The following is a 138,713-nucleotide window of genomic DNA, read 5'->3' on the forward strand; positions in this document are numbered from 1 at the left end:
AATCAAAGAGCAAGAAAAGTTTACAAATTTGAAGGAGATTGTTTCAGCATTAGTTTCAAGTAATTTGAATTACTATCAAGTTTTTAAGAGCTGTTCAAAGTTAGAGTTGTTTTTAATAATTTTGTTGTTTGAAAAATAAAAAGAGATTTACATATTTACAAAATCTATGAATATTGAAGCAAATGTATATGTAAAATTTTGTGGAATCATGAATGTCTTTGTTTTGAATGTGTTTTATAAATTCAAGATCAATTTAATAGTTAGATTCAAGAATATTAGAATTTTATTAAATTAAAGTCTCAGATATTTGATTAAGACTATAAAATTTTCTATAATCTTGAATAATTTGCTAATTTGATTGAAGCAAAACTTTATAAAAGTGTAGTGAGCTTAGATTTCTATAATTTTATCAATTTGGAGAGCAATTAAACAATTAAAAAAAGAATGATTGTTACTAAAAATTCAATATTAAGATTGAAGAAGGAAGATAATTGACACCTAAGAAGCTTAAGATTTTCTTTTTTCTTTTTTTAAAAATTAGTATATTCAAATTTTTTTCAAATTTTTTATACTTGATATTTTTTTTGAAGATTAAAATATGTGAAATATTTTTAGTCAATATCAAAATTTTGATTAATAATTATTTAAATTTTAATATTGTTAAAAGGATTGAATTAAGATTTATTTAAGATTTACTTACATCTTTTTAATATTTTTTTAAATATTTTTTATAATTTTTATTTTTATCATCTTTTAAGAATTTTTTCATTATTTTTTTCATTATTTTTTTCATTATTTTTAATATTTCTTTATGATTTTTTAAAAAATCAAAGATTTCTTTTAAATTGATTAAAATTTGATTAATATTGTTAAAATTTAATTAGGATTTATTTAGAATTCTATTAGAATTGTTAGAATTTTTATTGATGCAATTTCTAATTTTTCTTCCACAACCAAGCGCCTAATGCATTCTCAAGCAAGACTACACCTTATACAATACTAAAGTCTATAAAGATCCATCTCATATTCTATATGTCTCTATTTGAAATATATTAGAAAAAAAACAAATGTCACCTCCTCTTATAAAAGTAGACAAAAATTATGAATTTGAAATAAAAGATGTCTTAGATTCAAGATAGCACCAAAATAGGTTAGAAAATCTTATACATTGATATGGATATGATATTAATTTATGCACATAGTAGCTATTTAAGAATCTTGCAAATGTAATAGAAAAGATCAATATTTTTTATATAAACAACATCCATCAAATTTAATATGGAGAGTAAAAAAATTCTTTGTTATAAAATAAAGCAAGTTCAATAAAGATTGCATTCTATCTTCTATCTTTGTTTGTGATTTTTTTGTATATGAAGTACTAAAGAAATGGAGAATTAAAAACCGACAAATTCAATTCAAGAGCTATTATTCATTGAGTTATCAATTAAGACACTAAGATTGTCACAATCTTTGAAATAACATGATCAAGATAAAGATCTTAAAAAATGACATGTTTTTCTTTGAATAGATGGAAAGATACAATGTATTTCATATCATAACCTTGAAATAGACTCTTGATGTTTGGTAATAATATTGGAAGTAGAAACTACTCTTGATAGTATTTGAAATGCTTTGTTTGAAGGAAATTATGAAGGCTTTCACAATCATCAAATAACAAAGTAGTATTCTTGCTTGGATATAACAACCATTAAAAGTGGAAAGAACCTACTAACTATCTTTGAAAGGAACATGGATTAAAATATATAAAAAATATAACTTTTTGCATCTTAGACTTTGTCAATATGTAATTATTGTCTTTTATATAACTCATCCTTAAAAAAAAGGATAATATCATGAACATAATCAATATTAATAATTATCTAGATTAAAAAAAATAAAAAAATAAAAAAAAGTAGGTAAATTATATAATATATTATAAAAAAGCTTTTCAAAAGCCATATAAATAAAAAAATTGACTTTAAATATGTCTATAGATGATTAGTAGATAAAAAAATTGGCTAAAAATTTGACCATATGTTACATATGTTGACTACTTGTGATATAAGTTGGTCATGTGGCACACATATGAGAAACTTGGTTTGTAAGTTAAGCATGTGTAGTGCAAGTTGGACACATGTTGAAGGTCTTATAGAATGTTGCCACATAGCTTCTAGTTAAATAGTACATATAGAGACAAAATTAAGGCCTTCTTCACTCATGTCAATTCTTTTCTTGCTTCTAATTTAGTTTCAAGAGTCTATAATTTTCTAATCTTTAGCAATAGCTATTTTGGTTTTTTTTCAAATATAATTTTAATTTTAATTTTAATTTTTGTTTTTATCATCTTTCTTTGAAAAATATCTCACTTATTTATTTTTTTATTCTTTAAATTCTTATCCTTGATATGAGGTGTTGTCAAGGATAAAGACTCGATGAGGGAAAATATACACAAAAGGCTATCTCGATATAATAAGTCAAAATATAAACAAGTACGTATATTAAAAGGAAACTGGAATGGCTGTTACCAAAAGACAAGAAAACTAGAGACCCTTGAAACTAGACGAGAAGCAAGAAAGGAGTTGACAAGAGTGAAGAAGCCTTCACTCTTGTCTCTATATATACTATCTAACTAGGGGCTACGTGGCGACATTCTATAGGACCTCCAATATGTGTTGACTTTGTAGGACACATGCCTTGACTTACAAGGCAAGTTTTTCTACGTGTGGGCCACATAGTTAGCTTGATCTTCAAGCTAACAACATGTGTGGCACATGGCCAACTTGTTGACCACGTTTCTAATCCAAAAAGTCAATTAAAGACACCTCTGAAGTCAAAGCAGCGTCTAGGAAGTTTTTAGGAAGCTTTTATATTAAATATTATAGAATTAAGTTACTTTTATCTACTTTTACTTACTTCTACCTATTTCTATATGTAATTATTAGCTTCCATGATTATGGCCGTGACATTACCCCCCCTTCTAGGGAAGAGTTCCACGAGGAGCGGTCATCATATATTGAAGAAATCTATGATGCGACGAATTTTATTCGCCACATACTCTGATCTCTGTTCTCTTCGAAGATGATTGATAGGGCCTCTCAACCATCGGTAGTGTCCCATACCAGGGCGGGAAGACCACCCAGTTATTTGATCATTGTTGAGGCCTTCGTAACTTCCTTCGAATAGAATATTTGGAACACCATCAGGAGTTGTTCCTACCTCTAGCAAAATCACCAAACATCGGGAGTCCCTTCCCAAATCGTGATACCAAACGGATTGTATCTCACCATCTATTCAAGGAAGAACATGTCGTTCTTGAAGATCTTCATCTCGATTGCGTCGTCTTGAAGGTTGTGACAATCGTAATGTCTCGTCCGACAGGTCAGCAAACGAAGGTTCTTGAGTTGAATCCACTAGTTGTTGGCTCTCCATCTAATTAGCGTCACAAATGCAAAGAAGTTACAAACAAGGATAGGAAATTGAATGTTATCTTGCCTCAATCTTGTCTCTTTTATAAGAGAGATTTTCATCTTGGTTTTGATGGATGTCGTTGATGAAAAACTTTGACTTTAGCTGATGCATTTGCTAGATTCCTGGATGGCTCCCATGTGCGTTCACTAATATCATATCCGCGCCAATGAACAAGATATTCCAGCTTATTTTGGCACCGCCTTGAGTCTAATATCTCTTCCACCTCAAATTCTTCATTATTATCTACTTCTATAGGAGGCGGTGGCATTTGTCTTCTTCCTTGTATATCCACTGTCTTATATGGTTCAAGAAGAGACACGTGGAATACAAGATGGATCTTCATTGACTCCGGTAGATGTAACCGATATGCAACTGGGTTGATCTGTTCAGAAACAGAAAAGGGGCCAAGCCTACGATAGTCCAACTTGTCACAAGGTCGAGTAGTCTTGATATTGCGACGAAGTAGCTATACCTTATCACCCACGTTGAGTTGTGGTTGCTCCTTACGATGTAGATCTGCATTTATCTTTTGTCGTTCTTGAGCTTCCTTCAATTGCGTCTTCATTATTGCATGTAACTCTGACAACCGATTTGCCATATCTTCTGCTGCAAGATTATCAATTTTTGAAAAATCAAAAGTATCAAGTCGTGGATGATAGCCATAATTGGTAAAGAAAGGTGTTTGTTGCGTGGAAGAATGTACCGTATTATTATAAGCAAACTCTGCCAATGGCAGAAGGGTTGTCTAATCATCTTGTTGGTAGTTGATAGTACACCTTAAATATTGCTCCAAGACTTGGTTTATGCGCTCTGTTTGTCCATCAGTTTGAGGGTGGAAAGCCGAAGATAGCTTTATGTCCACTTTTAAAATCTTGAAAAGGGTCCTCCAGAATCTCGACACAAATTGAGTTCCCCTATCCGATATGATATCTTTAGGTAATCCATGATAGCGATAGATATTATCAATGAAAAGCTTAGCTGTTTCTTCACCTGTGATAGATTTTATACATAGCACAAAATGTGCCATCTTGGTGAAACGATCTACTATCACAAATATAGAATCATAAGATCTTGAGCTTGGAAGATCTATGATGAAATCCATAGAAACAGAAGACCATGGTTGCTCTGGTATAGGTAATGGCTGAAGAAGTCCGTAAGGTCGATGACGAGAAATTTTTGATCTTGAACAAATATCACATGATTGTATAAAGTCTTTGACTGACTTCCACATTTGTGGCCACCAAAAATTTCTTGATATGAGTTCTAAAGTCTTATTATATCCAAAGTGCCCTGCTGCTGGAAAGTCATGATGTGCTTGAAGAACACATAAGCGTGCTTCTCCTTCTGGAACATATAAGCGTCCTTCAAAATATAATAGATTATTCTTGAACTCGAACTTAGAAGGATCATGAGACTTCAAAGAATTATTCTCGATATCATGAACAAGAGGGTCTGAGGACATATTGGACTGGATTTGCTTGAGAAAAGTTGAATCAATAGTCAATGTTAATTTCATTGCTCGGAGATGAAATTGCTCTGGTTTCAAGAGGACCGTTCTTTGTTGCTTAAAAGCTGCATCTCCTTCTTTTGGTCCAAAATAAGAACGTCTAGATAGGGCATAAGACAAACCTTGTTGTTTTTATGGTCGATAAGAGATAATGAACTCGAATCTTGACAAAGACATACTCCAACGAGCTTGACGACGATTCAATACGTGTACTGACATGAAATACTCGAGGTTCTTGTGATCTATATACACAATGACTGGACTAGAAGCGCCTTCTAGATAATGACGCCGTTCTTGAAAGGAATCCACGATCACAAGAAGTTCTTTATCGTGGATCTCATAATTGATCTCGGCTGCTGAGAATTTTCTTGAATGAAAAGCTATCGGATGAAGTTTGTCATCTGATCCCATTTGTGATAAAACTGCACCCAAGGCAAAATCTGATGCATCTATTTCCATAAAAAATGCCTTGGAAAAGTCAACACGATATAAGACTGGTGCAGAGACAAACGATGTCTTTAAGGCTTCAAATGCTGCTTCCACTTCTTGATTCCATTGGAATTTATCTTTACGAGTCAAGCGTGTAATTGGAGCTGCAACTCGTGAGAAATCTTTGATGAAGATCCGATAGTAATTGGCAAATCCCAAGAAACATTGGACATCTCTTACTGTCATTGGAATCTTCCAATCTATGATTGTTTGGACTTTCTTAGAATCCATCATGAGACCATCATTTGAAATGATGTATCCTAAAAAGTCAACTTGAGTAGTGTGAAATACACACTTTTCCATCTTGGCGTACAATCCTGCATCTCTAAGTTTTTGTAATACTTGACGAACATGTATTTCATGTTCTTCGACGTTCTTAGAATAGATCAGGATATCGTCTAAATAGCAGACGATAAAATTGTCTAAGAATTCACGAAATACATCATTCATGAGATGTTGAAAAGCAGCTGGTGCATTCATGAGTCCAAAGGGCATGACATTATATTCGAAATGTCCATACCTGGTTCGAAACGTAGTCTTCCATTCATCTCCTTCTTTGATCCGTACTAGATTATATGCTCCTCTTAGATCTATTTTTGTATAGATCTTAGCTTGATTCAACTGGTCAAGGAGTCTTGATATCAAAGGTAATGGATACCTGTTCTTGATTGTGATCTTGTTGAGTCCTCGATAATCAACACACATTCGTAAAGATCCATCTTTTTTCTTTACGAATAGAATTGGAGCTCCTACTGGAGATTTTGAGTGGCGTATGAAATTCTTCGCTAAATTCTCGTCAATATATGTCTTGAGTTCAGCCATCTCATCTTGCGATAAACTGTAAATTGGTCCAAATGGTGGGTGAGTTCCTTCCTTGAGGTCGATTGAACAATCATATGGGCGATGCTCGGGAAGAATATCTATATTTTTTTTCTCAAAAACGTCTTGATACTCTTGATATTGACTTGGAATGCCACTTGAAGTCTTTACATTTTCAGAAATAGGTGCAGCATAAATAGCAAAAGTTGATCCTTCTTTTGTTGCGTATATAAATGCTTTTGTACCTATCAGTACGGGTTTTACTATACTAGACTTATAATTTTTTACTTGGTTGGTAGAACTATTAATAACGCTCTGGGAAAAGTCAAGTTTATGCGAATTCCAATCTATTCGAGGATTATATTTTTCTAGCCAGAATAAACCTAAAATAATTGGATTGGACGGGGATTTAATTATGTTAAAAGCTATGTAGCTATCATGACCGTCTATTGTTACTTTTATAGGATGAGTTTCATGAGTGACATCTCCAGAAGACAAGGGACGACCATCTATGACTTCTACATGTACTGGTTTAGGTTTTTGTACAAAAGGTATTTTACGACTTTTAACAAATTATTCATCTAAAAAACATGCTGAGGCTCCCGAATCTAATAAAGCAGAGGCTTTGTAATTCTTAGGTCCTAAATATAAGTCTATTATAAAACAAGGAGAGGGTTCTGAGGAGAGGATAGGACCTTCATTAGGAATTATACAAGGTTCCAGCTGCATGGTTCCTATTGTAGCTCGACGAATCCGCTTTCCAACATGTTGTTTTCTTTGATCGTCGTACCCTCATTTTATAGTTGCGTCGTTTCTTTGGACAATGTTGAGCAGTGCGCTTAGGTTCTCTGCAATATAAACATAATCCTTCTTGACGACGACGAATCTTTTCTTGCTCAGTTAGGGGTTTAAAACGTACTGTGTCAATTTGCATGTCTTCTACTTCCGAATGTATGTTTGGCAAAGATGTTGATGTTGCCATTGAGTAATAACGTTGAGGTTCTCGTGAATGATTCTCGGATCGAAATTCAAAAAGTCAATTATCATATTTTACTGCAAAATCGATTGCTTGACTCAAAGTTTGAGGATGAGGTAAGTTGAGCATCAATTTCTTTACTTCGTATTGCAATCCATAAAAAAATTGACTGATGAGTGCAGCATCATCCCACTTGATGTCAATTGTAAGTGGTCGAAATTGTGAAGCATACATTGTTACTGAGCGATTTCCTTATCGTAGAATTCGGATCTTATTTGTTGCAACACGAGTTGCATCGTGTTCACCATACATAGATAGAAACTCTGCCAAAAAAGCTTCTAAATTGTCCAATATTAGATTTCGTTGTTCAAGAAAAGATGAAAATCACGATAATGTAGAACCAGAAAGTAGAGTGCCAATAAACCTGACTTGTGATCCTGGAGTTGGATAGCTTTGCGGTTGAAGTTCAATTGCCAATTGTACTTGATTGATGAATCCTCGAAACTTTGATCTCGTACCATCAAATTTCTCGGGTAAGGCAATTCTTGGTTCTCTAGTGCTTACAGGGTGTTGTACAATTGGAGAAGGAACGTAATTTGTTGTAGATGTTGAAGGAGCTTCGATCATCTCTATATCCCCACTTTCTGCTATTCTTGTTCTTTAATGTGTTGGTGAATTGAGTTGGTACATTGCAAGCATTAACTCCCTCATTTGCTCTTGCATTTGTGCCATTGCACTCTTCATTTCAACAAGCTCTGCCATAATGACACTAAGAAGAAAAATTTGTTTGATACTGCTCAAGACAAAAGAAAAGAAAGACTTAATAACAAAGAAGATACTAAGAACAATATCAGTTTAGAAGTGAGTAATCCGCAAACTTCTAATATGCTTATGTCTTGTCAAGAGAAAGGGGTAATCCACTCTCACTCAAGAAAAACAAAGCTCTGATATTATAAGTGTACTCTTGTCAATCTGTCAAGGACAAAGACTCGATGAGGAAAAATATACACAAAAAGGCTATCTCGATATAATAAGTCAAAATATAAACAAGTAGGTATATTAAAAGGAAACTGGAATGGCTATTGCCACAAGACAAGAAACTAAAGACTCTTGAACCTGGACTAGAAGCAAGAAAGGAGTTGACAAGAGTGAAGAAGCCTTCACTCTTGTCTCTATATATACTATCTAACTAGGGGCTACGTGGCGACGTTCTATAGGACCTCCAATATGTGTTGACTTTATAGGACACATGCCTTGACTTACAAGGCAAGTTTTTCTACGTGTGGGCCACATAGTTAGCTTGATCTTCAAGCTAACAACATGTGTGGCACATGGCCAACTTGTTGACCACGTTTCTAATCCAAAAAGTCAATTAAAGATACCTATGAAGTCAAAGCAGCGTCTAAGAAGTTTTTAGGAAGCTTCTATATTAAATATTATAGAATTAACTTACTTTTATCTACTTTTACTTACTTCTACCTATTTCTATATGTAATTATTAGCTTACATGATTATGGCCGTGACAGGTGTACATATTCTATATAGATTGTAGCATCTTAGATGTAGATAGAAAGATAAGATTAAGGCCTTAAGATTTTTCTAGGACATCTTTATTAACTAGTAAGCAAAGGTGAGGCTCAAAACCTTGTTTTTTAAAACAAATTATTCCTAAGGTAAAAAAAAAATTACTTAATTTTTTTATTATTTGAATTCTATCATTAAAAATATCTTAATGTTTTCATAATTTTTGGCATTTATATATTTTTTATATGATTAGAAATCTAAAAACAATATATTTAAAAAAATACTTTTATTAATGTAAGATGAAATTCTAATTGATAGATTATAATTAGCTTTATAGTTTATAATTACTTGATTATATTTCTTTTACATGTTTTATATTTATACTTGTAAATTGCTTCTTTTACTTTACTCTATTAATAATAAGTAACTCTTTACTATAAATATCTTATAATTTGGATTAAGACATGAATTTTACTCTTATAAATTTGATTGGGATTTTAGTAGAATTTTATTAGAAATCTATTAGTATTTGATTAAGATTCTTGAAAGATTTTATTAGAATTTAATTAATTTTTTCCTAGGATTTAATAAGAAATTCAATAGGATTTTATTAAGATTTAATTAAGATATATCTAGACTTGCTTTAGAATTTCTTATATCTTTATATTTTAATTACAGTTTTTTTAAAGATTTATTTAAGATTTATCTGAAGTTAATTAAAGTATAATAAGATTTTGTTAATTTATTTAAGATTACCAAAAAATTGTTTATAAACACCTTATGCATTGTTTTTTTGACTAATAAATAAAACTTCAAATTAGGATTAAATATTTGTATAACTAGACATGTAGTATATTCTTAGGCTAATTTTTATATTATTCAACACTATTAAATGTTGTCTTATGTAAACATTAGCTTAAAAATCTATTAGGCATCTAGCTATGGAAGAGTTTGAACTTACTTTGAAGTTAGATTTATAATCAAAAACAATCCACAAAGTATTTTTAAGCATTTTATTGATAATCTTCAATAACTTGAATAAACTTCCAATTATCTTAAATACATCCTATTAACCTTAGAAAAATTGTAGATATATCTTCTCATATTCTAATTAATTTTGAATAAATCTTAATTAATCCATAATAATCATAACCAATATATATATATATATATATATATATAAGAAACAAAGTAAGTACCGTAGTATTTAATTAATATTCTAAATATTTATATCTTATTTGATGCAAAATATTAATATAAAAATATAAAATAAAATCATAGAATTTATTTTATTAATAATTATAATTTAAAATTGAAAGAAATAAAAGCAAGGTCTAAGTTTAACTTGGAAGTTGAAGAAAAGATATTAAAATCTATGAATCATCTATATTTTTTAATTAGATATTTATTTGGATAGTATTATATAAATAAGTATATAATTAGAGCCAAAGAAATGAAGCTGGTGCCAACCTTGGCAAAAACAATTCAAAAGAACTTGAAATAACATATAAAGATATTATTTCTAGTTATAGTTTTTAGAGGAATTGAAATAAAAATCAGAGATTTTAATGCAAGAATATAATTAGGAGTAAAAAATTTATAACTATATTAATTTTATTTAATATGCATATTTCATTAGAAACACTAATATTAAGAAGATAATTAAAAATATACTTTGATATTAGTTTTTTTATTTTATTAAAAAACCAAATTGGTAATTAATCTTTTTCATTTAGATAAACCTTAAAACTGCTATTAAAAAAAAACTCTTTACAATCAACAACAATGTAGATTTTATGTAATTGAATTTATTAGTATTGGCTAAAAACTAACATAAGTAAAAATTTATATATTTACTTAGATAGTTTATATTTTATAGTTATATCTTATATTTTATTTACTTGATATAAATATAATATAGTGGATTTGTTTGCAATTTAGAATCACTTCTATAAAGATTTGATAAAGAAGTCACATTAATTTTGAGTAGTATTTTTTAGCTTAGAGAATAGAAACAACACCTCTATAACATGATGTATATCTTGTTTATTGAACAATAATAGAAGAAAAGCTGTGGGAAGTAAAGTCCAAGGGGGAATGCGGGATAGAAAGCTGAGGTGGCATTGCAAGATGGGGAGTGGGGCGGAAGTCATGACACTTCATCACCAGCAAAGGGGAGCCTTCTCATCACGCACTCAAGCCCTGGCAACTGAAGCATGACCCACCTTCACCACCGCCCCTCAATCCAAACACTCCTCTCATGCCAACCTTGCCTTGTCTCCACCTCTCTCCATGGCTCCCTCACTCACTCACTCACTCACTCACTCACTCTCACACAATCTCACACACACACACACAAAGAAGAAGAAGAAGAAGAAGAAGAAGACGAAATCAATATGAACCAACAGATGTGCAACCCACTCAACTCCCTGTTTTGACAACTGGGTACACCCAGAGTGGAATGAATGAGTATATTCATGTATAGATATTAGATGTGAGATTCAGTTTCTGGAGCTGGCAATGGCATATCCACAAATGGCTGTTGCAAGTTAGGTTAATGAGTGAGTTCCATGTTCAGTGGGTTTGCAACTCAATGCCATGATTGTATCACTAACCAAACTTTTTTCACTGGTGGCGGATCCCGCAGTGGAGAACTGAATCTGGAGATGATCCATTTCCTGATGATGGTCATAATGGATGCTGAAAGAATGTTGCAGTGTTGATGGTGCTCAAGAATCTGTGTGCGGAGGGTGAGAGGTGTATAATGGGATGGAGTGGAGGAATGTGTGCTCAGTTTCATTGTTTCGTGAGTGTGCTTCGGGAGTTCGCCGTGATGGAGGTGCTTCGTGGGCTCCTCTTTCGTATTTTTGCTTGATTTGCAAGAGGGTGCTGGATCCCTCATGTGTGATTCTTGCAACTCCCAACCCGAGGTGAGTGGGCAGTGACGATCCTCTTGTGGTGAGTGTTCGCATGTTGTGAGGACATGAGATCGAGGAGAAGCTGTGTGGCCTCACATCTGGAATTCTGTGAGACCGTGTGTGAGTTCTTCTGTTATTGGTTCCTTTTTCTCGCTCGTATTGCTCTTGAAAATTCGATTGGGTCGACCTGCATGGATTGGGTCATCTTGGTTTTCTAGGTGATTCAATGTTCGGATGGTGTTGATAATTCTGTGGTCTTGCCGGCCCCGATGTTTTTCCATAAAGAATTGTCACGTGGGCGCCTGTTTTTCGCGCATAGAACCAAGGGTAGCAGGTTGGCTTGACCGTAGTAACTATTAAAATTTGTGTTCGCCGATATTCTTCTTCATTAGCTTTCGGTAACGCTCTCTGGCTCCTGACCCCTCTCCGGAGTCGCTGGTTGTGCACCAGAAGATGCACTTGCTGGAATCATTCCCTGTATATCCAGGAGCCGAACAGAATTTATGCCTGTGGATATGTTCTGACAGAGGTATCTAGATTTCATTGAATCTCTGACCCACTCCTCATCCCCTCCTTCTAACTACCATCTCTAAAGTTTATCTCGTGGGTGACGCGAATGATGTGTTTTTACTTCTTTTTTTACGGCGAGAACTCGCAATTTGCCAGCACCGATCCATTACCCAGTCAAACTTTCATCCATTATTTATTTATTTATTTTTCTGCTCTCTCTTTACCAACTTTCATACTTTTTCTTGATTTCTTTATGCTGTGCTACCCCCTCGAACTGCACCTCTGCTGCACCCGTGCACCATGCGTGCTGGAATGGGCTTGTTGGTGTCCACGCTCGATCCTCACCATCGGAATCTTTTTTTGTTACTTGTGAGCTATCACGCAACTTCTTCCGAAATTCCTCGAGGATTGTGGTCTTACTTTAATGCATCGCTTAGCCGTACAACTGTCTTGCTTGGCTAGACGCGATTGACTTGGAATTGATGCTCATGAAGTCTTTAGCGAACGGTCTGCGCAGTCAATCTTCTGACAGCTCTTTTACTTAATTCGTGCTTCCTTCTGCAAACTCTTGCCGCTGAAGCATTTTATTTCACAGATTTTGGTTTTTGTTTGCTGTCGCTGTTGAGATGACGTTAATTCGGACTCGTATTTCTCTTTGGAAAGACTGCTGCAGTTTTCCACTTCATGAAACGCTCGGTTTTGTTGCCTTAAGCACTCGCCATTCCCTCTGAGTTCGTCGTGACTCACCGTGATGCTTGCAAGAATTCGTCATAGTCGAGATTAAATGACCACTCTCATGCACACGAATTCGGTCTATTTAGGACTTCCTAGTCCACGGGAGGCATAAATTCTTGCAGGATTTCGAAGGACTCTCCCATTCCTTGTCGGTAAACCATTTCTCGACGCAAGTCCTCGCACACACTGAATATCATCTGAATATTTGTAGACATAGTAACAGGTTTATTTCAATTGAAGTATGTAGATTACATATGCATCGGTAGAGTACGCTTTAGCCCCAGGTAATTACGGTCCGAGCCCTTGATTGCAGCTGATGGGCCTCAGGAAAGAAGTGTGTCGTGGATCCTTAAAGATCATTGATTCTTGGAGCTGTTGTGTGCGTCCAGAGAACTCTAAGTAACCCATATTCTTGCAATTCACGCCCCATTATTGACTAAATTTGGCTAAATACTTGGTTAATGCCGCTTGCGCACTAGTACCCATCTTCAATTATCAGCGAGTACACAGCTAGATCATTAGCAAGATTGAAGCATAATTTGACACAAATCCTGCACCTGTAGGAAGATGGAAAGGGTTGCCGTGTTGAGGCTGGATATTTCGCAACTGCTGCCGAGGCGAAAGAACGCGGATCATAGATACGAGGAGGATGACACACAGATTGCTGTGCCGAGTACTCTTTCGGATTTCTCGTCCAGTCCGAGAAAAGCGTTTTCTAAAGAAGCATTTAAGGAGTCTCCATTGGGAGAAGTTCGAGCTGCGGTGCCCTTCGTCTGGGAGTCGATTCCGGGAACACCTAAGAGAGACCTGGACACCGGTTCTGTTGATGCAGGTGGGCTTTCCGATGGTAACGAGGAGACCAGGAATCGGGACCTTAATTTATCAAGCAGCTCGGGTGGTCCGGAGAGTCCATCATGGAATTTCTCGAATGACGAGTTTGAATGTAGAAGTACCACTGACAGGGTTGCGGAACCTTCTATGTCTACAACTGAAGAAAAGTTTATCAATGGTCGATCCAAGCCCTTAGCTCTTCCACCCCGGCTGCAGGCGGTTAAGCAGCTAAGAAACTCGGATTTTTCTCGCGCTGATGACTCTTTTAGTGGTTCCTTCAAAGGCTGCCATTCTCCACAGTCACCTCCATTGCCACGGGCGTTGAAGGCAGAACCCAAGCTGATATTATGTGGATTCCCAATACCTGTCGAGGGCGGGCAAGGGGATGTGATCATCTTAGGAATGCAGGAACGAAAGCAGAGACTCAGGTCCTTCTCGCCGTTACGATTAATCAATAGAGAAAGCTCCGAGGAGAGTCATCATTCCTCAGAGACATATTTCTGCAGTGATTCTGTTTCGTCTGCATCCTCTTCTTCTTCTTCTTCTTCTTCTTCGTCTGGAAGTGGAAGTCACGCCGATTCCTATCGAAATCCGTGGGATTCCCCCGAAGAGAAAAAGCACACCGCGACTACACTCAGAGACTTCATGCTTCCATGTGGAGAGCTCGAGGATTCAAAAACATCAGGAATCAATCCGATTGTGCAGGCGAAGGTCAAGCCTCGAATAGTGGAGTCGAGGCGTGAGTTGTTAAAGAAAAACCAGGAGAGTGCATTCACTGGAGAAGCAAAGATAGATGGATTAAGCGGGACACGAGCACCCCAGTCGCAACATTCTCGTTCCATTACAACATCACGGTAAGTTCCAAGTGTATCTCTTGTCTGGCTCTGTCTCTAATGGCCAAAGAATCTTGTATCGAGTTCTAGGTCTCATTGTCAACACTAGAAACCCTGCATTAGGTTCGATTGCATCAACATTTACTTATGTGTCGCCTTCCTTTGCCTGACGACTATCCCATGCATTTCGATGACTATCTCACTTGCAATAGAGGATAACAATCAGGATCAATCTTCTTTTTATGTCCTCCGACTTCCTTCGTCGAGTCCTCTTGGCACATAAGCTGTGATTGGTCTAAATCATGGTATGCGGACTGTTTACTTAAGTAATGCATTCATTTCAGGCTTACAGTATCACCTTCAATTGGTATTCACGGAAAGTCTTCGAGGAAGGAGCATATGGGCAGGGCCCTTTTTGCAAACAGGTTTGGAATGGTATGCAACTGCTTGGGGATGACACCAGATAGTCCTTAAAATCTCCGCCTCACTTACTATAGCCACAAATTGAAGAGTCACCTGCATAATCACTATTAGATTTGCACTGTAATTGCTGGAGCTCCTCAGGGAAACAATCTTGCGCTAGAGAACGCCAATGGCTCAAGATCGGCAACGCTAAAAGCCGAGGGAAAGTTGCACAACGGAATGTGCAATTATATTATCGTGAAACTTTGAGATTGTGTGTTTGGTAGATAAATACAACACAGGTGATACTTCTTTCACTAATGCATTGCTCGAAGTTGGAAGTTATATGGATTTTGGACAAGATCGGGTCGGATGAGTAATGCTTTGCTTTACAAAAGAGGTGCACAGCCTTCTGGTTAATTTTTCTGATGAAATTCGTAATTTATTTTGAGACTCTAGCTGTGGAATCAACATGGTACCACTGACTGATTCTATTCATGGGATCTGAGAGGTAAGGTTATTTGTCTGGTAATGTATCCTGAAGAGCATGCTTAGGAATCTCCCATGAAGTAGAGGGTGACTCAAGTTTTCTTTTTCCCCGTTAACAATAAAACACCAACTTCATCGTTAAGCAGGGAGTTTAAGTGCTCAAGATCGCTGATGCAATTTTATGCGGAGCTCTTTTCAAGTATTAAGATATATTCATCAAATGCCATTGAGCAAAACTTACAGAATAAATCCAGAATGCGATAACATTATTAAACATTGTCGGTATAATGTCAATATTCCAGTAGGCCATCACAAAACTGGAAGTATTCATCTCTTTCGACTTCACAGAACCCAACCCAGTTCCATGACACCCCTGAGATCTGGTGAACTTGAAGCCCATTCTTGTGGTTGCACAAAATTAACTTAGTTTGAAATAAAGACAATGGGATGCAGAATTGGTCGCTCTGGGGTATCTTTACAACCATTACACCTCGCAAAACACATCGTGGGTCCACATTAAGTTAGGGCATTTTGGAAATATCTCCAGACCACTGTTTAGTTACAATGTGGATAGCTTCGTCATGGCAGCAAGTCGTTGTCGAAGGGAGAATGAGATTGATTAAGTCTGAAATCTGGACAGCTTGTGGTCATGGACAGATTCCCTCTTTCTTCGTGTATGCTGAAAACTAATTTCTATAGAGAACCATTCCATTTTCTGATAGTTTCTGCATCATGATGGACAGTGCATGCTACCAGTAGCAATTTTGGGTAACTCCGACCATGCACAAACAATACCTCAAAAGTTAGCATGTTGATACAATGAGAGTTACTTAAATCTGTGGCTTCCCCAAGCACAGTCAGCACTAGCCTAATAGCTCTCAAAAACATGAGCAGAAGACAACAGAAGACAAAAGCCGTCTTACTTTTAAATTTGTAGAGTGAATAACCCCACACACGAATCAGATTTTATTAGGTCAGAGAAACCATCAATTGGATATTCAATTTATTCGTTTGCAGGGCCCAGGCCTCCACATCCACTCACTCATTCAACCAACTTAAAGGCTGAGGACTCACTTGACACATCACCCATGCTCACAACAATTTGATTGGTATCTAGAGTATGAAAATGACATAATATATATGAGATGTCATCCCAACTAGCATAGGCATCAATGCAAAGAAATCCACTCTGGACCTCTTCGAAAACGTTGTGCTCTATAGTATAGTTGATGATTTCTAGATCACACCATTCCTTCCGAAACCATACTGTTCAGATAAAATTCCACCTCGTCATGTAAAGCGAGCCACAAGCACAGATATTATGTACACAGCCTCAAGTATGTTTCGCTTCAGATGTAGCAATTCTGCAAAGATAAGAGCCTAGTTGAATCCAGTTTTTGAAGCATGTGATGAAGCTGCCGAGGTAAAAGCCCAAGTTGGGCCTGGTTACAGTAAATCAACCTCTCTGCGGTGAATCCAGCTGAAGGGCTTTCGACGAGGACTGTCCCTCTTCGCCCGGCTCTGGGATCGCTCCGCCAGCCTGTGGATGCGCGCGGGCAGCTGGCACACAAATTCTTGCGCCTGCTGGGCTTCGCTGGACAGGTCTGTCAAGGATTCGACATTCCAGACCTTAATTAAATGGTTCATAATGGAGGCGTAGTCCAGGGCTGTGTAGACGCCGCAACGCTGGGCGACTGATGCGTAGTCGTCGAAGAGGCTGCGATTCGCCCCATCATACATGAGGTGCGCAGGCATGGTGATTTTTTTCTTCATCATGTCCTGGAAGGAGAGCATGGCGCCGTTCGGGTCGAGCTCGAAGATCTTGCTCATGATGCGGCTGTAGGCAATCTCGTGCCGCTTCTCGTCTGCGGCGATGGTGCCGCAGATGGAGGCCAGCTTGTGCTCGCCCAATTGCTTGGCGTGGCGGGCAGTGTTGCCGTGGGATATAAAGGTCGCGCGCTCTTGGAAAGACGTGTAGACGAATCCGTTGTAGGGGTTTTGGTCAATTTGGGGCTCCATGCCGGACCCGATCAAGTACTGGGTGGTGCTCTCCACCATGCGCATGTCCACTCGGCCGCAGAGGTAGAGATAGCGATTTAAGAGATCGCCGTGGCGATTCTCTTCCGCTGTCCATGCGCGGATCCACAACCCCCACGGAGTATTACTGCACCCCGTTTGGTCTCGCACGCCCTCGAATGTGTTGAACATCGTTTGGTATGTCGGCAGCGCTTCTTCGGTGATCATATCGCCTACCAGACAGACCAGGTAATCGTCGGGGAGCTCCTTCGCTCGCTCTCGAAGTTCCCGCACTTCCTCCAGGAAGCTCTCGGAGGAGCTGTCCGGGAGAAAGTCCTGCGGTTGCCATGACTTTGCGACGGGTTTCAAGAGAGGGAGAAGGTTCTCCTGCGCCCAGGAATCCATCGCCGCGATCACCTCCAGATTTTCCACTGGGATGTGCTCAACTTGTCGTGTCCGCAGCCGGTATGACGCCGCATCATCCCTAAGGATGGTATTCACATGAGCTTCTTGCTTTTCTCTAATAACAGAAAAAAAAAATCCATGTCATTCCACATGATGTTCACATGTCGGACGCAAATAGGAATTAGACCACCAGCCATGGCTGCTTAATCCAGGGCAAAAATTCCTGACCCCAATGTGTGCACTAAGTGGGACCTAGAAATAGGCAGAGAGCTCACCTAGGAAGAGAAGCGGTCATGCTCATCTTTAGCGACTTCCGCCTTCGCACAGTTGATTTCAAGTTTAATGGCTGGCTGCCCTCTTCAAGCTTCAGCCTTCCGGCGAACGAAGATGAGGATGCTGCGGCGATGCGCATTGGCGATTCCAGGAGCCCCCTGGACGCCATTGCTTATATTTTGTTGCTGATCAAACGAAGGCAATAATAAAAACCAGCCGTGTATCGTGTCTCACGCTAGAAAAGTGTTCAAGAGTTGGAGACACTTCCAACAACTTCTTCTCGACGGCTGCTAAAGCTTCATAATCTCTGCCGAACAGTGCAATTCCCTACAGGCCGAAAAGGTGTACACAAGTGAGCAGAACCGCATGACATTCTCGGTCTCGCCCTTCATCAAGAATTCGCCTACTCTACCAGTGCGGAAATCCACGAGTCTCACCACCAACGACGCCCTTAATCTGTCACCGACCTTCACAACGAGCTCCGCTAAACAAGCGCCAATATTCCTCATGAACACGAACCCCGCAGAAACTACCAGACGCAATGCACGTCAGTATAATGCAAACGCAATCCAATCCCTGACAACAAATTCACGAAATGATCAACAGACAACTCCAATGATTTCAGCTACTCAGCGGCCCTTCACATCCCCCCTCCCTACAAATTCACCATGTACCCAAACATCGCCACTCCACAACCAGCTTATCGCAATCCTGACCCACAATGCCAGCACCAACAGACCAGTAAATGCCAGAGTGCAACCACTTCGGTGAGAAACGGGGCACGACACAGCGCAGCGGCAGCAGCTACACCAGTGAGCTTGACACAGCAGCAATCGATGAGGGAAGGCCAGTTAAAGCTCCGAGACTTGTGACGAGAGAGTAGTATCGACGCCTTCAATGCGAAAGGGAAAGCAGTGAGTGGCAGTGATTGGGTGCAGCGCATGAATTGGGAGGAATCGCCCGGACTGGGTACTTAATATTATGATGAATTTTGCTGTTGCTGTTGCTGTTGCGTGTGCAACTGCAGGCTGGGTGCCGCTGCTTTAATCCTGCACCTCCGGTGGTGTCTCTTGCCTTCTGTTTGGACCAGCTCTGACTGACGCCACCTCCCCTCCGCATGTGTACCTTCAAGGTCAAAACCGCCCTCCCTTCTGTTCCTTGTTTTTGCATACCTTTTTATGTTATTGCAGTTTTTCTGTTAAAAAATAATATTAACAATTTTTGTTCTAGTATTTGTTTGTTAGTTGTAATCCAGGATTGATTCTGGAAATACAATTCCTGTATCTAGTTACTAGATTCATCATCAAAACTGCAACGAAATGACCCATTTATGTTGCAAGCACAGGTTCGTTGTGGGCGAAACTAGAGCACTAGCTATAAAGTAGCAGTTGACTGGTAATACATGCTTGTTTTAAGAAAAAAAATTATGAAATTAAGTTTTATGTGGCTCTTAGTGGTCCAAAAATGTGGGGGTGTATTTTACTTATTTTATTCCAGGTTAATGGAAAAGGATTTTATGAAGAAAACCCAAAGTTGCATTGATTTAGATTTGTGGGGTTACTTTCACATTAAGGAGTGGCAGTCAACACGTGTGTAAGAATAACTTAGCGTAAGTTACTGGCAACTGCTGCCTCTATTTTCCTCAACTAGACAAGTGAATTCTGTATGTATATTGGTGTTGTTTTACAACAAGATGGACATGGGACCAGTGTACATCTCTCTTCCACAAATTGACACTGCCAATGGCCACACAGATTTTGAACAGACTGTTTTGAGTGAGATTCTACTGATGAATCTTTACAGTACAAAATATGACAACATTTGATACATATTTGCATTTTAACTCTTGGGTACAAAGAATGAACTTAAATTTCCAATTTGTAAAGTTATCCAAGGTCAAAGTCATCACCATCAAGTAAAATTCCCTTGAATGTGGCAAGTTGGGTTGCAGGTTTCTTCTGTAGACAAAATCAATGGCGCAAACAAATTAAATAGCATGTAGACAATCAACCACAATTTCAGCTATAAATAGGGTACCAAATACTTTGAACTCTGTTGGCTGCAGAGCTGTGTTAAGTCCTCCACCTTGTTCCTGTTCCCAATCTCATACTCTATAGCATATCAGAAACTGTGATCTCTTGTTCCTAGCACTTTACACCCTTCTGCTTCAATAAATAAAATAAAAAATAGAATTGTTAAATTGACCCAGGCATTTATTAAATCAATCCACCCTTCATCATTGGTTGCGGATCCAATCATTTTTTTGATTGGTTTTCAACCAATGCAGATCCAGCCGTGGAGAATTTTTTGATGATGCTTAAGATGGGTGGGTTGATTTTATAAATGCCTGACTAAATTTAACAATTCTCAATAAATAGGAATAAAAGAAAAGAAAAGAAAAGGTAAATAATAGGAGGTAATCTCAGTTGGATTCCACTCATAATTCTTTTCAGATACTGGTTTGTGCAAAATCTTCTATTCCTAAGTATATTTGACCACAATAATGAAGGCTGCCAAAGAACTGTGTGAAGAACAATCTCTTGAATGAGGGTCATGGAATTGTGAGAGTAGGCATCTAAATATACACCTCATTATGGAGGAAGATTCCGGAGGGAACATCCAGTAAACCTAAGCTGAAACGATTAGTTAAGAGGGATAAACAGAAACTATTTTTTTTGACAGAACTGAAAGCAGTCTTCTGGATCAATATCACACAACAGAGAGAAAGACTGTACCAGGGATCAAGTTACTCCTGGGAAGCATGCAATTGTTGGATACATGAGGCCTTTTCTGTTGTCTTTTAGATGTGAACAAGGCCCCCTGCACACACAAACGCCTTTTAACTGTAAATGAGGGATATTCTAGTGTTGATCTTGCGTTGAACTCAGTGTGGAACAAGGTGGACTAGTGTAGACCAGCTGACTGGGTGTAGCCACAACTAGTGATAACAAACTCGTTTGATTGTCAATTCATGGACCAATCGTCATAAATTTCTCAGTCTCTTGTCAAATTGCTATATCCTTCAAATTAGTAGACTCTTAAGGTTGCCAGAATCTCATTCAACCCTGGGGTGGGGGGTAGCTTGGGAGCATGGGTAGCCAACTATTGATTCAAATCCATTGGAATCATTTCACACACACATTCGACATGGTTTCTTGAAACTAAAATATTAATGGTAATGATAACAAATGATGCATTTTGGAGCTGCAATGGGAATTTTAAAGAGTGAGTAGGGTCATAGTGTTTTATAAATCTAGATGAATTTAGAAATTTATAACTTGGGTTTATTTTATTTTTATTTTATTTAGTTTACTTTTATTATGATTTTAGAGTGTTATAGCATTATATATATTTTAAAATTAAATATTAAGTTGAGTTAAAAAAAACTAAATATTAAGCATCCAAGGTTCAAGTTGATTTATTTCTGTTTTAGAATTAAATGCTTAAATTAACTTTTTGAAAGTGAAAATTCTCAAGAAATGTTTCAAATGTGTTGAGAATCAATGTAGTAATTAATTGCATGGTTATTCACAAAATTTGGTGGAAAATTGTTTATTAAAGCTACATATGACAATGAAGGCTCGATTAATAGAAGCTCAAGAACAACAAAAAATCAATAGAGATGCCTATTGCTAATAACAACCTTAATTCTACATTGGCAACAAGGTCTAGTTACTTTGTTGTAATATAAAGATTATTTGCTCTTGTGACAAGTTTGATTATTGTAGGCTTGGATCATTTTTTATTCATAAATAGATTAATCTAATTGAATATCAATTATACCTACCTAAATCTATGAAGATCCATCTTATATTCTATATATCTCTTCTTTAGCTATATGAGATAGTGAATACATTGGGAAGAATACAAATGACATCTCTTCTTATAAAAGTGGACAACAATCAAGAATTTTACATGAAAGAGGTCATAGATTCAAGACTATGCCAAAATAGGTTGAAATATCTTGTCCATTGGTGCACATATGATATTAGTGAATGCACATAGGAACAAATGCAACAGAAAAGATTAATATTTTTTATCAACAAGATTATTTGTGAATATACTATAAGCAAAGAAGAATAGATTGGGATTACAAAGTACTATATTTATATTTGGTATATTGAATTTTAATACCGAATTTGACCTATTAAAAATAAATAGTTTATAGATAGTAATATAATAAATAAATATCAATATAAATATTTTATAAATTAGTAAATAGTTTAATATATATTTTATATTTTATAATATATATACATATTTTGTGGATTTTTTTAATTAAAAAAAAAAACATGTTCATATATGTACATAAACACACACATACACACACATGTATATATATATATATATATGTGTGTGTGTGTGTGTGTACGTAATTTTTTTATATTTTAAATGAAAAAAATGAACTCAATATTACATTAAATTTATAATCAAATCCAGATGTAATAACAAGTATTTATTTGAAAAGTTATAAATGCTTCAAACTAAAGAAGTATGAACTAAAGATCATTGTCCACATGGTAATCAATTTCCAAATCTAAAATGTCAACTATTCGTGAGTTGTCAACTTCATCAACCAACAGAGTTAGGTCGTAATTATCTTGATAAGATACTATAAAAAGAAAATACAAATAAAAATTACATAAATTATTTTTGATGTCATAATGTACAAAAAAAATTTAGTTTAACCTCAAGGATTATTTGTTATAGTACTAGCTTCACTACTTAATTTTGTTACAAATTACAAAACTTATGCTCCAATACACTTGTTTAATAAATAACAAATATGTCATTATCATTTATTATTATTATTATTATTATTATTTTGTTACTTGTAATGCTTGCTTTTAGAATCCTCAAGATATACAACCACACAATGTGCATTTCAAAAACCAATTAGAACCCATTAGAACAAAGGTAGAATATAATATTAAAATGACAAAGGTTTTAATTTATTTTTATTTTTATTTTAATAATAATATAATCTATAAATAAAATTATAATCTAAATTTTACCATAGACATATAAATACAAGGACATTATATTCTACATATTACATACCAACAAAAATCTGTGTTATTGGGCACACAAAAGCTGTAAAATGATCTGCTCTACAAATAGTAATCTGTTGAAGATGTCTTTGTCTTACACCTAAGCTTCCTTATCGTGTACATATATAAGATTATTACAATAGAACACAAAGGTATGTAAGTGATTTATACAGCCATGGCAATTAAAGACTTTTTACTTAGAATCTTGTTTCAAATTATACATTATATTATGATAAATCCTTCAAGTAAAAATATTGATTTCTAAAAATTTAATTCAAACAATAGTGTTTAATAACATGATGATAGTGTTTAAATATTGAATCTGGGATTTACTCTACTTATATACATACATACATACATACATACATACATATTCCTTTATTTTTTTAGTTATATAATATTTTATGTTTTGAATATATTTATTTTTTTAATTATTTAATACAATATTTATGAATTATGTACATAGAATAAATTTGTAAATTTTTTAGTTCATATTTTTTATATAATAGATTAGAATTTATTGTTTGAAATATACGTTTTGTACATTATTCAGTGCTATACTTTTGCCTCGTATTATCCATATTTAAAGAAGATAAATATTTACATGCTAAATTTGTTTCAAAACAATTTTTTAATATGTTCTTTAAAAAAAAATATTTTATTGTAATACAAATAAATAATATTAATATTTTTTCATTCCTAAATCAAAATATTTTAAATATAAAATCGGCAAGTTTTCAATTTTTTTATATAACCAAATATTATATTTTAGAACTTATGTTGTAATATATAAATCAACTAAAAATAAGTATAAAATAATGGTCTTCATATTTTCAACGTATATTATTACCCATTTTTTAAAATTAATTCTATACACGGATGTTTTAGACAATTTTAATTTTTAATTTTTTTTTTATCTATTACATGTTTTTGTAACAAAATTGACTTTATTCTTTGGTATCATATAAATAATTTTTTCTTTTTCCTCTTCATTCTATTTTAGAAGTATGAGTGTCAGTAAATATTAAAGAATTCGTTATATATATATGTATGTGTGTGTGTGTGTTGTTTTGTTTTTATCTACTGCAATTCTATGCAATGATGCTTGGGCACTACAAGTAGGTTGTTGTCTAATGGTTTTTAATGAGGTGAAAGTTTGAGATGGTTGAGTACTTTCTTGCTCATTCTATATAGAGAGATACAATAGAATATTGTTTGAATATTTAGATGCAGAAGCTTTTGACTCTCAAAATTTCAATATTTATCTTCATTATAATTAACAAAAAATGGATTAGAAAAATACTTATCTAATATAAATAAATGACTGTGTTTGATTCAAGGTTATTTTTTTGTTATAACTCTGTTATAAATAGAAGTTATGCTGGGTTAAATGTCTAAGGAGCCCAACTTTAATTCCATACCTTGTACAAAATCCATTTCCTTCTATTAAGTTTATTCAATAAATCTAATCCTAATGAAAATTGAGAGGTACTTTGTAATGCATCATGACCATGACAATATTCAAAAATATCTTTCAAAACTTGCAAAGTGCACCCAACTCACATGATCATTTTGTCAACAATGTGTCATTTTTTTTTATGCACCTCATTCACAAATACACAAAAATTAAAAAGAACTCAAGCAATGAAAATAATTCTTCATTTGTCTTCTTTTTATTATTTTTCTTTCCAAAAACTAATCAAGCAATACTTGATGTGATTTCTACAAACATTTCAACATTGTAAGAAACTCACATCCATCTTCATATCCAACCAATGAAGCAAAATAATTTTTTTGTTTAAATATCCCAACCTTTGTAAACAACACCAATATTACCCACGTGGGAATACCACATTGTTTTGAGTGATAGGACCCTCTCGCATTGGAGTAGCGTGAAGTCCAACGATTGGAGGTGTAAGCCCTAATTAAGAACATTAATTGGTAGGAAGGAACATCCAAACATGGAATAATGCTGCGGTGTGAACACACGCAATCAAGTTTGTGACAAGTTGGATGAAGTAACGGATGAATGGTATATCATCCATCGTTCAACGGCAACGCTGTCACTGAAGCGAAACAGAGGCGGTACCCATGGCCTCGCCGAAGTTAGTCCCTGTGGCCATGGCCATAGCCATCGCACCCTTTCAATACTTTTTTTGCCGCATTTTTTGTTCCTCAATTTTGTATCGTATATGGCAAGTGGTGAAGGACCCGTAGGTGAGTTCTGCTTAAATCGAATTAGGATTGCTACGGTGCTTTCGCTAATGGTTCATTATTAAAAAATCTTAGGCTTGAAGTGCTGTGTTCCTTTGCTTGCATGGCGATGCAGCGGGTTGAGCACCGCTGCGCTTGCAATAGATTGTCCGTCTTGAAACCGGTGCAGTCCTTTTGCTGAATTAGAGAAAATGAGCTATTAATATCCTGTGATTTTGTGGTGCTTGGTTTGATCGAAGACACACGAGGTGAGGTCGGATGACAAGTAGAAAAAAGTTTGGGGGAGGAAGGAGATAATTGTTAATGGCGTTGCAGGAAGCCGAAGCGCTGCAGTTGATGCGTGCGGCGCTTGAGAACCCTCACGGCACTGCGCAGGAGAGGAGTCAAAGGTTATTGAAGGCTTGGAGCTTCTTACGGCGCTCGGCCATTCCGAATGCTGATGGAGACGGTATATTGCTTGCTTGGAGATTTGGTTGTATGATGTTTGATTTTATTTTTTTCAAGTTATGCTATCGAGGTCCTAGAATTGTTCTTTCCTTGATTCTGCGTGTGAACTACTCATTTGGAAGCTTTTGTCGGAGTATGCCGGAATCCTTGTGTACATGTTTTTTTTAATACTAACTGAGAGAGTTGCATCGCTAGGTTTCTCGTGTGATTTTGATCGAATCTGATTGTTCAAATTGGCTATATTCCCGTATTATTTATCAGGAATCCCGTTAGAATTATTCCACAATTCACTCAATTTGAACGAATTTAATTTCATGCTGCCCTCGAATCTGTAAACTTGTACCTGTGCCTTCAGGGGTGTAGTTCACTTCTTGAGGTGCAAAGTGAAAAGACAACGGTTAGTTTATTAACTGACCTTGCATGCAGCTGGGCTAACAGCCAAAGAGGAAAAGAAACGGTTGAAGGAGGACAGGAGAGACTGGAGAAAGTTGAAGAGGCGAAGACGTGAAGAAAAACGGGACAATGTACACAAACAATCCGTCGAACAGTTCGTTTCATGCTCTCGTTCATTTCAGTTTTTTTCTGTAGGCTGATGAGGCATTCGCAATCCAAACATTTCGGCAACAGTCTGTTGCAAACTAGTCATGCGTTATTTGGTGTTTTCAGTTTGTGTTTTTTGTCCTCACTATATACAATTTGTTTTTTTTCAAATACGCTGTTAATTATTTACTATTATATTCAATAAGTAGTTTAATTGAAACAATGGGAGCTTAACAATGATCATGACATCTACTATTTGTCGACCAGGATGAAGAAGAAAAATTACTTCTTTACGCTGCACGCTTGGGAGACGTTGAACAGATTTCTAAATTATTAAAGTTGGGCGTTTACGTTTCGTGCAAAGATGATTCAGGATATTCTGCACTTCACTGGGCGTCGCTGTACGGTCATATTGATGTACGTTCTCCTAACTTTTTGCTCTGCAGTTTGGAGTTATTTGATGTAATGAAATGAGGACATTGTAATTACGTTCTTTACTTTTCTTTGAGTCGACAAGGACCATTTACACTTGCCTACTGATCTCATGCTGTACACATTCACGATTGTGATTTAACACATACTAAAGCTGGAGAGTTAGATAGTTTGAAGGCCATGATCTTTTCTGCTTCTGAAATTTGAATCACTCGCACATGACTAAGATGATTTCAATGTTGGAAGAGTAATGGTCTTTTGGGCATGGTTTCAGAACTTTATTTCGTTTTGTTTGGAAGCTTCATTGAGTCAAAAGTGAAGTGAGCTTGAGAAGAAGCTAGGTGGTGAGGGCACTTTTGTGTGCAGGGGCGGGTGATGGGAAGCGCATAAATAGAAAGACTAATTCTGGGAATACACCTCTTCATTTTGCATGTACAGGTAAGTGAGTATGTGCAAGTAAATTCTGCAAACTGGATATTGTCGACTTTTAAGAATGAAGGCAAACTATATTTTTGTTATTAACGAAAAAATAATGATAAAAATGAAAATCGAGATTGTTCATCTAGGTTCACAGTTTCTTTTTAATTTTTTAATCTGTTTTTTTTCTTTGTTTTTCTGTGTTTGTTTTGTTTTGTTTTGTTTTGTTTTATTTTATTTACTTTTATCTGTCCAGCATAGTTGTTGAAAAATGTCTGTAGTTAATGAGATATTTGTTTTCAAATGCGCAACTCACTTTCATATCCATGAATGTGTTAAATCTTAGGGCAACATGCTGAAATAGCAGCTCTCTTACAACTTTACAAGCCTGATGTTTATGCTGTCAATGAGTATGGTCAAACTCCTGTATCCCTCGGTGAGTGTATTATTCATTTATATTATGCCCAGTGACGTTTTCTGGATCGTTGGTGTCGACAGCAGTGCCATCCTTGAAATTAGCTCTGCTCATCGATTTATGAAGTTTGTAACAATTGGTAGGATTGACTTCGTACTGAATGATGATTTGTTCAGGACTCAGGAATCTTGTGGGCAAGATTGAGAAAGAACAAAGATTGGCAGAGATGCAAGCTCTCCGCAATCATTCTCGTTTGAAACTTCTGGTTAGTGAAAGTGACTTTGAACGACAAGTCAATGTAGGTGAACACGGGCAAAATACTTCAGAAACAGAAATCCTTCAGAAATGGGAAGCGTACCAAAGCGCATGGAGTGAATTTGTACGGAAATATGGGAAAAAAGAATCTGGTATATCATCATCAGTTGGTGATGATGGAAAACAAGAAATCAATTTTCAGGATGTTCCGTGGCCATTGATGAGCAGGAAAGGAAGCGAAGGTACAGTTTGCTGTTTAACTAAACCAGCCCTGGTCTTTAGGTGTGTTCTATTTTATATCTGAACGTCCTTTCTACATTCTTGAGTTCTATTCAACAGTAATTAATTGTAAACAAATTCCACACCACGCTTTTTACATGTTCAGTTCTGGAATATTAAGTTCTTGAAATTAGACTTGTAAGTTGCTGATCGTGATCACATTACCATGTGGTTATTTGAACAGTTGGAGAAGAGCTTCTGCTGAGTCTTCTTCACATATCTGGCAATGACCTCCACAGTCTTATCCAACAAGAGCGTCTCCGGTGGTCAGTCTTTTACTTCTATTTTTGAGTGTATGTGTCTTGTAATGCGGTCAAAAGCCTGCGTGCAGATAGTGTACATGTTCATATCTTCGTCTCCTTCCACAGACATTTTCTTGTCTAAAACTTCATAAATGTCAAATGAATGGGCTGTTTTAAATTTTGAGCATTGTCATTGTCGGCAGGCACCCTGACAAATTCATCCAGTTATTTGGCAGTCAGTTGTCAAATTTGCACAGGGATGCTGTCCTTCTGGGTGTGAAGACTGTGAGCCAATTGCTGAACTCTTTGGCAAACGAACTATGCTCCAACACTGAAGAGTCAAAATGCTAGAGTATACACGTGAAAGGCTTCTTATTTGAAGTCAGGGTACCCGTTCTGGTTTCTTCTTCTGTGCCTCATACAGAAATCGAGGATTTCTGGAATGATGATTAAGTTCACACTTTGAAAGAGGGAGTTGGTTAACGTTGAAATGAAATTCTGTGCCGTTCCTCTGAGCACACCGGGTTCCAAGCATTTCTTATTTTGGTAGGATTCGGGATTGTCCTTACTGTGAAATTACATCTAGAATTTTACACTCTTGGTTTCTCTTGAATTCGATGATCTTCTTATCATGAAATTCGGCACTTCAGGCCCGAGTCAATATTCATCTTCACTTCGCAGAGGTGTTAGCCATGCAGAACACTAATCTCTTGTTGACTTGCGAAGGTTTCTTCAAGACCTTGTTGCACATCTGCTGGGTGCCTTTTCTAGAGTAAGCTAATTCGTTTTAGACACGCCTATGTCACGATAGACACAAAACATTTTTGTTAGCAACTTTGTTAACATTTCAGCCCCCTTTTTAAAAATATGTTTTCAAATGTTTTTCTATGTTACAAAAGGAGTGCTCTTTTATTTGTATTCATCTTCAAGTATCACTCTTTTATATTGACAAGTTTTATTGAATTATTTGAATTGTAGTTTGATATAGTTGTTTTCAAATTGGATAGGTTTGTATTTGTATTATTTTGTGCTCATTTAAGTGGCCATTTGATTTGGGTTGTCCCTCCTATTAGAAATGCCTAACTTAGATTATCCATTGGTTAATTTGCCTTCTCTTAACTTTGATTGTTTTGTTTCAATGTAGCATGTTATAGGATGCTAGCTTAAAAAAAATGTATTTTTTGATAATTTAGAATTAATTTCTTGCATATTACAACTTTAATTTGTTTTCTTAGTGTGTATTAATTAGATAATTCTATCATTCGAACAAATTCAAACAAATCTAATATAAATTGATGATTAATTTTCTTTTTCTAATTTGTTTTGGTGATTTTGTTTTTGGGATTAGTTGTGGATTTTTGTTGCCTTCTTCAAATTACATTGTTTCTTTATGGCCTAAATCTATTAGCCTTTGAACACCCTTCTTTAGCATCTTTATTGTTTTTTGATTGTTGAGAAAAATATTTTAAAAAAGTATAAATGTAAATTGTTGTGGTTAAATATGTTTGTTAGTACTTGCTTTGTCTATAAAGATTTTGGTTCTTGTAACCACTAAATTGATGTATATGTCATTGTATAAAAAACTAATACAATACTCTGCATTCATCTATTATTCTTGCTTCTAAATACTTATAACATTATTCATGAGACTTCTTTATATTATGTCTTACAATTTATATCATTAGAAAACACTCCATGCTAAATCAAGTAAAATGGATTTTTATTGCCTAATCTAACAGTAGTGTTGTCTTCAATCTTTTTATTGGTATCAAAAGTATTTAACTTAGAGTCATATTTTAATAGAGCAGAACACCTTTTTCATTGTGGACAATCAATAATGCTTTAATAAAACACCTTTTTTTTCTATGCTCATTATTTAAAGATTTTAATGTATATACCTACAAAAAGCCTCCATAACTTTAAACAAAAGATAATTTTGATTTTTTTTAATAAATCATGTATGAGCCAAACAATGTATAATGTGTTAAAACAATCATCACAACAAGTTCACCAAATCTTTTAAAGAAAAAACAAAGACAATGCTTGTGATAAACTCTATCTAAAATCTAAATGCACCAAATTATGGAGCATATATTTAATTAAGTGGAGCATGAAGAGAAGCATTTAAATGTGTGCAAGCTTGGGTTGAGTTGAAGATGTCCATCCAATCATTTTGTCTTATAGACCTATATAATTTGTTAGATGCTTTTAGATACATTACTAATTAATTATCATATATTTATTTTTCTATTATTAAATAAGTCATAAATAGATTTTTACAAATATAAAGAGATTTGTTTAAATATCTTAATTATATTTTTTTATTAAAGAAAATTGTTAAGTAGATAATAAATATTTAGACTATATATTTAAGATATTAAATAATAATAATAATAATAATAATAATAATAAATAAAAATGAAATTAAAAAACCAAATCACCAACTTGTTTCAAAGTTGAAAGCTTTAAAAAAATTATATTAAAGTAAAAATTGGATATATTTTTCCACTTCATTTTTTTGCTACATGATTTTAAACATCATTATTTTTCATTTAGCATAGAAGTATTTAAACTTTTAAAAGATGTTCATCTAAAATTTGAACTCAATCTAAGTACTCAAACGAATTTGGATGATTTTATAAATATAATCAAAATTCCATCTTTTTTGTTGCCAAACTTGTGTTTTATAAGTGCAAAACCTTTTTTTTTAATCTTTTAAAAGCTCATTAAAATTTTAAACATTCTAAGATAAACCAAATTCACTTCCAACATCAACACAATGCCAATTTAAATGGCAATTTTTATATTTCTACAACAAATGATGCACCTAGCTATTTTATGATATATAATTGTATCTCTAAATTTTAGAAATATTGAAAAGAGTGCAAAAAAGTTATTTTATCTATCCTCTCTACTATGTCAAAGGTAAAAAGAAAGCAAATTCATAATGTTGAAACTTTTCCACACTCCTTTGAAATTATTGAAATTTACTCTCATGAATTGGACCGCAAAGAAATAGATACTCAACTTTTTTGGACGGCATATCTGACGGGTTTTCTTCAACACATTTTTTCATCTATGAATGTATATTCAGCAATTTGAATAAATTTTTATATGTTCACCTTTGCCCACACTTGCCTACCTACAAAATTTTGAACTTAGGGCTAACGGGAGCAGAGATCAAGTAGCCGTAGTGAGAGTTGGAAGAAGCGTTCAGGCAAAGTGCTAGAAAAAAATAATTAAGCACTTAAAAGGAAGGACTAAAATATAAAATATTATAATTAGTCTATCATTCAAGTGGACAAAATCAAACTTGAGACCAATCCAAATCTACTAAAAACCTGAATCATTGACACCAACCCTCTGAATTGATGGCTTTGATATACAAACTCATATTATATATATTAATCATGGGCATTGTGCCAAACAAAAATCCACGTTCTAATATGAAGCAAGGTACTACATAGTTACCTATTCCTCAAAATCACTTGAATTGACATCCAAGTGATCAGCCTCAAGTTTGCACACCTTAGGGGTCTTTGCATGAAAAAAAACCGCATCATAGTGTGTAAATCTTCACGACCACCACCTGCTCGCCGACCTTCCCGAGCGCGTCTAAGAAATTCTGCGCTTAGTGTACATCGTGAGAGTTTGGACACCCATCTTTCTGTAACTATTTCATACTGACGCTGCCCTCTCTCCCCGCCCAGTTCTCATCCGTCGTCACTGCAGTGGCACCACTCTCGTAATTAATCTCCTCTCCCTACTTGTCGCTGCACTACCCCGTGCCACAGAACGACGGGCCACAGAACGACGCGAAATTGATGCTTTAGGCCACAATACCAATAGCGCATACTAAGGCACTCTCATTCCTATTCCCTTGTTGTCATCAAACTCCATGAACTCCATCCCCAATGACGGCAATTCCATTTCCACCGTAAATCAAACATGCAAAGCCATCACTAACCCCCACCTCACACCTTAACTAACAAACGGTCCCACAAACAATGCAAAGTCACCGAAATCTCAACTAAATAGTTTCTCAAACTCAAATCAGCCACCAACAATTCTTTATCTTCGGATCAAACAAAAATCCTCTGAACTTTAGTCTGGCAGCCTACATGCTCGAGCTACCAGAAAAATACATGAAAGAGGCAGCAGAAATCCCACAATAAAGTTGATTTCATGCGAGCCGAATCGAACGCATGCTTTGTCCATGGTACCGAAGTGGAGGTTTCGCTCTGGAAAAGATAGTGAAGTGTCCGCAATAATAAGCACAGTCTATGGTAGCTATCAGAATCAAGAAGAAACCATCTCCTTCCTCTATCTCCCCTGTCCATTCTCCTTCCTGATCTACAGACTCCAGCAGAACAGTATTTGCAGCCGCAGTAATAACAAACTCCCAGTTAGTCACAGCTATTTTAAAGAAACAAGAATAATTGCCACGACAGAAAACCACGCGCAGCCATCCATTTGGATACAATCGCTCAATAAGATTGGGAGATGAATTATTCATCACCATCGTCATGGAATTGAACTGAACAACTTTAGCCAGCAACTCTGGGCAATTTCACTGCAGATGCCTGTCCCCGTCACATTGTTTACAATGCACAACGCTCAAGCCCAATAATGCACAAGCATTGAATGGCGTATGCTCGTTTTCCTGGTTACAACTTCGTGGTCAGGATGTACTTGTGAACGTTACTGAATGCATGGCTACGGTGTCAAAATTCTATTCACGATGAAATCACTTCACTTGAACACAGCATCGACTGGGATGATGAATTCTCAGAAACCGAAAATGTTTCCAAAGAGTGAATGAGTTTCATGTGCTGAATTCTCTCTTGCATTTTGGATATAATTCAGTAAAGCCAGTCAGACTAAGTGATCAAAAGTGCCAGGAATCCTACTATCCTGCTAAACGTCCATGCCAGCTTCAACTCCAGAATCTCTCCTATCTTCGAAAACAGTGTCGAACTTTTCACGAGGCTCTCGTTTGGAAGAGCTGGTGTAAGCAGTGCCTTCTTTACCACCTAGGGCTGCAGCTTGCAGAGACAGCAAGTAGTAGAATTCGAAGAGGGGCAGGATGACGGTGAAACCCTCCACCACTTTCTATGGCATGAAAGCAAAGATTTCTCAGCATTTCATGCAATCACTGCTTGAGTAGCGTTCAGCAACAGGGTATAACACTGCAGATTTAGTCCAACCTATTCTGGACAAATAATTGATTGAACCAGCCCACAAGATAGATAGGAGTAGTGACCAACCAATTTTGTTGAACGCGTAGCCCCAACATAAATCTCTTTGCAAGCAACCCTGCGTTTCAAGAAGGTAATCATCAACTCAGGCTACTCCACAACCAAACAACCGATCAATCGATGAATCCTGATACATTTTCTTGCACACATCCGAAACACACGAAAGAATATTTAGGATACAGATAACGCAATTGTTTTCTTGTGCAATCTGGCTTGAAGGATTTCAAAACTTTAAAAGCACAAGCATACCGACTTGAGGATTAGAACATAACCCTTACCCTGCGGCGAGAAAGCTCAGCAACCAGGCAATCAGGGCAGCAGAAACAGCAGCTGCAAGGCTATCAGTGCGCCATACGCGCAAGTGATACATGCCTACACAGATCGATGCTATTCCCACAACTGAGGCCACCAGCACAATAGGAAGAAAGTACAGTGCAACCATCTTGCCCTCCACATTCCCTGCTCCCGGAAGCCAAATGCCCTCGTTTACAGAAGGAACGTATGGAACATTCTCATCAAGTGGAAAATAAACACCAGGGAAAAATTTAATGCTGCGTACTTCAAAACAACCAGGAAAATCATGAGGTTTTAGAATAAATTCTTGAAACACTCTAAATCGACATCTATCATAGTTCCCCCTGGCCTTATCCACTTTTTTAGCGTCCGTCAAGAGCAAACTCAAATCCACTACCACGTTTAATGTCATGACAACGTCAATCAATCTCCAACCTCTTCAAAAAAAGAACAAGTTCTTGAAACAAACCTCCGAAGTCAGTGCTGTCCGTTGAAGCTCGGTCCATGTTCCTGTTGAAGGCCCAACCAGCAATAGCTGCATTGATAATACGCATGATGACATTAACTGCCAAAAGCGCGCATGAGATTCCCCAGCTCACAGCTAAAAAGGCCATGAAAAACTAGTCACCTCCAAACGAAGCTCGTCCACAGTTCTTTCAATCTCCAGAACCAAAACGCTCTGCCATTTCAAAGAAACAACAAACACTGACGAGATTATACCTGGAAGCGCTTTGCGACCGGTAATTTGGACACCTCTAACGATACACTTCCACAGAGATGGCAAAGACACACAACAAACTCTTAAAGAAGCTCTTAAACAAAGTCACGTAGCTGCATGTAAGCATGTCCTGCTAGAGTCCGGAGAGGAAACCATGAGATGAAACGCTCACAAGCACCGCGCAATTGCGGTGACAGAACGATCATTGGGAGGTGTTGTGAAAAGTTCAGCTGATTCTTCCGTCCGTCGAAAAACGATCACGAATCTGATAGCGGAAAGAGAATCCTCGAGGGAATGGTGGCCTGTGCGCGCACACGAGAAGAGGCCCCCGCGACGATGCAGCGGAACCATTGCCAAGAAGAAGAGGTGTCGCAAAACCATACTCCCTCCCTCCGCCATCGTCCAGCAACGCCGCAAGACAGCACGGTCTTGGGAACTCTCTTTCTCTCTCTCTCTCTCCGGTGGAGACTACGATACCGGAAACCGTCTGTCGGGTTTAAATCACGGTCTTGGGAGACCTTTGTCTCGGGCAGTCCACGGTCTTGGGATTCTTTGTCTGGTGTGGACCACGGTCTTGAGTTATCGTGTGTATGATCGTGGGCCAATGGGGTCTTTACCACCGTGGTTCTGAATGGCTTCTGTGTGTGCGTTTATGTGTGAGTATGGAATATTATATTATACTTTGGTATACAATTTCTGAAGAACAAATCCCTCTTGCAAAGGAGGTGGGAATCATGGTAATAAAACTAAAACAAAAGAGTTTATGTTTGTTTCGTGTATAGTGGATAACATACAATACACTTCAAGACTTGTGGGTTGTGGCTCTTGGTAATAAACTTGGATATTTAGTCTTTTTTACTTTTTACTTTTTATTACTTTTCCCATTTACTGAGATACTTGTATGAGAAAAGAATTAACTAATAATTGTAGTAAAAAATTTAGATGAATTTATAGATAGATGACATGGGAAGAGAAAGATGACTCTTTGGATGCACCAAAAAGACATCATTCTCTAAAAATATGTCAAATACGAAATTCTTAATACTTATTATTGTAGCACTAAAGATGGTTAGTTTTAGAGAGTAATGTAGTATTATTTTACTATTATTATACATCTATTGTGTTTATTTTTTTAATTTGATATCATGGTTTGCTATGATTATGAATAAAACAAATTTATTCTTTTCATGATTATTAATATAAAATTATGATTTGTATAATTTTTTTTACACGTATACATACATATACAAATTACTACCAAATTCTAGCGGAGTATTTTTTTCTTCAATTATTTTGTTGGATAATGGTGCTAATTTTTATAATATCTGTCTTTTTTATAAAAGTAAAGTAATTGGTATCAAAGTTAACTTGATACCAATTTTAGAAACCTGTTATAATTGTAACTAATAAAAATTATATATATTCAAAATAATATTTTTATTTATTTAGTAAATTTGATGTGAAATAAAACCCTTGCTAAAATAATATTTTTTATGATAAAATAATGTTGTTGTAAAGTTTTAAGTCACAATCTTAGATCTATATCTGTTTATGTTACATGTCGAAAAAAAAAAAAAAAAAAAAAAAAAAAAACTTTGTGAGAACTGAATATCACAACTTGCATGAAGCAATAAAAAAATCTATCACATAGACAAGGGCTTTTTATGAGCAATCTCACAGTAACTACAGTTAAGTTGTTGAAATATAAAAATAATTTTAAAAACATGATTATATTATTAAATATTTGCAAAAAAATTAATGTAATAAAAAATTATTTTTATTTTCTTTGTATGTAAAATATTTTTTTATTTTGTTTGACATTTTTTTAACATTAAGCTCTGTAAAAAAAACACATACAAAGATAAAAAATCAAAAGCTGCTCACAAGCTCTTTAGAGAAGCTATAGCAACTGAATAAAGTAAAACCCTCCATGATTTTGAACAATATTGATGGTTAATTGTGATATTCTTTCTATTAATTTAGCATTAAACTGTTACCTACATCTTTATTACTGCATCTTTAACAATTTCCACAATAAACTTAGATTTTTTATTTGAAATTTTGCATTACACACACACACACACATATACATATATATATATATATATATATATATACATGCTAACTTGATAAGTGAGGAGTTTCAAGTTACTTTGTAGTGGAATTTTCACCAAATCTGTTTCAACTATTGTTAATCATATGAATAAATACTTCAATCATAATAAATAATATAAACATAAACATGATTTCTTTAGAAAATAAGAATAAATCATGTAATAAAAATAAAAAAATAAAAGCATTGCAATTATGTCATGAAGATTCATTAAAAGAATCCAATAAAATCTTGCAAAAAAAAACTCAACAATATTAACTAATGATAGTTACTAAATTTAGCATCTTTATTATTTTTATATTTAGTGTTATATTGCTATATATATATATATATATATAGAGTGTGTGTGTGTGTGTGTTCTATGCTACTGTAGGGGGTGCCAATAGCCTTGGTTTTTGTAACAGAGTGAAGTTTTGTTGAATATGAAGTATGTCAATGATCGTCTCATTTATTATTTGGCAAAATTTTGAACAAGTATGGATTATATGAATCAGTTTTAACACCATTTCTCCCATTCTCTTTTCATCTTCTTCCTCAATTATATCTGAGCTTTCTTCTCCAAGCATTTATTTATTTATTTATTACTTCTCCAAGCATTTCAAAGTTCTCATAGCCAAAAAAATAGAGGTACCATATTTGTGTGTGTTTGGCTTGCATGTCAAGGTCTGATGATGTACACAATCAATCAATTTAATCAATCCATCCATTCAACCAATCACTTCAATGATCATGTGGCTTGATGGAAAAGCCTTTGTGGGTTTTACCCACAATTGTTTTTAAATTCCTTTTTTTGAGAGTGGAGTCTACTGTAGGAAAATGAATGGCACAGCTTTAGTTCTCTTCCAAAATATTTTTTAGAATTTGCAAGAAAGGTAACAAAAAAAAATACTATGATAAATGTAATACAAGTGTTAAGTGAAATGGGGACATATAATATAAATGTAAAATGTATAAATTACTGATCAAAATACACACATTTTAGCATGTGATTTGCAAAAAAATGTTCTAGTTGTTTTTGTGGTTTTCTGCTTGTGATATTTTTAAATAATGTTATTGTTTAAAGAAAAGAAAATATACCTGTACAGAAATTTCCAGGTAGAAAACGACATTGTTACAAGTTACCAAAACTATAACATTCTTATGATAGTTTTCATGAATCCAATTTATTTTCATATAAAGAAGTATCGGCATAAAAAATAAACATAATTAGATTAATTAATATAAAATTCGTCATTATTCGACCATAGTTATTTTTTTCTATGATTATCCAACTAAATACAACAAATTAATTTGTGCTAAGATAAATATGTTTTATCAAAATCATCATTTTATATTGTACAAATGACTTGCAATGAAATCAGAAAGAAAAGAAACAAACAAAAAAACAAAAATTACAAGCATTTGTATTTGATTTTTTCATATTAATAGATTTTGATACTTTTTAAAAATAGCTCTTGTTTTAATTGAAAATTTGGTAGACAATATGAAATTTTAATGTTTATCATTTGATAGATTCATGAATTTTATATTTAACATCAATAAAACAGTTGGCTAATATTATAAATCATTTTATTGTCCAGGTTGTATTTTTAAGGGAAATTTTCATATATGTCCCTAAAATGTCCAGAAATATCAAGAATGCAAGGATATTTTTAATATTTCAAGATATTTGAGGGATATATATATTAAAACTTCCCTACATTTTATGGTTTTTAGTGAAAAATTTAAACTATAACAAAGATGTTATAGTTTAGTAGTTGGTCTCATGAGTTTCTATTTTGGCATAACAATACTTTTATTTTATTTTTCAATTATTTCTGCAAAAGAACTATAATTTTAAATCAAAGATGATACCAATTACCTGTAATAATAATAATGATAATAAAAATGATAATAAAAATGATAATAATATCATTGATAAAACTCTAGTTAAAAAAGAAACAATATGAATTCCTTTATGTATAAATATATATATATATATATTTGATGTTACTTATTTAATAAGATATCTTTATTATTTTCAAAATATCCTAAATTATTATTATTATTATTATTATTTGAGATAAATACATATCACCAAATTTATGTCCTTAATTTATAAAATTAAATATTAATTTAAATAGCATGTGAGACATAAGTTTACATTAAATTTTATTTATTATATATTATTATTTTTTTATGAATCCAATGGTAAATTTCTTTTGAGAGATCCTAGTATGTCCAAAAGTTGTATATATATATATATATATATAGGGAGAGAGAAGAATGTTAAATAGACCCACCTTTGATGAAGAATATGGAGATCATGATGAATGCAGTTGATTTTTACTAATTGTAGATCCAATAGTGGAGAAATGAATCAATATATATATATATATATATATATATTTCACATATTTTTTTATTTCCTTCTTCATGATGGTTTAGATGGGTGCATCAATTTAGTGAAAACTTGGATCTATTTAACATTCCCCTATATATCTCTTTATATATAACTAAAGCACATAATTATTTAATATGACAATGTATTCATTTAATAAATATGTGCTTAAAAGTAAACTAACATCATCACACGTGTTTTTTGAAAATCTTATCTTCTATTTTATTCAAATAAAAAAAATATCTCTTCAATTTTTGACTATAATTATCAAACATTTATACTCTTTCTGTAATTGTTGTATTAGAGGTTTAAAAATATTGTTTTTATGCAACATTAAGTTCCATCTAAGAAAAATACCATACTGTACACATGTACATGAGATTATGCGAAGTTTATTTGTTGCATATGCATAATATTGACAAAAGTTAAAGCAAACAAATCAATTTTTATTATTGTTATTACATTTATTTGAAGGAAAGCAAGAAATTTGCACGTTTTGAATGTCCTTTTTCTTCACATGTAGTGAAATCAACTTATAAAATTCAATTTACACTATAACCTACATCTTGGCCACTGTCAATATCAATACTTTATTTCAATAGAAATACACGTGTAGCACGGATGTAAATAGTAATTTTGGTACAGTAGAATTCTTTTGAAAATTCTGTTCTTTCAACATGTTTCTAGGAAGCAGCCAGTTGACCAATTGTAATTTACAAATGTATTTGCACACCAAAAGACAATCAATTAATTTTATTTGTTTAAAAACTATCTTTTGTGTCTCCATGAAAATATGTTGTGATTAATATCCAAGGTTGAACATTTACAAGGTAATAATTTTAGGATCAATATTCATGTATGATTTACTTTATTCTCAGTCACCCAAAAATTCCTTTGTTAATATTATTTAAAAAAAAAAAAACCCAAAAAATTACAAAATCAAAAAACATTATTTTTCAGAAGAACTACATTCTCATCTCACAACAATCCCACACAACGCACCTATATACACATTCAAGGCAACATGTCTAAATCAACACTCCTTTAAAAAAAGAAAGTTCCCAAAGAATAAAAGAAAAACCTCTCTATCTCTCTCTCTCTCTCTCTCTCACGCACACACACACACACGCTTCCACAAAGCAGAAATAAACAGCAAACAACAAACACTGCGGAACAAACAAGAAAGAAATATGAGAAATATAAAATCTGGATTACGAGGGAGACGAAGAGGGTCGGGCCGGGCCGGGCTGGGTCGGGCGACAAAGGGCTGCTGCTGATGCTGATACTGCTGCTGCTCAGTTTCACTCCTGGTCTCGCTCGCCCTTTCGCTGGCTCGCAGTGGAGGGAGGGAGGGAGGGCGGGAGAGAGAGGGAGTTGCGTTGCGTTGCGTTGCGATGCGTGACCGTGGTTGCGATGGAGTGAGTGAGTCTGCGTAGGAGTGCGTAGTAGCGCATGTATGGCATTATTATTTGCAACCAGCGTCGTCAGCATTAGCATCCCCTCGATCAGCCCTCACACAGCATAACATACGAGGAAGGAGAAGGGGAGTAAAGGGATAGATAGGCAGATAGACAGAAAGGGAGTAAAGGGAGTAAAAGTGGGGGTGAGTGAATGAGTGAGTGAGTGCGGGGAGGGGAGGGGAGGGAGGGAGCCAGGCTATTCTCGGGCGTTGCTACCATTCACTCACTCATTAGTGGTGTTTGTTGTGGACCCACTCACTTCGATCCCTGGGAGTATTCGCGCGGTGCCCACCCTTATGGCGGCCCCATTATTAGTGCTGTGACGTGGAGGTGGAGGTAGAGGAAACGGGGAGGGAAGGGAGGGGGGAAAAGAAAAGAAAAGAAAAGGAAAGGTGATTGTCGTCAAATCTTCCACACTCTCTGCCCGGTGTGTCTGCGTTGCTGCCAAATTTTTGATGCGCGGGTGAGGGGGGTGTTTCCCCGAGTGAGGAGGAGATGGTTTGGTTCGTTCGATCGGGGAGGCAATCACGGGCTGTTGGGACGGGAGGTTGGGTGTAGTTATTTTGAGACCCTGTTCTCATTGTTTTGGTTTTTTGACATCGCGCTCTCTCTCTCTCTCTCTCTCGTTTTGGCGCGGCTATGGCTAGAGGAGTGATGAGGTGGTATCTTTTTCCTGGTTGGGGAGATGGGGCGAGGTGAAGGATGTGCAGGGAGGGATGAGTATGAGGATGTGGTTTCTTGACGTTGGATGGGGCGGTAGCGAAAGCTGTGTTGTTTGGGATTTTGGGATTGTGAAATGTAGGGTACCATTATCGGAAATGCAGCAGTTGTGTGTCCGAGTCTTACTGGTAGCGCGTAAAGATGCCTCTGGTTACGAATGAGCTTAAGCTAGGATGTGTGACGTTCATTTAGGGTGAATGTATTGCCTTAGCGTCGTGTAATAATCGTTTGTTCGATCATTGTCGGGGCTGATCATTGGGTATCTCTGGTCTTGTTTATTTCATGAAGTGACGTAATCAAGATGCTTGATTACCAGTGATGTACCAGCTCTGGTCCGGTGGGATTTGTTCATGGCCAGATATCTTGAAAGTTATTGGTTTCTTCTATGTTTTCGCCTCTTGGTGCTGTTCTTCATCACAATTGGTAGGTGTCACCACTATCAGTCTGGCCTCGACGTTTCAGCCTAATGCTTTGCCAAGCTTGAGCTGTCAAGGACGCACACCTCAATAGTCGTGCTTGCCATGAATGGACGGGTTCAGGATTCACAAGTAGTCTTCGTTTGACAAGTTTGGCATGGCATCAGCAATTTTCTGATTAGAAGACAGGTTGAAATTACGGCATCTTGATGTCAGATCGTACGTTTTTTTTTTTTTTTTTTTTTTTTTTTTAAATTTTTTAAATTTTTTAATGCAATTGTATTAGTAAATTCTTGGCACATTTAAGTCATTGCGCCAAGGTCATGGTTTTGTCGGTTGCAGGAATATAATGGATCTGCACCAGGTACCTCCGTCTAAAAGTTCACGTGTAATTGTCTTTGCGGTCTCTGTTGGTGTTTTTGTTCCTACTTCGCAGTATTTGCATCTGTGCAGTTAGTCATGTCCACTGTGCGTTTCAGCTTCTCGCCCATGCATAGTCATGGATTTCGCAACTTCCATAAAACGTATCCTTGGATTTCCGCACAGTTGTGTATATTATTTTTCAGTGGTTTTTATTGGAACTTGATGACCCGCAAATTTTGAAACCTAAAAATATGTAAATGTGTTGATGTAAATAAGAGTTCTTCCTTCTCTTGATCAGCTTCATGTACACTCTACAGGTGTTTGCAAGATAGGTTTCACAAGATGCACACTTCCATTGTGGTATTTATGCCCTTAAGCTTCCCAATCTTAAGGTTGATAATAGCTTGGTTTCTGAAATTTCAGGTATACCTACCAGCGGATCAAATTGCTAGGATGCAAATTCTGTCTGAAGCCAACTGAAGTCATTAACTAGTGATCATTGAGTGCTGTCCCTATGTACGTATTGTTCCTGTCACAATTATCGCATTTTGGATGTATAGATTCTGTACATTTTAATGCCTGTCTACTGCAAGTGTTGTGTGAGCTCTACTTCTTGAAGAGTGATACACGTTACCTTTTTGCGAGGCATGTACCTTTTCTTTGAAATATACGTGACCTTTTAGTTTAGATTCGCATACTGGTATGCTTGTTTTTTGCCTTGGGGTTTCATTTTATTTATATGCTTTGTCACTCCTCTCCTGACGATGGCTTGAAGAATGGCAGGGGGTTTGATGGCCCTATAAAGTTTAGGCCGCAACGCCAAGCAAAGCAAGATGCTCAAATTCGTCTCAGAAAGACGGATGAAGATAGTAGTGACGATAAGAGTGAGATCGAATCTGAGGGTCTGAATGGGTCTGAAGTGGGACAGGCTGGTATGCCTGCGAACAGCGCCGACTTTAAGTTAGATGGAACTGAATCAGAATCTGCCCCAAGCATAAAGCGTAAGTCTATGTCCCAGAAGGATCCTGAAAATCTCGCTCTACCTGATTCTGCTAACCGTTGCCATAGGAGTGATGGAAAGAAATGGCAATGCTCGGGGAGCAAGATTGAGGGGTCCATATATTGTGAAAAGCACACTTTGTATTACAGGGACAAGAAGGGCAAGTCTCCCAAGACACTTAAGGTAAAGGAACCTAAGCAAATTCACAGGGTAAAGAAGGAAAAGGTAACTGAAAGTCCCAATGATTCTGCAAAATCCCAAAGGAAAAGAAATGCTCGGGCTGCAGATAGCAAGGCTGAGGAGCCCGACAACAGTGATTGTGATCATTCGAAGCCGATATATGGAAGACAGGTCGGTACTCGACTTGCACACTCGACGTATCCTGTCTAGCGTCAAAAATCGTAATTAGTGTGCATGATGATGTAATAATTGGCCGATAAGGATTATTATCAAAATAATTACTGAGACTTGCATGTAGAGTGAAAGTGCCTGGAAGTAAACGATCTCTACTTTGATTGTTCGTTTTTGTGGTCGTCATTCGTGGACATTCTCGTACAATGCAACCTTCTAATCTAATTCGTTCGAATCTGTTATCACTAACTGCCTCTTTTGGATGTCCTTTTAGGGAAGGGATTTCACAGAAGTTCGCATGTGCCACCAATGCCAGAGCAGCAAGAAGGAGAAGGTTGCTTTTTGCAGGAAGTGTAATCGCAGGCGCTTCTGCTCCGATTGTATTGAGAATTGGTAAAGGCAACCGTCTGGAAGTTTGTCATTGGATTTGTTTGTACACGTTAGTAATCTCTGTCCTCGTCTAATATATTGAGAATGCATTCCATGTGCGGCACTCAAGGTCACACAGAAATTCCCTGAAGATTTGTTTTTATTCTCTGTCAGGTATCCCTTGCTGACATTTGACGATGTAGTTGAAAATTGCCCATGGTGTCGTGGGAACTGCAATTGCAAGGCCTGTCTTCGTTCCAGTGGGCCTACCCTGGTGAACACTGAGCACCTTTACCTTTATGCTAAGTGAAGTGGAGCAATATGACATGGAGATGCATTTGTGTGAAGATTCAAAATCTTGTTCTAAGGGAGGGAAATTTAAGTTGATAAATGGATTTTAAGACTTCGTTGAAAATTAGTAATCAATTATATATCCCATTGGAGCGATGACCGTGTTGTTTACGATGAATAAACTTCAATTTTCACTGACGTGCTATTAATGTCCGTCCGTGATGACGGCCCTAATTTACAGGAGAAAGCACCTCTTTCTGACGAGGAAACCAAGAAGATTTTGCTGTATTGCCTGGTCAAAATTCTACCTTGCTTGCAGAAACTGCACCAGGAGCAGCGTGAGGAGCTGAAGGTCGAGCGCAGTAGACAAGGTAAAGTACAGGTTCTGCATTGAGTGATTGTAAATAAGATTGGTAACAAGGCCAATGGGCAGTCTTAACTCTCATTAAAATGAGGCTACTTCTTGGGTAGAAATAGAGTCATCTGCCGATTTATGTGCTATGAACGTAACCTTGTTCCTGGACTTCAACAAGTTCTTGACAAATGAAATGTAAGATCAGACGTTGAGTCTGTCTGTTGCACTGGTTCAGGAACGCCTGCTGTAAATGTGGAGCGGGCAGCAATTTCAATGGACGAGCGTTTGTATTGGTAAGCGTCATCAGCATTAAATATAAAGGTTTTGTCTGTTTGATGTGGCTCGAAATTATGATGAATTTTATTACAGGACTATCTCAACCATTCAAATTTTTCAGTTCCTGTGAACTGCATCTACTGGTCGAATGCGTTTCATTTTCAACGTTTAAGTTCAGTATGTACCAAACGTTTAACTGATATGGTTGTATCTTGGCTCTACTTATTATCTTTAGCAATAAAAGTATTATGTGATAAGTCATGCGAAACTCCATCCTGGACGCAAGTCTCACTTTATTTTCTGAGCTTATTTTCTTAGGAACTTCTATGTTCATTTTTTGACGGATGAGATTTGTCATGAATTTGCAGCAATAATTGTAGCACTTCAATCGTCGACTACCACAGGAATTGTAAAGAATGCGGTTACGACCTCTGTCTTCGATGCTGTCACGAGCTTCGTCACGGACTCCAGCCTGGGGGTAAGCAGGCTGAATCAGCACACATAAAGCTTCCTGAGTACGATGACAATGAGAAAGTCAAAGAAAAGGAGAACGAGAAGAAGGAAAAGGAGAAGGAGAAGAAGGGAAACGAGAAGGAGAAGAATAAACTTTCTAAAAGAAGAGGGAGGAAGAGGAAAAATCCTCCTGAAGAAGTGGACGAAAGAGGCGTGATACTTTTAAAGGATAGCGATGACGACCTCCAAACACTCGACTCAGCCGGCATGAATTTGGAATCCGCTCTACCGGCTGCAGTGGAACTGGAGCCAGAAGCAGAGACTTTACCTGCTTGGGTTGCGAACGATGATGGTTCCATCCCATGCCCTCCATCCGCTCGAGGTGGTTGTGGTAAGACTACTCTATCCCTTCGCACACTCTTCGACCAAGACTGGACTGCCAAGCTTACCTCAGAGGTTGAGAATGCTGCTGCGACTTGTGATATTCCAAAGCAGGATGATTCAGTGCGCTGTGACGTCTGTTACAAGTCCGAAGCAAATGAAAAACAGGACTTGCGCTTGTGTGCGAATCGGATTCATTCAAATGATAACTACCTATTTTGTCCAACAAGGCAAAGTGTGGAAGACGTAGGGCTTACCCACTTCCAGAAGCATTGGATGCGTGGTGAGCCTGTTATTGTCCGGGACGTGCTTGAATGTACTACGGGCCTCAGCTGGGAGCCTCTGGTTATGTGGCGTGCAGTTCGAGAAACTACCAAGGGCAAGTTTAAAGATGACACCAAAACTGTCAAAGCACTTGACTGTCTTGATTGGCGTGAGGTAAGCTATCAGGTGAAGAGGTATTGATGTACTGGTTCTACCATTTTTGGTATCTGTAATCACTTTTCCTCTTACTCTATTTCTAAGTTAAACTATTGTTAAGTCATTAGCAGTGCTTCAGAGCATGGTTCTCTGATTTTAGTAGTTGTATGTGGTTTCAGGTTGAAATCAACATTCATCAGTTCTTCAAGGGCTACGAGGAAGGGAGACTTCAAAGAAAACCCGATGGATGGCCTGAAATGCTGAAGTTGAAGGATTGGCCACCTTCTAACCACTTTGAGGAACGCCTTCCGAGACACGGAGCTGAATTTCTTCATGCACTGCCTTTCCACGAATATACTGACCCGTCAAAGGGCATGCTCAATCTAGCTGCCCAACTACCCAAAGAGGCTATTAAGCCTGACTTGGGCCCAAAAACGTATATTGCCTACGGATTGAGACACGAGCTGGGAATGGGTGATTCAGTTACGAAGTTGCATTGCGACATGTCTGATGCAGTAAGCTTTCTTGTCCAAGGCCGTTCAATTTGGGATTCAGACTTTGGAATCGGCATGAAAATTCTACTTCCCAATCGCAGGTTTGGATAGTCTCGCCATATTAACATCGTCTCTTTGTGGTTAATGTGCAGGTCAATGTGTTGACACACTCTGCAGAAATTAAGTTTCCAAAAGACAAGGTACCAATGATTGAGAAGCTTCTTAAAAAATTTAAACTAGGCGGGATCGAGTATGGTCAGCATGGCAAGAAAACAAAGAAAGGCGGAAGAAAAAGTGTGGAAAAGAAAGACACCTCTTGCAACAAACATGAAGAGATAATTAGTGTAGAGGGTACACCAAAGATTGTGGAAAATGAACCAAAAACTGCTGAAGAAATTTCAGCTGAAACAATGAATCCGTCTATTGGCAGACCACTAAATGGTGGTAAGCAAATTATGCATGATAATGGTATTTGCAAGAACAACGTTGATAGCAAATCTCAAAATCAATTAGGTGTTCTAATCGAGGCTGGCGTCGATAGGCATGAGACTGAAAGTCAGGGACTTTCGGCTGATGATGCAACGTATGGTGGGGCTCTTTGGGACATATTTCGACGGGAGGATGTGCCCAAACTTGATGAATACCTGCGAAGGCATTGGCGTGAGTTTTTGCATGTCGATTGTATGCCTGTTGATAACGTGAGTACGCTATCTTGTCTGGGTTTTGCATGTCCTTTTTCTCAGTGTGCATTTAAGTTACGCATACGAATAGCAACATGTTTCCGTGCTTGAATCTCTAAACTTGTCAATCTTACACTTCGAGTTAAAGTAGTAGCAATATGATATATCAAGTGCTGTTCATACTTTTGTTGTGTACTCATTGTGTAATAATATGTGGTTGCCTGAGCTTGTAGGTAATTCACCCAATTCATGATCAAACATTCTATTTGGATGTGGAACAGAAGAGGCGATTGAAAGAAGAATACGGTGAGACACTTCACTGTTAAAGTACCTGCTCTTGGTTGGCAGGGCCATATGGATCGCTTTAGTATCTCATGTTTCTCATTGTATATAGTTGTAGTATTGAAGTCATTGTCACAGTCTCGAGTTGCAGTTACTACTAAAACAACTACGTAGAAATCTCTGTGTAGTAGTGGTAGTTTATTCTCATTTGCATGCCCGGAACAGTTTAAATATAACTTCAACACCTGCTACATTGTCTGATTGGTTTACAGAAAGAGGTTTGTGCAGCAATTCAAGGCATATAAATTTCAAACCACATCACAGCACTGAATGATTTGTCATCCTGCAGGAATTGAACCCTGGACTTTCGAGCAGGCTTATGGCGAAGCTGTATTTATTCCTGTTGGATGTCCTCACCAAGTTCGTAATCTGAAGGTAATTTTAGTATTCCTGATTGGTCAACATTTTATTTTTCTGTATCAATGCTAACAAGGTTGAGCATTTCTGATTTCTTGTTTGTTGTAGCCAATCTTATGTTCTCTCTGGTTGTAAAGTTATCCATATCCAGCTGTGTGATAAGCTCTATCGTTTTGGGTTGCTGATGTAGTCATGTATCAAGGTAGCACTCGATTTCGTTTCTCCTGAGAATGTGAGCCAGTGTGTCGACTTGACGGAGCAGTTTCGCCTTCTTCCTACTGATCATCGGGCAAAGGAAGATAAACTTGAGGTACTGTAACCTTAGTTTCTGTCTTCCAATTCCACAACTACTGAAAATGCGATTAGCCTGCTAACCAAAGTCTATACGGGGTTATATTTCAGCTTGATTACAGAAGTAGATTATACGCATGTTTTTGCAAAATCAGAGAGAGAGAGAGAGAGAGAGAGAGAGAGAGAGAGAGATTGATACTAATTTGTTCATTCCACAGGTTAAGAAAATGATGTTGTATACAGCCAGATATGCGATGGATCAACTCAAAGAATTAGACAGGCCCAAGTGAGTTTGATATTTTATTAACCTTGCTAGCCTCTGCTTTTCTGATCTTTTGTTTTGAGTTTTTTTTGAGTTGTCGTGTAACATTTGAATGTGGTATAACTTATGGATGACCTCAGGGAAGAGACGTTAGAACAATTTTATATAGAGCCGAAAAGACAGAAATTAGAAAAACCAGGACATCCGGTGGTGAATCACAAGGAAGCCTCAATTGGGTAAACTTCAAGATGGATCGTTAAATAAGACAGAATATAATTTATGTCTCACTCAACTGCCGCTTACCTCATGTTAGATTTTACTAAGTGCTTTTTACGATTAATATTAATTGTGTTTCCCTGAAGCACAGGGATGAGGCCCCTGGAAAGACTTTGAAACATTATATAAGCAGGAAAAAGAATCGACGTTTTTTTCTTAAATATTCAAGAAGAGCAAAGTCACAGTGGCCCAGAGGGAAGAGATTCCAAGGTCATGAAGACGGTCGCTCCATAGGCACTTCATGAATTTGTCACATCTAACAAGATTCTATCCAACAAATATTTTTAATGAAATTTCAGCCGGGTTCACTTCAACGATCCTAAGTTTTAGTATTATTTCTGAAGACCTCTTGGTTGTGAGAAGAGTGAAGCTGAACTAACAACTGTGCAGTTGATTATCTTTCTATATGTGAAACAAGCCAATCTCGATGTACTTGGTGAGAACTTTAATAGTGCGTTTTGAGATACTGAAGACCTTAATCTCGGACACATGGTTGTTTTAGGGAAGAGGCGAAGACACAGGATGAGTTAGTTAGACCTAAGTCAGATGACTCTGACTATGAACCCGGAAGGCATGGAAGGAAAAGACACCTGAAGAATCGGAAGCATTGATAATCAAGACGGTGAATTGTCTTCGATTCTTTTGGAGTGAGTATTTATTATTAATTTTTGATTCATTTTGTCTGCAAGTCTCTGGTACGTAGGCTTAATCTCATACGTGTTCTATACTGAAGTATTATTACTTCAACTGATATATCTAATGTGTTGTCCAGCCCCTGCACGAAAACCTGTTAACCGTTGCCAGCATTACATTTGCTGCCTCTTAAGGGTGAAGCCGCAGATAGCTCGAAACCTTGGCATGCAAGATTAGATGTGAAGAATGGCAATTCAGTGTGCTCCTGTCTTCCTTGAACCAATCACCGTGAGATCTGAAAGGTTGCCAGAATGGGCTCCCAAGTTCGTCAAGGTTGTGCGCAACTACGTTCACAGGATTGTAAATCCATGTACACCAATTTTCATTATTATTCATGCACGTCTTTTAGTGAAATACTGGTTTCACAATTTGTTCTATTGCAAACGCTCACACAATTGCCTTGTAGTTCATTGGTTTCTATATTAATTTCATCTTCGTTGCATTTCAAAAAGTTTTGTTTGCGTATATGCTGCAATTACTGGAAGGTTGTTATCCCAGTGCGATCACAGAATAAAGTGTATTAAAGCATCGTTCACAAGTGCAGTTCAGAATTTACGACCTAGATCAGGTGCATACTGGTCCATCAATTTCAGCACCATTGTTCAATTCTGCATGTTAGAGCTGTTGGTAAACATTACTTAAGTTTGATAGAGCGTCTGTACATGCTCTACTATTCCTTTCGAGAAATCTCGTTGATGGAGGCGTCGGACCACTACAGTAACTTCACCAGCAGATGGTAACAAGTCCCGATGTTTACGAAACTATTTGTGATTTGAGTTCTATCCAGTAGGGCAGTGTGAGACATCACACCAACCCTATTCACATTGATGACAAGAAAGACCGCAACAAAATATATGCGGAAAAACCATTTCTCATTGCATGTTAATTAGGATACTATATGAGTACTTAGCAGAAGCTACATACAAGCTGCTTGCTGTGCCATCATGCTCTATTTCTAGGACCAATGGCGAATCCCAAGGATTTGCGGAATTTGAAACTTTGCAATTGACATCAGTAGAAGATAAAAGGCTGGCAGTGGATGAAAGAGAGCCCATTCCTCTCGCCACAGCAACTGATACATACCATTGAGGTTGATTCTCTTCACCAACCAAATACCCTTAGATGGTGAGGTCGGCACCTATTTCCCGAATTTATGACGCTGCTTTGTTCTTCTTGATCATATCGCGAATTTCATCCCCTGATGGTGGACGAGGTCCTTCTGGTGGGTAGACCACATATGAGCGCTGGCACAAGTACCACTGCAGTTAGAACTGCAGTTTGAATTTGGGTAATTCGAAGAGTAGTAGTAAAACTGATATAACTCAAGGCCCACCAGGACATGGAATACTAATACCTTCACACACGACAGCGAAATTTGAAGCACAAACCAGACAAGGGCTTGATGCAACATATGTTTCGTCACCGTGGCACAGCCACATTACAGAAATTATTAACTATAAAGAGAAACTCGTAAGAAAGTGACTATGAAACAAAGAAGCGAACTCTGTCTGCTCACTGACGTATACAGCAAGTCACGTGTCCACACAACGGGATTTCGAAGAATTTGGGTTCAGATAGAAACAAAATTTTAATCTTGCTGGATTGAAGATGCTTCAAACTCGTTAATCTGGAGCAATCCACAACCGCAACCACCATTCTTGAAGAATATGGATAAAATGAAAATACGCTACTAAAAGTAGTTTCAATCAATTCCATCGCTAAATCTTGCTCCATTGTAAATTGAACTTAAACAGGCACCAATAACTTGGGAGAATGAAAACGAAGTAATCTCAAGACACACCGAGCTAAACCCACAAATTAAAGATGGTAATTGACGTGAGTTGGAATGTAACATAGGTGCTTACATTACGAATAATCTTCTCCAGATTATCGGAGTTGTTTGCAAAAGCGTACATCATGACAATCGGAATAGCAATGTAGGTGCCAAATTTGAACACCTCCAATAGTCCCTTCTTCTTCCCCAATGCAGACATCCTATCCCTCTCCGAAGCAAACCTTGCAAAAAAATTCTTCAGTCGTCTGCACCTGCTCTATACCGCAAACAGAGATATTGTCAAGCACCTTCCAAACTCCGAGCAGAAGTGATTGATACCACAGAACGATTTAAAGTATATACCACAAAATCCGCCAAAACCCTCAATGAGAAAAACTATTGTTTTTCGAAAACAGCATCAGTTTCTCTCCAAATTCCGCACCACGACGGCTTCCTTTGAACACTTAAATAAACATGGCCAACCCTAGAGTTACCGAAATTCCTTCTAGATCTACAACTTCGCTCAAATGACTGATCCAACTTGGTCTCTGAGATGGATTAATTGTACCCAATGAAAGTAAACAAAAAATAGAAGAAAAAAGCATGTTCACCAGGGTAGGCGATTCCGTTCACTAAGCGCAGCAAGCAGACAACCACAAAATTCACCAAAACTTCTACCAGTACCTAGCAGAGCGCCATCGTCCTGACTAGGATACTTATAAGCGAAGCAGAGATGGATGAGACAATGACGAGTATCAGATGATGACGGAACTCAGTCCTCGGCTCTTGTGAAGACGCATCATGTGGAAAGTAGGAAAACTGAACTGGATGAATGAGAGGCGAACGGCGCACTCTAAGGACCAGTGTTTCCGGATTTTGGGGTTCTGCCGTTTTTGTCTATGCTAATACGTGTGCTAATGAATTTCAGCATACAGATTTTTCCCTTGCGTTGATTGAAGACATTAGAGAACTGCACATGCAGCTTCAATTTTAACTGTTGAATTCTTATTGGGTACATTTGCAATAGGAAAGAACAGAGCGAAGGTTTTAGGACATACTGGTGGTGGAGCTAGCAGGAGGTCTGACTGTATCGCCCACGTGCTCCGTGGCTTTGCTGATTTACCATGAACCTGCCATGGGCTTGGTTTCAGGAGACATCAGTTGCCAGTGCGCTACCATGCCCACTCCATCCATTTTCCTCTCTCCCTCCTTCCCTCCTTCCCTCCTTCCTTTCTTACTTTCTTTCTTCAGCTTACCTTCTTCGCTGTATTTGTTTAACAAGCATAATGTCAAATAGGATATTAGAAGCAAGATTTGATGAGAAGAAGAATTTAGTAGTCGCATAGAATAGTAATCCGCCCATACTTTACTTATGCCCTCCTTTTGTCCTCCTTCGGTGCTCTCTGCTCAGTGGTATTAACTTCTATAATTCTCGGAGTATTTTGATCTCTGATACCACGTGAAAATCCAGGGCTGCCTCCCCAACCAGTCTGGGGCCTCACAAGAATGGGTGATACATTGTCATTTAACTGCAGGTAGTCAACTAAACAGTTAAATGTAATGGCCATGGTGGAATACGTAATCGTAGTGTAAATTGACCTTCAGTGTTTCTTGATGTACTTCTGAAGCTTGTCCCTCTGCAGCTGTAACAATTAACAGGATATTGACAACTCGCCCACAACTTCTGTTCGACCTAGATCAGCTAGAGATGGACTGGAGATTTGAAGTTGGCGCTAGCATCGTATCTCACGGACGACAGGGGCTGTTTCAGGTTTTCCAACAGTGTCACCCAAAATTGGATTGATGAAATGTTTTCACCTTGAATGATTCTTGAATCAAAATTGACTCTTGTTTCACACGCATTTCATCAGACATGGCAGCATTCATATCGCATTCATATCTTTCACAGCTTCTTCTTGTATCCTTGCTTACCAAGGGTACATTCTGATTTGATAGAAGTGACTTAAGTTGAGATGCACAATCTGGCTACAGGAACGGAAGTCTGTATTTTGTGCTTCAGATTCTTACACCGGCATATTTTAGCTAAATGCTGAAGGATAAATAGTGTGGATTCTTACAGTGATCACCCCTTCGGGACGAGAAAGGACGTTTATCAAAGACTTACCAATTACTGTTTGGTGACATGGAGCCACCCACCTGATCATAGGTGGTATTCAGGACGGAATCAAAACTGTAATTTCTGTTAACAAAACCAATAGCCCATTTCTTGGAAAGCTATTCATGCAGCAGCCATAGCTCTAACCCTACTCAATTGTTGCTGCACCATCACATTTGAGCTATCCAGCACCTGGAAAAAATGTTCTTTATAATGAGAAGAGTTGCTATGAATACTTTATCGGATAGAGTCAAACACTCGGGCGCTTTAGTCAAATGTTACAACTTTTAAATTTGTGAGAGATCTGAGATTTCAGTTTAAACTTCAGTTCAATTCACCAATCCATAGAAGATCTTATGATTGCACACCTACAAAACTTTTCATCAAATCAAATGAACCTGAAACCTTAACACTAATTTTTTTAGATTTAGATGATGCACTTTAATCAGAAGAGTATCAAAGTCATCTCACAGTATAAAATTGCGTAGCGCAAAAGAATGAACGAACTATTGGTAAAACAATCATAGTTTGGGGAAAACGATACCTAGGACAAGCTGATTATCAAGTTGTGGAAGTTGTAATCACGAGTTTCAAGCAACCAGGCTTCACTGTAGCAGTTACAATTAATAAGCAAAACAAGAACAAGAGTACAACTTATTGTTGAAAGTAATAGTGGTTACATTACCTGTGTAACTAAATTAGAGTTCATTTGAGCATACTGCATGAGCATAAATCTTTCATCACATTACAATTAGAGCAAGGGTAAGTCGAGATTATGAACTCCTGCGTCAGTCCCGAGAAATTGTAATCCAAGAGCACTCTTTGAGGGAGCACTCCAGCTACTGGTGCAAGAAAGCACTACTCTATGAGCCTGAAGGCACGAAGGGTATAAAAGATTGGAACTTAGAATCCTTTGCAGAAACGCTTGGATGGGAACACAGGGAATACCTATCAGCGTTTGAAGGAGGCTGTCCTGTTTCCACTTTGTGGGAAAACTTGTCTCCTCTTAGCAGCCGGGATGCCTTCAGGACGAGGCTCCTGTCTAACTCTCCGAAGAGGATCGAACGGTTGCACTGGCCCGTTTGTGGATGGTGGAGCCAACTGCTTCTGCCGTTTGTTTGGGTTCACCGGCCTGCCTCTACCCCGTCCTCGACTAGCTTGGCCATCGTCTTTACGAGAAACTAGGTTGTCTCCTAAACCAATTTCTCTTCTAGCTACCCCATAGTCAAATGGCTTAAAACCAGCTTCCTCACCAACAAATACCTCATTGACTTCAACAGCAAAAAGCTTCTGTTTCTCAGGTTGTTGGTGGTTAGGTCTTGGAGAACTGGACGAGTGTGCTTGGTGCTCTCTGTGTTGATGCTTATGATGTCTCCGCATCTCAGAGAGTGGTTTCGGAAGAGGACTTTCCTCCTCAGTAGCGAACTCGGCCTGCCGATTTGAGCGATTCTTGTCGAATCCTTTCCTGAACTCTCTCTCAGTGCTCCCAATCTTCACGTAGTCACCTAAGTCTTCAAGCAAGGAGTCCCCTTGAATTGGAGAAGCATTTACTTCATTGGGTGAAGAAGACTGTGAGTATAAGATATTGGGTGGTTCACTTCCGGTGGCTGCTGAAACGACGGTAGAAGTCTCTTGAGCAGACATCTCTGCATCCTGCTCGCCTAGAGTTGGAGCTCGATGAAAAGGAAGTATCACTGAAGCCTGAATCCGGCTCGCACGCAACTTAGCTGCTACCTGTGTAGCAACGAACTTGATTTAGATCGACTATATCATAAAAGCTATATAGCTCTGAAAGAAACGTAACCACATTAACAGCGGAAAAACTTAAGAGACATCGTAAAACCATAATTTTGAAGCCACTCAAATCTTGAACCATTATATAAGCTGCCTCTACCACTTCGATCATAAAAATAGAGAAAAACAGCACTACATACTACTCACTAACAGAAATACATCCACTGATAATATTCAAAATCAAAACTAGTAGCAGAAAACTTACCATTTCCATATCCTCATTTTGCCTCTTTTGGCGTTTGCGATGTCCAGAAGAACCAAGCATAGACCCCATGCCGTGTCGTGCTGCTCCATGGCTTTTACTCGAGGCAAAACTTTGATCCGCAGGTTTTGACAAAACAGCTGCGCTTCTTGTAGGATTTACTTCTGGGACTGATAAGTTTCCAGGACTTGTTTCGGAAACTTTCTCTTCGTCAGCAACGCCCATAATAACATCCTCACTCTTACGGCTGTCATCAAAGGAAACTGGAGTTGTATTGGTCAAACACACTTCATTCCCACGTCCTTGATACTCCAAAACTTTGCTATCTTCTGAAAAAACCTCAACTTTTGAGATGTTCATGCTCTCCTCCGCGTTTTCAACTAAACCACTCACAACGTTAAGACTGGTACTCAAGCTGGCACCTGTTACAACCTCAGATTCACTGGGACACTTGGCTGATTCTGAATTCGTTAGGCCTCTCCTAGAGTTTGGTGAACTAGCTTTTGTGGAGGTTTTGGTAGCTTTTGCTTCAGTCTTCAAATCTTCGCTACGTGCGGAACTCGTTTTCTTTGAACAACCTCCAAACAGGGCTAGAGAAGGTACAGAAGCCCTTCTAACTACTGCTGCATTTACGTTGCTCGTAGATGCTGGCTTAGTATCTTCAGCAGAAGATTTTCTAACCATGACCTGAGCACTCATGGAGGACCCCACTGTTAGCTGTTCTGTACATGTTTCCGCTTTTCCAGGTTTAGAATCATTCTCCGCAAATGCCGAAAAATCCACACGTGTTTGCTCTTCAGTACGATGGTTAACGTCAGCAGTAAGTTTCATGTTGACATCTTCACCATGTGCTGAAACAGGTGTAACATCTTCTTCCATTCGCTTGGGAACACTTGACACAGAGTCTGTAATTTTGATCGCATTTTGAGTCATGATTTTGTTCACAAGGTCCGATTCCGGATTCAAATTCATTACGGATTCAGTAACAGAAGTTTCCTTAGATTCGCTTTTCTCAGACAAAGTAAATGAGGTAGCAGGAGCGGCAGTAGCAGCCTTTTCCCTGTACTGTCTGATCACTTCCAATACTTCAGCTGTATATTGACCGACAACTGAATGCGGTCCTCTGATCGCTATCTGCAACGTTCGCGCAGTGTCGGGCATCTCCTCAGCTGGTAGTCATAAATGCACAGGCCACACTTGAGCTGTTTCAGTAATCAGACTGAAAACCCAATTAAAACGTAGTCCGTTACAACATGATTCATGATTCGTATATATCATGCAAACTTGTAAGCCGCTTAATCGACAGCACTGGAGAGCATATGAAAGAATAGAGATGTGTACCAAGCTTGTAAAGGAGCTGGTTAGGTAACACAAAACCAGTGCTTTCGTCTAGTTTACGAGCAAGATTATCGCGCCATGCATATAAACCCTGGAGACAGATTGAAGACAAGCAATTTAAGAAAGGAGCTTCTGAATTCTCCCAAACCCAGAATTATAAGAGTATTCATATACAAAGGAACCTCGGTGTGTTGATAAAATGTAATAATGACGATGTGATACTTGCAGCCGGAAGACACTATGACAAAAGCAAACACGATAGAAGAACGCTGATGACTCACAGCAAGCACTGACATTTGCTCGGAATTGAAATTCTTATCCTGCAATCTGCACATCAACCACAATGGAACTTGTCACAACTTTAAACGTTACTATTTAAGTCAGAGAACCACTACCGAAGAAGATAAACAAATAAATAAATACCAATCATAGAAAAATGATCCTTACGCTTCGAATAAATGCACATGAAGTGCTTACCCATATAAAGAAAGGTAAGAAGTCTCAGTCAATATGTCTTTTTTATACATCTTAAGACAGATGTCACGACTACGTTTATAGACCTGCAAAGGATCAAAGCAAGGCCTCTTAAGTTGATGAAGTACTTAAATCACATTTCTCCATATAAAAATTTAGTGTCAACGAAAAACCTGCGGTGCCTACTCACATAACTCAAAACCTAAGAACACAAATATGAATACAAGATGCAGATCCTGATCAACCATGACCCAAAAAAAAGAAAATGTACCTGTAGAACTGGATCATCCGCATCATTTCCAGCAGTAGAGCGCATAGACACCAGCACTACTCTCAGCAGGTCATACAGATACAGTAGGTAATGAGTGTCCTCTCTTGCATATCTGACATGTACAAGATTATGAACAATCAAGCTGGCAGCTAGAACAATATTGGGTACAGAGATTCTAGAGAGATCATAATCACCATTTCAGAAAAAGTTTGTGCGAGGATCACACTGCAGATTAAATTCAATTACCAAAACTCTGAACAATTAAACCACAGTATCGTCTATGACGGCATAGATCGATCAAAGACGCATAAGTGACTAATAAAAGCGTCAAAATGTATATGTGAACGCGAAGCTGCTTGAGGCAAAGTAATTAAGCTTAAGCAATTTTCACAGTCGCTCTAAAATGAAAAGAATATCAGATTATAAATCATACAAATGAGTCAACAAAAGTGCCAAGTAGAGCGCCATACTTGATCATTTCAGCAGGAAGAGGTCGAATACGCCAGTCTGCAAGCTGGTAACTGTTAACATATGGCCAACACCAAGGCACAGTGAGCATTCACAAACAATAAGTAGTTGCCAAAACATAAAAAGTCAGGTGTAATGACCAGGGTCAAATTCGCACCGTTTATCTGGATTGATCTTCAAGAAACGTTGCATTAAAAATGCAAGCCCAAATCCTTCCAGTTGTAGCACCCTTGCTGCCTGCTCACCCCTCATCCCATTCCATTTAGGTGCTTACAGACTGCCTTCTTCCGTGAAGAATTCAAATGTTAAATGAACAGCCCAGCCTTTGAATCCTTTTAGAAACATTAGCCAAATACTTTTTGAGTTAAACTTATATTCATCCACGTGGTATGTCAGTATATACAAATGACAGACCTGGCCGGTATCAAACATGTTGCACACATATATGCCAAAGTCTCTTTGAAGCCATTCAATATCACGATCTGCCCCATGCATCACCTGCACTTCAGAAACAAAAATCATAGCTGTTTAGAAAGATAAAATCGAATTTGAACAATTTAGATTTAATAGAATAAGGAGAGCCAGAAAAAGAGGAGAAGGGAAAGAGAAACAGTGGAAGACCTTTTTGACATTAGCATCAGCAAAAAGATCCTTCAGAGAAGGACCCATGTGACTGCGCAATGCAAGAGCGTCCACGATAAAATCTTCTGATCGTGTCGAAACTTGCATTAGACAAACAAAACCTTGAAAGGAACGATAATTGTGATTTTCGAGGTCTACCTGTAGCCAGCAAGAAGCAAGTTGTAAGGAGGACTAACCAGAGACAATAGACAAAAAGTTTCAAAAAATGAAAATAAAGGTGAGCATATGGTAATGAAATAATATCTTTACATTTAATTTAGTTTAGATCAAATTAAAAAGGCTGCATAGAGGAGCTCATTCATATCAGATAGCATAAAAGCCAAAAGAGATCTCAATCAACAAAATATTATATATCCAGCAGTGACATTCCCATAATTTCTCACAAACTAAAAAGGCAATCACTTCATTTTAAAGGGCAACATAATCAATTCAAGCTAAATTAAATTTGAAAAATGAGCTAAACAAGTAGCACAGCTTGCCCTCTGAGTTTTCAAGCAATTTAGGTCAACAATGTAAAAGTTAGAGACCAACAGCAATTTCTCCAGCAAGCCTGCACTTCATAGCCATATCTTTGAGTTCTGACGCTGTTGAGATCACAGTTAATGGCGTTTCATCAACCGGTCTCGGCTCCTGAGGGACAGGTGCTTCGAGCATTTTCTCATTCACGTATTCCATTTTCGTCAGTACATCCTGCAGTCAGAGAAATCAAATCCAGTGTACACGGATTCAGAGGTCTCTTGAAACGAAGAAACGTCGACATGGTATTTGCTACGAACAACCACACGAAGACAAGAGCTTGCAGTGAATCATGACTTGTGGCCAAGATGTACAACCTTAAAAAATAAGACCTGCATGACGACCTGCCACGTAATCAATATATCTGTCCTAAGCTGAGACCCAACTTACCTCCAACGGATGCATGTCTTCAAAGGTAACACCAAGCCTCCGTGCGTGCATGTCCAAGGCTGATAAACCTACCGTTAAAAGATACACATGAGTACAAACTGGTCAAATAGCTGCACTGCCTTTCAGACCCAACGCAAAGCTCAAACGGACGGGTCACAGTTTGCCAATAGCCACATCTCTCAGTTACGAGAGTTGCACTGCAATACTTCCACTACCCTAAAGTAAAGGCGCTCACAACAATAGGGCTAAGCAAGCCAGAATAACAAGAATACGACACGTTAAGTTGCGACTTGAGTAGAATTCGACTGACATAGCATACCTTCTGATTGAGAGTCTAACTTCTGCACCTGAGGATGCTTGAATGGAGTATTGGAATTGTCCACCATGACATCGAACTTGTTTTGCGGCCGTGGTATAGACCTCACGTGAAAGGGCACAGACCGGCGCTCATCACTTCCTTTGGATGCTTTAGCCCCTTCACTTGGGCTACCGTCGTGTTTTTGGAACTTTGTTGGAGTTCGAAATTTTTCATTAGGCCTGCCTCGCTTTCCATCAGACTTTTGCTTGGCCAATTGATCGACTGCGGCATCAATCCCTTCCATAAGATCATCTTGCAGTGCCACTAGCCAGTCATAAGTCTCATCTAGATCACTTGGAAAACCAGCTGTCTGTGGTCGCAAATGGTTAGCTAATCCTAAATCATTTAGAAGATCCTTCACTTGGGTTTGAATTCTTCGCACAGGGGTCTTGAATTGCGGAAAGTTATTGTAAAAGTGGAAGTCTTTATCAGCCGGAAACTCCTCTGCGAGCCTCTCCACTCGGTGAATTGCATCCTGCACAGGTCCCTTCAAGGTTTTCGCAACCTCATTGGCCTGCAACGGTGCGGGATTCTCTCTGTCCCCCATGAGTGACAAAAACTTGTGCAGCAATGAAAATTGCAATAACTGAGATTAACTCTACGATGAAGAAAATGCGAAACTCATTGATTCAAATGGACTCATCGGAATAATCCTTCACGTTCCAATTGCAACATAAAAGAAGAGACTGTCACTGCCTGCAGAGCATGAAACCCAAGACCACCTCAACCCACAAAAGCGCGTCTTCGCGACTGCAAGTTCCTAGCAAATCGTCACCATAAGCGGCATCGCATCTACCACACCCAACCAGAGAGCATACCCACACTTCCGACCTCAAACGCAGTGATTTCAACGTTACCCAGAACTATACGATCAACCGAACTGCGTCCTCAATTCTCAACACTCAACCCTCGCATCTTCCACTTCCACAGAGAGACACGAAAATTATCCCCAGCCCAAGCTCTCTTTCCGGGCAAAAATACCGACTTCAGCATGAAAATACCGATGAAGCATGTCCCGAAGGTCCAGATCCATCAACAGAGCAATCCTTAAACCCTAAACCTAAACAAAGCATCGAAAAGCCTCCTGGATGAATGTACGCTTCTCATCTACCGTGGCTTTCCTTTGGATCACCACCCCCTCCACTGCGAGGCACATTCTCGCAAGCCCATGCTGACAATTCAAAACGCACATTCTTCTTCTCTTTTGTCTGAGTTGAGATGGTTCAATACCCACGATCATCGCCATGAAAATCTTCCGATGTGGATGCGACCCAAATCAACCCATATCCTTCTACTCTTGCACCAAGAACACCTCCTCTCGTAATCACCGCTTCGCAACACGCATTGCTCCACCTCCGCTTCAATGAGATTGCCAGACTCGATCATCGACTTGCTGAATTCGCCTAGCGATCGCAACTTCTCTAGCATGAAGCAGTAACAATTTTCATTTACATTTTTTTCTTCCTGGAGACTTTCTATTCATCCTCCTTTCGAACCGTAAACTGCATTCTGCCAAACTCGTCTATTGGGTGGAATTTGCCTGTCGATGAGACACACTGTCATGCTCGTGTTGCGTGAAGCTTTCCCTTCCGCTAACATCGTGTTATGTTTGTGGGATTGTGTGTGTGCAAAGTATATTATTTTGGTAGCAAAAACACCCTATAAAAGCCACTAATCTATTCGCCTTGCGCTAAATTGTTTTCCCTGTTAGACTGTCTCATTCTGCTGGCTTTTACATCCGTTAGTAATTACTGTTATCATTAGTTTCTCAGCATTTAGACAGGACCTCTGAGGCATGTTAGGGGGTTCAGACTTGGATTTTTTGGGTGATATTTCATCAGTGACGTATGCCGTGATATTTTGAAATAGAATTTCATACTTCATCAAATCACCTATCTTGCAAAGTGGGTGATTTTAAAATCAAAATATGAAAGGATGGGTGAAATATCAAAAACTATATTGCTTGCCTTAATTCTCTTTTCACTTTGACTTTTCCAAATCACCAAAATATTTGAATGATGATATTTTAGATTTGATATTTTAAGTGATCCTTGAAATATCAAGTATTGAATTCAATTATTTGTTTTTGCAAAACTTCCAAGTCTTAACCTCCTATTGTAAGTTTTTAAATTTTTAAACTTTGAATTTCTATCATGATATCAATATTGGGATATCCCAAAATTATTGTGATATGAGTGATACATGTGAGTTTAGGTATTTAGAGTTAATACATATTAGTTTGAAAGAGAGAAAGCTATTAGTGCATACTAGAACAATAGATAATATAATAACAAAAGAACAGCCATTAGAAAAATAGTCAAATTTTACAACATAGAAAGATATTGTGCAAAATATTTTTGAAAAGGACGATTTGTAGGATTTACTTGAACCATAAGACAAGGAATTAGAAGAAGAAAAAGAATCAATTGTAATTGACAACAAATACAATTATGTAGCTTATAAAATTCCAACTCGAAAAAAGAAGTAAGTTTAAGGTGATTGGCATTGTTAACTTAATTATAAAAAATTGTTAAATTGATTTAAGCATTTCTAAAATCAAGTCAGTCATCTTAACCATAGTCAAAAAATTCTCCACTATTGAATTTGTAATTAATTGAAAGATGAACTCAAGAATTTATGTGCAAATTTATGATGATGGATGGATTGATTTAATAAATGCATAGGTTGATTTAATAATTTATTAATTATGTTATCTAAGGTACTATTGAAATGACAGTAGATTATTTCTAAGATCTAAGATTCTTCTAATCTTCAGTAATATAAATCTCATCACAATATAGGAGAGCATAAATTAGAACAAAATTGAATAGAACTAAATAGAATGGAATATAAAAGGCAACACAGAGCAAAAGAGAATAAAATAGAATTGAATAAAAAAGTATAAAATCATTTTTTACTAAAAAAAGATACCAAAGCCATACTTGACTGGATATCCAAATGGCTCTGGTTAGTCCTATTTATACTTTGTCCAACCATCTTTGAACTTTCTAGAATGTTTTTAATAATAGGCCCTACCTAAATAACTGTTCTAAGTCCTTTTTAGAATGTTCCATGGTAGATCTTACATAGACCACCAACCTAACTTCAATTCTAGAAACTTCTAGAAACTTCCAAAAACTTCCCAACCATAGTTCCAACTACCTATCTCTATGTATCAACAATATAAATATCTTATCTATATCTTGTTACAACTACCTTTCATTAGAAATATTAAAGAACTTGTAGCTATTTAGAAATTTTTGCAAATAAAATAAAACACTTGGACTATTGCTGATACAATGGTATTATATAATATTTAGGCAATGCTATGGATGACAAAAGATATGGATATAGCAATATTCATGTAGACAATTACAAAGCACTTCAATTACCTCAAAAAGTTAGAGTAATCATTGATAATGACACAACAAATATTAAAGATTTACACCATGTTATTTCTATATTTTGAGATATTTGTTAGGACAACATTGAATAAAGCTTAAATGCCAGTCTAGAGGCATAACTTTACTTTGAAAATGAATTTCAAGTTGCAACATGAAAATTCTACTAAAGAAAAAATTAACATTAGATTTAGAAATGTGATTTTATAATTTTGTATTAAAAATAATTAGATGAGATATACCAAAAAATAGCATGTTAATTAGATATTTAAGCCAACAAAGAATTAAAATGACAAATTCAAGATAATTTTTTTTTTATTTTTGTTACAATAAATCAAGTCATATTGCATGATATTATTTTGTATCTAGCTCAATAGTATAAAAATATTTCAGATAGATCATTAGAGCACTAATAGAAGAAAAAATATTAAATTTTTTAAAAAAACTATTTTAAAAAATATTATAGGTATTACTAGTGAAATAAAAGATAATAGAAATTAGATTATTGATTTGAATGCATAATATTATTTTTTTAGAAATACCCAAGTATTTATAAATTAAAAGCCTAGTTCTCAATTGAAATTTGTAATATTGGCTAAAATCACCAATTATATTATTTATGGATAAAAAATATTAATGTGCCATTATTTTTTGGTAGAAAAAAAATTATTTATTATGTACCAAGCTTAAACAAAAATCTTCTTTCAATAGAGCATATGACCAAAATTAGATATTTAGTATTATTTAAAGAAACCAAGTATGTAGTTATGATATAACAAAAGCCTTGCAAAATAATTATTAAATAAAAATAAAATTCAACTAATGGCCTTTATTTTTTTTAATTTATAGGTGAGAATTTTTATATGAATTTAATAATATTAAAAAATCTAAAGATAAGAGTAATTTAAATTAGAAATAAATATCACATTTCATAACTTTCAAAATCTATCTACTAATCTATCTTTAATGAAGAAGTTGTACAATATATTATTTATTGAATATTTATAGTATTTTTATATAAGGTACTTGAATTTTTGATATCTTGTTTAATTCAATCAATTAAACATGATCATATCTAACATACTATTAGTAACAAGTGAAAACATTACAATTTTTTCTATTAAAAAAGAAATATTGGGAATTTTTTTGAATGTTGAAATCAACCATAATATTGAGATTTCAGAATTAATCCATTTAGATGAGTATAGAAAACTACCAAATAAATATTTAAATAAATAATATTATTTTATTACAATCATAGATAAATTTTTTTATAAAATTTGAATCAATTTTATAGCTAGAAAGAATCAAATCTTAATTAAATTTTAAATATTCAAATCAATTGTGAAAAATTTCATAGATTCAAAGATCAAAAAATTAAGAATAAATAATGGTAAAGAATAAATATAAAATAATTTAATATATATTTGGAAGGTAGTAAGAATATAAAAAAAATAAGACAACATATTTTTTGTACCAAAATGGACTAAAAAAGTGGTACAACATGTATATTATCAAAAAGATAAGAAATATTTTAATTTATTCAAAGTCTATTCCAAGAAATTATACAATTGAAAGAAACATGTAGATCAAGTTCATAGCTAAATCCATAAAGTCTTACTACTATAAGTATTAGAGAGGCAAGGATAAGTATACCAAAGAAGTTAAATGGAAGAAGATCAAAGTTTTAAAGATTCTTAAAACAATTAAAATTCTATTTAAGGTTGCACCCTTCTTAATATCTTAGTAGATTTATTTAAGTTGGATTCATAGGTATACTTCTCTTTAGGAGTATTTTCTCATAGTTTGCACCTTTGATGAAAAAGGATTTATGACTACTTTATGATTTAAATTTATTCTTCAAAGTCTTCATAGCTACATGTAGAAAAAGTAATTAATAAAGGGTAGTAGAGACCAAACTTATATCTTTATAACAAAGATCACATTCAACTACCATATATGCTATTGGATTCCAAAACCTTGCTTGTAATATGGTTTAAAATGAAAAGGTCCTTATCAATCAATTTTGATATGAATTCAAAGGTAATCTTAGCCAAATCTCAATAAAATTTAAAGAAAATCTTTAGCAAATCCTAAATCCTCACTTTAAATCAATCCTAATCAAATCCTAAATACTAGTCTTAGACTAAATCCCAATGAAATCCTAAATCTTAATAAAATCTTATCAAATCTTAAACAAATCTTAATCAAATTTTAAAAAATCTTAATCAAATTTTAAGTAAATCCTAAACCTTAGTCCTAGGCCAAATCCTAATACTAAATTATACTCCAATAAAATCCTAAATCCTAATAAATTCTATCAAATTTTAAACAAATCCAATTAAATCCTAAATAAATCCTAATAATATTCTAAATAAATTCCAATAAAATTCTAAGAAAATCCTAAATCCTATTTCTAGACTTATTTCTAATAAAATCCTAAATCTAAAATAATTAGAAGAAAATCTCAAGTAAATTTTAATCAAATACTATTTGAAAATTCAATAAATAATAATTGAAATGTAGATCTTAATTAAAATTTCATCCAAACTTCAATCAACAAGCAATTAACAAATGCACAAAATTTGAGATGAATTGGACTTATTAATTATAAGAAAAGCTTCCAAAACTTCTTAATTAATAGCTACCTTCCTTTTATAATTTAAATGTTGTTCTTTCAACACCAATTTCTCCTTATTAAACCGTTCAATTGCTCTAAAAAATTGAGTTGTCTCTACATATTTAAGTCTTGATTTCTTCTACTAAATTTTGCTTTAATGCAACTAACAAATATTACTAGATCTTAGAATCACTCACTTACAATAAATCTCAAATTTCTAAGACCATAACCTATAAAAATCTTCATATGCTTAAATCTAATTATTTGATTAATCTTAAATTTCTTACACACATTTACAACAAGAAAAATAACAAATTATCTAATTTTTATCTCTATCAATCTACAAAACTCAAAAAATCCTCAAATTTAAAAACATATTTTTATTTCTTAAAATCTAAACCCACCAAGTACATTATTAACTTTGAAAATATTTCAAATTCTTAATATTAATCCAAATAATATGAAATCAATCTTCAAAATTCTTTCTTTAAGTCTCCTCTCAAATTCCACTCTTTGATTTCTAAAATAATTTTTAAGTTGCCATAGGTGCTTGGTTTTGTGCCTTGGGATATGATTTCGACCTTAGTGTCAAGGACATGAATTTCGAAAAAAGAGAATCCTTGATACACTATTGTATCACTGAAGAAAACTAAAAAGTCACTCAAAAGGTAATGTAATATTAACTAGAATGGCTATTGCCAAAAACAAAAAGACTATAAAGTCTTGAAACAAGACTAGAGACTAGAATGGCATTGACAAGAATGAAGAAGGCTTTACTCTTGCCTCCACATATACTCTTAATTAGGAGCTACATGGTGGTGTCTTATAGGATCTTCAAAACGTGTTGACTTTGCTGGCCACATGTCTTAACTTGCAAGGCAAATTATCTATGTATGTGCTATATGGTTAGCTTATTCTATAAGCTATTATATGGAGTTAATTTATTCCACAAGCTACTATATGGAATTAACTTATTTCATAAGCTACCAATACGTGGTTAACTTATTGGCTAAGTTTCCAATCTACACACACATCTAAAGTCAAAACCATTGTTAGGGTAGAAAGAATTTGCTTCAAGAAAGCACTAAGCTCTTGGCTACCACTAATTGCTCAATCAAGTCTTAAGATAAGAAAGACCAAGTTTGATAATAAATATAACACTTTTATAAGCAATTATACCAAATATATAAGTCTTAAGTTTCCAAAAACACCCAAAATATGATAAAAAATTCTAAATCCGTATATATCCTTGTGGGATATTTTTCCACATTTCAATAACTCATATCTTTCAATTGGACTATTCAAATACACTCAAATTTTACCTCAAATACTTATGTACTTTTAAAAACTATCACAACAAATTTCAATCACAAATTCATCACGGATCTTAAGATATCACTAAAATCCTAACAATAGCTTCAAACCTTAGTTTTTATACATCTACATGCAATTTTCTTCATATCTCACAAAAAAAGCATTATAATGCCACAAAATTTGTATATATACCTTTTTAATACAATAATCTACCTTCTTCAAAAAGTTTGAGCCAAAAATTCATCCAAAAACTGAAGATATGGCTCTAACCATTACTATGAATAAAATCACTTACTTATTGCTTTTGATTTGAATGTGATGACTTCAAGTCTCTATAATTTCTTCATCCAAACTCCAAATTCATCAAATAATAAATGAAAAGTATAGTAAAAAAAGTGCTCTCTTCAATCCTAATTGCCAATCCTTTATTGCTCTCCGTAAACGTATGCTATGTCCTAAAGAATGATAGTAGATATAAAATTGATACCTTAACTTTGAGAGCCAATAACTCCTTTATAAAAACTCCAAATCATACAAAATATACATCCAATCCATTTCCAAAAACCTAAACTTGCTGACCTTAGCCTACAAAGCTCAAATGATGTCAAAAAAAAATCCTAATTCCTAATAAGGCCTTGAGCAACCTCCTTAAAGCCCATTGAATATGGCCTTTGACCAATAGGAATGAAGATCTCCATTCCTTGCCTTCATCCAACCATGTCTTGCTTTCATTCTTTCCAATAAGCCTCCTATTAATTAAAGTTTTTATTTTTAGGTTCTAATCTCCTCTCAAGGCTTCATACTAAATATTTAGGTCCTATAATTTTTTTAAATGCTATAATCTTATACTAAGACAAGAAGACCACCCTCTTATTTAGTCATTATTGAAGCATTCTTAACTTCTTTCAAATAAAAGATTTGGAACATAATCTGGAATTGTTCTTACCTCTAATAAAATCACCAAACATCAAAAGTCTCTTCTAAGGTCGTGATACCAAATATCAAAAGTCTCTTCTAAGGTCGTGATACCAAACATGTTGTATCTCGCCATCTATTTGACGATGGACATGTCATTCTTGAGGATCTTCATCTCGATTTCATCAACTTGAAGGTTGTGAAAATTACAATGTCTCATGTAATAGCTCCATAAATGAAAGCTCTTGAGTTGAATCTGTTGGTTGTTGGTTCTCTATCTTCTTAGTGTCACAAATACATACAAGCTACAAAAAAAGATAGAAGGTAGAATGTTATCTTCTTTTTATCTTGTTTCTTTTATAGCAAAGATTTGTTATTCTTCATCTTGGTTTCGATGGATGTCATTGATGAAAGGCTTCTACTTTCTTTGTTGTATTTTCAAGATTCTTTGCTTGTTCCCATGTGCATTCATTGATATCATAACCATGCCAATGAATAAGGTATTCTAACCTATTTTGGCGCCGCCTTGAATCTAAGACTTCTTCCACCTCAAACTCTTGATTATTACCTATTTGACATAAAAATACTAGGTGGATCTTCATAGACTCCGATAACTATAATTGATAAGCAATAGGATTGATTTATTCACAAATAGAAAAAGGTCCCAGTTTACGATAGTCTAACTTATCACAAAGATAAGTAGACTTGATATTGCAATAAAATAACCATACCTTCTTACCTATATTGAATTGTGATTGTTCCTTATAATAGGCATCCACATTGGTCTTTTGTCATTCTTGAACTTCTTTTAATTGTGTCTTCATTGTTACATATAGCTCTGACAAATAATTTGCTAAATCTTTTGCTACAAGATTATCAACTTTTGAAAAGTTAAAAATATCAAGCCGTGGATGATAACCATAATTGGCAAAAAAAAGTATTTTTTGAACAGTAGAATGTATCAAATTATTATATGCAAACTCTGCTAATAGCAAAAAAATTGTCCAATCATTTTGATGATAGTTGATAGTACACTTCAAATACTGCTCTAGAACTTGATTCACCCATTCTGTTTGTCCATCAATTTGAAGATGAAAAGCCAAAGAAAACTTTATATCCACCTTTAGAATCTTGAATAAGGTTCTCTAAAATCTTGATACAAATTGAGTCCTCCTATCTAATATAATATCTTTTGGCAATCTATAATAGCGATAGATATTATCAATGAAAAGCTTAGGTATTTTTTTACCTAAAATAGATTTTTTATATGATACAAAATATACCATTTTAGTGAAGTAATCTACAATTATGAAAATAGAATCATATGAACTTCAAATTGAAAGATTTGTAATAAAATCTATAGAAACGGAGGACCATGCTTGTTCAAAAATTGATAATGGTTGAAAAAGTCCATAATGTTGATGGTGAGGAGTTTTGAATCTTGAACAAGTATTGCATGATTGTACAAAGTCTTTGATTACTTTTTACATTTGAGGCCACCAAAAATCTCTTGATGTTAGCTCTAAAGTCTTATTGTATCAAAAATGTACAGTTGTTGGAAAAACATGTAATTGTGCCTCGCCTTATGAAATATATATGCGATCTTCAAAATATAGTAGGTTACTCTTAAATTCAAACTTTGAAGTGTCATAGGACTTAGAAGAAGTATTCTTGATATCATGAACAAAAGAATTAGATGACATATTTAATTGAATTTGCTTGACAAAGATTGAATCAATAGTCAATGTTGATTTTATTGCTCAAAGATAAAAATGCTCGAGCTTCAAGAGAATTATTCTTTATTGATTAAAAGATGCATCTCTTTCTTTTGGTACAAGATAAGAACATCTGAAAAGGACATCTGATAGACCTTATTATTTTTTGTGTCAATATATGATCTTGAAATTAAATCTGGATAAAAACATGTTCCAATGGACTTGACAACAAATCAAAATATGTACTAATATGAAGTACTTGAGGTACTTATGATCTGTATACTTGATAAATGGACTTAAAGTGCCTTCTAGACAATGATGCCATTCTTGAAATAAATCTATAATTACAAGGAGGTCTTTGTCATGGATCTCATAATTAATCTCAACTGTTGAAAATTTTTGGAAATAAAAAGCTAGTAGGTGAAGTTTGTCATCTATTCCCATTTGTGACAACATAATACCTATAGTAAAATTTGACCCATTTGTATCCATAAAAAATATCTTGAAGAAGTTGATGCAATATAAGATTGGTGCAAAAATAAATTTCTTCTTTAAAGCATTAAATGATGCTTGTGCTTCTATATTCCACTCAAATTTGTCTTTACAAGTCAAACATATAAGTGGAGTTACAACTTGAGAAAAGTTCTTGATGAAGATTTGATAATAATTAGCATAATTCAAAAAGCATTGCACATTTTATACTATTCTTAGAATCTTTCAATCTATAATAGTTTGGACCTTCTTGAGATCCATCATAAGGCCTTTGTTGGAAATGATGTACCTTAAAAAGTCAACTTGAGTAATGTGGAATACATACTTTTCTAACTTAGCATATAATCTTGTATTTCTAAGTTTTTGTAACATATAACAAACATAAATTTTATGTTCTTCTATATTCTTAAAATATATTAGAATATTGTGTAAATAACAAATGACATAATCATCCAAAAATTCACAAAAAACATCATTCATAAGATGTTGAAAAGAAGTGAGTGCATTTGTGAATCCAAAAGGCATGACATTATATTCAAAATGTCCATACTTAATTCAAAAAATAGTCTTCTATTCATCTCCTTCTTTGATACGAATTAAGTTGTATGCTCGTCATAAATCTATTTTTGTATAGATCTTTGCTTGATTAAGTTGGCTAAGAAGTCCTAAACTCAAAGACAAAGGATACCTATTTTTAATGGTGATCTTATTGAGTCTTTGGTAATCCTCACACATCCACAAATATTCATCTTTCTTCTTCACAAATAAGATAGGAGCCTCCGTTGAAGATTTAGAATGGCGTATGAAGTTATTTGCCAAATTTTCATCAATGTACTCTTTTAATGCAATCAATTCATTTTACGATAAGCTATAGATTGGTCCAAATAATGGTTGAGCTCTTTCTTACAAATCAATTGAACAATCATAAGGTTGATGCTCTAGAGGAATATCTACATTCTTCTTTTTAAAAATATCTTCGAATTCTTAATATTGGCTAGAAATACCACTTGATATTTTTTCACCATTAGAAATGGACGTAGCATATATAATAAAAGATGATCTTTCTTTTGCAACATACATGAAAGCTCTCACACCTACCAATAAAGGTTTGGATGTAGTAGACTTTTGTACTTCTACTTCACTAACTCAAACTTGGATCATACTATTGGAAAAATTAAGATTATGAGAAATCTAATCTATTTGAGGGTTATATTTTTCTAGCCATGATAATCCTAAATAACCAGATTGAAAAAAGATATTATTACATTAAATACTACTATGCTATTATGATTTTTAATTGTTAAATCTAAAGGAACAATCTCATGGATAATATTTCCAAAAGACAAAAAACGACCATCTATGACTTCTACATGCATGGATATAGTTTTCTTGACTAAAAATATTTTTTAATTTTTGAAAAAAACTTCATCTATAAAACAAGTTGAGGCTCTTAAATCTAATAAGGTAAAGACTTTGTGATTTTTAGGTCATAAACACACATCTATTGTAAAACATGGTGAAGGATTTGAGGAGAGAATAGGACCTTTACTAGGTATTGCACATGATTCCATGAGCACGGTCTCTATTATAGTTGGAGAAACTTGTTTTTTGAGACATTATCTTCTTTAGTAATTATGCTCTTCATTTTGTAATTGTATTGTTCCTTTTCACAAGGTTGAGTAGTATATTTAGCTTCTCCACAATATAAACACAAACCTTCTTGGCGACGTTGAATCTTTTCTTGCTCCATGAGAGATTTAAAATGTATCATATCAATATGCAATAGTTTCAACCTTGATGAATATATTACAGAAAAATTGGAGGCTACCACCATTACTTAACATATTCTTCTCCAACCAAGTCTTTATTCTTGATGCCTTTCAAATAATTGATTGTCACATGCAATAGCTTGAAGAGTAAATTGTTCCAAAGGTTTTGCTTTTGATATTTTTAATAATAAATCTTTGATACTATCCTTCAATCTATATCAAAATTGATTGATAAGTGCTTTGTCATTCTAGTCTACATTGCAAGCAAGGTTTTAGAATTTAGTAGCATATGTGGTAGTTGATCGTGATCCTTATCATAAAGATAAAAGTTTGGTCTATGGTACTTGTTCTTGATCGCTTTCTTCAAATGTGGCCCTAAACACTTCTAAGAATGAATTCAAATCATAAAGAAGTCGCAAATCTTTTTCCATTAAAGATACAAACTAAGAGAGAATTATTTCTAATAAAAGTACGCCTATGCATCCAACTTTACTAAATCCATCAAGGTATTGAGAACGGTACAACCTTAGATAGAACTTGACTTATTGCAAAAATCTTTAAAATTTTAAACTTGTTCCGTCAAAATTCTCAGGCATACTAATCCTTCTTCCTATCATACTTATAGAAGGAAAACTCCCTAGATTTGGTTGTAAAGTCGATCTACTTGCTTCTTTCAATTCTACAACTTTTTGTTGCAAACTCTGAACTTCTTCCATAGGCGTAGGCATAGTAACTCCATAATTTACATTAGAAACACATGAGATTTCGACTCTAAGAGTATTGACATGTTCATGAAGATGTGTAATAGTTGTAAATCTATTTTCACTTCGATTAGGAGTAGAATCCATAATCTTTCTTTCAATAGGAAATTCAAACAAATCTAAAAAGTTAAATTAGAAGAGAATAATTTGTAATCTCTAATAAAAAAATTTACAAAGAAAGATAATCTATTGTCTTTAAGGAAAGATCAGCATTAAAAAACAAGATTTTTTTGTTTAAAAGGTCGGCAGTCTGTAACTATCAAAACACAACAATAGAAGTGGAATAATCCACTCACTTCTAAAACAAGACAGAAACAATATGTTAGCTTTCTTATCAAACTGTCAAGGATATAAATTCTAAAAAAAAAAAAAAAAAAATCCTTGATATACTCTTATGTTATTGAAGAAAATTAGAAAGCAACTCTAAAGGTAATGTAATATTAACTAGAATGGCTATTGCCAAAAACAAGAAGATTATAAAGTCTTAAAAAAAGACTAAGGACTAAAACAACATTGACAAGAGTGAAGAAGGTTTTACTTTTGCCTCTATATATACTCTTAACTAGGAGCTATGTGGCGATGTCCTATAGGATTTCCAAAACGTATTGATTTTGCTAGCCACATGTCTTAATTTGCAAGGCAAGTTATCTATGTATGTGCTACATGGTTAGCTTATTCCACAAGCTAATATACGGAGTTAACTTATTTCATAAGCTACCAATATGTGGTTAACTTGTTGGCTAAGTTTCCAAACTACAAACACATCTAAAGTCAAAATCGTGTTTATGAAGCTTCTAAGAAGCTTTTCTATAAGACTTTATAAAATTAATCTATATTTATCTACTTCTACCTAATCATATAAGTAATTGTTGAGATAAATGTATATATTTGTAACACTTTGTTAGCAACCAATTCTCTCAAGATATTAATACTTATCTTCTTGAGGTAATTTTTGCTAACATCAATTCCTAACTTTCTTTTACATATACCTATATTCATTATTTTTTAAATCTATCTTATTTTATATTATTTATGGCTCTATAAAATAAATAGAATCTATTTTCATAAAAGAAAATTCAAATATGAATAATTTTTATTACATGCCTATCATTTATTTATGTTTTTTTATAATTTATTTTTAATTAGGCTTTTTGAAATAAAATACTTTTCTTCTTCTTTTACCTAATGGTTGTGTTGCTACATAAGAGTCACTAAATTGACTCACTTGGATATTAAGTATAAAAAATATACTTGTTGTGCTTAAAATTATAGATTTTGTGAACTAGTAGTAGAACTTTTAGGGAAAAATAAAAAAATAAATGGCTAATAGTGGATATGCAATCCAAAATAGAATTTAATGAGAAAAATTCAACAAAAAATTTGTTTTTTAGTTAGCTAATAATTAATGAAGGAATAAGAGAAGTAAACTTTGTGTAAAAAAGAAAAAAGAAAATTTTATTTATATATGGTCTCTACATATATATGATAAGAAATAAATAAAAATTAGAAGCAAAGTTAAAAAAGAAAAAAATGTATACATATATATTACATGTTGTAGAAAGAAGAGAGAAATCAAATGAAAGAGAAAAAGTGAAGAAAGAAAGCAGGATACAAGAAGAAAAGAAAAGGAAAAACAAAAAAAAAAAAAAAAAAAAAAAGGAAAGAAGACCTTACCTTTCAGACCTCTCGGAATAAAGATGAGATCCCAATTTTTTGGGAAGAGATTGCCGGGGTCCGAGGAAGTGCACCCCGGACCTCATTGAGCATGGAATGGAAGTACTGTGGAATCTAGTAGAGGCTCAATTTGTGTTTTCCTGTGGTCCTAGTTCTTCTTTGCTCTATCGATGGCAAAGCGGATGCGGTTGGAGTGCGATATTACAAGGAGTGCAGCTGCATGCGGCTCAATTGCGGTGTACGGGGTGGTATTGTTCACTCTTCCTTGTTCTGGTTGTTATCGACGATAAGAGTGCTTTGTGTGTGGCGGCGTTGGTCAATCCTTGCAAAGCTTCTAGAATTTTTTTTTGGAATCTAAAGGTCGTGCCGGAAGTCCATGGCAAGGAGCAACTCTAAGCGGTGATTGGAGGCCTTGAACTTGCCATCGTGATTGTGAAGCCAGGCTGCTTTGAAGTTTTTTCATGATAGTGATTGCAGCCAAGCGGATGCTCATTGCTGAGTTAAAAGCTCAGGAACTAGTAGTGGTTGACGATCGAGTATTTGGGACACTAGTTTGATCATTGGTTGTCCCAATGCTATTGTGCACATCCAATCTTGTCTAGTTCAATCCTTGCAATTACCTATTTGCTCCCCATGTTGGAAGAAAATTCTTAAAGAGAGATCTGCGTGATTGTTCTGAGGAGTGTTTTGGAGGCTATTCCTAATAATTCAGAGGTCGAACATTGAGCGTTGGCTACCCGTTTGGTCTCTGTTCGATTTGGTGTGTTTAGCTATTGTTTTCACAATAAGAAAAGGCTGCAACCTAGCTTGGAGCAACTCAAATTGATTCTATCCTAGCGTGCGTACACACCCTAGAAAATTGGTTCATTAATATGAGTTGGAGAAAGTAGCTTCCTTCGTCAAGGGTGTGAAGTTCACACCAAGCATATTAGCAGTAGCTGGTCTAGACCTAAAGGTTGATTTAAATAGGGCATTGGTCGCTAACCTCTATTTCCACGCAAATTAGCAGGTGTTGGATTGGATCTAGCTGCCGCAAGTCAAGGAGTGGTGGTGGCACAAGGCAAATTCGGAAGAGTGGCTGGAACAATCAGCCTATGAGAAATTGCAGTAGCCATTCTTGATTATAGTCTCGGGGTGACTTCCGTTGTACTCCAGAGAGGTAGTTTTGACTTCATAGTTTATGAACACATTTTCAGTAGATTTAAAAAAAAAAAAAAAAAAAAAAAAAGGCTTGATATTTGGACTTCATTTGAAATGTGCATTTATGATTAATTCAGGAAAATTGTGCATGGTTGACAAATAAAATAATTAATTAATTAATTAAAAAATAATATTGAGTTGAATTTAAATCAACTTGAATGAAGTTTGGTTAAGATTTGAATTAATTAATTTTGGATGAATTTTGTGGATGGAAGCTTATTTAAAGATAAAATATCATTCAAAGATGAGATTTTGTAAATGGATAAGCTTTATTTAAATAAAAAAAATTAAAATAAACTAAAAATAGAAAAAAATAAATAAAAATTATATTAATAAGATTTCTTACTACATGGAATTTATTAAGTAATTTATTATTTGTAAGAATGAATTGGTAATATAATCCACGTTTTATAAATTAGAATAAACTTCCATCTAGTAGAAGTTTATTTTAGCTCACATTTTGGTGTATCTATTAGGAACGAGATCTTATAAGTCTTAAGATTGCTTAAAAGGTAGTTATTTATCTATTGTATGTTTCTAAATTGTTTTATCTTATGCTATTACAATCTTCTAGTATTGTTGTGGATTGTTGTTGTGTAGAAACTCAAATCAAAGAAGGAGCTTGAAGAATTTTAGAATGAAGTAGAAGAAAGCTTACTTAAGGATTTAGAATGATTTTAAGAATTAGAATTAAATTAAGATTAAACAAAGATCTTCATCAAAGATAGAGCTCTTCTTGAAAATTTGTTATTACTTTTCTTCCTTTTCAATTCCTTGTTGAAGGCCCATTTCTAGTAGTTAAAGGAATTTAATCATTCTTTCTACTCCTTGCATCTTTTCTTTTCATCTAATTATAATTTTTTTGTTAGTAACAATTTTCTAATTGTAGAAGGATTTAATCACCTTTTCTACTTACTATACCTCTCTTACTCACAAATATAGTATAAGAAGATTTCTTCATCAATATTTTAAGAGTTCTTTCATCAACAATTTAAAAAAATATATTTAAAAAAAATAAAATAAAACAAAGAAGAGATAGAAGGGAAAGAATTCAAGTTCAAAGACTACATTCTATATTAAATACTCTAAGGACAATCAATAGAGTTTTAAAATTCTCATTGGACTAATATAGATAGTAGATTGAAAAGCAAAGAGCTACAAAAAGATACTTGATATTTAGAGAGCATAAAATCAAATAAGTTCTCTAATTTTTGAATTATTTGAATTATTTAAATTTTTAATATATACATGTAGAGTTAAGAGTTGGAGGATAGAATCTAGGAGGAAGAAGCAGAAGAGATATTCATCTATTCGTTCTTTTAGAATTTGGATGTAGTAGATTAAAATAGAACTTTTACTTATAATCCTAACTTTTAAATTTAATTCATGATTAATTAGAGAGATTAAATAGATTTTTTTCTATAGTGATTCATTAACAAGTAACAAAGTAGCTAGCAATGCAACCAAATGAGTTTTTCTTCAAGTTGGATTGATACATGCAAAGAATTCTTTTGTCTAGTAATTTTTATTGTTAATCATGTAATGGATAATTTCCTAACTGCATTAATATAAAGGATTAAAAAAAAAAAACTTAGATTTCCTATTGACAATGAAATATCTTTGCATTAAATATTGCTTAGGATTACTCCCACACAAGGTCGATCCATATAATAATCTAAGAGAAGGAAAGCTTTGCTTGAGATGATATTTAAGTAAATATTCTTTTTTTAGTTTATTTTTGTTGTATTTTTCTTCTATATTGGAAGGAGTGTTTAAGTGGAATGTAAGTTGATAAGCATAAGATAACAAAATCTTAATTTCATAAGATATCTTATCTAACTTATTCCATTGTTTTAATTTTTAATTTTTTGAAATGACTTTGTGATTTTAGAAGTTTAATACACGACTTTATTAGGTCGTATAAACCTATATTAGTATAATCCTTAGAAAATACAAAGTACTTAAGAATTATTAGATATTCTTTGCCAAATATTAGGACTTTGACTCTTGGACCCAATTTAAATATGCCTAAAAACCTCTTTGAAGAATTTGAAGGCCTTTCTTTAGAAGACCTTGAGAAAAATTCAGAAAATTTGTTTTCAAATCTTTAGATAGATAATATAAGTAATTTGGATGAAAAAGATGTCTAGTTGCCTCAATTGTAAGAAATAATAGATCCAAATAGACCAAAACAAGAAGAACTACCATCTATACTAATTAATCCCTTGATTCAACAAAGGGATTTATCTATTCAAGTTTTAGAGGAGTTTAGTACTACATGTATTATTCCTAACCTTCAAATCTTCAAAGGTATAAGGAATAAAGATCCTTAGACCCATGTAGTATCTTGGACATACATATTTACTCTAATATTTATTTATATGATTAAATAAAAGTAGATTAAAGTAGATTTATTTTATAATATATTCTAAAGAAGCTTCCTAAAATCTTTATAAATATTTCTTTAACTTTATATATATTTATAGTTGATTGATAGGTTAGAAACTTGGTCAACAAATTAATCATATGTTGAAAGCTTGCAAAACAAGCTAACTATATGGTGTACATATAGAAAACTTGTCTTGTAAGTTAAGATACGTGTCTTGCGAAATCAACACATTTTGGAGGTCCTATAAGAAATTGCCATATAGCTCCTAATTAAGAGTATATATGGAGGCAAGAATGAAGCCTTCTTCACTCTTATCAATGCCTTTTTAGTCCTTATTCTTGTTTTAAGATTTTCTAATCTTCTTGTCTTAAGCAATAGTCATTCTAATTTAATATTATATGATCTTTAAGTGATTTTTTAGTCTTTTTGAGTTAAATTAGGATTTATAAAAGAATAAAGATATATTAGGATTTATAAATGGATAAATTTTAATTAAATTAAAATTAAAATAAGCTAATATATATATATATATATATATATATATATATATATATATTAATAAGGTTTCTTATTACATAAAATTTATCAAGTAATTTATTATTTATAAGTATGAATTAATAAAGTCTATATGTTGAGAATTAGAATAAACTTCCATCTAATGGAGGTTTTTTTTAGCTCACAATATATGACATTTATCCCTCTCTGAACTTGTATATCCTCCGGCATGTATTTATGGTTTTTCAATATGTTGATGTAGGATGTTCTTCATCTTGGTTAAATTCTCGGTCTTCAATCTATTCTTCTATTTCTATTTTACTATCATTTAATAGATTTTGTTTTTTACTAAAATATGTGCATACATTTCTTTTGTCTAAATAATTTAACTTGTTTTTCTACTATAGGTGTATTTAGTTTTGTTCTTTTAAGTTATCATAACATATAGGTACCATTGTCATAGACTTTTAATACATTATATGATCTAAACCAATGCTTAATTTTTTTTTAATATACTATATTGATTATCCAAACCATTATCATAGACTAAAAGCCAATCACCTTCTTCTATTGATTTAGGCCATAGTCAATGTGTTTCATTAAATCTTTCTTTATTCCTATCTCTTACTTCTTTCAATCTTTCTATTGTTATTTCAATATCTTTAGGTTTTTGTTCCAATTGTTGAATCCATAATTCTAAAAGCTTCTTTTTATTAAGATCATTCCTCCAAGGCAACTCTCTCCATATATGCACCATTTTTTCTATTAATATAATTAGCTTTTATCTATATATTAATTCAAAAGGCATATAACTTGTCATCATAGTATGAATAGTACAATTTATCTGCAATACAAATAGTAGTAGCATAGGCTACTAATTTATTTTGCCATTGTATGCCTTTACTAATGCCTTAACAAAAAAATGAATGTCCTTACTTATTCTTCGGATTATCTTTTGAATTATGTATTGTTGTCAAAGAAAGTTTAATTTTTATCCTACTAAAGAATTTTCTTGCTTCTTTTGCATCTAATTCACCTCTATCTACAATGATTTTTTCAATACAACTATATTCATAAATAATATCTTCTAAAAATAGTTGACGTATACTTTCAGTGCTTTTTATTCTTAATGCTCATCCTTCAACCATATTTAATAAATCTTTACATACAAGGACTAAATATTTTATTTATCTAAGTCCCATAGGCATTGCTATTAAATCCACTACTCACTTAAAATGTAGTGTTAGAGGATAAGTTGGATATAATCAATTTTAATATTAAATTATAGAATAAACTTGATAAATTTCACATAATCTTATAAAATCTGCTACATCTTTTTATATGCCTTTCTACCAATATTTCTCTTTCAATTTAGTAAAATTTACCCAAAATCTTCTATATCATGTCTATAAACTTGCATAAAATTCTTTAATAATCTTTTGTTGAGCTTCAAAACCACATATCATCTATTATGATACTTCTTTTTTCTTCTTTGGATGCTTCTATAAATATCTAATGTGTAAAAAATATCCATAGACTTTCTTATGGATTTTCTTAAATTTTTTTATTTTTCCAACCTTCTTGTTGCTTTAATGTATTTAAATACTTTTTAATATCTTTTGATTTGCCCTCATATAAATTTCTTAAAAATATTTTGAATGGTATATTCAAACATACACTTTTTTTCTTTAATAATGTATTAGTATAGAATTTTGTATCTATATTATCTTCCAAATCAATCATATCTTCTTTATCGTAATACCTTATTCTAAATAACATATCTATGACTAAATTTTCTTTCCTTATAATATGCTTCAATTTAAGATTTATAGATTTGATATATGCTATCCTTATTAATATAGAAATATCAAAAGTTGAATAATTTTTAATCATGTTCAATAAAAATTGATAATCTATTTTTATAATTATTAATATATTAATCAAGTATTTTTTTTAAAAAAAATCATAGCTATTACTATACTCCATGATTCTTTTTTGATTTGTGCATACACCTTCTATCTAACCTTCAAAACCTTTCTTTCAAAACTTATTACATATCTATTCTCTTATTCTTATCTTGTCAAACTACCCAACTTATTTCAATTGGACTTTTATCAAATGTTAATATTACTAGCCTTCTACATTCATAATTTACTTTCTTCAAAGTTGTAGGTGAAAAAATATTTTTTTAAAATTTTTTTCATAGCTTTTCTTTATTCTTCTTTCCATTGAATTTATTTTTATTTTTTCTCAATAACTCATATAATAGATCTACTATATGTGAAAAATAAAGTATATGATAGAAAATACATGCTCTCAAAAACCTTTTGACTTCCATTGTGTTTGCACATTCTTTTATCTTTTTAATAATATCAACTTTTTTCATATTTGACTTGTCTCTATATGTTCCACACATGTGTTCAATTATGAAAACTTCTTTTATTCCAAATATTGATCATGTTCCTAATAAGGTTAAATGAACTTCTTCTAACATTATCAAAATCTTTTCACAATCATCAATATCATTTGCCACAAACTTCTCACATCCTTTTGAATTCAATATTCCATCTTTTCTTTCTTCTTCAAATCCTTTAATTGGCACATCATCTAAAAAAGGTATTATTATTCTTGAAATAAAATCTCTTAATATTCCATTCATCATGTGTGCCACAAAATATATAGCCTCTTATGATTATATATATATATATATATATATATATATATATATATAAACTTATTCTAATAATATCTTTATAATTATCAAATCTCTATTTTGCATTACCAATTGAAATTGATCATTTCTTGAATAAAGATATCTCATAGAATAAATTACTCTCCTTATAAATGCCTTTGCAAATTCATCCACAATAAGATTTCAATCCATATTTGTAATAGTTATCTTATTTATTGATTGCATATCTTAAATAAATCTCAATGTCTTATTTTTCTTAGATATTGTGAACCACCAATTTGAATTAGATGCAATAGATCGTTCTAAAATTCCCATCTTAATCTTTATATTATTAATTTAATTAGATTTGGCAAATGGACCTTTGAAATTGGAATTGGCCTCAATTTCTATGGTTCATGTGGAATTATAAAAATAAAAATAGATACAATAATACTTGGATTAATACACTTTATTTCATGTGATTCAAATGCAAATGTCTTATCATATTGTGAAAACATCTTTTTGAAACATCTTGCTTCATCTTTTCTCAAAAACTTCTCACATCCAACTTTCAAACCATCTAATTTCAATTCATCCTTAAATTCATGACCTATTTTCTTTGAATCTCTTAAATTTGATTGGATAGGAGACTTCTCAATCCTTTCTTCAAAATCCAATCATAGTGACAATGCTACTAATTTAACTTTCTTTGCAATGGTCTTATATTTTTTCTTTACCTTCACTTCATAATTATCCATATATTCTTTCATCCCATTATTAAATCACTTAGATTGCACATTTATTATATTATTACAACTTTTAAAAGCTAAATCCAACATTATTTATAAATTATCTTTAGTATCATTAAAGTAAGATTTCTCAAATATTCTTGACATGCATTCATTTTCATCAATCACTTTACATTTCTTCAATTCATGTTTCATATTTTTGATATTTTTCTTTTCTATTCTTTTAAAATTATTTATATTTTTGAATTAAATACACCAATTCCATAGTTAAAAATTGCATCACTTTCTTCTCATCTTAACTTCTTATCTTTGTATAAGCTAAATTATCATTTATAACCTTTTTTCTATTTATATATTAATAATATATGGTTATTCTAATATTATAGGATATGTAGACATATCTTATACAAAGAAATTTTATTCATGACTAACATCTCTTATCATCACTTTAATATTTGGACAAGCTCCATATAAAACTTTTTTTGAATTATTTATTAATATTATTATTTATCCATATTCATTATTAATAAGTAATTTTTATATATATATATATATATATATATATATATATCCCTCTTTTGATATCAAATTGATTTCAAAACCATGATCAATAAATGCTACAATTACTTCTTCTAATTCTTCTAATTTTACTAAAGTTTCTATATTAGCTCTTGTCCAATGATTTAAAGAATAATGACTAGAGGCTTGAATCACATCTTTTTTTATATATATATAAATCTAACTTCTAAAACATATCCAAAATTTTACATTTCATCTTCTTTATGTATACTAATTTTCATTGCCTTTGTTCCTTGTATATTTGATATTATAGTATCTCTTATATATTATCTTTTTTTCTTTATTGTGTCAATAATAACTTCATGAAATTCATGCTTTGTCATGATTTTCCTCCCCTTAAACATCTTTTTGATGGCCCTTCATTATTTTCATCTTATCTTTGTTTTTTTTTTTTTTTCTAATAATGCTTTATGTTGAATCCTTTCGATGTCAACATGAATTGATAATCCATCTATTGGATCATCCCACGAAATAATTTGCTAAATGTTATTGCCAACATGTTTTAAATCACCTTTAGTTAATTTGTTTTTCAGCATAATTCATTACACTTGACTACAAAGAATTAGATTCTCTTGAAAACTCAAGATTTATGCTTAGATATTTGTTAGAATTTTTATCCAAAAAATATATTGATACTTCATTACTTGAGATTTTAAATGCTTCTTTTATAAGCACCATTATTCTCCCATTTCCAAAATTTGTCTCTAATTTTTTTTACTCTTTTTTAAGTATATCATGCCACTTTTAAAATAAAATAATTCCTTTCTGTAATATCTTTGTAAAATCATTACATTGCCTTCTTGAATGATCCATGCCATGACATCACATGCACCTATGCACTACATCTTTCATTGGTCTTGATTTTTGTCTTGTTAATATTCTTGATGATTGACTCTTCTTCTCAAGTTTTACAAATTTTATTTATAAATCTCTCATTCATGTATGATTTCATCAATGCCCATTTTTTCTTTCTTTGATGTAAGTATTGAAAGTTAAATCATAGGCATAAAATGATTAATAGGCATTTTTATCTTTAATGTTTGTAATAGTCTTTGAATAGCCATCCTATCTTTTATCATTTTTTTCTTTGCAAGTAATCCTATTGCCTCTTCTATTTCCTTCCAATTTATTGTTAATCATTCTTCTTCTTCTTCTTCTTCTTCTTCTTCTTTATCTTCAAGCAAAATTTTCAATTTCTCTTGTAATTTTCTATCAATTGCTTGAAGAAATAGCTCTACTTTGCTTCAATCTAGTAATTGTCTTTTTTCTTTGATAAATGAAAATATTATCTTTCAAAATCTCTTAATAATTTTGTAGCTTAAAGATCTTTTTTTAGGTCTTTCAATCCACTCAAAAGATGACTTTTTATATCTTCGCCACTATCTTCTAAAAAAATATCATTCTTCAATGCTTGAGAAAATTTCTTCCATAAATCTCTAGAATGTCCTATAATAGATTTTATATGATTTCTTATTTCTAAAGCAAAAGCTAATTTAACTAATTGAATTATTTTCTTCTTAGAAATATGCTTCAATTTTATTATTTAATATAAAATCTTAAATACTTAGTAATATTTTTTTCTTTAAATTAATTAATCTTTTCCACAATCACTTATAATATTTTCTTTGTCATACCCTCCTTGCAATCTTTAACTTATTATTATTGCATGAATAAAGCAAAAGCTTCAAACATGCTTATAGAATTGGGATCAAAATATATACCTTATTCTTTGCTTTTAGCTCCACTTTCAATTCTACCACAAGCACTAATTGAAGTACCATCCAAAGCGTTTCTTTTTTTTTGTCTTACTTTTTTTCTTCTATATATAATATTTAATTAAGAACTATGTGGTGACATTCTATAAAACCTTCAATATGTGTTTCATTTGTAAAATAAATTTCCTATATGTAGCGACATGGCTAATTTGTATCACAACTGGCTAACATGTGTAAAACATGGCCAACTTTTTATCTAAGTTTTCAACCTATCAATCACCTATAGATATATTTAAAGTCAAATCTAAGTCTATAAAGTTTCTAAAAAATTCATCTATAAGATATTATCAAATTTACGTTGCTTTATTTATTTCAATTTAATTCCTTTTATCTAGATAATTAATAGTATTAGTTATATATGTGGCATTAAGAAATATTTATAATTATATTTAAAAATATATGTTCATATATATATATATATTGTTGGTTTTGGTATACAATGAAATAAAAAATTACATCTATTTTATGTTTTTTAATGTTTTTTATTTAAAATAAATTTTAATTATCTTTATTTAAATGATTTTATAATCAATTATTATTATAAAAAAAATCAAAATAATAAACATATAGATTTTTAGTGTCATTTTATAAGGCTCCAAATTTTTAGTTTATATATATATATATATATATATATATATATATATATATATATATATACTTTTATTCAAAGTATAAAAATAGATTATTTGATCAAAATCTTATTTTATATATATATATATATATATATATATATATTATGTAAAAACTATAAAAATAAATAAAAATCAGATTTCAAGTTTAAAATGCAAGATTTCATCTACAAGATTAAAATATAGGTTTTATTTATTACTATAATTAAAAATAATTTAATTCTATAAAAATTTATTCATTTTTATTTTTATACCAAATAAAAATAAAATTAATGCCATTTTCTTAATTTAGGAAGAAAAAATAAAGTTAGATGCATTTTTTATGTGGCGTAAATAGAATTGTATTATTTTATAGCATCTTTTGAATTTTTATTATATCTGAAGTATATGCAAGCATTTTATATTAAGCAAAAGTATAACATATAGGTTCACAAATTAAAAAATATTTTCAAAAGAGCCCACTAGAAGGTCAACTTGAATATGGAAAGGAAAATAAAAATAACAAAAATTCAACATATTAGAGCACATTCTCAACCATATAAGTATTTTATTGAATCAGGACTACTTAAAGTCTCCAAATCAGTACTAAATTCGGTAACAGTACCAATATAAAGCTATAAACAACTGTACTGTCAAAAGGTCAAGAAATGAGAAGACCATTGATATACGAAGAACAAAATCTTAACTTCTCCACTGTTAAGCATCTAATGAATCTACATGGAACTAAATGGACAACAAACAAAAATTCATGAAAGAACTAGCACAGTAGTGGGACTATTAGATACATACAATACAAATCTCTAGTATGTGACTATTAGCAGTGTGATAAAATATATAGTCTACAGCATATTGATATACAGTGACTGTCAATAATTAGTGTGCCCATATTTAGTGTAGACGTATACTGTAAAGTTGCCAGGCTGTGGAGTCGGTAAAATCCCACCATTCACCATCTCTTCACTGTGCAAGAGTGCTCCGCAACAGAGATCACATTCAAAGATCACCAATAGTTGATGGTATCCTTCTTGAATGCGTTTAGGTATGTGACACTGAGGGTGCAATAAACACACCCTTTGTGGGGTGATCCATCTATTTTTGCCGTCCTCCAATAACCTTCTCAAAAAGTGATTTGTCATTTACACCCGATGGAGCTGCTTCGTCTCTTACAACAAAGCGTCGCAAAGCTTGGGTTACATCCCTGCAGTCTCCAGCATTTTCACCATTGCCAACACCTGTGTACTAGACTGCTTGTTCTGAAAGTACTAAAAAAAACTAGCTCGGCTTTTGTGATTCTAGCCGACGAAGGCTGTCGTTCACTTCTTCTGGAATAACTGTGTGTCGAGATGTGGTTCGTTAGTACTCCTTCAGTACCTACTATTCGATAAAATGTACTGTTTGTTTGTGGGGTCTGTGGGAAGACTTGCAACAGAGAGCGGTCAGCAGTGGTCGTGCAGGAGCCTGGTGCCGTGGCTCACATCGGTGGGTCCAGAAAGTCAGCATTTGAGCATCTAGATGAGACCACGGCAAGGTTTTGGTGTAAGGGCCAAGATCAGCCCCCTGCACTGCGTATCTGTTGTTTTCATGGCCAGCAACTCCCCATGCACAATTATCTACGTATTACACACATCTCCGCACTACCTCCCCTCCCACCCGCTTTTCATGTCTCGCTCATTCACACTCATCGACAGTGATGCGCCAAGTTTGAGACTATGTTTTGTGTGCTAGTTTTTAATGAGTCGCACCATTGAAAAGTTGCATGAAAAGCGTCTGATCTCGTCTAAAGAATGTGACTAGTTTCGTAAGCTGAAGAATCAGTCTACGTTTAATAGTGTACACGTGTGTGTGCGTAGGTGAATGTTTATATATAGATATGAAGCTTAATGAATTGGATCTGAAAAGTACATTCAGACTCAGTTCCTGTTCAATCGCTAAATCCGATACTACAACTGCATCTGATAAGAAATTTCACAAAGCCACACGATAACCCACATTGGTTGAATAAAATACTTCTATCTGGATATCTTTTGCTCAAAAATAGTGGCTACAAACAGTTATTCTCGATTCATTCGAGCAGCTTGATATGATGCTCGTACGAAATACCTTTTGCAATCTTTTGCTCCGAGCCACGTGTGGTGGCAGTGTTGATATTAAACCATTTCATGATGTTTTGGGAAGGCGACGACAAAAAACCGACAGATTTTTGAACTTGATAATTAAGGTTTGAGTGAGATTCGAAATGACTTACAAGCATTTCTATCTGTTTAAGTAATTTGTTTACTAATTACTTAAACACCCAGGTTTAAAATCAGCGATAAGTAATTTGTTCACTTCGCTTAAGTTTGTTCATTCTAGATGATATAGAAATATATATATATATATATATATATATATATGTATATATATTATTTTTTTGAATTCTGATATTTTGTTGAACTAGAACAAGATTTTGTATGTTATTTTGAAGAAAATATCAATTGGATTAGATTCCAAATAAATTCATCTGTTAGTTAGTGATAACTGACTCTCATTTTAAAGTCGTCTTTATAATTGAACAATATTCTTCCTCTTCTTCCTCAGAGTCTATCAAGTCACCTTCTTAATGTATTTCATGGTCAGGATACCAACCCCCGCCGGGTATCAATTGAGGACATTGTGATTGAAACAAGTCTTCTGACAACTTTGAAGTGGAACCAAAAGTCTTGAGTAAAGGCAGTTCCTTGATATTAGGACAATATATATTGTGTTTTTAGTAAAGTGGGCTCTCATTTTGCTCTTTTGGGTTTCTGGTTGTTAGGGGTCGGCGTTTAAATGTAATAAGGCTCAAAATAATGTGAGGGGCCACCAGCCATGTTTACGTGGCTACATCTTAAACTCATTAATTTTGTGTCCTAGCACTGTCCATTAGAGTCTTACGCCTATGCCACCAAAACCAAGTGGAATACCTTGTGTGAAATCTTATGGGTTTTATACCTTCTATATTACTATACAAAAATACATTATACGTATTTTTTTCAACTCAGATGCCAGTGAAGTTTGGGAATGGAATGTGCACAAGGTAATGCTGTGGTCTATGGCTACATTTTTCGTGTGGGTGAATGTAGGGGCAAACTGTCTGTATCCTAGCAATGATATGCACTGATATTAGTGTACAAATGTAGTCATTTTTAGAAGGAGTTGTTGGGTTGCCAAACACCCTTCATTGCTGCTGAAATGTAGAAGTAAAGATAAATTGTATCTAAGTTTTTCTTTTTGGATCTAACATCGGTACATCAGAGCCTGTAAATGATTGTCAAGTGCAGAGGTAAAGATGTGTCTTGAAAAAAGAAGAGACTACAAAAATAAATATGATCTTTGTCTTACAATCAAACAACAAATCCAGTGCAATGCAATGCAAACAACTTGTAAAATCTGTTTGAATGAAACTTACAAGTACGAAGATTTTTAATAACCCACTTTTCATTTTAAAATATTGATAGTAATAACAATAAAAATACTGACCAATGGACATAAACAAAATGTGGTGCCAAACTTCATATGTGTTTATTAAATATTTTACCCATGCAAAGGATAGATTCAAAAATAACTTAATACATTGTACTTTAAGTTTAATTTGAGATCATTATTTCCGTGATAAATAAGAATATTCTACAAATGAAAATACAGTTTCTCTATACATATATGATTAGAATACCAATATTTTGGCATGCGTGTACAAGTTCTGTCAGCTTGTGTGCGGACATTGCTTTAGTAACCCTAGCCTGTTGTCCACAGACAACTATCCTGGATACAACGAATGATGAAGAATTCATCCAAAACAATACATCATTCATCCATCGGTGTGTATGGATGTAATCGAGACGATCGGATCGGGACCGATTGACAAATCGCAAGGTACGTCACATCTTCGCGGTGGGAAAAAGACCCGCCACGTTGGAAGTCCACCTAGGCAAATTCTACGGCTCCAAAGATCGCTATATTTATTCCGAGCTGGCAAAGTTGACTAGGATTGAGGCGCCGTCACACGTGGATGTATGACATCACTTCATCATCTCTAAAGACAGCCTTTAGGGTCCCACTCGAACCTAGATGCTTCTGTCCTCAATCTTGGATCCCCTTGTTCCCACGTTCTCTTTCTCTGTTCCCATGTGGATTGGGGAGCACGCCGTTCGAAGCAAATCTTGTGGACCCAAACAAAAAAGGAATGTATTGTGTCAACACTACACAAACAGAACTATTATTCGTATTATACCCTTTTTGACCCACCTTGGATACTACTGTCATTGAACCTTCTCTTAGACGGAACTGTTGCATGTAAATCAATTGTTTTTATCGTGTCATAGTGGAGATACATTTGTTTATTATTATTTACTATTGTTTTTGTCTTTCCGGGATAAATAGCAACGCCAAGTTCGTTGAGGTGTTTTCATTATACATTGGACGCTTGTCATGTACATCAAGATTGGACACATTTCTAGAATGCCATTTGTGCAAATTATTGCAAGGTGTCTTTGTCTTTTTTCATGTTGACGTTTTTTGTAGAGAATTAAAAGAAATGTAGAAGAAAATGGGGAAATGTGATAATGTGAATAACAATTTATTTGTTCATTTATTGGGCAGGGCAAGGACGTTATGAATGAAGTTTGGAATGTTACCAGGGTTGGCAGGCGTCGATATCCTGATATATCGGTTCGTAAATTCTCTAATTTGATTGTTTTTGATTTTAGAATGTTTCTCGGTAAATGTGTTTGGTATCATGATTAATACGCACGTTTACGCATTTTGTTGTCCCTCTATTCTGGGAAGTAATCTGGATAACAACAAAAATAGATCCCAGCAGTGCAGTTATTTTGGGTTAGCTCTGCCCCCACCAGAGTTTTTTTGTTGTTTGAATTGAATTTAATTTTTCACAGAGATCTAAATTTTAGACCTTGGATCCGTACCCATACTCATATATATATATATATATATAGTGTCTTAATTGTTTGTTTAAAACACAATTTCAAAAAATATCAAAATCCCAAGATAAAGGTGAACCTGACACAAAAGGAATCTACTGATGATAAAATCCAGAGTAGCTAATTTTGTTTAAGAGGGTGCAGGTCAATGGCGCAGCCCAATAAAAGCTTGTACGACGGTCACAAATGAGCTTGAAATGATCGTGTTGCTAAAACGAAACGGGACTGCGCTCTTATGTTTAGGATGCAAATGTGGGTATGAAGGTTGTACTTTATGTTAGAAAGTGCACCGTCACATGTTTTTAAATTAATCTGTTATTGGGGAAGGAGTTTAGTTTGTACTATATTCTAGTCAACTTCACTTTCCTTATCCTAAAAAATTTCAACCACAACTTAGTATTTCAGCACAGAATTTATTGTTCATCCAACTAATACGTGGCCAAAAATACGTAAATATAGAGTATCTTTTGTTGTTGTTGTTTTTTTTTTTTTTTTTTTTTTTTATAATTTCCCACAAGGAAACAAAGCATTGATGGAATTTACCATATCAATGCCACGTTTGTCTCTAGATTGGCAACATTGGATCTATAAAATCTTGGTTTGTTGAACTTTGGAATATACCAAACTACATGTAATTTTGAATTTGGAATTGCACTTTGGAAATCCCAACCTTTGTACCTCCTAAAATGGCTACAAAGAATAAATTTAAATACAATAGAATTCTATTGATAATAACTCCCCTCCCTGTGGAGTTAATCTTAGTTGTATTCCAATACTTAAGTTTTTTTTTAATCCTTGCTTTTAAGAAGTCATTTACAACCAAGGAGGATTATTTTAGTCCAAAAGTAGTACTTAGCAACTTATTCTTATCTCCATCATCTATCTATATAACTCTTAAAATACTTATCCACGATGTCCGTAGATTCTTGTCTTGCTAATAGCCACATTATTCAACCTAATTCAAGACTAGTCTAGAATTACAACAAAAGGTATTTAGAAGATATAACAACTATTTTATTAGATTTTTTTTTTTTTTTTTTTTTTTTTTTTTTTCTTTCAAAAAGTGTAAAAAAAAATATCATTTGTATATTAAGCAACTGTCTACTTGCAATTAAGAGTATTATTCCTTTAACTATTCTATCTTCTGCTCGTTTTCTTATGACACAACTAAGAACTTTAGGAATAATCAAGAAAAGCTAGGCAGCAAGAAGACAACCTTATTGCACTTTTCTAACTATAGAAAAGGATGGAGATTGAGATCCATTTAACTTTACATTTGCTAAAGCATCAACAAAAAGAAGCTTTGTCATCTCTACAAACTCAAGTAGAATCTCAAATATTTCCATGGCTTGAAAAATGAAGGATCAATCCATCATATTATAGGTCTTTCAAAAGTCTAATTAAATTTTGAAAATAAGTGGTAGTTTAGAATGTTCTGTTCAATCCATGGTTTCATGGATAAAAGAAATGTTGTCCAAAATAAAATTCATCGATAAAAAGGCACATTAATTGAATGAAATAATTTCTATAAGGACTGATTAGAGACGTATTTGGAGTACCTTGGCATATAATTTGTAAGCGACATTTAAAATTTTAATAAATTTTTAATTTATAAGTTGAGATCTACTTTCACTTTTAAATAATAAGGAATGAGGGTGTGCATAAATTTAAGAGAGAAATAATAAAATCTTTTAGTTTTTTTTAGCATATCTAAGTAGTCTATTTTAATAACACTTCAAAATTAGATAAAATACTTTTTGATCATCTTATCCAATCTTGGAGCTTTTCCTACTGGCATTTCTTTTAAGGCTTTATTTAGTTCAAGTATGGAAATTAGAGCCCTAAAAATAGACTTCATGCTTTTGGTTAACTTATCACTTATATTTTTTAAGATATAGATTGAAGTTCTTTCTGCCTCCAGAGATAGAAACGTTGTCGTACTGTAAATGCTTATAGTATATAAAAATTAGTTAAAACATATTATATGTTAATAAATCTAGATGTGTGTTAGAGTGGCTAGTAGATTAAATTAAAAGGAGTTGATATAAAAAACTTTACTTTGTTTCTTTACTTGTTTTGATTTTGACATTAAAAAAAAAATATAGAACCTAAATGATTAGTATGAAGCCTTGGGAGAGGGTGGAAGCCTAAGGATGAAAATCTAAACTAATAGGAGGTTAATTGGGAGGGATGAAAGCAAGGCATGGTTGGATGAAGGTAAGGAATGGGAAACTTCATCTATATTGGTCGAATACCATGCCCAATGGATTTTGAGGAGGCTGATGTAACCTTAACAAAGATTTCAATGACTTCAAAGAGGGATTTCGGAGATTAGAATTCGGTGACTTCAAAGAGGGATTTTGGAGATTAGAATTCAAGGGTTGTAAAGTTTAAGATTTGGAGTACAACTTGTGTGTAAAAATTAGAGGATTTGGAGTTAGGGTGAAGAAGTTATAGACGTTTGAAGTTAAAGTAATAATTTAAGACATACTGTTACTCTTTTGAGGATACAAGGAGTTGTACAGGAGCTTTTGAAGATCGAAAGGTGCAAATGGAACGGCGATTTCAAGGCCTACATCTTTTACAAAAAAATTATTGCTTTTAGATTTCATATAAAAGAGTTATAAGGAGTTGAAGGCGGCACTTCCAAATCAAAGGTAGTAAGTGAGCGGTTTTGTTTATAGTAATGGTTGGAGCCATAACTTGAGTTTTTAGACGAATTTTGGCTGAAATTTTTTTGAGAATGTAAAATTTTGTGTTAAAAAGCTATATATACAAATTTCGTGGCATTTGAGCTTATATTTTTTGAGATATAAAGAAAATTGTATGTAGATATATAAAGACAAGGGTTTGAAGCGACTGTTAGGGTTTTCAAGATATCTCAAGATCCGCAATGAGTTTGCGGTTGAAATTTGTTGTAGAAGTTAATAAGAATACATCAGTACCTTATGTAAAATTTGAGTTTGTTTAGACGGTCGGATTATGAGATATAAGCTATTGAAGTTCGGAAAAATTTCCACACAAGGATATACAAGGTTTTAAAAGATTTATCATATTTTGGATGTTGTTGGTTACTTGAGGCTTGTATATTTGGTGTAATTTCTCAAAAGAGAAAATTAATGTATAAACTTAGGGCTTTCCTTATTTTGAAGCTTAATTGAGTGATTAGTGGCAGCCAGAAGCCCAACGTTTTTTTGAGGGAAATTCTCTCTATCTCGACAACGTTGTGGCATTTAAGTCTACATAAAACTATGAGCATACTTTCGTAAATAAAGGTTGATCTATTACCATGAGTCCTACATTATTTTTGAATGCGATAATTGTAGCATAATTTAACCGCTTCTTACTTGTATGAAAGAATTCTTCTGATGAAGAATCCCTAATTTTATATCACTTTACTAGACTTTGGATATGAAAGCCTTTAACCTTACATTATTCAAACAATTGCAAGTTTTTTGTCGCTTCTTTTAGCCGGCCTTAAAGAACTATATTTTTTGGATTGGTCAGTAATTTGATCAAAGCATGTTCCATATAGCTTTGCCAATGTACCTCCACAAAATGATATTTTTTGGCCTTTTTAATCCTGTGTTATTGATAGAACTTGATGACTAACTTTAATTTTTGCATGAAGCCACAATTGAGGTTAGATATCCATATTAAGTTATTTTAGTACAAATTTTAAGATTTATAAGATATGTAGCATTCATTTTATATGTAGAGATTTATTGTGATTCACTTATTAATTATAGAGTATATCTCACAAGCTAATGATTCATAGGCACGCAATTTCGTCTAATAGTATATTTAGCTATCAAATTCGTTATTGCTTTAGGTGTTTTAAAAACATATGTCCTATCCAAACTTGCCATTATTCAAGTTTTTTTATTTTTTATTTTTTATTCTAAGAATATCATATTCTATTAATAATTTTAAAGTTTTTTTAATTTTTTAATTTTTTAATTTTTTTTTTATAAAATAAAGATTTTTCTTGCATCTACTTGATAAAGTTCTAATCTTTGTACTTGATCCACCAATAGTCATGCAAGAGTAAGAATAATAGTTTTCTTCATAAAGTGCAATACTTCAAAATAAGTATCAAAGTATATACATTTAGAACAACTAAATTTCTTTTCAATGTTTTGCATAGTCTTATCCATATTACTTGATCACATCTAAAATGACTCAATTTTTGAACCATATATTAGAGGTAGGATATAATGCGCATGCACATCATATCTTTATCAACTTCAATGTCTTAAATACCATGTTCATATCCAGTTATTGCTTCCTTGCCTATGAAATAAGTATACATTTACACCTTGTCTTTGAGGCCTAATAAATTATCACCTCAAAGCTTATGCTCTTGAAAACAAAGAACATCCAAACTTTGATAGAAAGTAACATAATAATTTTTAACTAAGTCAATTATTTTTGGATCATTGAAACCTTATAGATTGTGCAAGTATACTATAACTTATATTTAATAGAAGAGAGGAAAAAAAAGACCTAGATACTTCTTGGATTAGCTCAAGTGTTGTAAAATAATTGATGGCCATAAAGAAGCATGTTGCATTGATGATAGAAGATTGTGAAGATGTCTTATTTATACAATAGTTAGTATTTTATAAGTCTTTTGGATTAGAAAGTGGAGAAGTCTTGATTAATCTCAAGGATGTTTATAGTATTAAGCCAAGTGTAAAATTATGCATGAAGATGTTTGGAGATGCTAAGCATTGATTTTGTTAAGATCCAAAGTATGGAAGCTTTTGATCTCAAGGTACCAAAGCTTGCCATATTGATAGTTAACTTTAGAAGACAAACATTAGATTTATCACTAGCACTCACTATTGAAAAAAAACTAAGATTGAGTTATAATTCTATTCAAGTTAATAATGAAGCATTAAATTCGTGTTGAATTACTAAGTATGTGTATTTGTTGATTAGACCTAGTAGAAGATAGTGGCAACATTAGTTTTTCAATAATTAGGAAAGAACTCTCTCTTGTCTACTTTTCTTTAGTATTCACCTCTTCCAGGTTTACCATCATTAAATCAATAAGTATAAGGGGATATTAAGCTGCTTAAATTAAAATAATAAAGATCTTGCTATGTAGAATAATAATAGTAATAATAAAAGCATCTAGTGGATCTTGTATAATAATTAAATTTATATGTTACAGACATATACATGTAAACCAATAATTACTTATATGATTTAGATAAGAGTAGAGAAAAGTAGGTTAATTCCATAATATCTTCTATAGAAGCTTTCTAAAAACTACATAGATGCTGCTTTGACTTTATAAATGTCTTTAATTGACTTTTTAGGTTAAAAATGTGGTCAATAAGTTGGCCATGTGCAACACATATTAGTAGCTTGAAGAACAAGCTAACTATCTAGTCCACACATAGAAAACTTGCCTTGTAAGCTAAGGCATGTGTCTTGCAAAATCAACACATATTAGAAGTCCTATGATACATTGCCACGTAGCTCCTAGTTAAATAATATATATAGAGGCAAGAGTGAAGCCTTCTTCACACTTTTCAACTTCTTTCTTGCTTCTAGTCTAGATTTAAGAGTCTCTAATTTCCTTATCTTTTGGCAATAGCCATTCTAATTATCTTTTAATATACATACTATTTTATTACTATTTTATCACTTTTCTTTTAATAGAGATTTTTCAAGTTTATGCATCTTCTTCTAGTTCATGTCCTTGATAGATTGATAAGAATATACTTACAATATTAGAGCTTTGTCTTTTCTTGATTAAGAGGAGATTACTTCTTTTTCTTAATAACACATAAATATATTGAAAGTTATGAATTACCTTCTTTTAAATTAATATTGTTCTTAGTATATTTTTTGTCTTCAAGTCCCATATTTTGCTTGTCTTAAGTAATATTAGATATTTATTTTTTAAATATAATCATGGTAGAGCTTATTGAAATGAAGAGTACAATGAGATAAATGTAAGAGGAATTGAGGGAGTTAATACTTATGATGCATCAACATAGTTTACTACCATAAGAAGCAACAAAAATAGAAGGAAGTTAAAATATAGATATGATTGGAAGTGCTTCAACATCTATATCCAATTATATCTCTTTTCCTATAATAGAACATCCTTCTAATATTAAAAAACCAAGAATTGTGATAGCTTATAAGTTTGATGGTACAAGATCAAAATTTTGAGGATTTATTAATCTAGTATAACTTATGATTGAACTTCAATTCCAAAGCTATCCAACTCTAAGATCACAAGTTAGATTCATTGATACACTTCTTTCAGATTCAATAGTAATGTGGTTTTCATCTTTTTTTGAACAACGAGATCTAATATTGGATACTTTGGAGCCTTTTTTAGCAGAGTTTTCATCTATGTATAGAGAATATGATGCAACTTGTGTTGCAACCAATAAGATCCATATTTTATGACAAGACAATCAATTCGTAATATTATATGCTTTATAATTTTGATAACTTACAACTGATATCAAAAGCCATAACAACTTCCAATTGATACTACACTTATTAGCCAATTTCTCTATAGATTACAATATTAGGTAAAAATTTTGATGCTCAACTTATTTCATCTTCAAACATTGAGTCAAGTAATTGATTTTGTTGCAAAGTATGACAATTTATTTTTCAAATTTTGATCTAAGAGTTAGACAAGTAAGCCTCAATATTACTATAATTCAATGGGAATACCAATGCCTCCCTATCACATACATTCAAAAGTAGAGGATATTCAAATTGATGTGGTACATTTTAAATCTTTTATTGAGCAAAAAAAAATTTGTCGTTCTTAGAAAGGGTTGTGCTTATATTATAGAGAATTTAAGCATACTGCTCAACATTATCCAAAGAAGGGACGTAATTATAAAATGAGAAGTATGAATATTAAAGAAGATAATATATCCGAAAAAGAGTTCGTCCAGCTACAATAGTGATCTTGCGGCTCAAACCTTGTACAATATCTAATGAAGGTCCTATTTTCTCCTCAGAATCTTCTCCTCATTTTACATTAAATATTATTTTAGGAACTATACATTACAAAGCCTCTGCCTTGTTAGATTCAAGAGCCTCAACATGTTTTTTAGATGAAGAATTAGCTAAAAGACTTAATATATCTTTAATAAGGAAAACTAAACTTATTCACATAGAAGTCATAGATGGTCCCACATTACCTTCTGGAGATGTTACTTATAAAACTCTTCCTATAGAAGTAATAATTAATGGTCATAATAGCTTTGTTTTATTTAATATCATTAGATCTTCTTCTAATTTAATTATTTTAGGTTTATTATGGTTAAAAAAATATAATTTTTAAGTAGATTGGATTTTTCATGCTCTTGACTTTTCTAAAAGTATAACTAAAAGTATAATAATTCAAGTAGAAAATCACAAGTCTAGTACAATTAAACCTATGTTTGTAGGTATAAGAGCTTTTTTGCATGCTGTAAAAGAAAGATCACCTTGTGTCATTTATGCCACATCTATTTTTAATGGTGCAAAGACTTCAAGTGGTATTCCAAGCCAATATCAAGAATTTCAAGATGTATTTGAAAAAAAAAGTGCAGATACTCTTACAAAATATCATTCCTATGATTGCTCAATTGATCTTAAAAAAAAAACACAACTGCCATTTGGACCAATCTACAATTTATCACAAAATGAGTTAGCTAAATTCAAGGAGTATATTGAAAAAAATCTAGCCAAGAACTTCATACGCCATTCCAAATCTCTAGCAAGAACATCAATCATATTTGTGAAGAAAAAAGATGGATCATTGTAGATGTGTATTGATTATCAAAGACTCAATAAGATCACTATCAAGAATATATACCCACTACCTTTAATATCTGAACTTCTTGATTAGTTGAATCAAGTTAAGATTTATACAATAATAGATCTACGAGGAGCATACAATCTCATACACATCAAAGAAGGAGATGAATGGAAGATTATATTTTGAACCAACTACAAATATTTTGAATATAAAGTCATACCTTTTGGACTTACAAATGTACTAGTAGCTTTTCAACATCTTATGAATAATATTTTTTGAGAATTTTTGGACAATTTTATTGTCTATTATGTAAATGACATCTTAATCTATTCTAAGAACTTAAAAAAATACGAACTTCATATTTATTGTGTATTAAAAAAATCAAGAGATGAAAGATTTTATGCCAAAATAAAAAAGTGTGTATTCTTCACTACTCAAGTTGACTTCTTAGGTCACATCATTTCAAACAATGGACTTTTGATGGATCTCAAAAAAGTTCAAACTATTATAGATTGAAAGATCCCAAAAACGGTCCAAGATGTCCAATGTTTCTTGAGATTTGCTAATTACTATTGGATCTTTATCAAAGACTTCTCTCAAACTACAGCTCGACTTACACCTTTGACTTGTAAAGAGAAACTTTAATAGAATCAAGAAGCAAAAGTAACATTTGAGGCTTTAATGATAACCTTTGTTTTTGCACCAATCTTGTATTACGTTGTCATATTACATGGCAATTGGCTTGAGAATGCACTGGGCACATGGCTGTGGAAGATAAATGAAAAAATTATAATAACAAACTGTAACAATCCTAATCAAACTCTAGATAAACCTTAACCAAATCCTAGTCAAATCCTAACCAAATCCTAAATTCTAAATCAAATCTTAACCAAATCCTAATCAAATCATAATCTTAAATCAAATCCTAATCAAATCCTAAATCCTAAATCAAACCTTAATCCTAAATCAAGCCTTAACCAAACCTTAAATCTTAATCTTAAATCAAATCCTAAGCAAATCCTAACTCTAAATCAAATCCTAACTAAATCCTAACCAAATCCTAAATCAAATCCTAGTAATTCATACAACAAATTTATACCTCAATTATTAATGAATGAACCATTCATCTGAACTCAAAATTTACATGCTTTTTAACAATTAAATTGACAACAAGTAATTTTTTTTAAAGGGATCAAAATTATTAAATAGATGATAGCTTCAAAAACGTGTTTAGATATTGACCGGCTTCCTTCTTTGACCTTAATGCCAATCTCCGAGAGCCAATATCTCTTCTTTTCATCCTTTGATTGATTTCAAAATTTTCATATACATAGGAAAAACAAGTCTAATATCCTCTCACATAAATTTCACTCCAATCCAACTAGTAGATTGCAAGAAATCTTAAAAACCCTCACTAGACCTAAAATTCTACTTTATGAGACCTTGACCCACTTAAACCTCAATAACCTTCAATTCAACCATTAGATTGAGCTACGATTTATAATAAATATTAAGCACAACTATGACCATTAATCTAAAAAAATTTACTTGTGGATATATTATAAAATTCTTGAAATCACTAAAAACGTCAATCCTATTTTATTTCACAAAATCTAGATCATCCAAAAACAATCTTGGCTTTGTAAAGCTTTTACAAAGCCATAATGAATCCAAATCACCTTAAACCAATGTTTATTAAAACTCTATTAAGTTTGCTATCAAACCTCACTCTCCGATTTGCAAAAGAACCCATGACTTGCCGTAAGTGCTCAGTTTTGTGCCTCAGGGTCTGATTTCGACCCAAGTTGATAACCAGCTCTCCTCAGGTATTAATATCTAGTTTTTTTAGGAAATTTTTGATAAAATTTATTCTTAACTTCCTCTTAAAGATGTCTATATCGTTTATTTTTCCAATGTATCTTATTTTGCCTTATTTTTGGTCCTACAAAGTAAATAGAAGCTATTTTTTCTAAAGGGACAACATTACTACTAAAAGTTTTACTACCTTCCTATCTTTTATCTATATTTTTCTACTTTATCTTTTAACTTGGATCTTCTATAATAAGATCCATATTATTATCTTTCACTATATAGTCATGTTACAACACGACAGTGTTGACTTCTCTAAGGCATTCTTTATGAAAAAAAATGTATTGGACTTTGCTTTGGATGCCATATTATCATAAATAGAATGGATGATAAACTTCACCTAGTAGCTTTTCATTCTAGAAAATTTTTAGCAACCAAGAGTAATTATGAGATCCATAAGAAAGAACTTCTTGAAATTTGGATTCTTTTCAAAAATAGCATCATTATCTAGAAGGTACTTTTAGTCTAGTCACTATGTATATGGACCACAAGAACCTCAAGTATTTCATGTCAACTCATACTTTGAATTATTGCTAGGCTCGTTGGAGCATGTCTTTATCAAGATTCGAATTCAATATCACTTATTGACTAAAAAAATAACAAGATTTATTTGATGCCATTTCTAAATATTCTTATTTTGTACTTAAAGAAGGAGATGTAGCTTTTGATCAATAAAAGACAATTTTATTGAAGCCAAAAATATTTCATCTTTAAGTAGTGAAATCAACATTGACTGTTGATTCAACTTTTCTCAAATAAATTGAGTCAAGTATGTACTTTGATCTTCTTGTTGATGATATCATGAATACTACTTCTAAGTCTCAGTATGAATTCAAGCACAACATACTTTATTTTCCTTGATAACATCTATTGATATCATGGATAGTCAAAAGATATTATATCAGATAGGAGGAGCCAATTTATATCAAGATTTTTGAGAACTCTTTTTAAAATTTTAAAGATAGACATAAAACTTTCTTCAGCCTTTTATCCTCAAACTGATACATAGATAGAGTACATAAACTAAGTTTTGAAGCAATACTTAAGGTATACCATCAATTATCAACAAAAAAATTAGAAAATCATCTTGCTATTGGTAGAGTTTACTTATAATTATATAATATATTTTTTTATGCAACAAACACCTTTCTTTGCCAATTATGGTTACCATCTACCACTTAATATTTTTGACTTTTCAAAAGTTGATAATCTTGCAGAAGAAGATTTGACAAATCATTTGTGAGACCTACATGTAATAATGAAGGTGCAATTAAAGGAAACTCAAGAATGACAAAAGATCAGCAGGATGCTTATTGAAAGAGACAACCACAATTAATGTAGGTGACAAGATATGGTTACTTTGTCATAGCATTAAGACTACTTATCTTTGCGATAAGTTGGACTATTATAGGCTTAGATCTTTTTCTTTTTGTAGATAAAACAATCTAATTACTTATTGATTACATCTATCAGAAGAAATAAAGATCCATCTTGTCTTTCATATGTCTCTTCTTGAATCATACAAGACTATGAACATATTAAAAGGAAGATAAGCTCTCCTCTTCCTGTAGAAGTGAACAATAATAAAAATTTCAAAGTGAAAGAAGTTCTAGACTCAAGTTGGTGCTGAAATAAATTGAAATATTTTATCCATTGGGACATATATGATATTAATGAATGCACATGGGAGCTAATAAAGAATCTTGTAAATGGAGCTAAGGTGGTGGACGCTTTTTATCGATGACATCCATCTAATTCAAGATGAAGAATAGTAAGTCTTTGCTATAAAAGAAATAAGGTCTTGAAAATATTGCATTCTACCTTCTATCTTTTTTTGTAGCTTTTGTGTATATTTGTGAAGCTAAAGAGATAGAGAACCAACAACCAGTAGATTCAATTTAAGAGCTTTTATTTGTGGACTTACTCAATAAGACATTACGATTGTCACAACCTTCAAGATAACAAAATGGAGATAAAGATCTTCAAGAACCGCATGTCTTTCCTCGAATAGATGGCAAGATATAATATATTTGGTATCACGACTTTGAGAGAGACTTTCAATGTTTGGTGATTTTATTAGAAGTAGGAACAATTCATAATAGTGTTTCAAATATTTTATTTGAAAGAAGATACGAAGGCCTCAGCAACGACCAAATAATAAGGTGGTCTTCTTTTCTTGGTATGAGATACTATTAATGACTAAGAGGGCCTATCAACCATCTTCAAAGAAAACAAAGATCGGAGTATGTGACAAATTCAACTTGCTGCATCTTGGATTTCTTCAACATATGAAGACCGCTCCTCACGAAACTCATTCTTAAAAGGAGAGATTATATTACAGATATATATATATATATATATATATATATATATATATATATATATATATAAACTAATAATTATTTATATGATTTAGATAATAATAGATAAAAGTAGGTTAATTCCATAATATCTTCTATAGAAGCTTTTTAGAAGCTTTATAGATATTGCTTTGACTTTACATGTGTCTTTAATTGACTTTTTAGATTAAAAACGTGGTCAAAAAGTTGGCTATGTACCACATATGTTAGTAGCTTGAAGAACAAGCTAACTATGTGGCCCATACATAAAAAACTTACCTTGTAAGGCAAAGCATGTGTCCTACAAAATCAACACATATTAGAGATCTTATAAAACATTGCCACATAGCTTCTAGTTCAATAGTATATATAGAAGTAATAGTGAAGCCGTCTTCACACTTATCAATTTCTTTCTTGCTTCTAGTCTAGATTTAAGAGTCTCTAATTTCCTTTTCTTTTGGCAATAGCTATTCCAATAACCTTTTAATATACATACTACTTCATTACTATTTTGTCACTTTTCTTTTAGCATAGATTTTTTAGGTTTATCCAACTTCTCACAATTCATATCTATGACATTGCATCCTTGAATGGATGTCTTGAAAGGTTGGCATGAAAACAAGACAAACTTGTATGGATCTTCCTTAAATTTACATATATTAATTGTTCTATTATGGAAATATAATAATTGATAGTAGAGTATTTGCATCTATGTATTTTGTAGGAATAACTTTTGACATCTCAGGTTATTATATTGACATACTTTGTCTTGATTGTATAATATGGAAGTAGTCTAATCCATGGTTTATTTAGCTATTAGATTCATGGCTAATGGCTCTATTATCATTGACACCAAATGAATAGATGAAGCAACATTTGAGCATAGATTAGAAGTAAGGACTGAGTTGGTTGCAGATGGATTCATTTCTATTCTATAAAGTGGGAAGTACAATACTCTATGGTAGTCCTTTATGGATCAGTTTACTTTGCATGCTCTCTAAGTATTTAATATCATTGATTTATATTTACATCAAGATCAATACTTAATATACAATTGAAACTTCTTATAGTTTTTTTTTTTTTTGATATACTTTCTTTCATCTATTCTATTTATACTTTGGAATAAGCCTCAATTTGCCATTAGAGTAGTGATTGGCGGAGCATGTGGTATGTTGACTTAGAAAGTCTATATTGCTTCTTTGTCTTATTGACAAGCTAGATGATTCTACTAATATGGTGGAATTCTATCCTATTAATGTAAAAAGGAGTAAAAGATCATAAATATTATCACTAAACTATAGAGATTGGGGTACCTAATTCAGACCATTGGCACAAGCCAAAAATTGTGTATGTTATGTTGATCTTATTTCATTACTAAAATTTCTTTTTTAGTGTTGAGGATTTTTATATGCCTTCATTAAGTGGTTTGTACTAATATATGATCTACATATAATTAATAAATTACAATAATCCACAAAAATTACTATTATTTGTGTTATAGAGTCATTTTTGATTGATAGTATTGTTAATCACCTGAGACCTACCTTTAATACCATATAATATTATTACCCTATTAATAACTTATTTTAGGCCTTGCTTCTTAATAGCAAATTTAAGCTCTTGCAATTATTGGCACGATCTTGAAAAATTCACCTCTTATTTTTTGTAGGATAATCTATGTTGGGATCTTAAGTCCTTAAGATTGATTTATATAAAATCCTTATATCTAAATTTATATGATGCATATCTCCTACTTTTATTAATAGAAGATCAACATCAACAACTTGTAAGTTGTAATGGCATTTAAATAAATAATTTGAAAACAATCCCTTTTAAAATTTCTACCTAGCTTTGTCAACTCACATTTTTTTTTTAAGAACAATTAATCATTTTGACAAGATATGATTGAACTACTTATCTTTGATAAAGTATGTTATGATAACATGCTTTTGAAGGTGTAGGATCTCTTCTTCACTAATTTTTGGTCAACTTTTATTATAAAGATCTTTATATATAGCAAAAAGTATATGCTATTTTTCTTATGTCTTATTAGTAATGATTCACCTTTCTTTAAAATCATAGAATAAATTGACACATGCTTGCCTATATGTGTTATAATTATAATTAATTCAAATTCAACTATATCTGTATTACAAATGCTTTTGAATTTCCTTTGATTGTCTTCTAATTGCATTAAGTTGATGAAAGCATGAATAAGCTTTGCTTTTATAGAATCTGCATATAATTATGTTTTTATCATTTTGTACAAAAAATTTCCAAAATTCTAACTCTAATTTAGCTATTTAATTTATTATTCTATTTTATATTAGATTATTATTATTCTACAAAGGAGATTTAATAATTGAAATATATTAAATTGCATGCTCAATATAAAATTAGACTTGTTATTTATTTAGAATAAACTTTTGTAATAGACACTTAAGTAACTCAGATGAGCTTGAAACCTCCAAAGCTTTATTGTATCTTCTTCATTGGTGTCGCATTATGTGTCTTCTTATTTGAAAATGCACCAAGCACCTGACTGTGGAATTTGAAGTTCTATATTTCAATTACCTAAAAATTCTTAATAGGTTTTCACTATTAAGAAAGAAGCAATTTTAATTACAATGAAAAAAGGTTTAAAGTCAATGCTAAGTACTCAAAAAAAACTCTTCTTAATTACGTCAAGCAAATACAAATTATAATTGTGTTTTTTTTTTTTTTTTTTTTTTTTTTGCAACTTCCAATATTTTTCTTTCAAATCCAAATCCGAGGTAGTAAGCTTCAATTAGCTGTAATTCTTGATTTAATTATTCAGTTAATATAAAAATTTTCATATTTGTAAAACAATATATCTTCTATATGTTTAAAATTTTTTAATTCAATTTAACTTACGAATTATGAGAAAAATACAAAAGAACTGCATTGGTGTCTTTTGGCTACTAACTTAAAGGTTGTTGATAAACTTCAAGCAATAATTTCTTTATCTCCAACCATTAATTTTATCTCTAAATTGATATATAGCTTGATATATTAGTCTATTAAGATCATGCCAAATTTTTTCTTGTTTCAATAAGTAGATCTTTAGTTATTGAAAAAATCCTATCCAATCCTAAACTATCAATTTCTGATACCTCCTTACACTAATAACTAAATATCTTCCAATTACATTATTAAAATAATATTAAAATTTATATAAAATTAGCACACCTATTCAATTATTTATTAACGAAATTTGAATTGTAGATGTCATATGCATCTTACAAATTAAATGATAGTACTAGTCCTAATTTTATTACATCAATTCAAAATCACCAATATAAATCTTGATTTTACACAACAACTGAAAAGTCATCTCAAAACCTATAAAAACAAGCTTTATAATTTTAAAACGAGCTTAAAGCCAACTCTCCAATTCAACTCATTGACCTCCAAAATCTCTCATATTTTGTCCTAAGCATCCATTTTAGTGCCTAGATATTTGATTTCAATCCTGATCCAGAAATGATTATTTCTTGGATATCAATTTAATATTTTCTAGGAATTTTTTAGCATGATCCTATCCTTAATTTTATTCTAGAGTTGGCTATATTAAATATGTATCTAATCTGTTTCATTTTTTTCAACTTATAGCCTTTTTAAGGCACTAGAAGTGTTTTTTACAAACTAAAAGATAAATTTGTTAACCAATCTTTTATCTACTAGCTATCAAAATAAAAAAATAAATTAAGTGGCTTTCATAAAATCTGTATTTAAATATCTAGAATTATTATTTAATCAAGATGATAAAATACAAATCATAATATTATTTTTGTTCACATTTTTATCATATAGTTGTGTTACAAAATAATACTACTTGCCACTTAATGTCACCATCTTTCATGGCATGAAGAGTTGGATTATATGTTGTATATTTTTTTTATTTGAAATGGGTCACTTTCTTTACTTTCTTTCCTTCAAGTCCCCTTATATATCACTTTTTGAAGAGTCAAAAAGAGTTGTAAAAAACATGATAATTTCAATTTGTAAAATAAAACAAAATAAAATAAAAAAATCTTATAACAACCTCATATAATAAAAAATATTTTTTATAGAGAAAGTTACACCGCCAATGTAGCCTTACCAAATTTTGATACTTAAGACATTGTTAGAAGTGTTGGTTTTGAAAAGAGATATATTATATTTTTATTTTTTGAATTTTTAAAATAATTTATATAAAACTGAATTTTATAATTTCATAGTTTTTTTTGACTGAATTATTTATTCTTGGTAGTTTTGTAATTCAAATGATATATTATAAAATAATCAATTTGTAGTTATAATTTGCATTCTTGTATTTTATAAAAATTATTATTTGAATAATTATTTTTTGTTATATATATATATTTATGTATATATATATATATAAGTAAAAAATATAAAATAATATGTGTGTTAGATTTTTTATAAAGTGATTTTCAAGAAAAAATATATAAAATTAGATATGCTTAGAAAAATAAATTATTATATAAAACTAAATAAATGTTTTTACTAGAATTGAAGAAAATATAATTTCATATAGAATTTTATTAAGCTAAGCAAAAGAGTCACTAAACTCTTTATGAACCATTATTTAGATATTCCAAATTTTCATCAAATAGGACTTAAATTGGACTTATATTAGATATATTTAATAAAGATATAAAATATTCTAATTAAAAATAAATATTATTATAGATATTTTAAAAATATTTAAGTAATTTTATAATATCAATTTGAAATTGGATTGTTTTCAAAATGAATTTTTTATTGAAGTTATAAAAAAATAGATAACTTCTTATAGAATATATGGTTAGTATGAATTTTCAACTATGCTATTTAAATTATATAATACATTATAACTTTTCATAAACATTATTGATTAATTTTCTAAAAAAAAAAAAAAACTATTTACATCAAAAAAATTATAATTTATACCAAGTCTATAATAAATAAATATGATTTTTAATTTGTAATATCAAAAAATAATATCAAATTTTTTATTCAAAATTTAAATTCGATTAAATAATATAATTAATTTATTATACATAAAAATCTAAATAGATTTTTAAAATAAAAATTTATTATAATTTTTTAATATTAATTTTTTTATTTTTCATTTGTAACTTTTGATATTATTTTGATAAATAGATTTCAGAATATTATTTAGGTTAATAATATAAAAACTAAACAAAAGTGGTTATAAAGACTTATTATTTATAATTTGGATTTTGATATTTCTTCAATAATCCTACTATTTCAACTTTGGAACTTTAAATATAAGTTAGTTTCCATATTAATAATTTGGAAGTTTAGCCAAAAATCTATTATAAGTTAAAGATATCTTTTTTGTCAAAAGTCATTTTTATTTTTTGGAATTCAATCTAAACTAATGGGAATTTTTTATAGACATATTTGTTTATTTAAATTATATTAATTAAATAGAAATAAGAAAATTTATTAATATCTTATAGAGAAGCTTTTTTGAAGCTTCATAGATATGGATTTGACTTTTTACATCTTTATAAGTGATTAATAGGTTGAAAATTTAACAAACAAATTTGCCATGTCTTGCATATTTTGGGGATTTGTAGAATAAATTGGCTATGTGGCACATATATAAGAAAATTGTCTTACAAGTTAGATACATGCTTTGCACGTTGGAGATGTATTGGAAAACTTATAGAATTTTGCCACAAATTTCCTAATTAAGTAATATAAATGGAGACAAGAGTGAGGCCTTTCTAACTCTTATTAATACCTTTTTTGTTCTTAGTCTTGTTTTTAAGAGTCTTTAGTCTTCTTATCTTTTGTAATAAGTATATTTGTTTTAATGTTATATTATCATTTAATAAATATTTATTTTCTTTAAGTAATACAACAGTATATTGATGTTTTGATTGTATGTGATTCATTTACTTGATAATTTGATATGGTTTCTAATTCATTGTTCTTATTTTATTTTAGAAGTAAAAACTTACTTCCTTTTTTTTTTTTTGTAATTTAAAGGTCACAAACTATCCACCTTTAAATTAATACTTTTTATTTATTTAGATTGATATATTTTATTTTATTTGATATTAGAGATTGTAGATTATCTTCTTTTAATTTGACATGTAGATTTTTAAAACTTATTTGTCATAGAGATAGAAAGAAATTTTTTAAATGCAACTTGGTGGTAGTAGGAATAGATTTATAATTATTTTAGATCTTCAAAATCTTTTTAACATTTTTAGAATAGAAATTTTAGATATTTCCAACATTAAAAATGGAGGTACTATTCCTATGTCTATAGAAAAAGTCAACAATTAGATACAATGTCTATGTTAAAAAGTCGTAAAGTAGAGAGAAGCAAATAGATCAACTTCAGAATTGAATTCAATTTTTTTTGCCATTACAAGCATATGAAAGATAAAAATTAATATGTTAGAAAATTTTGATGGAAGAAGTTCAAAGTTTCAAATATTCTTAAAATAAGTCAAAATCTATCTAAGGTTAAACCTATTTTAATTATTTGATAGATTTATTCAAATTGGATTCATTTATACTTTTTTATTTGTAATTATTTTTTATTTATTTGTACCATTGATGAAAAATAATTAATAATTATATAAATTAAATTCATTCTTAAAAGTATTTATGGCCACATTTCAAAAAAAGAAATTGAAAAAAAATAATAAAGACAAAATTCATGTCTTTAAAATAAGAATCACAATTAGCTACCATATATATTGCTGAATTCCAAAATTTGGTTTGCAATATGGATTTGAATGATATAGCCCTTATAAATTAATATGAATATGGATTAAAAGATAATATCAAACATTTATTATTTATAATATCTAAAATAGATTCAATTAAATAATTTGGTGCTTAAGCCATTACATGTTGCAATTGATTTTTGAAAGTTGCTAAGAATAAAGATTTGGTTAAAAAGGAACAAATGTAGTTATGATAACAACTCCTATATTTCTAAAAACTTCTTTATTATGACCAAAACTTATGAAAATTGATACAATATATCTCAAATCTATTATTGAGTAAAAAAAAATTCAACAATATTAAAAATGATTGTACTTATATTATAGAGAATTTTAGTACATTATTGAATTTTATCCAAAGAATTAATATAACCACAAAATAAAGAATATGATTTCTTAAGAGAACAATATGTTGAAAAATGAATTTATATAGCTACAATAAAATTTATGTAGCTGAAATCTTATACAATACATAGTATATGTTTTATTATTTTTTTAGATTCTTCACTTTGATTTACAATAGATGTTTGTTTAGGACCAAAAAATTACAAAGCCACTGCTTTATTATGTTTGAAATCCTTAACTTATTTTATAGATAAAGGCTTTGTTAAAAAACTAGAAATACTCTTAATAAAGAAAACCAAGCCTATGCATGTAGTAGTTATAGATGGTAGTTTGTTATCTTATAGAGATGTTACTTATAATATTATTTTTTAAGATGTAGCAACAAATAGTCATAATACTTTAATAATATTTAATATTATTAAACCTTCTTTTAATCTAATTATTTTAAATTTATAATAATTAAATTTGTATAATCTTTAAATAGATTAGACTTCTTATAATATTTTTTTATAACATAATCTAAATTTTTATTATTGAGATAGAAAGTTATAAGTTTAGTGTAACCAAATCTTTATTGGTAGATATAAGAGCTTTTATGCATGTTATAAAAGAAGAGTCACATCTTATTAATTATGCCACATCTATTTCTAATAAAGAAAAGACTTCAAGTGGCATTGTAAGCCAATATTAAGATTATTAAAAAAAACTTAAGAAGAAAAATATAAATATTCTTTAAAAGCATTGTCTTTATGATTTGTCAAATGATCTTTAAAAAACATTCAACCACTATTTGAATCAATCTATAGCTTATTACAAAAAAAATTAATTGCACTTAACTAATAGATAAAAAAGAACTTGGCCAAAAATTGTACATGTGATTTAAAATCTCTAATAAGAATTCTTTCTTATTTGCAAAGAAAAAAGAAAAATTATTATGGATGTGTATAGATGTAATGGATATATTTATTTATCTAAATAAGAAGTATTAGATAAAAAATAAATATAGATAGATTTGATATTATTTTATAGGTTAGCTTTTTAAAACTTTATAGACTTTATAGACTTTAAAACAAATAAACTTTAATTAAATCTTAATAATCCTTATCAAATTTTGACCAATCCAACACAAATTTAAAAGAAGTTATAAAAGCAACATAAAGAAGTTTTAAATTAATTACAAAAAAAAAACAAAAAATCTTTAAAAAATATAAAAATAAATATTTAAAGAAAAATTAATAATTTTAAAGAAATATTATAAATAGGAAATTATAAAGAAAAAAATAATTCTAAAAAATAATAAAATATAAATCTTAAATAAATCCTACTTAAATCCTAATTTAATCCTAATTAAAATCCTAATGAATCTTAATCAAATATTAAATCAAATCCTAATTGAAATACTAATTGAATCTTAAATCCTACACATATTTTAAACCAAATTTTAAGCAAATCCTAATCAAACTCTAAATCTTAAATAATCTCTTAACAAATCCTATAGTAGATCAGAACTTTAACTATAATGATTGAATTGTTAATATTAACTCAATTTTTTTACATTTTTTAATATCTTAATAAAAAACAAGCATAAGGAAGATGAAATCAATCCTACTTATTAATTGAAAGAAATACAAGATAATCCAATTGGGTGTTGAACAACCTTCTACTCCAACTTGAATGCTGAACTTTCAATACCAATATCTCTTTCTTGAATAGTTGTATTCCTATTGAATTTCATCCAAATGTTGGAAATCAATTCTAGTATCTATAATAAAATATTTACTTCAATCCAATTGAAAAATTATTGAAGATCTTAGAAATACTGATTCACCTTCAAATTCTAATTTCTAAGACTGCAACCCACAAAAATCCTCATATATTTCAATTTAAGTGTTTAATTGAATTCAAAATTTGCATACACATTTACAACTAGCACACCAAAACACTACCCAAAATCCACTTGTATACACCAAAAAACTCAAGAAACTTTCAAATTTATAAACATATTTTAATTTTTCAAACCTTCTTCCTACCAAAAACATAACAAATTTTAAAAATCCCTCAAATTTTCAATATTGATTCAAATGACATGAAACCAATTCTTAATTTTTTTTTCTAGTTTTCTCTCAAATTTACCTCTTTGATTTACAAAAGAACTCCAAAGTTATTGTATAATTATAATTTTATATCTTAGGATATGATTTTCACCTTGATTGACAAATAATCCTTTCTAGGTATTAATTTTTGATAATTTGAGATAAGTTTTGCTTTAAAATATTATTAATTATTTCTTTAAAATATTTATATTAAATTTTTATCTTATTTAGTTCAATTTGGCTTATTTATGCATCTACAAAATAAATAGAATTTTCTTGTACAAAAAGTAGCATTAAGATTAAATCTTTTATTACCTTTTTTATTTTTATTTTTTTACTACATCTTTTTATTATGATTTTTTATAATAATACCTATGTTTTTATTTATTACTATATAGTTGTATTATTAAATGACAACATATTGGTAGCTTGTGTTACAAACTAACAATATTGTGTGCATGTAAGAAACTTATTTTGCAAGTTAAGACACATGTCTTGCAAATAGGACATGTGATGGAGGTCTTATAGAATGTTACCATATAGCTCTTAGTTAGATAGTACATATAAAGAAAAAAGTGAAGCCTTCTTCATTCTTATCAATGCTTTTTAGTATTTAGTATTATTTTTAGTCTTTCTAGTTCTCTTGTTTTTGGCAATAGCCATTCTAGTTTGATAATATACCATCTTAGAGTTATTCTCTAATCTTTTTGAGTGACATAAGAAAATATTGATCTTGTAATTTTTTGAGATTCTTGTCTTTAACACTGGATTATTAAGAATATAATAAGATCGTTATAAAGAATAAGTATCTTTTAATTTTGATGTCAAAGCTTTTTGATCAATTGAATCAAATAAAGATCTATAAGAAGCATATAACTTGATGTATATTAAAAAAAGAGATGAATGCAAGTCAAATTTTTGAACAATGTGTAGGCATTTTGAATATGATGTCATACTTTTTAGATTTGCAAATGCACTAGTTACTTTTTAAAATCTAATAAATGATGGTTTTCAATGATTTTTAGATGAAATTATCATCTATTATTTAGATAACATTTTAATTTATTTTAAGAATATAAAAGAGTATAAATTTCATATTTTTTGTATGTTATATAAATTTAAAGATGCATGATTACATGTCAAAATGAAAAAAGTATATATTTTAGATAAATCAAGTTGAATTTTTAAAATATATCATTTCAAATGATAGTTTTATGATAGATTTAAAAAAAAAATTAAACTATCATAGATTAGGAGAATTCAAAAATAATCATAGATATATAATATTCTTTGGATTTTATCAATTACTATCAAACTTTTATTAAAAAAAATTCTTAAATTGTAGCTTTACTTATATGATCACTTTCCAAAGACAAAATTTAGTAGAATACAAAAGCTAAAGCAAAATTTAAAGCTTTGAAGAAAGTTTTTATTACAACCTCAATCATATATTGCATTAATTTTTCTAATGTATTTTTTTTTATAGAAATAGATTTATCAAAATTTATCTTTAATATAATATTATCATAAATAGAAAAAAATAACAAACTTCATTTAATAGCTTTTTATTTAAGAAAATTTTCAACATGCATAATTAATTATAAGATTTGAAATAAAAAAAATTCTAAATAATAAATTATTTTAATAATGGTATTATTATTAAGAAGGTGCTTCTAATCTAATGGTTGTTTATATTTCTAATAAGAAATTAAATATTTTATATCAACATGTGTTTCAAATTATCAAAAAAGATATTAGAGCATGTCTTTATTAAAATTTGTATTCAATATCATTTACTAGCTAGAAAACCAGAAAATTTTATCAAATGTCTTTTTTAGAAGTTTTTATCTTATGCCAAAAGAAGAAGATATAACTTTTGATCAATATCAGATTATTTTTTTGAGGCCACTTTAATTGCATCTTTGAGCTATAAAATCAATATTTACTATTGATTCAACCTTTTTTGATTAAGTTTAATTAAATATCTTTAAATCTTCTTATTTATGATATTAAAAATAATCTATCTAAATTTTATGATATTTTTTAATTTTAATTTTAAAATAATCTATTATATTTTGAAAGATACTTGTATATTTCAATAGATGAAATACAATTATAATCCATCAAGCTTAATACAATTTTCCAACTATAAGATTTTTTCATGTAACTACTATCTATATTATAAAAACCATATTTTATTTATTTATTTATTTATTTTTATAAATATTTATATAATTTTTTTAATTTCAAGTTCATATGACTTTATATTTGTCATAATAGATCATATCACTAATATAGCATATTTTGTACCATGTACATAAACTATTATATATAAAGAAATATATATATATATATATATATATATATATTAATATTTTTTATTATTATGGATTACCAAAGGATATTATATGTTAAGGATAAGAATTTAATAAAAGTAAATAATCAAATAAGGCTCTGTTAAAGAAATATGACAAAATAGAAAGAGAGAAGTATATACATTAGAAAAGAAACTCGAATGACTATTGTCAAAAGACAAAGAAACTATAGACTCTTGAAACTAGACTAGAAATAAGAAAAGAATTAACAAGAATGAAGAAGACTTTAGTCTTACTTCTATATATACTATCTATTTAGGATCTATGTCGTGATGTTCTATAGGACCTCCAAAAATGAATTGACTTTACATGACACATATCTTAACTTACAAGGTAAGTTTTCTATATAGGCGCCACATGGTTAGCTTGTTTTGTAAGCTATCAATGCATATGGCATGTAGTTAGCTTGTTAACCAAGTTTCTAACCTACCAATCAACTACAAATATATATAAAATCAAAAAAATATCTAAAAAGTTTCTAGAAAGTTTCTTCAAAAAATATTATAAAATTAATCTATTATTACCTATTTTTATCTATTCATATTACCTAAATAATAATTATAATAGATATCTATATATATATATATATATATATATATATATATATATATCTATAACATTATCCCTCCTTGTAGGAACAAGTTCCACGAAGAGCGGTGATTACATATTGAAGAAGTCTAAGATGTGGCAAATTGTATTTATTACATACTTTGATCTTTGTTTTCTTTGAAGGTAGTTGATAGATCCTCTCAACCATTGATAATGTCCTATTTTAGGATAAGAAGACCACCTCGTGATTTGATCATTGTTGAAACCTTCGTAACTTTCTTCAAATAAAATATTTGCAACAACATCAAGAGTTGTCCTTATTTCCAATAAAATCACCAAACATTGAAAGTCTCCTCCTACGTTGTGATATCAAATACATTGTATCTCACCATCTATTTGAAGAAGAATATATTGTTCTTCAAGGTCTTCATCTTTATTATATCGTCTTCAAGGTTATAATAATTGTAATATCATGTCTAGTAAGTTAGCAAATGATGGTTCTTGAATTGAATCTATAGGCTATTGGTTCTCCATTTCTTTAAGGCTATAATTATACAAAAATTACAAACAATGATAGAAGGTAGAATGTATTTTTTTCTAAATTGATTCCTTTGATTTTTTAATACTGCAAGGATATTCCACCATAGGAAAAGAGACATGATTTGATGTAAATATTGAAGCAGCTCCAATTATCTCTATATCTTTGCTCTCTGCCATTCTTATTGTTTGTTGTGGTGGTAAATTGATTTGATGCATTACAAGCATTAACTCTTTCAATTTTTCTTACATTTGTACTATTGCACTCTTCATTTTGAAAAATTCTATCATGATAATACTTAAAGAAAGAAAAATGTATGATATTACTTAAAACAAATAAAAGAGAAGACTTAAAAAAAATAAAAAAATACTAAAAATAATATAAGTTCAAGACAGGATAATCTGTAATTCCTAATATACTTAAGTCTTATCAAGAAAAAGGAATAATTCACTCTTAATTAAGATTAGACTAAGCTTTGATATTGTAAGTGTACTCTTGTCAATTTGTCAAGGACAAGAACTTCATAAAAACAAATAAACAAGTGAGACTTTTTTCAAAGAAATATCACAAAATAGAAATAACTAAATATGTATATTAAGAAAGAAACTAGAATGGCTATTGCTAAAAGATAAGAAAACTAGAGACCCTTGAAATTAGACTCGAAGCAAAAAAGGAGTTGACAAGAATGAAGAAGGCTTCACTCTTGCCTCTATATATACTATCTATTTAAAAGCTATGTGACGATGTTCTATAGGACCTCCAAAAACATGTTGACTTTGCACAATATATATCTTAACTTGTAAGGCAAGTTTTCCATTTGGACATTACATAGTTAGCTTGTTCAGCAAGCTACCAACATGTGTGGCACGTGGTTAACTTATTGACTAAGTTTCTAACCTACCAATCAAGTATAAACACATGTAAAGTCAAAGCAACATCTATAAAGCTTCTAGGAAGTTTTTTCTAAAAGATATTATGAAATTAATCTACTTTTACGTACTTCTATCTATTCATATCACCTAGGTAAACAATTATAATAAATATATGTCGATGATACAAGGACAAGAATTTGATGAAAGAAAATAATCAAATGAAGCTCTCTCAAAGAAATATGAAAAAATAGAAATAGAGAAGTATCTATATTAAAAAAGAAACTAAAATAGCTATTATTAAAAAACAACAAAATTAGAGACTCTTGAAACTAGACTAAAAACAAGATAGGAATTGATAAGAGTGAAGAAGGCTTCACTCTTGCCTCTATACATACTATCTATCTACAATCTATATGACAATGTTCTATAGAACATCTAAAAACCTGTTGACTTTGTATGATATGTATCTTAACTTGCAAGGTAAGTTATTTATTGGGTGCTATATAATTACCTTATTTCACAAGCTATCAACACATGTAACACATGGTTAGTTTGTTGACCAAGTTTCTAACCTATTAATTAACTACAAATACATGTGAAGTCAAAATAATGTTTAAGAAGCTTCTAAAAAGCTTTTTTAGAAGGTATTATAAAATTAATCTATTTTTACCTACCTCTATCTATTCATATTACCTAGAATATAATTATAGTAGATATATATTCGTGACACTATATTAAATAGAAGGATTCAATTTATATAAAGATTTTGAATAATATTTTTAAGATATTGAAAGAAGATATTAAATTATTTTTAGCTTTTTATTTTTTTTAAAAATAGAAAAATAAAAATATATAAATCAATTTTTGAAGTAATATGTGAGATGTACAATCAACTACTACTAAGATGATTGAACAACTCTTTTGTTATTTCTAGAATTTGCTTGTGATTATGTAATAGATTTTTATATTTAATTTTTTTTCTATTTTAATTATAGTTATCATCCATAACAAGATACTTTTATCTTTTTATAAATTAATAATTATATAGATAAAGATTTGCCAAATCTTTTATCAAAGTTGTATACAACAATAAAATCACAATTAAATGAAGCTTGAGAACAATTAAAAATTAAGGTAGATATCCATTGTAAGAAATAACCTCAATTCTATATTGACAAGAAGATATAATTACTTTGTTGTAATATCAAGACTAGTCACTTTTGTAACAAGTTGAATTATCATAAATTTGAGTCATTTTTTATTTGTAAACAAATCAATCTAATTGCTTATCAATTATACCTACTAAAGTCTATTAAGATCAATCCCATGCTTTATATGTCAATTCTTGATATATTAAAAAGAAGATAAATACAACTTCTTCTTATTAAAATAATAAATAATAAAAAATTTAATGTTGAAGAAGTCTTAAACTTAAGTTGGTTCTACAATAGGTTAGAATATTTTGTGCATTGATATAGATTTAATATTAATAAATATATATAGCAACCAATCAAAAAACTTACAAATGCAATAAAGAAAGTTGATACTTCTCATCAACATCATCCATTAAAATCAAGATAAAGAATAAAGCAATTTTTATTTTTATTTTTATAACAAATAAGATTTAATAAAGATTTAATTTCATCTTTATTTGTAATTTTTGTATATTTTTTGTACTTAAGAGATCAAGGATCAACAATCATTAAATTTAACTTAGTAACTATTATTTACTAAATTATTAGACAATGCATTGACATTGTCATAGCCTTCAAGACAATATAATAGAGATGAAGATCTTCAAGAATCTATAGAATTTAATTATCACATATTTATTTTTAGAAAGTAAATGAGATCTCTTTCATTTTTTTCTTTAATTACTAAAAATATATAATTTAATATAATTAATAGAATAAGATATCTACAAAAAATACATATATTATATATTTGTTAATATATATAGAGAGTTAATAAGGCACACCTCCAAATCATATGATGATTAATTTTAGAAGATAAGGAATAGAGAATCGAGATAGGAAACAAGGTACATGGATTTGAAATGGAGGAGGGTAGACATGGATCAAGAAACAGAGACAAGAATGGACAAAATCAATCATGAGAGAATAATATAGGGTGTAGCTTTAATAAAATGAAGTTAACAATAGAATATAGAAGTTGGATTAGAAGTAGATCAAATCACGTTGTTGAACATAAAGAGCTTTAAATTCTTTAAGACTTCATGTTGAAATTTGTATTTAAGTTTGTATGATTGTTTTCAACAATAAAATAGATTAAGAAGGATGTTTACATGTTGGAGCTATTAGCAAGGTTTAAAGCATATCTACATTGAAGTGTTTTTTAATTAAACTTTTTAATAAGACCAACAATTGGTTGGTAAAAAAAACAAATTGGTCAATATTGCAATTGATTGGATTATGTTTATAATATATAATAGTAAATATATCTAAATATATTCTTGACACATAATAAGTTTAAATGCAACTATAATGGTTTTTGTTGAGCCATAAACAACATCTAACAGATTTTAAGTATAAAATCTAGTAGATACTTGCTTCTATGAAAAAATACTGCTTGGAGCATAATACAATCAAGATTTTATTTTATTTTATTTTATTGTAAAGTGATATTTTCTTTTGCTATAAATTGATATCATTATTTGCATTCTAAACCAATCAACTGCACAAACAAAAATCCACTCCCAAACATAACAACCAAATGAACAAACAAGAACAACATCATCACATCACAACCAACCATTTCACCAGAAGCAACACGACGACCCATCCATCATATGAAAACAACAAAACGAAAAACCTCCACAGAGAATGAACCCTAAAAACAGCACAGCATCCAAGGACCAGACCCACCATTAATGGGAGCTATAAAAAAACAATCCAGCACGAGAAACCCAAATTCAACGGGTAGAAAAACAAAGCCAAGCAAAGTCAAGCGGGTAAGGAAAGGAAAGCAAGCATGGGGGGTGGCAGTCAAAAGGAACTAGAAAGGGCCTCTATAACCGCGCCCACCGCCCTCCCCCTGGTCTCCTCCTACCACCGTGATGATCCAGGGACGCAGTGGACACGGCGTCGCGACAACGATCGAGGGCCAAGCTCACGCCGCCTCCACGACGACACCACCAATTGCCGCTTGCCAATTGCCGATTGGTCGGTTACCAGACGCTAATTGGGAGATGGTGTGGTGTGCTTGCATATCCAGGGGTGGAGGAAGTTGATTGCATTGCTGGTGAGCAGATTCCTCCGCTGGTGAATGTTGAAATATACTTCCTAGTTTGACCGTGGCCTGGTTCCTGGTGCCTAGCGTGATTGTGTCGGGGAGGGGAGGCCGCCATCGCGTCTTACCAGTGGGTGCCTTTGGCCTGGATCCGATCTGAGACGCTTTGAACACGTTTATGCAGTGATTCAACGATAAACCATGTTCCTGGCACCGTGATAGCTTGCGGTTGTCGGTTTGTTTCCCATTTCGTCGTAGCCGGCCTCTACCAGGCCCAGTTGATTTGCTGCAGATAGACACTGGTGCCACGGCTGTACCTTGGTGAGGTATGTGGGTCCGGTCCAGCTTTTAAGTAAGCTTTTGGTGTCGCGGATGGCCCTTGGAATGTTGGAGCTGAGGTCGTTGCTGTTCGGGTAAGCTAGCTTGGCTTTGTTAGCAGCGTAGTACTACTGTGGTACGGTGAAGATCTTCGCTATAACGGTGTTTCCATGAGGCGAGCAATTGATGGATTGTTGGGAGTGATTTAGGTCGTTGCTGTGCCTGATTTTGTTCTTGCACCGCATGGCTCTTCCAGTTATTATTTTGGAGCGCCCGAGTTGGTGACCCGAGATTGGTGATCATTTTCTCGCAGGTTTTGACACTGGCTGGTTTGACGGGGGAAATGTTGAATGTTGTTGTTTTCCATTTCTTTGGGTTGTGTTGCTAGATTTTGAAGGTGGTGGGAGGATTTAGATGACATTGGTGAGCACGGAGGTGTAATTTCTGACCTTGTGCACCAGGGCGTGAAATTATACCACGGCCCATCCTCGAAGCTTGCACACTTGACCTTTTGACGATCCAAATTGACTGGAGAGAAAAGTATTGGAGGAGATTATATTCACTGAATATTGCTGCGAACTCTTTGTCAGGTCAGAAGTTGGGGTAGTGTATACATCTGCTGGTGAACTTTGGGCAGACGGTCGATGAGACTCTTTCAATCTTGACTGATTTCTAAGTCGGTTCGACCTTCGGCTGCATGTTGTGCAAACTTTTGTAGAAGAGTTTTAGCAGTAGAGTGTGGTCCTGAGCGTCGTTTTGAGCAAGGAGCCGTCTAGGATAAGTTGGCGACTTTGGTCAGTCTCGTGCTAACTTGAGAAGAAACTTTAAGGCCTTTTCGTTTTTTCGGTGTCACTTAGCACTAGTAGAGACCTTGCTTAATTTCCTTCTCTGGGGTGGGGCTGTAGTGTTGTAGAAGTTCAGTGTTTAGCTTTCTCTGGGGCGAATGATGATGTCGTGCCGTCACTGTTTGGAACGCTTATGTGGAAATTTCTGGGTTTTCATGGCTCCCTCGCTTATTCTTTCGTAAGTTTTCCTTCGCAGCTGGCTGCCATTTGCCTCCCTGATATCTCGACGATTATTAAGGGGTCTGTCCAGGTCACTGTCTGAATGTGCGGTTCGCTAATTGTAGCTTCCGGTCGTCAGAGAGGCAGCGCAGCATCAAAGTCTTTGAGTCTTGGGGTTGATTGCGACACCTTACTCAGAGAGCTGCAGTTAACGCTCATTTTACTTGGTTGTTGCAGGTTTTGCCATAGCCAAGTCCAGCTAGGTTTGCGTCGGCAGGATGCGCAGTGCTCCGCAGGGTTGCAACGTCGCTCCTCTACTTATTGAAGGTCCTTGCATCACTAACAGCGTATCTTCAGCAACCTACGTTCGAAGCGAAACTAACTAGTAGTGCATATTTATCTACGAATCAGGCGATTAGGCTGAATTTACGGTGTTTTGGGGTGATCTGGACAACTATTGAGGAGGTTGCGGTATCAAGGTCCATGTCCTCCATCTGAGAGTTGTGAGCGGAGATATCTGGGAAAGTCCGAGTTTATTCGAAAGTTGCTCCGGTTTGTCAAAACACCTTGACAGTTTGGTTAGCCCAAACTTCAGGAAGGGAAGTTGCATAGGATAACTTGAAAAGGGACGGGTCAGGGTTAGCAACAGGTGAGGACAGCGTTGTATTAACAGCGCGACTTCAACATCTTAGTTCTACAGCAACAAGCTTGACATGAAGTTGAGTTATTAGTTGTAATATAGTGCGCGGCTGAAGCAAAATTCCAGGAGGCGAGGTTATGCAGTTGTTAGAGGACGATACGACGATGCTGTCCACTGTAGAAGCGTCATTTCTAGCCTGTAGGTGATTACCATAGTTCTTACCCAGGATAGTAATTGTCATTGTACCAGCACGGAAGATGAAGGGGCCCAGGATGTATTCAGGGTTGCTGGTTTTAACCAGCCTGCTGATGCTGTTTGCGACGGCGAGAGCAGTTTCAGATCCCACAGAAAGTAAGCGCTACAAACTTTGGTGCTTCATTTAACTTCCGCTCTTGGTCACGTGTACTCTAATTAGGATAACAAATTTTCTCTCGTGCTTCCCACCGAAGAACACGTCGATATTCCCCGTAGTTGTAACATTTTCAATTAACACAAGTTTTATCATTTTTCAAAAATACTAGAATGCCAACTCACAAGCCTATATGTACTCTCTTCACGTGAAATACTCATTGCGAGGCGAGGCCTTCTGCAACATAAGTGGATTTCACTGTATGGGTTTCTGAAATAGTCTATATGATCAGATGGCTAAAACCCTTACTATGTTGCAGTTTTTGCGGTTGGATGTGAAGCTTCTGCTTTCAAGATCCTCGCTTTGAAACTACTGCTGTGTCTGGAATAAAACTTCTTAAGTTAATCATTGAATCTTTTGGTTTCAGCGGCTGCACTCCTAGCTTTCAAGAAGAGCATCGGCGATACAGAGGGGAAGCTATCGAACTGGGAAGGCAATGACCCATGTGGACCTCCGGCATGGGAAGGCATTACTTGTGCTCAAAATGTTACCATTGCAAATATTTCCCATGTCACAGAAATGTAAGCTTTCATTCCTGCCCTTCATCATCCTGTTTTCTTCATCAGAAACGGTATTGTACATTGTGGAAATGGGGAGTTCACTCACGGCTCCTTTACATTAGGGATTGAAGCATGATAAGCTGAATCTGAGATGGCCGCAAGGTTTAGAGTCGACTAAGAAAAATTCATGAAATGCTAATCTCAATTTTTTTAAACCAGTGAAAGAAGTGAATTTTGCACTTGGTATCAAATTGGCTTCTTGGTGTAAAGCAGCACCAAAAATGAATACAAGCTGAGTTGGTGAATACTTGCTCATGCTTGCTCATGCTTGCTCATGCTTGCTGGAGATTAATGTCTGTGGGGATCATGCAGCCATTTGTTTTCCTGCGGTCTCACAGGCACGATTTCTCCCCAAATTGGCAATATGACGTACCTGAAAACATTGTAAGCAACCGCTATTCTATTGGCTCTACACCTTGCCAATTAAAGTGCTCGGCGATTGCAATTTATCGTATTTTGTTCGACTGCTTTGCATTGATTTAGAACGTTATGTCTAGCTTATAATAAGCCATGATATTTGTTCAATATGCTCCTTTACTGATTAAAATATTTCTGTACGAATTTAGGGGCCTGATGAGAAATAGGATCAAAGGCAGTATTCCACCAGAGCTCGGAAATTTGAAAGCCATCATTCGCCTGTGAGTTGGCCGAAATTCTTGTGGAATTTTACGTCCTCTTCATTTTACTTGAACACTGATGAGTTACTCAAAAAATCTCTGAACGACCAATTGTTTAACCTGATGTTTGTATTTTTTTGTGGATTGTGCAGACTTCTGAACGAGAACGAATTGACGGGGCCAATTCCACCAGAACTTGGTAAACTTACGGGTTTGAATAGGCTTCAGCTTGACGAGAACTTTCTCAACGGCACAATTCCTCCAAGCCTTGCTAACCTCACTAGTCTCAGACACATGTAAGTGACGAAAATTTCCAAACGTCCTCTCATCACCGTCTTCACCCTTCTAGTGTTACATTGACTACTTCTGGTTTTATCTATTACACAGGCATCTCAATAACAACTCACTCACTGGACCAATCCCGACCGAGCTTTACAGCAACACCTCTTATCTCCTACATGTGTAAGCGCTCCTTACCTCCTACTTGTTTATCTGCATCAAATTCTACTGATCATTGATGTTTCAGTAATATTCAAGGTTTTGTAAGAAATCAGGCCTGTTTCTTACAAAACCTTGAATATTTCAGGCTGGTAGACAACAACAACTTGTCAGGTCCGTTGCCTGCGGCTCTCGGATCTCTGCCGCATATTCTGATCTTGTAAGTTTATCTCATCTTTTGAACTATTTTTCAATCAGGTTCTGTTACATTAAAATAATCTACAGAATGAGGTCCCCAGTTATATGAATGGTTCTGGAATTGCCTAAATAACATAGCTCCTTTTTTTTTTTTTTTTTTTTTTTTTTTTTTGCTATTGAATGTGCTCGCAGACAAGTGGATAATAATCCTCTCATTGGAGGCACTCTTCCAGTTGAATGGCTCCAGAATCCTTCGCTCATAAAATTGTAAGCACAATTTCTTGGCACACTTTGTCTTTCGATCTAGTACCTTCTTGATTGTTGTTCTTGTTTTCTTTCATGTTTTAGCGATTGACTGCTCGCTCATGTCTTTACAGGAGCGCAAGGAATTGCTCACTGGGAGGACCAATCCCTGACCTTGTTTCCGCCACAAATTTGACTTATTTGTAAGTAATTTCTGACAAGAAAAGGTTCACGCGAGTTTCTTTGTGAAAAGATCCGACTTCTGTTTTAGTGGTCATTGAGCCGCACTGAACCACTTAAATTGCATTCTGATGATAGTTGGAGCGAATTTCTAATATCATGCTGAGTTCGTCTGTTTCTGCAGAGATTTGAGCAAGAACAAATTTGAGGGTTCTTTTCCGAGCAACTTCTCTTCGAAGCTTGTAACCATGTAAGCTTCTGGATGCAGTTCACCAATGACTGGCGTATGTAAATTTATTTCTGTTTATATAGCACGTCGCTCTGTTCGTGAAATATATAGTATCACTCGATGTCGATTATCATAAGACAGACTAGCTTCAACAGATACTGACCCAGATATGTGATCTTACCTGTGTTGACAGTACTGTTTCGGAGAATAACCTCGTTGGGGCAATTCCTGCCACAGTCGGAGGTCTTCAAGATGTTCAAGCCTTGTGAGTGCTTCCTGACCGTAACAGTATTGTTAATGACTGAAAAGCTTGTGTAGGAATGCTAGAATCGATTCCCTGAACCACCGAAACATATCAAACGAAAAAATGGAGTAAGGTTGAAAGCGTCACATTAGTAAGACTGAAACATCGGTTGGTTGCTGCAAACAGGCAGTTTGCTTACAACAGTTTCAACGGGTCAATCCCCGACACTCTGGGAACTGCGGCAAGCTTCAAGAATAAAAGCCAGCAGACTGTTCTGTAAGTTTATAGCCCTATATGTAGACCAGGAGCTTCGCTTGCGGTTTCATGTTGATGCTATTTACATGCTGCAAAATTAGGCATTGACATGTTAGCCCTGCGAAATTTGCTTGCAGAGACCTCCGCAACAACTCGCTCACCGGCATAGACCTCAAAACTACCCAGGCGGGCGAAACAAACGAGAATATGACGATCAGGTGCTTCACTAGCAAACGATACTCCTCAACGCTAAGACTAACCAGCTTGACAGACCTTTCTCTGAAGCAAGACACCTAGCTAGATGATTGACGACAGGACTCAACCTCAACATTTGGATTGACATCCTTTTGACTCTTTGCTAGATCTTCTGACAAGATTTATTGTAATGGTTGCGACAGACTCTTTGGAAATCCGATATGTGAAAACGCCAACTACCTTGCGGATAATTATAGACTGAAGTACTGCGTAGAGCAGAGTAACCAAACGGTGAGAGACCTTGCCACTGGCAGTACAGCGGGATGCGCGCAGTGCGACCTTCCCCAGATGGCCGTGCTTGAATCTTCTGGAAAATGTCGTTGTGCGAAGCCTATTGAGATGGATATCCGACTGAAGAGCCCGAGCTTCACCTTCTTCAGTCGCTTCAAAAACGAGTTCTACTCTCTGGTTACGAATGTTTTAAGAATCTCCGAATCGCATTTACAGATTGGAGTTTTGGAATGGCAACCAGGCCCTCGTTTGTTCATGGTGATCTATATCTTTCCCCTGAACGAAACATTCAGCAGAACGGAGTATGAGCGGATCTTCAAAATTGTTGCCAATTGGGAGATGTCGGCTGGTTCCGAATGGTCACTCTCCGTGATCGGTCCTTACGAGCTGCTGTATTTCACAGAGGGTGAACTTCTGTGGCTCTTGGTGAAAAGCTCTTTGCGATGTACCGAAATTTATACGTCTTAAAGTTTCTGGAGAGATGGAAAGAGTGAATGGTGAAGCATCTGCGTGTTCTTTTTTGCAGTGACGAAGGATACTTCGAAAAGCTTTTCAAAAGGTGCGATTGCTGCAATTGCCGTGGGATGCTTCGTTCTGGCTGCTGCGCTATTGGTGTTTGCATATTTGTGGTGGTATCGCAGGCGCTGGACCAAAGTACCGGCGAAAAGCTTTGGTAAGCCCACGTTTGAGTTTCTGTGAGAGTGTTTCTATTTGCACTTGATATCGTTTAAAGCAGCTTGTTCATGGAGTTGAAGCTCGAAGTGTGTGATCCGGTGCAGCTGAGAGAAGCCTGGCGTTGATGCCTCCGGGTCTAAAGCTTGCGGGAGTGAAAGCGTTTACGTTTGAGGAAGTTCAGAAGGCAACAAATAACTTCCACGTCGACTCCACGCTTGGGCGAGGCGGCTATGGCCATGTGTACAAAGGCCTCCTTCCCGATGGGACAGTAGTTGCCGTGAAGCGAGCTGATGGAGGATCTCTTCAGGGCTCAGAGCAGTTTTATACCGAGATTGAGCTGCTATCTAGGGTTCATCATCGAAACCTCGTTTCTCTAATCGGCTTCTGTAACGATCAGGGAGAGCAGGTTTGTAAAAATCGTTGAACTCTTCGTGGCTATCTCATCCGTCGTTTTTCATTTTCCTGCTATGTTTCAAGGGAACTGAGTAATGTGTCAAGCTCACGCTGGAATTTCTGGCTGTAGATGTTGATCTATGAGTTCATGCCGGGGGGAAATCTGCGAGACCATCTCATCCGTAAGTTCCTTTGACTCTGAAGTTTTATTTGCTACACTCTGGGTTTCTTATTTCCCTCTCTTTTCCTGAAATATCAAGAGGTTGATCCATCCTGAATTTGGAATGCCCAATGTGCCATTGCAGCCACTGAGATCTTGGACTACGCAACTCGCGTGCGAATTGCACTTGGGACTGCCAAGGGTATTCTTTATCTTCATACCGAGGCTGATCCTCCAATTTTTCATCGTGATATCAAGGCGAGCAATATACTGCTGGATCACAAGTTGAATGCGAAGGTCGCCGACTTCGGCCTCTCCAAACTAGCTCCAACTCCAGAGATGAGTGGTAGCACTCCTGAAGGCATTTCGACCAACGTCAGGGGCACTCCGGTGAGTTTCTTCTTGCTAACCTATAAACTTGTGCTACAGTACAAACATTTCTTTGTTTTCTTCTGCAAAGCATTCGTCTGTTTTCTTCGTTGCGAAAAATGACTGGAGATGTTATCAGAAATTAACTGTCAGTTTGAAACTAACTCGCCGTTTTGATGTGATTGCTTGAAGGGCTATTTGGACCCGGAATACTTCATGACAAACAAACTAACGGACAAAAGCGACGTCTACAGCTTTGGTGTGGTATTGCTAGAGCTGCTGACTGGCATGTTGCCCATCGCTCAAGGGAGGAATCTCGTACGAGAGGTAATGAAATTTTCAGAGTTTTTCAGGAATTACGGTAGCACTTTAATGCCACTCACAGTCTTGTCCAACATGCATCGTCAAGACTTGCCTATAAAGATATTGGTAGTTTTTGCTAAGCAAGATTTTCTCTTCAGAGAAAATTTGGGTCCTTTTCATTCCGTGTAGTCTCATGAAATTCCCACCTGCATGCCTTTACATCAAGGAAAAGAGCAGCCATATCGTGAATAAAACAGAACGACAGTCAATTTCCTTCTTTAGAGATGTTTGGAAAAGTAGAGTTTGTGCCAATTAGAGTTGCTCCTTCTCAAAGTAGCCCGACTTCGAGGAGAACATGGGAGGGGAGGAGATCGGTGAAAGATGATGGAACCTATTCGAAGACGAAGCCTTTCAAATGAAGCAACTAAGCTGCTGAATGCATGGTGCAGGTACAAGACGCCGTGAGAGACGGCAAGTTCAAGGACCTTGTGGATCCGTGCATGGGATCCTACCCACCCAAAGGCGTCGAGGCGCTTCTAGACCTGGCGGTTACCTGCGTGGACACGGACATGGACAAACGACCCCAAATGGTGGAGGTGACGCGCGACTTGGAAACAATCTTGCGGGACACTGTCGCACCGGAATCCCCAAGTGAGTGGGCCAAAAGCGACTCGTCAGCCTCCGCCGACTCCTCCTTCAAAAAAGCCTCGGACAGATGGCCTCCGAAGAAGAACGCCACCTTCCAACACGACATGTCTTGGACATCGACCGACGATCTCATGACAAGCCGTTCTAGAGACACAATGCAATCATCCATAAGCATGGAGATGAAACCACGATGAGCTCGCCCGCTTTCCTGTGTGACCGTTCTCTTCGACGCCAAGCCACGACTCTTCTCACCAAGTCGCCGCACTCCCCAACTCCCAATTCCCTCCATCCTCTTCGCACAGACACAACAACCCAATTGTAATGGATAGTGTCTCCAATCCAGCCAACATGCGCATGAATGTTGATCGTTCGACGTTGCTGGGCAGCCGAAAGAGTTGTACCGCGATTTCTTCGCATACTGCTATGCTGTACCATTCTATCAAACAAATCTTCTTCTTCATCCTCTTCATCATCATGGATTTGTGTCTGTTGTTTTGTTGTTCTCGGGATCGTTCTCTTGCGATGTCCATATGGATCTGGACATGTTGCGGTGTTGCGCCGCCGCTGGGGTTGATTGTTTCTGAGACCTCGAGGTAGTCGACGGCGCTGGTGGTACTAGGAATAAGCTTGACAGACAGATCGGTAGATTTCTATACGTAGATTGATTGTTAGATTGGTGGATGCGTGGATTGATCAATTGGTAGATATACATACCTATGGATCGATCCATCTGTAGAATGCTGAGCGAGCGTTGCGGGAGTGGAAAACAAATTGAACTTACATGGCTCTATATGTATATATATATTTTAAAGGAAAAAACAAAAACAATATGAATCACATTTTATAGTCTGATCACTCAAATGGACCATGAATTGGGTGTATTTTCCAATGATAGATAGATAGATAAAATTGATTGATTGATTGATTGAGTAAGTAGTCAATATCTTTTCTAAGAAATGTTCAAAAAGGTTTTTAGATGTATTATTGGATTTATTGGTATTTTAGATGTTTAATGCAGTTGTAGTGAGTTTTTTTAATTTTTTCTATATATTAGACATTTGTATTGTAAGTTTAATGATTTTTAAGAAGTTTTCACATGGCATTTGAATTCATTAGTATTTGTGAAGACAAGATTAACTTATATTTAGGTATGTCAATGCCATTTTTGTTATCTAGTATTTATTATGATTCTTCAGTTTTTTGGTATTTCACAACAACTATTCCAATATCTATATATATATATATATATATATACATGGATACTAGTGTTGGTTCTCTTGCTTTGCATTGGATTAAAAACAAAATTTATCATCAATTACTGGCAGCTTCAATGCTAAGTGCATATACAAGAACTTCAATGAATCTATATAAATTCAATTTCCATCTCCCTTGTACAATCCCAATTGATTTGTGTTTGTTCTTCTCTCAATGAGAGTTGTATGATATTGGGTGATAGTGAAGGTATAGGGTGTGTAAGAGGCAGGGAGCAATAGGGTGATTCTAAGGCGAGATGTTGGTTGTAGCAAGGAGGGTGAGAGAGTGAGAAATGGAGGTAGAGACATGCAATGGGCAAAGCATGGTGTGAGGCAGAGGGAGTAGGAGAGCAAGGGTGGGTGGTAGAAGGGTGGGGAAGAGCATAATAAAAGGACACTTACCAAGGTGGGGTTGATCTATGATAAGGAAGGTGGATGGCCTAGAGGAGCTTGGTCCATTACATTGACAGGGTAGGTGGCTCTACTATCTCTCAACAGAGAGCATACACATCATAATTTGTGGCAATGGGGGGTTGCATTTGCATGATCTTGGCCTAAAATGAAAGCTGAAACCAGAGAATACGGGGGTTGGGATGGAGAGGACATGGAATGGGAGATGCTAGGTTAAAACATTACTGAAGAATGAGAAAGAGAATGTGAACGTTTGCAAGCAATTAGGATGTCAACAGACATTATTTATTGGATAACAAATAGCAAGGGTATCAAGAGACACCTTCAATCCATGTAAGCTACAAATAAATAGTAGCTTTACTATATATATATATATATATATTTATATTTATATGTATAATATGATTTCAAAATTTTAAAAGTAAATGGACATGTTTAAAAAGTGAATATGAATTTTTGTTCTTAACAATTGGATTCTATTTTTTTCAATAATTACTTGTAATTTCACACTTTTAACAGTAAGACAAATCATGAGTTTTAACTTAAATCCATAAATGGATGTGGAAAGTAAAATTTATTCAGTGTACAAATTTTTATTTATTAATAATCCATATTCAACAAAATCTGTGAAACAATTTATATAACTACAAAATTAATTCCTAACATTTATATGATATTTGATATTTTCAATAGTTTAAATTAACACAGTATAATGTAAAATAAAAAACATATATAATACAAAAATTCATAAATTTAATGAGCATTTCTTAAGGATATACTAATAATTTTGAAATGTTAAAATTTTATACAATGCACAATTGTGTATATATATATATATATATATATATATATATTCTAGGATGTATTTGAATATTAATATGTTTTGCCATTACATAATTCTCTAAAATTATTAGCCACAAATTGGTAATCTTTAATTAACTAAGACAATATAAACTTTTACATTTGAAGACATTAAATGTATTGTAAATACAACGTTGAAAATGGAATTTACATTATACAACGTTGTGTTCATACAGTTTATTATTGTGCAATTTTGTAAATTTGAAAAATAATTATATACACAGATATATATATATATATATATATGTATAAAGGGACATTCAGTAGTCTTATAATTCAAATTGTGGAATGATATCAAAACATAACAACTGTTTTTACAACTGTCAACTGGAATCGTTCGTTCAATAGCTAGATTACGCAAGCTTGATTCAGAGATGATCACAACGTTTTCAGCAGTAATATATATATATATATATATATCTATTTAATTCATTACTTGCTTTGCCATACTTTTTACACAATCAGCATTAAATGCGTACTGGTCTGTATCTTCTAATTGAACAGTTCCTTAGGCAGTTTAAGAGGATACTTTGGGTGTAAATAAGGGCAGTTTATGACTACGGTTGAGTGTTCATGAGCTTAAATAAGTGCCATGATGCAGAATATGAACATGGTAGAATATTCAGCCGGTACCCAGCTTGGCAATATTATTACGTCTTCAATGGTTAAATCAAAACAAATTCCATGGTAATAATGTGTTTGCCATTACTACAGTCTACTAACGCTCTCATCTGGCATTATTCCAGAATAGGATTATCTGCAACATCTTCAGCATTCTCATTTCGCTAACAAAGTAACCGAATATGATACAACTGTGCCTTTCGATGAGCTGCTTATGAAGCTGAAATAGAAAGACCACCCCCTGGACCTGTTTGTTTTTTCATGTACTCATCTGAGAGCTTCATGTTGTTCACCATGTTCTGCTCTTCCACAAGCTCATAACCAGCCTTGATAAGATCGTCCACGTTTTGCTGAGAAAAAACAGATATCCAATCACCAGTTAATGGTAAGAGGCCCTGGGGTTTATTGTTGGAACGACAATTTAAAGCCTTAGCAGGAAAACACAAACTATTCTTGGAAGTGTTGTAATATCAACTATTGATCGTTGGGTCATATACTTTGGCCTTCCGAGGATTAAAGATAATATAGGGCTTCTAGTATGGAAAATCTCCTATCATTTTTGGATAAATTAAGACCTGGACAGTTCTGTGAAAACCGTTAATATGGGAAGAAAATACATACCTCTGGTGCTATAAATTCTGGGAGAGGTGCATCGCCTTTTTTACGCCGAAGAAGCTTTGGTCCTATTTGTTCAGCTCCTCCAATCTCGTTGACCCACTACAAAGCCAGAAAGGCATGTCAGATTCACGATTCTGTCACGCCTTTCGAAATGAAATAGCGCCTCCTATACCTAAATGCTGAATGGACGACGAGTCGGTGATTTTTGGCCCAAGTACCTCCAGGACGTGCTTATCGTATGTCCTCGACCTGAGAGCGCCATAAAAGTCCAATGCTGTTTCCAAACCGCGTGTTTAAGAAAATCACATGCTTGCACCTTTGAGGTTATCCCACTTAACTTCACATTCTACACCATTCAACAGCAGTAACTGCAATTCGCCCTTGGAACTTCTAAAGCACTAACTGGTTCCGGCTTCACAAACCGTTGATACTCTGAATGTCTTAAAAACCAAAGAAGCGACCTAACCATACAATAAGGCGTAGTGCATACTAGGTATAGTACCTTGGTTAGGGAATGTGTCGATGATGAAACCAATATCAGCTTCACTAAGACCATCTTTCTTATACATTTGGTACACAATTTTGACTAAATCATCCCTCGTTGGCTGCCTGCAATCAAGAATTTATTTTAACACCAATGGTAGAGGACAATGAAAATGATGACTAATAACTTCATAGAAGGGGAGGCGGAAAGAGAAAGAATAGAGTTATACTTTGCTTACCAGTAGAATTTATCCATTCGACCATCTCGAATCAGAGGTGCCCAAATTGTAGAGAAGTCATTCCCAGTAACAATGATTGGCACACGATTCACAATATCAGCCTCTCGCCATGCCTGCCCAACGCTCACACGATTGGGGTTGTCAGCTAAATTCATAAGTGTGCCAACCACCATCTGGTTATTGACCGTCATTTGCGTATTTTCTGCATGTACAAGACCCACCAAAAATCAATAAAACTTGAAAGCAACCACAAGAACATCAGGAACAGGTTTTAGAGAAATAGCAAATCATTTAACCGCTAAACTTCAAACTTAATATCAAAACACCTAATACAGTTCTAAGGAATGTAGTCAGGAATAAACTTAAAACAGGGAAGTAGCTCGCACAGTAACTCAATCCATCTTATCTAAGAGAAAATTCATACCAAATCGTCCTATTCCAGCATCGAGGTCATTAATCATCAGACAGCTCATTTTTCCCTGCAAAAAAAATGCAGGTATTGACCTTCAGCCATATGGAATGTAGAACGAGACAACCTTGACAGTGAAAATTGAATCCAGGCAAGGGACCGACAATTTTAAAGTTTCTTACGTGCAAATCTAACACCACACTCAACTCAAACTGATGTACAATTGGAACATAAGGCAATTAACTCTGAATTTATACGAAATTCAAATTGTCACCTTTTTATCAAAAACCTAAAATTAAAGTTTAGTCATACTCTAGACAGAGTTTTAAGATAATCATTAATATTCCAGTAGTAATGTGCTCATAACAACAGACTTGTGTCCACACATTACAACGATTCTCTGAATTCAAGGTAGGATTGAAAATTTCTGTTCTCTGAAATGCCAAAAAATGTAAACAGCTAAAATTCTCAGATCTCGCAAGAAACATTTTAAGCTTGAAGATCCTACAGCCCAACGTCACAGATATTCATGAGGATGCTTCCTTTTTCAGCAATTCGTACGCATCACTAATTACGTTTCAATCACACTCATCAAATTCTAAGTCTTAAACTGACCTGGTTGTTTATGACAAGATGTGCGGCTCGGTAACGTTCTCGAATCAGCTTACCAGGTTCTCCTGCCAGACAATGTAGTTATCGTTGCTGCGAGATTAGAAAATATTTGAGGAATTTTGTGCAATTAAGCTGTACCATCTTCTGGTACAGGACTGATACAATTGACTGATATGCTCTACTAGCTAACAAATTCAACAGTGAGACCACAGTTCCCAATCACTCAAGATCGATGAGCACGCTGCAACCTCTGCAACAAAAGTTCCGTCATAAAACAAACCTGCCCATTCTGATTCCATCTCGCCGGCAGACATGATAATGGGTTCAATACCCATTGCCTTGAATATTAGCTCTGTCTGAAAAGACTTGCCTTGACCCTTTCCTCCCCAGACACCTGCCATTGACGGCTCAGAAACTCTGAAACACTTCAAGTAGGGAACTCACTTCACATTGTGATAAATGTGTTGTATAGTTCGTCCATCAAATGTTAATTTGCTTCAAGGAGGATACCCTCGCTATAATACCCAGATTATTAATAGCAGAATGTTCTGTGATACATTCTGCTATGCAAATTAAAGAGCACCTACATACAAAATTAAAATTTGGAAAAATTGACAGTAAGTTCAAGGACAGGACCATACATTGTTCTATTTAGCAGAAAAGTAGGTAGTATATACCCAAAATGAGAGGAACTTTGCCGTCAATTTGTGCAGCCAGATAGTTCTTGACAATGTGCGTCACTGCATGCGGCAATGGAACAATCCCCCGACACAAACTGGGTCAAGTGAAAGTGCAATCATCTTCTCAAAAATGCTGATAATAGATCAGCTGATATAATGCCACTGTCTGAAACTCCACCTTCATGCTATTGGACAATGCACCACTATCTACTTTCTCCTTCTTGCGTGTAGAATCAATTTACACGCGGAATGCTTGCAACGAAATATACGTCCAACAGTAAGGTGCTTGTAAGCTCTGTCTTTTTGTACGAAGGTGGTCAATTAATTGCTACAAGAAGAGATGGTTTCATTGGCAGGCCCTAATGATTGAACTCACCCACTTTATCCTACATGTCCACATCCATGAACAGAATTAGCACAGGGCTCAGCTAGTAGGAAACAACACCTCTACATGTAGCATGATATTCATAAGAAGGGCAATGGTTCCACCAGCACCACAACAGAAGTTTGACCCAAGGATGTGAGATCATCAGGGATAGGGTTTCTGATGCGAGAGTGTAAAGAATTAAAATTGTACCATAAACGCAGGGGCGATGTAGTAATCTCCTGTAATATGCTCAAATGAACGCGTCACTTTCTGGCGATACTTGAAGACGATGTCCGCTGCAACAGAACTCAGTAACACCACAGGAATATATTGTCAGTCTTCACAGAATTGAATTGTGCTTCATTTGACCTTCAATTTAGATCAGCAATGCTGGATCCGCATCCTCCACGTATATGTGCTAAAGAACAGGCATTTAGTTTCAAATCTTGTCTACGATTGTATTCGAGAATTGCGAGCTATGGTTGCAGGTGTACAGAGAGTAAAGAGCGATACATACCTTCTTTACCCAAGAAATCTCCCGTGAAGAGGCTGTCGATCATTCCTGTACGCGCCCCCACAGTGATATTGAGATTGTCCGATTCCTTGCCGAGGCGGTAGAGGTAGTCATTGCCCAACACGTCTGTAGCTTCCCACGACGATTGATTCGACAACTTCTTGGTCTCATTCTTGGATCCAGCGTCCGCTAAGCCTTCGTCCGCTTGGGTGTCGCCTGAAGAAGAATCAACTGGCAGGCACGCACGGACTCCAGAGAATTTATGGGGTTGAGAATGGCGATTTCCATTGCGAATAGAGAAGAAACCGGCATTGGAAAGATTCACAACTGAAATTCGGCTGTTGAACGAAGATTGTTTTGGTGCCAGTGCTTCTATTTTAAAAGGTCCCATAGTAGTGCAGGCCATGGCGACCTCCATTGCACCTTCTCAACCTCCCACTTCCAGCCTCTCAATTCTAAACTCTCACAAGAAACTGGACCAAGTGTTGTACCAGACACCCACAAACCCAAGTAGACTTCGCTTGCATCAAACGTTAACAATTGGACTTTAAAACCCAAGTTATAGCTGCCAGGATGCAAACAAGATGAATGGCCATTGATTTAACGAAGAAGCAGCCACGGGGCGTAACTGAGAGAGACGAGCAGATTTGTGGCTAACTTTGCAAGGCTGCACTTGCAAGCATCTCAGCATCCGTCTATCTTGCCCAGCAGATAAAAGTGTGGTCCCGGTGCCAACGACGGATAAGGTCACAGCAGTAAACACGAATGAACGAATCTAATTCAAAAGGGTTAATCTACAAACTTTTCACCTGCGCCATCCATGACCACGTTCAGGCTACTCCAGGACCTGTAAACCATTGGATGTCGCACCGTGAAGTGGGTTTTTTGCAGCTGGTAGGGTTAAATTTGAACGGACGTGGGCAAAGCGTCATGGTGATGGCGATGGCAACACGTCGAAAGAAGCGCTGTTGTTCCGTGATCTGTGGTCATCGGCATGAGGATATTTGTCGAAGAGAAATGCGTCGCGTTTGAAGAACAGTTAAGAGCTAACTTCGGTTTCATTTGCGCAGGCGAATTGACCCATGAAGTCGTCACGTAAGGGCTGAGGTGATCGCAGCTCCCTCCATATCATCCAAGCTTGTTATAAAACAACCCTAGTGTAAGTCTCAAGGTATGGCCTCTGAAAGGCAGACGCCAGCCTTCGGAGAATCGGCTTCTACGCTTCACTTTCTTTATGTACGTAGCCGCAATAAAATAGTGACAAATGCTTCCGTGGGTGAGGGTTGAAATGTTAAGTGTGTAAAGCTTGACATTAGGGCAATTGCTTTGGAGCTGAACAAGTGACGGTGACAGAGGAAACGACAGACTTCTCCACAAGCATGGCAGCATATTATGGGCGAGAAACAGAGTAAAGTAGAGGAAGCAGGGTGTAGACCACCATGGCCTGCAATTCTTCCACCTCTCTCGAAGCAGAAGCACTCGCAGGTGAAACCCTAATTCTGCATCCAAAGCCCGTTGCTGATTCATGCCCCCGCAGGCTCTCAATCTGCAACCCAATTCGCAAATGGACACTCAAATACTTGCACTCGTAATTCCTCCGCCTCCTGTTTCGCATCCGCCACCGTTGCCGAATCATAAGAGTTTTCAAATACTAAGAAAAACAAACACTAAATTCTTTATCACAAGACATAAAACAAGATATTTTATACATCACTAAAAAAACTTCTTTTATTCAAACACAACTACAATTTATTTGAACATAATAACAAAACAAAGTCTTACAATAATAACAAAAACAAAAAAATGCAAGTAATTAATAATGTAATATTTTTCAAGAATAAAGTAACATACAATTAAACTTTTTATTAATGCTAATGTAAATAGCTTTTGCATATTGTGCTTTGTTAACAGATCTAATGTACAACTTAGGCATGCGGTGTGTTTAGACAAGATCTAATGTAAAACTTAGGCATGCAGTGCATTTAGACAAGAAAAAACATATTTTATGTAGAAGGAGTGATAGAAGCTCAAACTTTATAAGCTGAAAAACTTATAATGAACAAGGCAAGTCTCCTTTAAATACTAAAAAATTAACAATAACAATAATTTTAAATAAATATAAAAACTATGAAGATGATACAATCCAACAGTTTTTTGTATACTAAACTTATCTTTAAGCATGCAATGTCAACGCTTATGTATAATAACTAGTATGCTAAAATTATCATACAATATAGCTTTTGAGATTACTACTTTAAGAACAAAGAAGTAGTGCAATGTGATGGTGGTGGGTAGAAACTATTGTCTTGAATTTGTTTCTTTGTTCTTAGTTATCTAGAAATTAATAACTCAAGAAAAATATAGTGAGGCCCATAGTTGATTAGATGTGTTTGTATTGTTCTTTATTCTTTTGGTGAAAACAAATCATTCATATCCAATTATATATATTTATTTAAGAGAATTGTACACCTTTGCATTTGTTATTATTAAGAATTTAAATGTTGTTTTTTGACAAAAAAAAAAAGTACAAAGAAGCAAAACATGAATGATAGCAATTTAAATGACTATTTAAATAACAATTGATAGCAATTACTTTAATATTTGATTTAATTGAAGAAATAGCAAGAAATAAAATTCTATAAAGGGTATCTTAATTTAAGTCTTCTAGATGCTTTGTATTTTGAGACTAATTTGTAGAGAACAAAGAGGATAGATTAATATCAACTTTAATTGAAATGTGTGAGTTAGTGAATTGACTCACTTGAGTATTTAGTATAAAAAATACATTTAGTGTGCTTAAAATCATAGATTTTGTGAGTTAGTAGTAGAATTTTTAGGAAAAAATAGAAAATAGATTGCTCATAGCAGATATGCAGCCTAATATAGTATTTATTAAGACAAATTTCTATGATGAATAAGTTTTTTTGTAGTTAACATTAGATAATGGCGAATGGAAGTAGCCCTCATTGTCAAAAGGAAAAAAAATAAAAATCTATTTTATTAATAGTTCTTAAAAATATATATATATATATATATATATTATTAAAAAAAATAAAGTAATAAAATAAAAAAATAAAAAGAGAGAAAAAGAGGTAAAAAAAGAAAAAGTAAATTTTTTTAAAAAAAAGTGTAGAAGGAAGAAGAAGAAAAAAAATGAAAAAAAAGAAAGAAAAAAAAAAGAAAAAAGGAAAAATAAAATAAAATAAAATAATAGAAAGGTGATCAAGGAGGCGAGAGGCTATTCCTGAATGCGGCAACCTCCTCGCCGATAGGGGTCCGGGCTGCCCCGGATCAGCTCCCTTCTGTTTTTTTTTTTTTTTTCATTTTTTTTTGGTTTGGGGGAGTGCCGCTCCAGGTGGGGATGTTTTTGTCGTTCTTCTAGTGTTTTTTCAGAATGTGTTGCGGCGGCACTGAAAGAAAAAAAAGGATCAGAGTTGCTGACAGACCTCTTGTCCTCTTTTTTTCTGATCTTTCCTAGGCAGTTGCTGTTTTTGGTGACTGTGGTGCAGCCAAGGTCAAGGCGGTCGACGTGATTTGGCAGTGGTGGTTTTCTCCCTCTCGTTACAGACCGATCTTAAATTGTGGTCGGATCCGGGCGGCTACGACGTGCGTGTGGTGCTTGATTGTGTTGCGGCAATATCTCAAGCAAGTTTTGTGGATAGTAGATCGACAGAGGACTGTTTGGAGCTTCATTGGATTAGTTCTTGTGTTCAATCCACCTGGCCGGATTTCTTTTGTTCTTTGCAATTCACGAGCTTCCACTCTTCGGAGCCGTTGTCCATCCTCCTTCATATCACGGAAGTGCTGCAGCGACTGGAAGAGACTGAGGGTTCTCTTCTCTACAACGTCGCTTTGGATTTGATAATTCTTTGTTGTTGAGGCAGTTGTTTTGCGGTATCGCACGGGGTCGATCTATGCTTTAGTGCAAGAAATTCAATTTTTGTAAGGTGCTGCGTTATATTGCGCCGATGTTGCAATAAAAAAGGTAGTCGCCGATTCTTTTCCTTCCTTCTCTTCTGTATGCCAAGGGAGCTACAGATCAAACAAGCTCTCAATGCAGCAATCTGTGGAGATGTCGTCGTCGACCTTTGAACCGTGAACATGTCCAAGAAGCATCCTGTTGTTTTTTCTTGTTTTTATTTATTTTTTTGGTGCGGATTGCTGAATTTGAAGTAGAGCGGCAACTCCTTACGGTTAATGCGGTGTTGGAGAGCTGGATCGGAGGCGCATCTGTAAGAGTTGTTCATGGGGACGTGATTTCGCGGCTACTAGGGCGTGTCGCATAGGTTCCGTGTGCTGAAACTTGGCCATCCTTGCATTTCTGCTGAAGAATCAATCCTAGTAGTACGAAGAGAGTAGAGCCCTGCACCGAGTTTTTGTTGATACGAGATCAGTGTAGTGGATGGTGGTTTGCAAGACTGAACATGCCGAAGGTAGGAGGAACTGAGTAGTGGCTCAGAGATTCTTGAGATCTGGTTAAGGCAGCAGCAGCAACCCTCATGTTGTTCAGGAGCCTTGGCACACACGACC

The 138,713-nt window shown here is 33.7% G+C and overlaps 9 protein-coding genes and 2 long non-coding RNA genes across 50 annotated transcripts; 6 read left to right on the forward strand and 5 right to left on the reverse strand.

Moving 5' to 3' along the window:
* Nucleotides 1-11,041: 11,041 nt before the first annotated feature.
* LOC112281525 (uncharacterized) lies at nt 11,042-15,470 on the forward strand. Of its 4 annotated transcripts, none has more exons than XM_073533681.2 (3): nt 11,042-11,713; nt 13,510-14,631; nt 14,955-15,470. In XM_073533681.2, the coding sequence occupies exons 1-3, from the start codon at nt 11,553-11,555 to the stop codon at nt 15,082-15,084; spliced, it is 1,413 nt and encodes a 470-aa protein (XP_073389782.1). In that variant the 5' UTR covers nt 11,042-11,552; the 3' UTR covers nt 15,085-15,470. The 4 variants fall into 4 exon arrangements, with proteins under 4 accessions (XP_073389782.1, XP_090106055.1, XP_024373916.1 ...); XM_090249929.1 differs by lacking the exon at nt 11,042-11,713 and adding an exon at nt 12,413-12,580; XM_024518148.2 differs by lacking the exon at nt 11,042-11,713 and adding an exon at nt 12,636-13,098.
* A 950-nt stretch (nt 15,471-16,420) lies between these two features.
* On the reverse strand, nt 16,421-18,381 carry LOC112281526 (stearoyl-[acyl-carrier-protein] 9-desaturase, chloroplastic). Its single transcript, XM_024518156.3, has 2 exons — nt 18,198-18,381; nt 16,421-18,037 (listed from the first exon to the last, which is right to left on the reverse strand). Exons 1-2 carry the CDS (start codon nt 18,362-18,364, stop codon nt 16,948-16,950), a joined length of 1,257 nt encoding a protein of 418 aa, XP_024373924.1. The 5' UTR covers nt 18,365-18,381; the 3' UTR covers nt 16,421-16,947.
* A 6,941-nt stretch (nt 18,382-25,322) lies between these two features.
* Nucleotides 25,323-29,409, forward strand: LOC112280826 (uncharacterized). 6 transcript variants are annotated; one of them, XM_024516698.3, is made up of 9 exons: nt 25,323-25,463; nt 25,700-25,908; nt 26,334-26,431; nt 26,715-26,864; nt 27,221-27,317; nt 27,643-27,732; nt 27,888-28,248; nt 28,430-28,511; nt 28,691-29,409. In XM_024516698.3, exons 2-8 carry the CDS (start codon nt 25,764-25,766, stop codon nt 28,473-28,475), a joined length of 987 nt encoding a protein of 328 aa, XP_024372466.1. In that variant the 5' UTR covers nt 25,323-25,463; nt 25,700-25,763; the 3' UTR covers nt 28,476-28,511; nt 28,691-29,409. The 6 variants fall into 6 exon arrangements, with proteins under 6 accessions (XP_024372466.1, XP_024372462.1, XP_024372464.1 ...); XM_024516694.3 differs by having other exon boundaries at nt 27,888-28,208; XM_024516696.3 differs by having other exon boundaries at nt 26,346-26,431; nt 27,888-28,208.
* A 3,550-nt stretch (nt 29,410-32,959) lies between these two features.
* LOC112281145 (membrane protein PM19L) lies at nt 32,960-35,134 on the reverse strand. 4 transcript variants are annotated; one of them, XM_024517349.3, is made up of 5 exons: nt 34,911-35,134; nt 34,509-34,718; nt 34,024-34,303; nt 33,755-33,803; nt 32,960-33,599 (listed from the first exon to the last, which is right to left on the reverse strand). In XM_024517349.3, the coding sequence occupies exons 2-5, from the start codon at nt 34,651-34,653 to the stop codon at nt 33,405-33,407; spliced, it is 669 nt and encodes a 222-aa protein (XP_024373117.1). In that variant the 5' UTR covers nt 34,654-34,718; nt 34,911-35,134; the 3' UTR covers nt 32,960-33,404. The 4 variants fall into 4 exon arrangements, with proteins under 4 accessions (XP_024373117.1, XP_024373120.1, XP_024373116.1 ...); XM_024517352.3 differs by having other exon boundaries at nt 34,024-34,204; nt 34,911-35,125; XM_024517348.3 differs by having other exon boundaries at nt 34,509-35,134.
* Nucleotides 35,135-40,931: 5,797 nt separating this feature from the next.
* Nucleotides 40,932-49,854, forward strand: LOC112281307 (lysine-specific demethylase JMJ27). Of its 17 annotated transcripts, none has more exons than XM_090249934.1 (17): nt 40,932-41,102; nt 42,633-42,725; nt 42,993-43,560; nt 43,835-43,953; nt 44,104-44,203; nt 44,462-44,591; nt 44,811-44,868; nt 45,220-46,123; nt 46,285-46,620; nt 46,752-47,297; nt 47,513-47,585; nt 47,911-47,996; nt 48,169-48,288; nt 48,488-48,555; nt 48,672-48,767; nt 48,899-49,454; nt 49,580-49,854. In XM_090249934.1, coding segments are annotated over exons 2-16 (3,360 nt in total). In that variant the 5' UTR covers nt 40,932-41,102; nt 42,633-42,723; the 3' UTR covers nt 49,053-49,454; nt 49,580-49,854. The 17 variants fall into 17 exon arrangements, with proteins under 17 accessions (XP_090106060.1, XP_090106064.1, XP_090106066.1 ...); XM_090249938.1 differs by lacking the exon at nt 40,932-41,102 and adding an exon at nt 41,121-41,257; XM_090249936.1 differs by lacking the exon at nt 40,932-41,102 and adding an exon at nt 41,130-41,264.
* Nucleotides 49,855-50,355: 501 nt separating this feature from the next.
* On the reverse strand, nt 50,356-52,173 carry LOC112281309 (uncharacterized). 4 transcript variants are annotated; one of them, XM_024517685.3, is made up of 3 exons: nt 51,959-52,173; nt 51,366-51,546; nt 50,356-50,744 (listed from the first exon to the last, which is right to left on the reverse strand). In XM_024517685.3, exons 2-3 carry the CDS (start codon nt 51,492-51,494, stop codon nt 50,652-50,654), a joined length of 222 nt encoding a protein of 73 aa, XP_024373453.1. In that variant the 5' UTR covers nt 51,495-51,546; nt 51,959-52,173; the 3' UTR covers nt 50,356-50,651. The 4 variants fall into 4 exon arrangements, with proteins under 4 accessions (XP_024373453.1, XP_073389648.1, XP_024373451.1 ...); XM_073533547.2 differs by having other exon boundaries at nt 51,366-51,551; nt 51,959-52,055; XM_024517683.3 differs by lacking the exon at nt 51,959-52,173 and adding an exon at nt 51,886-51,950.
* Nucleotides 52,174-52,307: 134 nt separating this feature from the next.
* On the forward strand, nt 52,308-53,508 carry LOC149989416 (uncharacterized). The gene is made up of 3 exons (XR_016502688.1): nt 52,308-52,809; nt 52,918-53,045; nt 53,355-53,508. It is a non-coding gene; the product is annotated as an uncharacterized LOC149989416 (long non-coding RNA).
* On the reverse strand, nt 53,223-61,223 carry LOC112281306 (uncharacterized). Of its 2 annotated transcripts, XR_002969580.3 has the most exons (15): nt 59,805-61,223; nt 59,486-59,553; nt 59,111-59,269; nt 58,559-58,717; nt 58,352-58,435; nt 58,095-58,174; nt 57,940-57,990; nt 57,470-57,581; nt 57,202-57,284; nt 57,006-57,051; nt 56,728-56,815; nt 55,390-56,555; nt 54,339-55,124; nt 53,935-53,998; nt 53,223-53,582 (listed from the first exon to the last, which is right to left on the reverse strand). XR_002969580.3 is itself a non-coding variant. In XM_073533541.2 (13 exons), exons 1-13 carry the CDS (start codon nt 60,388-60,390, stop codon nt 54,342-54,344), a joined length of 3,465 nt encoding a protein of 1,154 aa, XP_073389642.1. In that variant the 5' UTR covers nt 60,391-61,222; the 3' UTR covers nt 54,018-54,341. The 2 variants fall into 2 exon arrangements, 1 of the variants encoding a protein (XP_073389642.1); XM_073533541.2 differs by lacking the exons at nt 53,223-53,582; nt 53,935-53,998 and having other exon boundaries at nt 54,018-55,124; nt 59,805-61,222.
* A 13,297-nt stretch (nt 61,224-74,520) lies between these two features.
* Nucleotides 74,521-75,702, forward strand: LOC149989417 (uncharacterized). Its single transcript, XR_016502689.1, has 2 exons — nt 74,521-74,752; nt 75,514-75,702. It is a non-coding gene; the product is annotated as an uncharacterized LOC149989417 (long non-coding RNA).
* A 43,193-nt stretch (nt 75,703-118,895) lies between these two features.
* On the forward strand, nt 118,896-127,954 carry LOC112281397 (putative LRR receptor-like serine/threonine-protein kinase At1g06840). Of its 9 annotated transcripts, none has more exons than XM_090249945.1 (23): nt 119,142-119,159; nt 119,321-119,377; nt 120,306-120,395; nt 120,958-121,059; nt 121,485-121,638; nt 121,990-122,061; nt 122,244-122,315; nt 122,447-122,590; nt 122,682-122,756; nt 122,881-122,952; nt 123,123-123,197; nt 123,308-123,376; nt 123,538-123,603; nt 123,776-123,847; nt 124,013-124,102; nt 124,219-124,299; nt 124,480-124,973; nt 125,094-125,240; nt 125,347-125,648; nt 125,766-125,817; nt 125,941-126,185; nt 126,357-126,491; nt 126,917-127,954. In XM_090249945.1, exons 3-23 carry the CDS (start codon nt 120,347-120,349, stop codon nt 127,307-127,309), a joined length of 2,961 nt encoding a protein of 986 aa, XP_090106071.1. In that variant the 5' UTR covers nt 119,142-119,159; nt 119,321-119,377; nt 120,306-120,346; the 3' UTR covers nt 127,310-127,954. The 9 variants fall into 9 exon arrangements, with proteins under 9 accessions (XP_024373635.1, XP_090106072.1, XP_090106071.1 ...); XM_090249947.1 differs by lacking the exon at nt 119,142-119,159 and adding an exon at nt 119,526-119,654 and having other exon boundaries at nt 119,179-119,377; nt 120,306-120,717; XM_073533442.2 differs by lacking the exon at nt 119,142-119,159 and adding an exon at nt 119,526-119,654 and having other exon boundaries at nt 119,179-119,377.
* Nucleotides 127,955-130,251: 2,297 nt separating this feature from the next.
* On the reverse strand, nt 130,252-134,706 carry LOC112281759 (ribulose bisphosphate carboxylase/oxygenase activase 2, chloroplastic). Its single transcript, XM_024518632.3, has 12 exons — nt 134,187-134,706; nt 133,880-133,965; nt 133,679-133,688; nt 133,300-133,362; nt 132,903-133,016; nt 132,626-132,687; nt 132,026-132,080; nt 131,602-131,803; nt 131,382-131,488; nt 131,098-131,153; nt 130,883-130,978; nt 130,252-130,611 (listed from the first exon to the last, which is right to left on the reverse strand). The coding sequence occupies exons 1-12, from the start codon at nt 134,599-134,601 to the stop codon at nt 130,474-130,476; spliced, it is 1,404 nt and encodes a 467-aa protein (XP_024374400.1). The 5' UTR covers nt 134,602-134,706; the 3' UTR covers nt 130,252-130,473.
* Nucleotides 134,707-138,713: the final 4,007 nt, after the last annotated feature.

The sequence above is a fragment of the Physcomitrium patens genome, chromosome 4, assembly GCF_059467195.1.
Source record: "Physcomitrium patens ecotype Gransden chromosome 4, ASM5946719v1, whole genome shotgun sequence".
NCBI lineage: Eukaryota > Viridiplantae > Streptophyta > Bryopsida > Funariales > Funariaceae > Physcomitrium > Physcomitrium patens.

Bases quoted from the DNA above. Each gene is read 5' to 3' on its own strand.
- LOC112281306 (XM_073533541.2), bottom strand. From the start codon at position 60,390: ATGGGGGACAGAGAGAATCCCGCACCGTTGCAGGCCAATGAGGTTGCG. The intron at 57,991-58,094 runs GTGCGAATTTGA...ATATGTTAACAG, and splicing joins AAGATCAATCCAGATAAACG to TTACCAGCTTGCAGACTGGC. The intron at 56,556-56,727 runs GTACACATCTCT...TATGACTACCAG, and splicing joins CCAGCTCCTTTACAAGCTTG to CTGAGGAGATGCCCGACACT.
- LOC112281309 (XM_024517685.3), bottom strand. From the start codon at position 51,494: ATGTCTGCATTGGGGAAGAAGAAGGGACTATTGGAGGTGTTCAAATTT. The intron at 50,745-51,365 runs GTAAGCACCTAT...TACTTGTGCCAG, and splicing joins TGGAGAAGATTATTCGTAAT to CGCTCATATGTGGTCTACCC.
- LOC112281759 (XM_024518632.3), bottom strand. From the start codon at position 134,601: ATGGAGGTCGCCATGGCCTGCACTACTATGGGACCTTTTAAAATAGAA. The intron at 131,154-131,381 runs GTACTATACCTA...GTTTGGAAACAG, and splicing joins CGACACATTCCCTAACCAAG to CATTGGACTTTTATGGCGCT. The intron at 130,612-130,882 runs GTATGTATTTTC...GTTTTTTCTCAG, and splicing joins CAGAATTTATAGCACCAGAG to CAAAACGTGGACGATCTTAT.
- LOC112280826 (XM_024516694.3), top strand. From the start codon at position 25,764: ATGGCGTTGCAGGAAGCCGAAGCGCTGCAGTTGATGCGTGCGGCGCTT. The intron at 25,909-26,333 runs GTATATTGCTTG...CCTTGCATGCAG, and splicing joins TCCGAATGCTGATGGAGACG to CTGGGCTAACAGCCAAAGAG. The intron at 27,733-27,887 runs GTGAGTGTATTA...TGATTTGTTCAG, and splicing joins TCAAACTCCTGTATCCCTCG to GACTCAGGAATCTTGTGGGC.
- LOC112281525 (XM_073533681.2), top strand. From the start codon at position 11,553: ATGGAGTGGAGGAATGTGTGCTCAGTTTCATTGTTTCGTGAGTGTGCT. The intron at 11,714-13,509 runs GTGAGTGGGCAG...CTGCACCTGTAG, and splicing joins CTTGCAACTCCCAACCCGAG to GAAGATGGAAAGGGTTGCCG. The intron at 14,632-14,954 runs GTAAGTTCCAAG...CATTCATTTCAG, and splicing joins CGTTCCATTACAACATCACG to GCTTACAGTATCACCTTCAA.
- LOC112281145 (XM_024517349.3), bottom strand. From the start codon at position 34,653: ATGGCCTTTTTAGCTGTGAGCTGGGGAATCTCATGCGCGCTTTTGGCA. The intron at 33,804-34,023 runs GTAAGGGTTATG...CTTGAAACGCAG, and splicing joins CTGAGCTTTCTCGCCGCAGG to GGTTGCTTGCAAAGAGATTT. The intron at 33,600-33,754 runs GTTGGTCACTAC...TTCATGCCATAG, and splicing joins CTACGCGTTCAACAAAATTG to AAAGTGGTGGAGGGTTTCAC.
- LOC112281526 (XM_024518156.3), bottom strand. From the start codon at position 18,364: ATGGCGTCCAGGGGGCTCCTGGAATCGCCAATGCGCATCGCCGCAGCA. The intron at 18,038-18,197 runs GTGAGCTCTCTG...TTCTGTTATTAG, and splicing joins ATGACCGCTTCTCTTCCTAG to AGAAAAGCAAGAAGCTCATG.
- LOC112281397 (XM_024517867.3), top strand. From the start codon at position 120,347: ATGCGCAGTGCTCCGCAGGGTTGCAACGTCGCTCCTCTACTTATTGAA. The intron at 122,316-122,446 runs GTGAGTTGGCCG...TGGATTGTGCAG, and splicing joins TTGAAAGCCATCATTCGCCT to ACTTCTGAACGAGAACGAAT. The intron at 124,103-124,218 runs GTAAGTTTATAG...ATTTGCTTGCAG, and splicing joins AAAAGCCAGCAGACTGTTCT to AGACCTCCGCAACAACTCGC.
- LOC112281307 (XM_090249934.1), top strand. The intron at 44,869-45,219 runs GTAAGCGTCATC...ATGAATTTGCAG, and splicing joins ATGGACGAGCGTTTGTATTG to CAATAATTGTAGCACTTCAA. The intron at 47,298-47,512 runs GTGAGTACGCTA...CTGAGCTTGTAG, and splicing joins ATTGTATGCCTGTTGATAAC to GTAATTCACCCAATTCATGA.